We start from the raw sequence: 114,113 nt of genomic DNA, 5'->3' as shown, positions 1-114,113 counted from the left end.
TTATAGTGAAGGATGAAGGTACCATGTCTTTCTGTTCTACCATCTTCAGTGTGTTGGCTTTTATCTTTATACCTGTTGCCTCGTGATCACAGGTGGCTGCTATATTTCCAGCTTGAGAGACAAGGGCTAGCCAGCCAAGACTCGTCCAGTTTTAATTAGGAAAGTAAAAGCTTTTCCAGACCTCTCAATTGGAAGACTTCTTTATATCTCATTGGTGTACATCACATGGTAATTTCTATACCAGTCACTATCCAAGATAGTGATTAGAGATAGGCCAAGATAGGATAGTCTCATTAGACTATCCTGATTTAGATCAAATGCAGTTTATCCCTTGGGGCTACAATAATGTCTCAGTGTCTCTGAAATGGGTTTTGTTATCAGGAAAAAAGGGATCTTTATGGAGTCTGCCACATCTTTACTGTCAAATTTCAAAGATTAACCTAAAACTAAATTTTTAGTAGAACATTTATTGATTTTTGAAAAGCAAGCTAAAATAAATGTTAGAAGTAATTTATTGCAATTTATTTCATCTCTGATTCTAATTGATATGTTTATAAGAAATCTTTGAACTTCTATGTACTAATTGTTTGTGTAAATATCCCATATTGCTAACTTGAGAAAAAGACCAACTGATAATTCGTGTAAAACGTCTTGAAAATTTGCCTAATTTGTCTTAGTTGACTTTTATCTTTTTCTTTTTGCTGGTTTATTTTTATTATGGAGAATTACAAACACAGGCTTATACAGATTAGTGTAATTAATCCCATGTGCCTGTTACCAACAGCCATCAAGCCGTGGCTAATCCTGTCTCATCCACCAGTACCACCCTTCCATATTATTTCAAAGCAGACCACAGACATCATTTCATGTGTAAACATTTTAGTTAAGGATCTTGTATTAGCCACAGTACCATTATCACACCTAAAAAAGAAAGTAACAATGATATTAAGGAATTATTGAAAATTTTCTTGGGTATGATAATGGTAGTATGGTTTACGTTTTCCTTTTTTAAAAATATTTGATAGAAATACATAAATATTTTTGGGCAAAATATATCTGATACTTGCTTAAAATTCTTCTGTTTAAAAAATTTTTAAGAAGTGGGAGATAGATGAAACAAGAATAGTGCTGAGCTGTTGAAGCCGGGTGACTGACACATGGGGGTTCATAGTCTATACTATTTTTGTCTATGAGAATTTTCGTAATAAATTTGAGAAAAAAAATCTTTAATATCAAATATCCACTTAGTTTCTGTCTCATAAAATCATAAAATTTTGTAGTTTTCATCAGGATCCAAATGAGGTTCGTACCTTATTGAGATTGGGTTAGTAGGTCTTTTAGTCTCTCTTATCCTATAAATTCACGCTCTCCTTTTAAGAAACTTGGTTAATTATTGTGGAGTTTTTTCTACAGTCATTGTCTTGATTTTGCTTACTGCATCTTCATGATATAGTTTAACCTGTTTCTCTCCTATATTTCCCGTAGATGGAGTAGTTGAATCCAGAGGCTTGATAGCTCCAAGTTCAATTTTTGGGGCAAGATTATTTTATTAGGTTGTTGTATTCTTTCATGAGGAGGTGGTGGTGTCTGGTTTTTTCTCTTTGGGGGATGCTAACAATCATTGATCAGTGCCTACCTAAATTGGTCAGTCGCTAAAGGTCAAAAAATGATGATATTCTGTCTCTATCTTCTTTGTTAGCTAGAGTACTTATATAAAGAAAAACTTCCCACATACTGTTTGCTTACCTAGAGGTACGGGAAAGGTGTGTATGTGTGTTTTAATCAGCTGTATCATGATACAGTTTACATACAATTTACCTATTTTAAATGGATGAATTGATAGGACTATGTATAACCACGATGGCAATAGAGAAAATTTTCATCACCCCATAAAGTCCTCTCATGCCTTTTTGGGACTCTCAGTAGTAACCACTGTTTATTAGACAGCAGCATACCTAGCCTCTATTGTTTTGACAGAACTTCCCTCCAAGCCAATTGCTTTTAATAAATTTATTTTTAATGATAAGCATTTTTTATCAAAAAAATTTATAAAATTTATTTAGAAAGAAATTTTGTAACTTTTAAATATTTATTAGTGTGGTATTATGCCATACCAATATATATTGAAAGGTGTTATCAGAAACAGTCCTGTGAAACTCATTGTTGACTTAGCTATAAGAACGTTCTTGAAGACATTTGTTTGCTATATCATACCAGGGATGGTTGTGTTTCTCCCGAAAGGCCTGTTATTGTATGTGTTCACAAAGACTGGGTCTAGATGCCAGGGATACAGCAGTGAACAGACAAGGTCCTCCTAGCGGTGGCAAGCAGAGATAAACAATAAGCAGGTGAGCACATAAAAAGGTAATTTCAGGTAGTGATAGTGTTGGAAATAGAACAGGATGATGCATTGAATGGTGACCAGCGTGGTGTGCTTCACATAGGTGGTCAGAGAAGGCCTCTGAGGACGTGATGCTTGCACTGAGACTGAATGATGGAAAGGAGCCGGCCGTGTGAAGGTCTGGGGTGGCACATTCTGGGCCAAGGACTAGCATGTGCCAAGGTCCTTAGGAAGGAAAAGGCTTGGAGCGGTCAAGGAACAAAGCAGGTAAGAGCCTCCCCGAGTGCTAGGATTACAGGCGTGAGCCACCACACCTGGCCATTTATATTAAATTGAAAAACAGGCAAAGCTAAAGATGATGTTTAGCAATGCATACTTAGGGGGTAAAACTATAAAGAAAAGCAAAGGAGTGACGCCCACCGAGAGGGGTTAAGTCAGGGAGACGGGGCTGTGACTAGGACAAGGCAGGCAGAGGGCTCTGGGCAGCGGGTCACTGACCCTGCACCATTCATTCGTGTTCACTCGATGTAATTAATTAAACTACACATTTTTAATGGATTTTTAGATAATGTGTGCTCTATTTCACAACAACAACAAAAATTAAGGAATATGTGGATTTGAAAAAGAACGAAAGTGAAACTTCTAGACATGAGAAATGTGGCTATTGAAATGAAAAGCTCAGAAGATCCTCTTCCTCTTCCTCTTCCCTCCCTGGACGATTCAGTGCAAAGGTCGCAGGGTGGAGCGGGAAGCCTAGTAACGGGCTGGGCTTCAGGGCCCTCTTGCGGGAGGAGGAGCCCACTCAGAGGTTGGCGGCCCAGAGCAGGGCGTTGGGTGTCTGCAAGGTGGAGGGTCCGTCCAGCATGTGGTGTCAGAGCCCGTGAGGGGCCAAGTATGTTCTGCAAGTGGGGGTCGGGTGTGTCACAGGCTGGGGCAGGTGTCAGAGCCCAGACCGGGTGAAAAGGGTATTCTCGTGGGAGGGCAGCCTGGGGGGAGTTTTAGAGTCCAGGGCGAGGACGGTGTCCATGTAAGGGGTGGTGGTGAGGGCAGCCCTGAGGGGGTGTCAGACCAGGAGGTGGAAGGGAAGGCATCTGGGGTGTCAGAGCCCAGCAGGGTGAGGAGAATATCCAGGGAAGGAGCCGGGGGAGCGCCGGGGGGCGGGTGTGGGAATGCCGGCTGGAGAGCACAGACTGGGAGACGGAGCAGGAAATCGGGGCTTAGCGTCAAGTCAAGGACACCAGGAGCTGGTCCTAAATAAGCGGCTGGGGTGTCCCCTTGAAGCTTGCACTCAACCGAGGTACAGCTGAGCCGTCCGACACAGACGCCACAGTGAATCAGAAGCAAGGCTACCTTCTGGGCGAAACAGGGCTAGTGGCACATGTGAAAGTGATAAGATTTTGGCTGTAGTGAGTTAAATAAAATATGTCATTCTGATTCTGTCGCGGTCGGACAGTGCTGGCCTCTGGCAAAGAGGACGGAGACGCCGGACGGGGCTGAGGCAGACGTGGAGGAAGGCGCCAGAAGGCCCGGAGAGGGCGGCGTGTTAGCACGAGTTCACCGTGGGAGACCGGGACACGCACCAGCTCACTGTGTCCTTCGGGAGGGCCTAGGGGACGCTCCTTTCACCAAAGCAATTCACAGGCCTTGGCGTGGGACACCGGCCTTGGTGAACCTGCCGTCCTCTGTCAGCCAGCGTTGGTGGTGGAAGAGGTTACCCTGGACCCGGCCCGGCGTCAGTGGGAATGACAGGACTCCGCCACCGCAGAGGTGAGGTGCTGGCCCTAAAGTGTGGGAGGCAGGGTTAATGTAATTGCCACAAGGGGTGGCAAGGCCGGAGTGGCTGGGATAGAGGATGAGACCCAGGTGTTCTGGGAGTAAGACTGATAGGCAACGACAACGGTGTCTATATAACCAAATCAGACCCAAAGCAAATGAACGGAAGGCTGGTGTCAGCACCGCAGTGTAAAATCATGCATTTTTCCAGCTCTGAACCACTTCTCAGACCCATCAAATGATCCCCTTGAGAAAGGACCCTGCAAAACAGCAAGTACCTACAATGACTATTCCCTCAGTCTTTCCCTGAGATTCCCCCCGCTCCGTAGCAGAGAAGCTGTGCACGGGGAAAGGGGACCACCAGCTCATCCCGGGCCGTTCAGGGGCTGTCAGATACAGGGTCTGAGCTGACACTGACACCAGGGGACCCAAAATGCGTGCTACGGTGGGGTGCACAGAAGCCAGCTGACAGTGAAGGACAAGTGGAAGCCTTCTCACGTTGGGTCCAATAACCTGCAGAGCCACCTTATGGTCATTGCCCCGGTTCCTGATTGCACAATTAGGATGATTAGGGTGGAGGTACAACTGATAGAACCCTCACCTGGGCTTCCTGGCATGTGGACTGGGGGCCGCTTTTATAGGAGGGGCCAAGCCCTTGAAACTGCTCCCTCTGCCGCCAGCCAGGAAGGTATGGCAGGAGCAATGCTGCACTCCGAGTAGACTCTGGAGACGGTGCCTCCTTCAAAGACTTGGAGAACGCAGGGATAGCTGTCGTCTCCACCACGCCTCTTCCCAATTCACCAGTATGGCCACTGCGAACACCAGATGGGTCCTGGCAGGGGACTGGGGACTTCTGTCAACCCGGCCATCTGTAGATCCAATTGTAGCTGCTGCACCAGATGCACCAAAACAGCCTCAAGCACACGGTGCACAGCTATGGATCTGGCAAATGTGTCCTTTTCAATTCCCATTGGAAGAAAAGATTAAAAGCAGTTTGGGCCGGGTGCGGTGGCTCACGCCTGTAATCCTAGCACTCTGGGAGGCTGAGGTGGGTGGATCGCTCGAGGTCAGGAGTTCGAGACCAGCCTGAGCAAGAGTGAGACCCCGTCTCTACTAAAAATAGAAAGAAATTTTATGGCCAACTAAAAAAATATACATATATATAAAAAGAGATAGCCGGGCATGGTGGTGCATGCCTGTAGTCCCAGCTACTCAGGAGGCTGAGGCAGTAGGATTGCTTAAGCCGAGGAGTCTGAGGTTGCTGTGAGCTAGGCTGACACCACGGCACTCACTCTAGCCTGGGCAACAAAGCGAAACTCTGTCTCAAAACAAAAAAAAAAAAAAAAAGGCAGTTTGGAGTCACATGGAAAGGAGAGTGGTACACATTCATGGTTTAGTCCCAGCTGTCTCCTGCCCTCAGTCACAATGTAGGGGCTCAGAGCCTGCAGGGTTCCAGGTCTGGACCATCCCGGCCACCTAGACCATGAAGTACTGGCGGAGGGTGAAGGAGATCTGGAACGGAGGGCGGTGGGAGGGAGACTGGGAATATCAGTTAGGACCGGAAGACCTGTTGCAGCAGCTTGTGTCATTAACACTCCCGTGTTAGGCCTTTTGGAGAGATTGTGGCTGGCACCACCTGGAATTCTCAGTGGCAGTTTCAGCTTCATGGAGGGTGGGGGGAGGTCTGAGTGTCAGGGGGTGGGGTGGGGCATTAGATCAGCCTGCCCTTGCTCTCACTCTGATTCCAGCCACAGCTGTGGAAACAGTTCTGTGTGGGCTGCACAATGATGGAATCGTGCCCAAGCATAAAACGCATCTTTTGTTTTCTGCCCAACTCTGACACGGTGATCAGTGGACCAGCCCTCTTGGTATGTACATCTTCTTAGGGTAACCCTGAACTAATAGGGCGTGGGAACCAACGGATAAATGCTTCTCCCTGTTCATCCCCCAGAAACAATTCTGAGAGGCATTCTGGACTTCGGAAGGTCTTAACAGAATCAAAGCCAGTTGCCCCTACGGTCACTAAGCCGACAACCCCTCCCCGTCCCTGTGTTGGCTTTTTCTCCTTCCCTGGGATCAGCTCCCACATAAACCCCCTGCACCCGTGTCCTTGTCGCAGGCCCTGCTTTCTTTCTCTTTCTTTCTTCTCTTTCCTTCTCTTTTCCTTCCTTCCTTCCCTCCTTTCTTTCTTCCCTCTCTCTCTCTCTCTCCCCTTTTCTTTCGAGACAGGACCTCACTCTGTCGCCCACACTAGAGTGCAGTGGTGCGATCCCAGCTCACTGCAACCTCAAACTCCTGGGCTCAAGTAATCCTCCTGCCTCAGCCTCCCAGGTAGCTGGAACTACAGGCACATGCCATCATGCCTGGCTAATTTTTTTTTTTTTTTTTTGTAGAGACAGGGTCTTGCTATGTTGCCCAGGCTGGTCTCAAACTCCTGGCCTCAAGTGATCCTCCTTGACCTCCCGAAGTGCTGGGACTACAGGCATGAGCCACCATGCCCAGCTCAGGCTCTGCTTTAGAAGGGAGCTCAGGTTAAGACAGATGACAAGGCCAATGGTGGCCCAGTCACCACGTTTATGCTGTCAAAGCCTTAAAGGTTTCTAAGAGTAGCAGCCAACTGTTGTGTCTTGGACTAGGCACTGTCTCGCTTTGGGCAGCCGGCCTTTTGTGAGTTCCTCTTATGTGCCTAGTCCTGTGCTAAGCCTTTTATATTCGTTCCCTGGGTTCATTCGCACAGTAGCTGCATGATGTCAGTATTATTTTCTTCCCTCCACCCCTCTCTCTCTCTCCCTCCCTCTTACAAATGAGGACAATGAAGCCCAGAGAGGTTAGGTAACTTGTCCGGAGTCACACAGTTAGCACATGACTGAGCCTAGATGTGGGTCTGTCTGACTCCGGAGCCCCCAGCCCCTTAGCCTCTGTAATACATCGATTTCCCCAAATAAAAATATCAACAGAGAAAGGGGGACTTATGCTCACGATGCTGCCTTATGGCAGCAGGATCCGCAAATCCATCTGGGCCCGGGTGTGCAGTGTCCCTCCCCACCCCGAGTAGGCATTGCCAACGGCTGCCGCTGCTCTTTGCTAGGATTTAACTCCCAATCCAACCACCTACCGAGCCGTGGGTGACCTTGTAAAATGACATCTGAGTCTAATTTTCCTTAACTGTAAAAGCAAATTAATAACATTGGCCTTGTAGGATGTTACTACCGGGTTAGTGTCTAATTAATGACAGCTATGAATTTTCTAGTCAGAGATTCATCGTTAGGAACAATTAGGACTGAGTTTCTGGCAACCCCAAAAAGAAGAACAGAGCAGAAATGCTTGGGCCAAGTTGTTTTGTTTGTCTGGAACCCTAGAAATGCCTCTGGACATTTATTGCCCTTTACTTTCAACACCTAGAATGAGAGATTCAAACCAGAAATCATTTCAAACCCTACAGTGAGTTGAACTCTGGTGCCCCAAAAAGATAAGTCCACACCCTAACTCCTGGAGCCTGTGAACATGATCTTATTTGGGAAAAGGGCCTTTGCAGACGTAATTACACGAAGGATCTTGAGATGACATCATCCTGGATTATCCGGTCGGCCCCTGAATCCAGTGACAAGCATCCTTGTGAGGGACAGACGGCAGGAGAAGCGGGGAGGCCACGTGAGGGCGGATGCAGGTTGCCATGAAGGAGCCACAGCCAAGGAACGCTGGAGCCACCAGAAGCTGCCAGAGGCTCCGCTGGAGTCTTCAGAGGGAGCACGGCCCTGTGACACCTTGACTTTGTACTTCTGGTCTCCAGAACTATGGGAAAATAAATTCCTGTTTGGGGCCACCCGTGTGTGGCAATTTGTTAGAGCAGCCCTGGGAAACTAATACCTTCTCCCTTCCTCCAATGCATCTCTGGGCAGTTCTCTCCGCGGAGGCTGTTGGGAAACGCGGCACGGAAAGGCACACTGCTGGCGTGAGCTAAATCTTGAGGACTGAGAAGGACCCTCAAAATCAGTATCTACATGTTGGCAGCCTTGCCAAGTCCGAGAGCAAAGGGAAACAGCAGTGGATGCAAAAGGTGTGCTCGAGTCATCTCGCTTTCCTCTTTGGTGACTGCAGGCGCTGTCATCTTCAGGCACATTTCCAAGGTCATCTATTTTTGTTTTAGAATGTAGACATGGATTTTGCTTTGTGCTTTTGCTTTTGAACCCATGTTGGGCCCGGGGACAAGGAAACCTGAAGGATGCTCATTGTAATACCTCCAGGATGTGCTGATGAAGAGCCCAGTGGTCTAACAATTACGCCTGTAATCCTAGCACTCTTGCCAAGGCGGGTGGATTGCTCGAGGTCAGGAGTTCCAGACCAGCCTGAACAAGAGCGAGACCCCGTCTCTACTAAAAATAGAAAGAAATTATCTGGTCAACTAAAAAATATATAGAAAAACTTAGCCGGGCATGGCTGGCGTGTGCCTGTAGTCCCAGCTACTTGGGAGGCTGAGGCAGAAGGATTGCTTAAGCCCAGGAGTTTGAGGTTGCTGTGAGCTAGGCTGACGCCATGGCCCTCACTCTAGCCCGGGCAACAGAGCGAGACTCTGTCTCAAAAAAGAAAAAAAAAAAAAAAATGATGAGGGAATGGGGAGGATGGTCCACACCTAAAAATAGCAAAAGCAACCCAAAGCCATTACAGATGGGGCCACCTGCTCAAACTGCTGTCTGCTGACAGCATTGAATGTACCCACATGGGCCAAAGGAAAAAAGTGTCTGAACATGAAAAATAGGAATTCACTTTAGGTAACCAGGTTAGACATTATTTTTAAGTGTCAGAAAGGTTTGTTTTTTTTTTTTTCTTCATGAAAATCAGCTTCATAAAAAGTATCTTACCCAGAGATGTAGTTTATTTCTTCGCATTTCAGAAGGCAAGTTCAGAATAGACATATCCAGTTTTACAATCATTACACGCTTCTGAAATATAAAAGGGAAAATAATTCAGTAAACTTAAGATATGTGTCCAGAGAGGCTTTTTTAAAAATCCTATTTCTAGTAGCTGGGTGCCCTGACAGAACCAAGTATTTATTGGGTTTCCCTGGACTATATTAAATCATTTATTCTTGGAAATGTTCCAGCTGGACACAGTGGCTCAAGCCTGTCATCCCAACACTTTGGGAGGCTGAGGCAGGAGGATCACTGGAGGCCAGGAGTTTGAGACCAGCCTGGGAAACATAGCGAGACCCCATCTCTACAAAAAATAGAAAGATTAGCCAGGCATGGTGGCTCATGCCTGTAGTCCCAGCTGCTTGGGAGACTGAGGCAAGAGGATTGCTTGAGCCCAAGAGTTCGAGGCTGCAGTGAGCTACGATAAGACCAGTGCACTCCAGCCTGGGCAACAGAGACCCTGTCTCAAAAAAAAAAAAAAAAAAGAAAGAAAGAAAAAGAAAATGTTTGAGTGGTGGGTGACCCTGTATCCTCCTCTCTGGATCTTTTTACGACATCCACCCACAACATCCTTCCCCCTTCCCTGCCCCTCCATTCCTGGTGGGACTTCTCAGGAGCTGTGGAACTGGTGACTGTCAGTTTCCTGGGGTGTGGCTATTACCCCCATCCACCCATTCCTGGGTTCCTAAAGCCCCCGAGCACGGTGACGTCACAGGGACCGTTTGTCTCATGTCAACAGCATCCATCCACCCAGGCTGTGGCTCACCTTGCTCTATTGGTGCCACCTCCCGGAACGCGGGGGTGGCATAATGTATCTCCTGGGAGTCTCCGGCTCCTGGGCAAGAGAAAGGGAACAGGAGTTATTGGGCCAATGACCTGAACCTCTGACCGCACGAGGGCAGTGCCACCGAGCCTGCGGACCCCGCGGGGAGTCTCACCGTCTCGCGCTGTGGAAACACACTGCCTGGATTCCACGTCTGGCACAGATGCCGCATCTGTGAGATGGGAATGACATAAACCGGGCGTCAGTGGTGTTGTGTTAGGGCAGGTAAACGGCTTAGCACCACGCCTGGGACGTGGCTGGCACTCGGGGTTGGCTGGGACTGTTCCCATTGTCAGCCAAGGCCCTGGGTCTCGTTTACCGTAAAGCAGCGTGCGACGCCCTCTTTGAGAGATAATCTTGAAAGACTTTGGATCACAGTGGGGATCATTCCAAAGTGATGTTTAAAAATCACCAAGATATGTCATTAAGTGAAAAAATCAAGGTGCAGAATGGCACACCTATGAGATGCTACCACTGTGACCATTTGTTTAGCAGACGCACAGAATATCTGGGGAAGGATTTAAAAAACTGGGTTACCCTGGAAAGGCCCCAGCAGTGGGAGGGAGACACTAAACCCCCCTCCTCTGTTCATGTGTCTGCACCACCTTACAAAAATAAAGAAGACAAAAACCTCAAACTAACCAAAATACCCAACGAAGTTCTCTTACCTGCTTGATTGTTACTGATGTTTGCGTACATTCCAACTTCTCCACGGTCCTTGGGCACGTTATCTCTCATAGCTTTTCCTACATAAATTGGTACAGAATCATTAAACTAAACCAATTCAGTGACATTATGTTCAGCTCTTCTGCCAAGGAGCAGAATTCCCCCAAAGCTCTGAAAGAAAGTGTGACTTGCTCCCATGGCCCCAGCTGTTGTCTAACGAAGGAAAACCGTGGACCCAATAAGGCACCTTTGGCACCTGCTTCTCCGGGCCAGGGGCTGTCCCAGCTTGTTTCCCAGCCTCGTGGGGAACATGCTTTGCCTGTCAGATTATGCCGGAAATGGCCACATTTTCTTTCCTTCACTGAAGAGAACAGTCTGTAAGAAGCTTTGGAATACCTTCAAGTCATAGTAAATAACCCAATTGGATTCTATTTTAGCTCTGGCCAGTAATCAAGAATATCGATGCCACTTTTGCAAGACCTGGGCTCTTTGTAGGAAGGGGAGAGATGTTTTTCCTATGTAAGAGATGTATAAGTTGTGACATCTATGTTCAAGTGTTGTGTCAACTGAGTCCATGACGTCTCTGAGTTATGACTCTCTAGACACGGAGGGAAGCACAGGGGCCGAATATTTGTCATTTAGTTCTCTTGCCAGTTCTAACAGCATCTCCATGACCCCGTTCCACAGGTCAGACCGCTGAGGCTCAGAGAAGCCAAGGAGCCTGCCCACCACCCCTCGGCTCACCGCTGGGTGCCAATGCTGAGACACAAACTGTCTTTTGTGCAAACCTTCATGTTCCTCCACACTTGTGTGCCACATGAACAGGCCACTTGGAAATCTTAACGAGAGGTGGGCATGAGACATGAAGAGTGAAAAGCGATAACAGAGGCTTCTAAGGACGTTGAGTTTTTTGTCGGATGTGGCACTTAAGGTGGGGGAGAAAGGAACGATGCTCTTGTTTGCCTTCATGCGATGAGCTTCCTCTAAGTAGCAGATCCAGAGAGGACGCTGAATAACGCAAGGCAGAGCTCTTGCCCTGGAGGAGCCCGCAGTTGGGACCAGCTAGGCAATGTGCAGGGCCCAGTGCAAGAGGAGCACTTGTTCACAAGTCTTAAACTCGTTTCAGAACACAAGTTCTTAAAGCCATGACCAAGTACGTCTTCCACAAGGGGTCATACAAGGAAGAGAAAAGGGCCTCTCATTAAAATATATTAATATTTGTACACCCACATTTATAGCCTATACAACAGCCCAAAAGTGGAAGCAAACACAGTGTCGGGGAGGGATGAATGGATAAACAAAGTGTGGTCTCTCCACACAATGGGATCTTCTTCAGCCTTAAAAAGGAAGAAAATTCTTTTTTTTTTTTTTTTTTTTTTTTTTGAGATGGAATCTCGCTGTCCCCTGCGCTAGAGTGACGTGGCGTCAGCCTAGCTCACAGCAACCTCAAACTCCTGGGCTCAAGCGATCCTCCTGCCTCAGGCTCCCAAGTAACTGGAACTACAGGTGAATGCCACCACGCCTGGTTAATTTTTTCTATTTTTAGTAGAGACATGGTCTCACTCTTGCTCGGGCTGGTTTTGAACTCCTGAGCTCAAGCGATCCTCCTGCCTTGGCCTCCCAGAGTGCTAGGATCACAGGCGTGAGCCACTTCGCCCTGCCAGAAAGGAAATTCTGATACATGCTACAATATAGATGAACCTTGAGGACATTAAATGAAATAAGCCAGTCACCAAAGGACAAATACTATATGATTCCACTTACATGAGGTACTTAGAGGAGTTAAATTCATAGAGACAGAAAGTAAAACGGTAGTTGCCAGAGGCTGGAGGGAGAGGGAATGGGGAGGTAGCATTTATGGGGACAGAGTTTCAGTTTGGAAAGATGAAAAAAGTTCTGGCTATGATGGTGTTGATGGTTGCGTGACAGTGTGAATGTACTTAATGCCACTGAACTGTGTACTTAACCATGTTTAAAAGGGTAAATTTTCTGTTATGTATATTTTAGCACCATCAAAAAATAATTTGAAGAGTCCAAAAAAAATTATTCGTAATTTTTAGATGGTGACAGCAGAGCATTAAACCCAACGTGGAGCTCTTCTTGGCACGGGACACTGTGCGACTGCCCAGCATGTGTGCCCGTGACGCTGGCTCTGCCGCAGTCTAATTCGGAAAAGGCTTTCACCGGAGAAATGAGAACTACAACTGTGTGTGAACCACTTAGAAAGTCTATTTTGTTCATCTTTCCCTTTCATATCTTTTCCTCCTATTTTCCCCATTCCATTTCTGATCCACCTTTTCCCTTCCTCCTCACCCCCTGCCCTGCTCTCTGTATCCAAAACCTATGGGAAAGCAATGGCAAAGAGCCCAGAGAACTTACTTGCTTTGTATTTTGGCAGTATCCAAAAAGCCAGAATTAGGACTATCACTATTAGCATCAGTAATAGCCCCGGAAGCAGCAGCGGCAGGCAGAAAGGACAGCCGCCTCCACCTGGAAGAAGACAGCATTCACCGGTGACCACAGCGCTTCCTTTCCCAATGACATTGAGCTGGTCGATGTCCTAGAAAGGACAATCACAACTGTCTCCCAAGGTAACCAACATACTATGCATCCAGATTCCCAAACTGCTATAGACGTAGGCTCATGGGACTTGACTCGTTAGTCAATAAAGTTGTCATAGTCATGACCAAGCACGTCTTCCACTGGGTCATATAAGGAAGAGAAAAGCAGCACAGCACTTAACAGGTGATGACTGGCAACGTTGCTAGGGTCATAAGCATCAGGAAGGCCGGAGCGTCTATTGAGCAGAGCCCTTAGCCATGCTGGCATGACTGTGTCACCCAAACAGCCACCATTTATTATTAGCTACATGCCAGATACTGTGCTGGGCACTTTGCATGTGTTGCCTTATTTATCTCATTGGTACTCCCTTTTTATAGACGAGGAGAGTAAGACTCAGAGAGGTTAAGTGACTTCCCTAAGAACACACAGCGAGTAAATGGAAGGGCTGAGATTCATAGCCAAATGCTTGGCTGCCTCACTTGTTTAGAGCTCACCGAACACCAGAGTAGGGGCTCTGTTCTTCCAGGGATGTGGCTGGGTGAAGTGTTCAATGTCCAAGCAGGCCTTCTGCCTTTGCTAACCTAGTTTTTCTTCTGTCCTTCTCCTACCTTGACAAATATACCTTCATAAGGACTTGGAAGGTCAGGTTTGAATCTAGAACTCTCAGATTCTCCAGAGTTCTGCACCAGAACATGGCAACATGGGGACAGTCCACTGAAGTCCTGGCCCGCCCCCTTCCCACCAGCACCTAAGGGGTCTTGCGTGCACATGGGCCCCCAGCCTGCACGTCCAAACACTGTCCTTACAGCACCCCCAACGGCTCCCTTGGCTCCGGTCCAGGGAAGCTCACACCCTTCCTGTGGGCCACCCGTGAAAAAACCAGCTGGGGAAGAGACTCGTGCACGCCCTGGAAGTGGGTTCTGATCTGATTGGGCAGGGAATTTGGGTCCAGGTCCCCAGAGTGTGGGACAGAAAAGTGGGGTATAGGGTCCAAGTGGGCACATCCCCATGGCCCCCTCAGCCTACGGGAAGGTGCATAGCCCAGAGGCACCAGAGCAGGGCCCTTCCAACCCCGGGGTGGGTCAGGGGCCCCTCTTGCCCTGAGCTAATGATCACCAAACCCTTAGCAGTGGGGCAATAAACAGCCAGGCAGAGGGCATAGGTGTTAGAAGTCAATAAAAAAATTATGAGAAAGCCAAGAAAACCAAAAGACTTGCATTTCTCCAAGAGAGATGCAAATTCAGGTACAGCTGCTTAGAACCCAGGTAATGGAAGGGCAGGGCAGGAATCAGGGGCAGGGCAGAAAGTCTCACCACACGCCCCTTTCCTGATCCAGCTTCTAGGTTTTTCTATGGTTCCTCTATGGCAGAAAGCAACCCCATTAGAGTTATGTGGACCCTGCCAGAGGGACCCTGGAATTGGAAACAGGTGGCCAAAGTGGGAAATGGGCGGGCCGAGGAGCAGCAGCAGTTTCTGGAAGCAAGTCTAGACCCTGTTGAAAGAACTCAGGTAGCCCTTACCTGTTGAGGTCACGGTGACAGGCTGGCTGTCCTTTGTGTGGTTGGGCAAACTGTTTCTGGCTTCACACCTATACTCTTCCTCTTCTCCACTGTTCTTCCTGGTGACATTAAACTCGGCAGGCTCCCTTCTGTCCTTGGAAATAGCTGGTGATATGGTGAGGTCTTTTTCAAAGAAAGTGTAACTGATGGGCAGCGAGCCATTGACTGAGATGCAGTGTAGTGTTATGTGTCGTTCTGTTTCTGTCTGAGTGACCGAAACGCTCAGCACTGGGGCAGCCACCGGGTCTGCAAGGATGAAAGTGCGTGTGAGAGGGATACGCAGATTGGGTTCACTCACTCAGGCCCCAACTGGAGAGGAAACCCCTGCTCTGCTCCAGGCGGTGGACACAAAGACAAATGACCCTTTTCCTGAGGGGTCAAGGCCGGAGAGCCAGTGGGAAGGCGAAGGGGCATGTGACTAACTCCATGTAGCATGCCACGAGCCCAGTGCTGAGAAAGCCGGAGAGTGGGGGGTGTCTCTCTCTGGCTTTGAAGACTTGGGGTGCGAGCTTGCCTTTCATAGAATTCACAGTCTGTTACTGGGGGTAAGGAATGTAATTTTGTCAATGATCCAGTTCCATGTAATGAAGTTGAGAGGTGCTTTTATTCTCAATCCTTACAAGGTTATAATGGTTTTTAAAATTTATTTATTTATAATTTTTTTTTTTTTTAGAGACATGGTCTTGCTATGTTGCCCAGGACTCGAGGCATGCTATGTTGCTGGACTCGAACTCCTGCTCTTCCTGCCTCAGCTTCCTGAGTAGCCGGGACTACAGGTTATACACCCTTGTGTCTGGGTCTGGGAATTTTGTCTTTTTTAAAAGAAATCCCACAATATCATTCTGACTGTATTTTCATTTATAGAATTCAGCTGCATAGTTATCTTTCACATCCTCCACAAAGCAGGAAGTCACCCTACTTTAATAGATTCAAGCGAAACTCCCAACAGGAAATGCGTGGGACTGGTTCTCAGGCCAGACCCCATTTTGTGGGAGAACCCAGCTATATGGTTTTTTGTTTGTTTTGTTTTCTTGAGACAAAGAGTCTTACTCTGTTGCCCTGGGTAGAGTGCTGTGGCATCAGCCTGGCTCACAGCAACCTCAAACTCCTGGGCTCAAGGGATCTTCCTGTCTCAGCCTCCCGAGTAGCTGGGACTACAGGTGTGTGCCACCACGCCCGGATAATTTTTTCTATTTTTATTAGAGATGGGGGTCTTGCTCTTGCTCAGGCTGCAACTATATGTTTTATTATATAATTCATGAATGAAACAGTTTTGCAGGAAAGGAGAAGGAGAATAGTTGCTGAGTATCTATCATGTGCCAGGCATGCTACTCACATTATCTCAGTTGACCATCAAGTCCTGCCAGGTAGATAGTATCATGCCCATTCTACAGACAAACCAACTGTGCTTCAGAGAGGTTAAGAAACTTGCCCAATGTCACACAGCTAGTAAACGGCAGAGTCAGGACTGACTCTAGAGTCCATACCTTTTTTTTTTTTTTAACAATATCAATTTGATACAGAAACAATAAAACATAGGACCAAAGTATAAGTAAAATCAAAGAAAGTAGTTTAGAATCTCCTTGCTCTGTCTCTCCCCTGAGCAGAAATCCCTGTGATAGTATCAACAGAATGGCACCTAGGGATGGTGGCCTCACAGGGCAACTTAGTTTGAGAATAGCACCAACAGGACATCCTTCCTGTGGAACTGAAATCTACCTCCTGTAATGTGCAGGAAGGAGGAGTTGAAACATTCATGAGGAAGCAAACAGCATGGACTCCTCTCTGAGATGGGATGATTCGAATGGGACCAAGGATTAATATTAATATCTAAAGTGGCTGGAACAATGTAGTCTTCCCTGAAAGTTTGTATTCACACGAGGGCTGGTAAAGGGAATCACAGAGTCGCAATGATCTGAGGGCAGGAGTCGCAGGGAGTTGCAACTCTTCAGCCCAATATAAGCCAGTTAGATTTTAGAAATTTCCAGGAGTCCTTTACACTCAGTCAGCTGCCAACTTCCTCGTAACACCTTTCCTAAATCCTCCAGGCAGAAGTGCTGCCTCCTCCTGTGCCCTCCTCCTCATCCTCCCTCCTCCTTACTGCCCCCCTCCACCCAGCACTGGGTTCCATCCTCGTGCTACTTTTACTACCTGTTATTACATGATCCACTGGAATGCCTCATGGTCACCTCTCATATAACCTGTTTGAAACTGAGCTCTAGTTAATCTGCTAGGTAATGAATCAATCAATCGAGAGAGAAACATTTAAAAATACTATTCTTGGCCAGGCATGGTGGCTCATACCTGTAATCCCAGCACTTTGGAAAGCTGAGGTGGGAGGATCCCTTGAGCCCAGGAATTTGAGACCAGCCTGAACCCTGAGCAAGGGCAAGACCCCATCTCTACAAAAAATAGAAAACTTAGCTGGGCGTGGTGGCATGCGCCTGTAGTCCCAGCTACTCGGGAGGCTGAGGCAGAAAGATTGCTTGAGCCCCGGAGTTTGAGGTTGCTGTGAGCTAGGCTGACGCCATGGCACTCTAGCCTGGGCAACAGAGTGAGACTCTGTCTCAAAAAAAAAAAAAAAGATAAAATCCCAGAAACACAATTGCTTGCACAGAGTAGGCACTCAATAGAGCCTACTGCTCTGACTTGACTGAAGATGACACATTTTTATAATTTATCGAAGGCAGTTCTACAGGACAGTGTAATTACGCTAACAAATTGCAGGACATGTGCATTGGAGGATCGACTGCCCAGGGCAGCGGGGGGCCGACCTCCAGAGAGTATTCTCAGCTGAGTTACCACCCTCACGTTACCCACCACATCACAGAACCACGTGCACAGGGGCTTTCCTCTTCTTTATATCCCTTTTACAATTATGACTTCTACTCAGTTTATGTCCAAACATCACTGGTTCTAAAGTGGAGTCCATAGCATTCTCTAAAACCTTACGCAAAAAATTTGCATCTGTAGTCTTACGCATATTTCTGCAAGGAAAGCATCCATCGCTATCATTAGATTATTAAGACAGTTATAACCTAAAAAGCTAAGAATCATTGACCTACAGCAGTGTCATCCAACAGAACTTTCTGTGACGATGGAAATGGACCATGTCCATGTTGTCCATTATGGCAGCCACCAGCCACCTGTGGCTATTGAGCACTTGAAATGTAACTAATGAGACTGTGGAATTAAAAATTTTAATTTCATCTAATTTTAATTAATTTGAATTAAAACTGAAACATCCACATGCGGCTAGTGGCTACCGTACTGAATAGCGCAGACCTAGAGAATTACTCAGGGTTGATCGGGAAGTCAGAGTCCCTGAGTTTAGAAGACTCCAGGTATAACATATACGTATTACCTGGAAGCCCTTCCTCCTCCCCTAGGAGTCCATTATCAAGGTCGCCTTCACAGATGGGGCCATTCATGCTGAACTGTAAGATGCTTAGGGTGGGAAGATGGGAGAGACATACACAGGAGTGAGAAGATGTGACCGGGCAGGAAGGATGCTGGCTGCCTGGGACCTGACGCAGGGGGAAGAGGTGGGGAGGGCCTGGGGCTTCAGAGACCCCCGCCACAGGGCCCAGCACTGATTCCAAGACTTCTTACTTGAATTTTCAGGAAAAAAAAAAGTGATTTTTGCCCCCACGATGGGAATCATGGAATAAAGCTTCTAGAAAAGATCTCAACAATCTTTTCTAAAGATTTTCAAAAGTCTGACTTATCAGACTTTTGCCTGAGGCTATAAGACTATCATCTGAAAGTGAAATGGAATTATTAGGAATAAAGATCTCAGTGACATAGTCTCCAGGCTCTTGAGTAAGTTTTCACAAGGAACATGGAGAGCCCTTTCTAGAAGAGGAAAGAATTCCACAAACTGCAGGGCCTCCACTTACCAACAATGGTGAAGCTGAACTCACGACTATATTTTGGGCATTGTAAAACTTCAGCTTTACATTTGTAGGGGCCCGAGTCAGCGGCTTCTGAGATGTCGAGGTAAAAAATCACGGGTCCCTCTGTTCCATTCTGGGTTCTCAAGTATTTGTCGCGCCAAAACAACGAATAGGTGATCTGCAGTGATTTGTTCTCATGGGAACAAAACAGAGACACATTTTGACCCTTCATGACCACATTAGTTTCTGAGTACAACCTTGGAGAAGGGAATTCTGCAAAATAAAATGACACAAGAAAAGGTCCTTGTTAAAATCCCTTGATAATAACTTAGTGGCTGTCTAGCCATATTCTTATGGGGCCAGGTGGTAGGGACACTGTTCCGGGTGAGCTATCCTAAGGGAGGCATTTCCTGCCTGCACAGCCAGACGGGCCAGCGTGTGAAGAGCCTCAGGGCCTGCAGCGGCTCCTCACTATGACTGAGGGGTGGACTTGACCATGTAGACTCTTCTGTGCTTGCTACCTCTCTTGCCGGTGAGAGCCTGAAGTAGCCTCTGTTAAGACTGGCTATGCTGGCTGGGCGCAGTGGCTCATGCCTATAATCCTTGCACTCTGGGAGGCTGAGGTGGGAGGATCACGTGGGGACAAGGAGTTCAAGATCAGCCTGACCAAGAGTGAGACCCCGTCTCTACAGAAAAAAAAAAAAAAAAAATAGAAAAAATTAGCCGGGTATTGTGGTTCGTGCCTGTAGTCCCAGCTACTCGGGAGGCTGAGACAGGAGGATCACTTGAGCCCAGGAGTTTGAGGTTGCTGTGAGCTAGGCTGACACCACGGCATTCTAGCCTGGGCAACAGAGTGAGACTCTGTCTCCAAAAAGAAAATTAAGGAAAAAAAAAGAAAGATTGGCTATGCTAACTTAGAAATATTAAAACCGTTCCAGGCTCTATGACCAAACATTATGTCTGACGGCTGGTTTTGTCCATTATTTATTAAATTTTGTTTATTTTTGGAAAATTTCAAGTATCATAGCAGAGAAGACAGTATCATGAACCCCCATGAACCCGTCATCCAGCTTCAACAATTACTAACTCATGCTCAATCCCATTTTGTCTGTGCCCAGCCCCTTTTATTATTTTCACGCAAATCCCAGACCACATATTGTTTCACTCATAAATTTTAGTTCTGAAAAAGAGAAAAGTAGCCCTGACAGCCAGGAACTGTCCTGGCTGGGAACTGACCCATCACGGTAGGCCTGGGCGTTCTGCTGTTGAACATAACCGATTCCATAGAACACCAACCCCAAACAAGGTCCCCTAAGACCATGACGGATTGAGACAAAAACAAGACCACCCCAAAATCATGTCTGGACACAGATAAAGACATGAACGTTGTCCGAACCACAAAGATGGCCAAACATCCCCCTGAACTGGCTAATATGAGGGACTGCAGCTTCTTTACCAATCACAGCTTCACCCTTATTCTGGTCTTCCTGCCTTTTAAATAAAAATTACTAAGTTACGCAGTCATAGAATTATGCCCACAGCTGGAAAGAGTCCAATCAGGAGCAAAACTCGCTTCTTTGAACCTTTCTCCGAATCACTTAACCCAAGTCCAAATCCTCTAAAAAATCCTTTTTAACACCCACTGAGACATCCCAGAGTTCCCGACGATGTGTTTTCCCTCGTCACAACAAGTCATCAGTAAACCCAACTTTGTTCAAGTGTCCCTGGCAATCTTTGGCTGGTGTACATTGATAGTTTATCTCTAAAAGATAAGAACTCTTTATTGTAAATATCATGATACCATTATTATGCCTAAAAATTGACAATATTTTTAAAAAATCATCAAATAGTTAGTGTTTAAATTTTCCCAGTTGTCTGATATTTTTTCACATTTTTAAGTTTGAACTGGGATCCAGATATGGTCTGCTGCAATTGGTTGATATATTTCATTCTCTCTCTCTCTCTCTCTTTTTTTTTAATCTATAGACTCTCCCACCTCTTTTTTTCTCCTTATAATTTATTTGTTGAGATAGCAAGTTGTTTGTTCTGTAGTGTTTGCCGTGGTCTGGATTTTATTGATCACATCCCCATGGCAACCTTTACCACATTCCTCTGTCTCCTGCATTTCTGATAAAGATGAAATTCAGTTTAGCTTTTATTTAACAAGAAGGCATCATAGGAGGTAGCGTACACTTCCATTAGGAGGCACATAACGTCTGATTATCTCTCTTTTTATTTGCTAGTAGCCTTTTACAATAACCACCTAGAAGAATTATTTCATTAGAGGCTGCAAAATGGTATATATTAATACTAATTCTTTTATGCTTTCTTCATTTATTATCTGAAGTTATTCTATAAAGTGAAACTCACCCTGGTCAACTATTTGATTACACTAAGGTACAGTTTACATAGGAAAGGCAGGATAAATGCTTGATTCTCTCCTTTTATTGGCCAGTTTTGAAAAAAAATGAGTTGGTTTCTTTATCTTATAGTAGGGAGATGTTTTTCTTTTCTTTTCTTTTCTTTCTTTTTTTTTTTTTTTTGAGACAGAGTCTCACTTTGTTGCCCAGGCTAGAGTGAGTGCCGTGGTGTCAGCCTAGCTCACAGCAACCTCAAACTCCTGGGCTCAAGCGATCCTCCTGCCTCAGCCTCCCAAGTAGCTGGGACTACAGGCATGTGCCACCATGCCTGGCTATTTTTTATATATATATATATATATATATTTTTAGTTGGCCAGATAATTTCTTTCTATTTTTAGTAGAGACGAGGTCTCGCTCTTGCTCAGGCTGGTCTCGAACTCCTGACCTCGAGCGATCCACCCCCCCTCGGCCTCCCAGAGTGCTAGGATTACAGGCGTGAGCCACCGCGCCCGGCCGGGAGATGTTTTTCTTTTAAGAATCATTATACGTGGCACAATCACAATCGCAAAGATACGGGATCAACCTAAGTGGCTATCAACCAATGAGTGGATAAATAAAATGTATATATACACGTATATAGACACCATGAAGTACTACATAGCCATAAGAAAGAGCGGAATAGGTTTGGGCACAGTGGCTCACACCTGTAGTTGCAGTTTCTCAGAATACCAAGGCAGGAGGATAGGATCACTTAAAAGCCCAGGAGTTTGAGATCAGCCTGGGCAATATAGCAAGACCCCATCTCCACACACACACACACACACACACACACACAAATTAGCCAGGTGTACTGAATAGAAAATGACTGTTGATAGGGGTTGCTTCTTGAAGTAGAGATGGGAGAGGGCTTGGGGAAGGTGTGACAGAACTTTCACATTTTATACTGTAACAACAACCCTGGCTAGCCTATGTTGACAGCTGACTATATGCCAGGCACTGTGCCAAAGACAAGGATCGTTCCATTCAAGCCTCATGGCAACCCCCCTAGGTGGCTGCATTTATTATCCTACTTCACACATGAAAGAAACTAAGCTCAAAAGTGGTCATGTCACGTGTTTAAGCTGCCAGCTGCTAGGCAGCAGAGCCAGGTTTAGGACCCAGGTGGTCCAACAGTTAGGTTAGGCTGTCTCCTGATATATATTTCTAGTGTTGCTTGAATTATTTTACAATAACTATGTGTTGGTTTTCTAGTTAAAACACAATAACAACAAAACAACAACAAAGTCAAAAATTTTTTTCATTGTGAAAACAATCTTAACATCTTGTTACTGAGTCTCAGACAAAAGGCTCCAGCCCCCTCCCTAAAATCATTTTATTTTAAACAGTAGGTAATGGAAAAAACTTTGCCCTTTGGTTGTTCATCTAGAAGCATAGAAAAACTTATTAATGCCTGCTCAGGTTTAAAGTGGGCTGTCTTGGCTGGGCGCAGTGGTTCATGCTTATAATCCTAGCAGTCTGGGAGGCCAAAGCAGGAGGATTGTTTGAGGTCAGGAGTTTGAGACCAGCCTGAGCAAGAGTGAGACCCTGTCTCTACTAAATAGAAATAAAAAAGCCAAGCAACTAAAAATAGAAATAAAAAATTAGCCGGGAGTAGCTGTAGTCCCAGCTACTCCGGAGGCTGAGGCAGGAGGATCACTTGAGCCCAGGAGTTTGAGGTTGTTGTGAGCTAGGCTGACGCCACGGCACTCTAGCCTGGGCAACAAAGCGAGACTCTCTCTCAAAAAAATAAAAAATAAATAAAATGGACCATCTCGCCGCTTCAGCGAACACGGTTTTAGTAAGAGAGACATAAATGAAACTCACCATCTGTTTTCATCGTCCCACAGTCCAGCACAGCATTTTGAACTGAAAGAGAGAAAAAGAACACGAGAAAGCTTACTTTCCACATGACATTTTGGTTTGTTGAAGATTCAAGCCTCAGAATGACAAGCAGGGCTCACATGTGACAGAAGAAAATGTGCCCCAGAAGAGCAGTGTGTTCAAGTGGCTCCGCATTCTCCCGAGTGAAGTCAGAGAGGAGGGTGAAGCAGATGCGGGAGCCGGGCGGTGGTGAGTCACTCAGAGAACTTCCTTTTTTTCTTGACCACATTAAGGAAATCAGAGGGTCTGGACACATTTTGCACAATGTGACTGGTCGGTTTGACCAACGTCTGTTCCTCCATGAGTTCTCATGCGAAGAGAGAGATTTGGTCGGCTGCCCCTAACTCGGGATGGCTGGGCATTTGGACAGGGAGAGCAAGAGAAGAGAAAAGTCTGTTACATTGTGTTTGTGTCAGCCCGCCCAGTCACCTCTGTCTGCACTCGGTCTGCAACCTGAGGAATTTAGTGCAAGTTTGGTTTAGTCTTTGGAAGCAAATATTGACTGCCTTGAGCTGACACAGACAAACCTGGGCTCAGAAAGGCCTGCTTTTGTTAAATGCTGGTTTCTAGGCCCCATTGCAGACTTACTGGGGTTGAAGCCTGGGACTTTGATATTTTAACAAGGGCCCTAAGTGTCTCTTTTTTTTTTTTTTTTTTTTTTTGAGACAGAGTCTCACTCTGTTGCACTGTTGCCCAGGCTAGAGTGCCATGGCGTCAGCCTAGTTCACAGCATCCTCAAACTCCTGGGCTCAAGTGATCCTCCTGCCTCAGCCTCCCGAGTAGCCGAGACTACAGGTGCATGCTACCATGCCTGGCTAAGTTTTCTATTTTTAGTAGAGATAGGGTCTCACTCTTGCTCAGGCTGGTCTTGAATTCCTGAGCTCAAGTGATCCTCCCGCCTTGGCCTCTGAGAGTTCTAGGTTTACAGGCATGAGCCACCATGCCCAGCCACCCAAATGATTCTTATGTACACTGTAAAAGACACTGCTGCCTCAGCGATTTCTCAATCAGGGGAGCCTCAGGGGCTTGTTAGGATGGTGAGCCCTCCAGAACCAGAAGAACGTGTGCTGGAGGAATGAGGGGAGGAGACGGGGCTGGGAGGACTCAGGTCTGAGTGAACTTAGATCAGCCTTTGAAATATTATGTGCAGAGCCACTTCCTGATAGAGTGGAGACCACCAGAATAGAAGGGCCAGACCATGGGACGAGGTGGGTGACAGCTGGTCAACCCGTGCAAGAGTCAGCAGGTCCCCCAAGACAGGCAGCGGGAAGCAGAATGGGCAGAGCTGCATTAAGCTGGGACATCCGTCTCTGTGGTTTAGGACCTAAGATGTAACCAAATCAGCCATTACAATTTAGGGTCATCTACACTAACATCCTGTTCCTTCCAAATATGGGAGAAGCCCATTCTCAGCCATCTCCATGAACCCTGAGCACTTACAAAGTTCTCCACCCAAGTAGGCCCACTGCCCAGCCAGGGTTGGTGGAAACACCTCACATACCAGTGGTTATGCTTTTAAAATACTCTTAATCTTCAGTTGGGCATGGTGGCCCATGTCTATAGCTCCAGCTACCCAAGAGGCTGAGGAGGCAGGAGGATCGCTTGAGCCCAGGAGTTCAAGGCTGCATTGAGCTATGATGATGCTACAGTGCTGGGTGACAGAGCAAGACCCTGTCTCAAAAATAAATAAGTAAATAAATAAATAAAGTAAAATAAAATAAAATCTCCTTAATCCATTGTGGATAGCTACAGAAGTTTGGCTGTAAGGATGTTCACTGAAGCTTATTTAAAAGATTAAAAATAGAAAACGACCCTAAATGTTCAATAATAAGGGGTGATGTTGTGTTGGATGACAAGTTTCACATCTCCTGCTCCCCCCAACTCACCAAGAGTTCTGTCCAATGAAAAGGAACTTTATGAAAGGAAATTCAGCCAAGAAAGACAACAACAAGAAATTTTGAGAAGAGCAGCAAGGACTTTCCTATCTATATTGCGTCTGTTTCACAACAGATGTGGTGAAAGATGTCAGTTGATTAAACATGATCGTGCTAATTCGTGAGTTAGTGAGAAACTGTGTGGGACTTTCTTATCACAAGTTCTTCCTGCTGTTTTAATGGTATTTCCTTTTTGTGGAAACGGTTTTTCAGTACTTTATAAAAAATTTGGATGAGTTTACTCTCAGACACATGCACAAAATTCCACTTCCTTTTTCTTTCCTTTGTGTCTGCAGTGTTCTTGATCAGCTTCCTGTCACTTTTTAGCTACCACTGCCGGCTAGTTGGAAAAAAAAACCAGGACAACAATAGGATCATTCCATGTACCCACTTTTTCATATAGACCCATGGAAATGGTTTCTCTCTCAGATCCAGTATAAGTCGGAGACAAGTCTTTGGTAATGAAAAGAAATATTGGCAACTTCTAATTATGGACTGGTATTTTCAGTTCTGTTTGGAAGAAAGCGATCATTGAAATGAAATAAAGTCTAGCAGATATGTGTTCTGTTTTATCTACCTGCCTACCTATGCCTTTGTACGGATGGCTGTTCCACTGAAGCACCACTCCAGAGCAGAAAGATACTTTAATCCTAAGTGTCCATTTGTGCAACATTGACTTACAGCTACAAAAAAAGTGACTTAATTTTACTTTGGAAATAATACTGTAATATGGGCCATCAAATCACGTTTAACCCAGGATATGTATTTTTTTTTTTTTTGATACTTGAGCTACATCATTAGAGTTGCTTCTTAGTATCCATATGAATTTTCACTCCAAAAACTCAAGCTACTAACTTGTCCTGAGTGAAGTACACATAGAGCAGTGTGGTGGCTGAAAGTGAGCAACGACATCCACGTGACCGTTGCTTGTACTGTATAAGGAGAAAGAGAATAACTGCTTTTAGGATGGGCACAGTGGCTCACGCCTGTAATCCTAGCACTCTGGGAGGCCAAGGCGGGAGGATGGCTCGAGGTCAGGAGTTCAAGACCAGCCTGAGCAAGAGCGAGACCCCCATCTCTACCAAAAAATAGAAAGAAATTAACCAGACAATTAAAAATATATATAAAAAATTAGCCGGGCATGGTGGCACATGCTTGTAGTCCCAGCTACTCGGGAAGCTGAGGCAGAAGGATTGCTTGAACCCAGGAGTTTGAGGTTGCTGTGAGCTAGGCTGATGCCACGGCACTCTAGCCTGGGCAACAGAGTGAGACTCTGTCTCAAAAAAAAAGAAAAAAAAAAGAGAATAACTGCTTTTAAAAAATTGGTATTTGCTAATTTATAATTACTGTTTTATACTTTTCAACATTTTGAATGAAGATTTTTTAATAGTGTTGTAGAAGAATATTTTATGATGTAGTAAGAGGATCATGATATAGTCAAGGAAAAAGAAAAGCTGCTATAAACATTTGTAATAACATGAAACATTTTTTAAAATAAAAAAGTGCATAATTTATATGCATAGAAAAAACTGTCTGGAAGGATATTTTCTGAAAATATTCACAGTAGCCATATCTGGATGGTAGAATTGTGGGAGAGTTTAAAAAAAATTTTTTTAATATATTTTTTTCTAGTTGATTCAGCAGGTGAGTTGTTACACCCTCCTTAGCGGATTCCAACTTCTATGGCCACCGTCCTGCTGAACTTATGGAAGATTTTAATTTTCTTATTCCAGTTTCACTTTGAATTCTTTCTTTCTGCATCAATAATCTCCTTATCATGGAGAAGGGGAAAAGAGGGGGATAATTCCAGACCTTGACACTTTTCCTTGGTCCTCAATGGAAGAGGAAGCGCCTCCTCCAGGCCTGGAAGTTGACTAAGCGAGGGCAGGAGGGTGGGGACGTTCCCCCGAAGCCCCGGGCTCAAAACCTCTGAGTTACCGAGAAGGGTAAAATCACGTTTACATAGAAGGTAAAAATAAAGTCCCTTCCTGCGAGGCCCCACCTGTGGCCCATACCTGCACTTGGGCAACCCATAAGCTTGCAAACTTCCTTCTTTCCTTCAGCGCCTACTTCCTTATGAGAAAATAACTGTTTTGAGTCCAGTAAATCACAAAAATCGAAACAGCACACTAAACAAAGAAAAGAGCCCACAGGTATGAACATGATCCATTTCCATTTGCTGTCCTTGCCCGGAGGAGTGTCTGCAGCCTTCCGTCAGTTTGTTGTTAATTGTGGTTGGTGGTAGGCGGCAGCTGCTGTTGTTAATTGTGGTTGGTGGTAGGCGGCAGCTGCTGTTTATCGACTGGGTCAGCCCCATGCAAATGCTTTCCCCTGAGATCCATTTCACCCTCTCTGGAGGATTGTCGGCTCCCTTGGCTATGTACGGGAAACTCGGCTCGTACGTGGCACGGCTGGGATTCAGACCCTGATCTGTCTGAAGCCAAAGCCTGGGCTCCCCCCCCTTCTTCACGGCCTCTGTCTGCACACATGATCAGAAACTTCTTGACTTTAGGTCTTGGAATCTCTAAATCACAACACAGAGTGGCTTGTGGTTCACTTCTACCAGATCCAGAATTCTCCCGGCTCTGTGAAGGGTCCGTGGAAGTAAAGCCCCGTATTCCAGTCTCACCAGTCTGAGGCGGAGGGTGGGAAGTGGCGGGGGACTTCCCAAGTGGAGGCAGCCATGATTGGTCAGGGCCACTTGGGCTGCTACTGATGGAGTCCCATTGGCACACAGGGTTGGCCCTGTAGGTCCTGCATGTTCCTGTGGACAGAAGCCCTTTCTGTGGGGAAGCAGGGTCCTTGCCCAGCTATGGGGTCTCCCAGGATATTGTCCCCCTTTCATTGTTAACTCACCTCCGGTGTCCAGGTCCCAGCCCGTGGTGGCCAGTCATTCCAGGGCCCACCCCCAGCCACGGCTGGGGGTCTGACCAGACCCAGGGCCTGCCACCCACTTCCGCCCTGCCAGGCCACCACCATCTGGAAGCAAATGGTCTTTAACCCTCGGTTCACAAAAGGCCTTTATTCCCCCTGACAGTAAAAGTTACCTCTCAGGTATCTCCTCTTCTAAAAAAAGATGACACCAAGTGAATCACAGTGCTTTTCATGCTGTGATGCTGCTGGTGATTTCTCTCACCAAAAAAGGGGGACTAGAGCCCCACATCTCTGGTGAGATGACCCTCAATGCTTGAATTTCTGCTCAAGGGAATGGGCAGTTTCGCAGGCATTACAGTTTTGACGCTTTCCCCACCAGCGTGGCCTCCACCCCCGACTGGGCAGAGGGTAGGGCTGTGTCCCTGAGAACATTGTGCCTGAGAGGACCCGGGGCCTTTAGGAAAAGCTGACGTGTGGAACCCTCAGCTACAAGCAGGAAGCTTGCTGACCGCAGATCTGACACAAAGACAGCAGATGAAATCAGGGGAAATACTGCTTACAGCTGCTAGCAAACATTGCTAAAAAAAGTAGGCTCTTCAGAGCATTGAACAGTTCCTTTAAAACAGTGCTTCTCAGGCCGGGCACGGTGGCTCTCGCCTGTAATCCTAGCACTCTAGGAGGCCAAGATGGGAGGATCACTTGAGGTTAGGAGTTCGAGACCAGCCTGAGCCAGAGTGAGGCCCTGTCTCTACTAAGAATAGAAAAATTAGTCAGGCGTCATGGTGCGCACCTGTAGTCCCAGCTACTCGGGAGGCTGAGGCAGGAGGATTGCTTGAGCCCAGGAGTTTGAGGTTGCTGTGAGTTATTCTGAAGCCATGGCACTCACTCTAGCCCAGGCAACAGAGTGAGACTCTGTCTCAAAAAAAAAAAAAAAAAATTAATAAATAAAACTCATTTGGGGATAATGATAACTTGGCAGCTCTCCTAAAGCAGCGAGAGTCTGGGAAGTACACCTGATGCTCAGTGACATGGACTGAAGTGAAATGCTGGCTTTGGGTGTCTCTCAGGGGTCACTGGGACAGGACACTGCAGGGCTGACTTTGTGGACATGCAGCCTGTGTGGTCACATGGGGGCTGTGCTGCTCTAACGCCCTCCAGTGTTGTCTTGAAAATTGGTGATAATTTTTTTTAACATTCTGAGTGCAACATGCTGGCCAAATAAAAAAAAATAATAATAATAATTTTTAACAAAAGGCCCCTTGTCTCCATTTTGCATGGGGCCCTGTGAATTATAACCGCAGAGGCAGGACATGACCTGCAGGAAATTCCCAGAGTCCGGCTCTCCTTGACTGCGGAGTCTCCGGCTTGTAGAGGCAGAGCTGGGGTAATAACCACCGTGCCTAGCCGCACTGCGCTGTGGGGGTGGCCATTAAAAGGCCAAACCACCTCCCTCTCCTCCCCTCCCCATGGTCACTGAGGCCCCCCCTCGACGGAAAATTTACTTTAGCGCACTTAAAAACTTTATATTCCTGGAAGAAATTAGAAGTGGTTTCTATCACACCAGCTAATATCAGAATTCCTGCATTCGAGTCCAGAGCTGTGTTGTGTAGATCTAGAATTTTCCTTTCAGATCTGAGTGTGCAAGGACAGGCATCCAAGGGCATCCGTGCAGTTTTGCTTGTGATTATGAAAAACTGCAAACGTCTCGATGCCCATGGATTGGGAACTAGCTATTTAAATTATAAGAGCTCCTTATAATGGAATATTTTTTGACATCTGTTCTTTTTTAACAGCTTTATGGAGATATAATTTACATACCATAACATTCACCTATTTAAAGTGTACAGTTTAGTGGTTTCTAGTATATTCACAAAGCTGTCCAAACATTATCACAATCTAATTTTAGAACATTTCATTACCCTGAATAGAAACCCCATACACGATGAGGTACTTCTCCCTGTATTTCAATGGAAATATATTCATGATGGGAAAAAAGGTGCAAAAAAGCATATTGTGGAAAGTATATATTATACCATTTATTTATAAAAGTATATATGCACATATATACATGTATTCATTTATATAATTATTTCTGCATTATTTAATTTGTGTTTGCATACAGTAAGTACTATTTCAGGAGAAAGGAATGAGGAAGTTTTATTTCATATACTTTTTAATATACTATTTCTATGTTATATATTTTATATACTTTTTATATCTATGGCATGTCACGATTAGAAATGGCAACCTAAAAGTGAAATCATCAATGGGAATATCCAAATCTGTTACAAAGTGTTTAGGAGCAGCTGCATCTGATAAAGCATTTGAAAGAAATGATTTTTCATTGAATCTTCTAGTCTGCCATTAGGTGGCGCCATTGTCAAGCTCCTGTAATTTCAAACGGGCTGGGGCACGGCTTGCCCGATAACTTGTTTCTGCCAGTAAGATCTTATTTTCATTTTTGCCTATTTTTCTTTTGAGTCACTTGAAATTTAAAAAAAAAAAAAAGTTGAAACTCCCTTCAGAAATACTGCACTATTCCATGACGATTGGAGGTAAACTAAATGAGGTGCTTATTAAAGCAATGCAGTTTATAGATGAAAAATACCATCAAACACACATACAGACTGGCACATGGGAACAAGCTTCCTTTATTTTTTATTTTTTTTGCCCCCAACTGGAACCAGAAGATAGTCCTGTAAAAATTCATCCCGCTATCCTGATTATCAAAGTGAGAAATGCTGTCTGTTACTTCGGTATTTTCCATAATTCTGAGCAGGCTGGAGTTTCTACCTTTTCACCATCAATAACCCCTTCAATATTTTATTTCATAAATCTCATTACTGGGAATATTTTATCCAGCATGGTATCGACTAAGTACTTAATGCTTTTTCTATTTGCATTTATTTATGTATTTGATTAATTAAAGTCTCTGATAGATGAGGGACAACCCAGGTTGATACTACTCCAATCAAGAGTTGGAGCAACTTGAGATGAGTAGTGCGAGCAAAGGCCCTGGGGTCAAGTCCTGGGTCTGCCCGACTGGCCGTGGCGCTGTGGGAGTGTCTGTGGCTGTATGGAACTCACAGGACTCAGCCACGGCGCCTGTAAATCACTTATTGCACTACAAGGAAGGCCAGTTACTGTCATGGGCATTTCACTCAGGATGTGCCACCTCATCCACAGGTGTGACCCTAACCCTGAGAACGGCTGAACTGGGGACTGGTGATCTGGATTTACTTTTGGGCTGGCCATGAAACTACCCAAGAGTGCTTCTCCTCCCTGCTTGGAATGCCCAGATCACCCTGTGCCTGTCTGGATGAGCTAAGTAATGAGATTCTTAGGCTTACAGGTTTATAAACAGTCACCGATGCATCCACAGTTTTTGGGCAGTTTTTGTGAAATCCTCTAGCACTGAACTGGTATCGTGGAAGTGAAGAGCACAAAGTGGAATGTTGGTGAGTCCTCTTCATTCAAGAGAACAGTCACTTTGCAGATACAGTCAGCCTTCCATGTGCGGGTTCCACAGCCCGGGATTCAACCAACTGCGGATCAGAAATATTGGGAAAGATAAATTTCACAGTGTTCCAAAGAGCAGAACTTGAATTTGTCCTGCACCAAGTACTACACTGAATCCACATGAATGAAGTGATCTGTAGCATTGTATTTGGTATTATAAGTAATCAAGAGATGATTTTAAGTGCACTGGAGGAGTGTGCAGGTTACCTGCTAATACTATGCTATTTTATGTAAGGGACTTGAGCATTTGTGGATTTTGGTATCCTCAGGGGTCCTGGAGTCAATTGTGCATGGATGCAGAGGGACGACTGTATTCATAAAGGGAAAAGTTTAATGACATAAACACCCAACAGCACATTTAATTGAGTCACTAAGACTGGATCTCAGATGGTGTGGATGTAAAGAACAGATTATAGTAATTTTAGCATTTGGTCAGAATTTGGTACTCGGATTCCTTAGAGCCAGACCTACCAGCAGGAGGCTTTGTATTTACTTCTCTGTGTGCGGGTTCTAAAAGGGTAATGTTCTCTTGTTGATTGCAAAGTGCAATTCTGAAGGCAACCCCCCACAGACATACGAAAGTTAACTTTATTGGAGAAGGTGGAAAAAGTTTCTCTCCCATAGGAGGGAGACAAGTGGAATTTTTCTTCCTCTTTGATTTGAATGACAGTGTGTGGGTTGGGAGGGGAGTGTGTCCTGGGTTTGTAACTCACAAGATGGTGATCTCCTTGGGAGCAGGAAAGTGTACTCATTTTTGTAGCCCTCTCACCCAGCCTGCGAAAGGCGTTTAGTGGCCGCGTGTCGAATGAACTGTATGTCTCCCTAATTTCTGGGCAGTAAATGGGGGTGGGTGGGTGGTGAGTGTAGTATTTGCAGCCCGCAGCAAGGACAGGGCTGCTCCCAACCCCCTGGTTTGCCCTTTCGTGCTCCTGACCTTGAGGTCTTGCCCTTTGCAGGTCCTGGGCCCTAGGAAAAGAAAGCTAATGTGACTCTTTAGAATCGTCCCTACCTTGGTGACTTCTGTGGGCTCCTGGGTGAGTGGGGTGGTTTTCGTGGCTGTATTTTGCCAGAGGTGAAATGGGGAGAGAGTGAAGAAGGTACATGGAAGAGAAGGCTGTATTTTTTAAAGCAATAATACTATTTTAGGCATTGTGCTGAATTTAACAGCTTTATATACCGTAAAATTCACCCATTCATTGTAAGTGTACAATTCAATAACTTTAAGTTGGGATTGCCCCTGAAAATATGGGATGCCCAGTTAAATTTGAATTTCAGATAAACAGCAAATGCTTCTCTACTATAAGTATGTCCCATGTAATATCTGAGACATACATATACAAAAAATAGTACTTGTTGCTTATCTGAAATTCAAGTTTAACTGAATGCAATGTCCTCTACTTTTACGCACTATATTTGGGAACCCTGTACTTTGTAAATATATAATTATGCAGTCATCACCACAATCTAGTTTAGAACATTCCCCTCACGCCACAACCTCTCTCTTGCCCATTGGCAGTCAAGCCCCAGGCAGTCACTGGTCTGCATTCTGTCTCTATAGATTTGGAGAAGACTGTATTTTTAAGTGGACAGACCCTGTTATGTAGCATAGTTCAAACGCTAAGTATTTGCGTGAAGTTTTGGTTTCATTTCTTCAAGAGAAAGCACGGAGGACACTAGTGCCCAATGTGGGATTGTCTTTTGCCATCTGAGTGGACTCTGGCATGCAGGTATGTGGATTCTTTAAAGCTCTTGGTGCTCACAGACTACGTGCGTAACCCAGCGGTGGCAAGGCTGGGAGCCTCTTGGCCTGGCCCTGAGAGTGGGGACCCTTTTCAGGCCTGGCCAGGTCAGGGCAGGAGGTCAGGAGGTCAGGAGATGATGTCAGGCGACTAGAGGGGGCCATTCAAGGACACTGCTCGTTACACTGACAAAATGCCGGTCCCTGGCAACCTGGACCCCGTCCTGGAGTGACTTAACTAAATGAAATATCATGAGTCAAGGTGCCTAAAACAGCTGGAAAACAGCCTCTCATGAATTCAGAGTCACATATTTGCTCCACACCCACTTAGGGCCGAAGCTTCTGGATCTAGAGATACCCATTAAAGATGGCTCCCGCTTTAAGAAAGTGAATTCTTTAGTGCCTCACATTTACGGAGCACTAAAGTATGCTGGCATTTTCTAAGTGCTTTATATGTGCTAATGTCTAATCCTTACAAACACACTCTAAGGCAGATTATTATCATTCTCTCCATCTTGCCTATAAAGAAACCAAGGCTCAGAGAGGTTAAGTAAGTCCCCCAAGGTCACACAGCTAGTCTGGGCCCAGAAGAGCCTTTGCTCTTACCACTACTCTGAGTTACCTTACAATATGGTGCATAAGTTCTGTGGCAGCTCGGAAGCAAGACATCAGAACCACTGGGAAGGAGAGATGAGGCATCTCCCCTGGGGAGTTAGCTGACCAAAGAAGCAGGGAACAGCATTTCAAGCAGAGGGAACAGCACATGCAAAGGTTAAAGTCAAGAGACCATGGCATGGATGAAGAGTGACTGATGAGGCTTGGGACAAATGACATTCAAAAATAGTCTCATTTTGGCAAGAAAAAGAGTCTTGAAAGAGAGCCCTGAGAACTTCAGGAGCAACTGTTAACTGGGTGAAATGTCTGTGGTTTATCTCTCTTGCTCACGAGGCCTGTTTCTTCTTCTGTTATAAATGGGCTAACCGCACCGTGCGGGGCTCAGTAGCCTGTCGGGTGTCTGTGAGAGATGACGCAGGTGGCACGCATTGGCCGCACAGGTGTGATGCAGTGCTGGGCCCCTCCAGCTCTGCTCAGGCACGTGTGCCTCATGGACACCTTTAAGAGGGGCTGAGGATTTGTTTTCCATCTGGCAGAGCCTCCTCCTCCTTCTTCTACCTGCAGCTCTGGAGGTTGAGCTGGGAGCGGCGCCAGGCATCCAACCAGCTCCGGCGTTGGGGATGTGTTTGCCGGGTGCCGGGAAAGGGAAAAATCCGATTGCTGGCTCGCGCTCGCTGGCTCCCTTCCTGGTGATTTATTACTATGGAAACTGAGCCCTTTTCCTCTTGGCGCTGCTGGCTGGTGGGGGTGCACATGGTTGATGCCACGGCTGCACAGATCAGAAGTTCCTTCCTTTTTCCTGCTGCAGAAACGCCACAGTATCATACGTGGCCCAAGTACTGCAGCTCACACCTGAAGAGCCCGGTCTTGGGAAAAACAATCTCATTGGATTCCCCAGGGGCCGTGGGGGCCTTTGGGGTAAGTGGAGCCGGCCTGAGAACAATGCCGGGTGAGAACAATGCGGCCTCGGGCTGCACTGGTGGCCCCGCTGTTCCCCTTCCTTCAGCTCTCCTAGCCCGGTTTAGAAATGGATTTACGAGCAGGGGCAGGTAGCATTGTATTAGGCGGCAGAAAACTGAGACACAGAGTCCCTTTGTGTGGGCAAAGCTTCCTGCCAGGGCCCACCCACTGCACATGCCCACCCGCTGGTGGAGACCCCAAGAGAAATCTGTTCTTGGCGGTTAAGGTGCGGGGATGGAGGGGGCCTGCAGACACGGGAGGGGGCGATGGTGCTGCAGGGAGACGAGGGTGCAGGGGAGGCCACACACCTGTGTCATCATTGAGGTTCAGGTGTTGTCAGCTGAAGGCCAGGTGGAAGCCGGCTCTGCGGGGGTTGGTCCAGCACTCAGGCCACTCCTGAGAGGTCTGGCATCACACGTCCCTGTGCCAGGGTCCTTGACGTGAAGACACGGGGCAAGTGGTGAGTGAGGACCCCAGAGACAATGAAGGGAGCCCTCTGGCTGGGAGGAGGTCCTGAGCCACCTCCAGGCCCAGCAGTCCCCTTGCTGGCTGCACAGACATGTCGTGGCCAACCTCAGGGCCCCGGGGTCCTTCTCTGCACCTTGACCTAAGAGATCCCTCTCTAGGCCTCATCCTATGTGGGGAGAGGGGCCTCAGGGTGCCTCCCACTTCCCCATCTCCCTCCTTGAGAGGTCTGTCTCGGAATAGTTTTCTGGGGAAACTGGCCTCGAAATGACCCGGGAGGGAAACTTTTCATTTCGAGCTGGGGCTTTTCAGTGCATCTCTGGAATAATTTCCAGAAGTCCTGGGTACCTCCCTGCATATCCAAGATCTTTCCTAGGACAAAACGTTCCTGTTTGTTTCCGTCTAGAGTTTCCCTTTATTTGCAATGTATTTGCTCCTCCTCACCCGTGGAGATGTCAAGTTCCTTACACATTCTAAGCAGCAGTGAAAATATTATTGTTTTGAGTGGCCTGAACCCCCGGATCCCAAACCCTGGCCTCAGGAAAAAGCAGATGGTGCCAGAGGTGATGACTTCAGAACGCGTCACCTCACCCCTTCCTCTTGCTACGAGAGGATGGACCTCTGCGTGCTCGTGGGACCAGGAGAAATGAGGACATTTGTACAACGCACAGCAGCCTGCAGAGGCTCACGCCCCACAGGACTGCAGGGGAAGGGGAGAGTTGGGGGCTGTAGGGCTGGCCTAGTGCAGTAATCCCCAACAGCTTCTGTCTGGGGGACCACCCGACCAGCACGAATAGCCTTCAGGAACAGGAAACGGGTCCATTTTTGAAAACTGACACTTTTATTGAGATGATAGTAAATTTGCATGCATTTGTAGTAAATAACACAGAGAGATATCCTTCACCCAGTTTCTCCTGATGGTAACATTTTGCAAAACTACGGCACACTACCACAACCAGGATATCGGTGTCCATTCAACCCACAGATCCTATTTATTAATTTCCCCAGTTTTATGTGTGCTCATTTGTGTCTGTGCACGTGAAGTTCTACACAGCTTTGTCACCTGTGCAGGTGCACGTATTCGACACCACCGGCAAGCCACCAAACAGGTCTGACATCACGATCCCACTCACACCCACTGCCTTCCCTGCCCCCACCCCTGGCCTCTGGAAACCACTAATCTCCTCCATTTCTAAAATTTTATTTCAAAAATCTTACATAAATAGACTCATATGTTGGAGGACTGGTGTTTTTCACTCAGCATAATTCCTGGAGAGTCATCCAAGTTTTTGTGTGTGCCAACAGTTTGTTTCTTTTTATTGCTGAGTAATATTCCATGGTAGGAGTGTATTAATAACACGTTTATTTAACCATTCACCCACTGAAGGATATCTGGGCGGACTCCAGCCTTTCAGGAAAGCTGGGATTACAAAGAAAGCTGCCGTGAACGTTCATGTACAAGTTTTTGTGCGAATATAAGTTTTTATTTCTCTGGGCAACTGGTCCATTTTTAAACAGCTCTAATTAAAGCGGATCTTTGACATCTGGGAGCGACCCATCTGAAGCCCCAGATGTGTTCTCACATTCTCAATATTGGAAATGTTTATACAGGCTCCTGGCTTGGTCCTAAATCACATGGATCTCAGCTCTGTCTAGAAGCACCGTTTCCTGTCCGTATTCTCATACTCCAACTTGGCTGCTTTTTAAAAATTTTTATGTATCTATTTATTTTAATTTTGCTTAATCAGGTAATGAAGCTGTAAAGAAACAGGAAACACTGGGACAGTTGTATAGAACAAAGTGAAGGATTACATCCTAGAATAACCGTAGCGAATAAATATTTCATATTTGATGTATTTCAACTTTTTCAGACTTTGACCCCTTCCGTCTTTGTTCTAGGTCAAAGGTTTTTCTATTGTGGGGCATTTCAAGAAGTTCTGAAATGTTTTTCTTCTTAGAGGCGCTGTTTGAGGAAGCAAGGGGCAGGCAGCCAGGGTTCCAGCTGACTCCACTACTCAACCGGCTGTGGGAGCTCGGGCAGGTGTACTAACCTCTCTGAGAGTCCTGCTTCTCTCTCATAAAATGAGGGTAATATTAATAATAGTACCTGGCTCATAGGTAAATGAGACATGAGAAGTGTTATAAACCCTCAATGAAGATTAGCTATCAGGCTGGGCACAGCGACTTCCTCAGCATTTTCACTGCTCTTCCCATGTGCTTCTGGATGTCACCCCCCCCCCCCAGCTGAGCATGTGTAACCAAACACAGTGGGACTGTCACCAAAAGTTCCGCACTTGCCCTCGAGGCCGCATCAGGAGAACAAGGATGAGTGGCTTGAGGAGAAGAGAGATGCATTAGTTTGCTGGCACGTGAGGAGGATGCGGGCTGCTGGCTGGAAAACGCCATCGTCATGCTGAGCAGAAGTGCAGAGCTTTTAAAGGTCCTGATTCATCCCGTCTTTGACTAAGACAATCTCTGACCTCCGCCCACACGATTCCCTGGAGCCGTCTCCCGTTGTAAAGAGACATAAAACATTTCTGCCGTTTTTTCAAGCCATTTCTTCTGTTCTAGGACTACCTTCTCCCCTCTGCTGAACACGCTACTTCCGTTACTGCTGCCCGCGAGGGCGGCAGCTGCGCCACTTCCAAGCATTCTGCTGTTAAGCAGCGTCGCCTCGTCCTGTCTTTTTAGGCTCAGCTTTGAGGAACTAAGCCAGAGACTTAACTTTCTATTATATATCATCATCGGGCCCATCACCCCCTCCTGGTGACATTCTTCTGACCACTGGTTCTATCATTTGGCCTCTTACCTGTCCCTCCCAGGGCTGTGTCCCGGGCAGTCTAATCAGCGTGCTCTGAAGTCCTCGTCTGAGCCATCGGTAAACGTGCTGGATGGGAGAGGGAGGAGAACAGAGCCGTGTGGCACTCCGCTACGGACCTTGGGTTGACCCTGATCAAAACTCCTTGATAAAATTGTTCCACAAACTACAAATCCCATCATTCTGCTGACGTTACCACGTGCATCTCCATGAGGCCCCAGGAGGGACCTGGGCAGATGTCTGGCTGAAATCCAGAGGCCCTGTACCTGCAGGATTTTACTGATTGAACAACCTAGTAACCTTGTCATGACTTACTTTTAGAAGGTCCTTGCTGATTTCTGGTGGTCTTCCTGCCTGGGTAACTGAGTGTGCCCTCTGCCCCCAGCTGGGGAGTTCTGCTCTGATCCATCTAGTGACTATGCTAGGCCCTGTCTCGGCCCCTCCACTGAGCACCCCTCTTGCTTCTTGTCCCAGGCCTCGTCTGCCCCCTAATCCCTGCCTGCCCATTCTGTGCCCAGAAGAGGAAGGCCTGGTACCTTGTGGGTACAACCTTCACAGGCAGCCCTGCCAGGCCTCGCCCAGCCTCCCCATCCCCCCTTCCCTAAACTGCAATGGCAGAGGTCCGGGCCCTGCCATACAATTTTTTTCAGAAGACTTTGTTGCAGCTCTTCACATGGTATAAGCCATGACTTGTTAGGAAATTATGTTAGGGGATGCACAGATACAACATAAAGTTTGTACATGCCTAATGAATGATCTGTCTGGAGTTTTGTACAGCGTAGATATCAAGGCCTCAGGATTCCCTCCCCTTTCTTCTTTTTAAAATTTGGGACGTCTTCTGGGTTTCAGGCTAGATACTAGAAGGAACAAGGTTGCCCCACACCTCCATCACCTGGAGGCCCAACCCAGGAAAACCACCAACATGCTTGGCCCAAAAAGCTGAGCAGGAGAAGCCTTTCTTTGTTCCTGAAACAGGGTCTCCCTCTGTTGCCCAGGCTGGAGTGCAGTGGCTTCATGATAGCTCACTGCAGCCTTGAACTCCTGGGCTCAAGTGATCCTCCTGCCTCAGCCTCCTGAGTAGCTGAGACTACTGGTACATGGCATCCTGCTCAGCTATTTTTTTTTATTTTTAGTAGAGACAAGGTCTCACTGCCTCAGCCTCTGGAGTAGCTGGGACTACAGGCATGTGCCACCACTTTGGGAGGGCAAGGCAGGAGGATCACCTGAGCCCAGGAGTTTGACACCAGCCTGGGCAACATAGCCAGACCCAATCTCTACAAAAAATATTAATAGAAAAATTAGCCAGGTATGCTGGTGTGTACCTACAGTCCTAAATACTCTGGAGGCTGAGGCAGAATGATCCCTTGAGCCCGGGAGTTTGAGGTTGCTGTGAGCTACAATGTTGCCACTGCACTCTAGCCTGTATGACAGAGCAAGACAGTGTCTCAAAAAAAAAAAAAGGAAAAGAAAAATGCCTTTCAGTTATAGTCTTTGGATTTAAAAGTACTCCCTGCACACAGGCAGCTGCCAGGAAGGGAAACCGCCCAGACACCCCTGTCTCCTCCCACCCTGCCCCGGGAATTAAAGGGGTTCAAAGCTGGGAGCTTGAAGAGACTAGGGGCTCAGGCTGTTAACAGTTCAATTTCAACCTCATTGTGGATCGATGGCTTGAGGGCCAACCAGAGAACCTAATCAGCGTCGGTCAGATTGCTTTTGAGCAACGTTTAGCATTTGCTCACCAGCCAACTTAAAAACAAACTTCTGGATCCAAACCCAACGATAAGCTGGAAACTGCATGTACTTTAAACCAAAGTCACTTTTTGTCTCTAAAACTTGTTTGCTGATCTCTAGATAAACCATGACCATTTTTTCCCCAAAAAAATTATTCCTGGCAGGGTCATTTCTCCATGAACTTATGACAAACCAGTTACAGTTTACTTTTATTTTATGAAAGTTTATTTCATCTTGGATAGAAAGGAGAGGGAAAGGAGAGACAGGACACAAGATAATGCCATGTTGTTGTTTATTACTATTACTGTCATCGTCACCACTGCTCTGGGGATATCAACCCCCATCTAGCGGACAGAGAGTTCCCCAGCACCTCTGAATTTCTTCAAGACATCCAACACACCCTCATGAGGAGCTCTGACATCCTCGTGGACAAGTGTAGGGTAAATGATACCAGATGAAGGGGATTTGTAGCTTGTTAAACGTTTGTATCGAGAGGATTCTGATTAAAGTCGGCCTGGGGCAAGTTTCTGGTGGAGTGCCATGGGGCTCGCTCTTCATGCTCCTTCTAAATATCTTTATTAATGACTTGGATGAGGACTCAGGCGACTTTCTGATTAAATCCGACTTTCTGATTAAATCCGTGGATGACTCAAAGCTGGGAGGGAGCAGTTAGAGGAAAGAATCAACCATCGAAAAGAACCACAAAGGTGCCGCCTTGTGAGTAGATACCATCATCCACCCTAAAGAGCCGAGGAAAGGTAGGAAAGCTAGGGAGACACCTGAGAAGGTCGACACTGACCTGCTATTTCCTGGGCCTCCTCTGCAGCCCCCTCCCTCTGATCTGCAGCACAGTTAGTGCCCTGTTTCCTCTCTCGTCCCCTCCATAACCTGACTGGAAAGAGAAAAAAAGTGGGGAAACAGACTGCTTCAGCCCCGGAAAGATCTGGCATTTCTGCACATGACTCCAGCTTAGCACAAGGTGTTCCTGTGACAGGCTGCGTCCCAGAAGGGGTCCTGAGCAAGGGTTGTCAGAAAAATACAGGATGCCCAGTTACATTTGAATTCCAGATAAACAACAAGTGATTTTTTGGTATGTCCTGTGCTGCAGGGGTTTGTACTAGAAAAATTACTTTCCTGTAAATGAAATTCAGCTGGGACTGGTGTCGGGTATTTCTGTTTGCTAAATCTGGCTGCCCTGCCCTGAGTGTGTCCTACAGCTCAGAAGTGACTGTCAGGGGCCTCCGGGAGCCCTGGCCTGGCTGCTGCTGGCCAGCACGCCTCCCACCAAGGGGAGAACAGGGCGGACCAGCTGCGAGTTCATTGGCTGCTGCTGCTGCCTGGCCGGGCCCCTTCCGAGGTGCAGTCCTCAAACCAGCACATACTCACCTCCTCCTTGGGTGCTCAGTTTCCTTGTTGTTTTTGTTGTTGTTGTTGTTGTTGTTATTGTTGTTGAGTGTACCCTGGCTAGAGTGCAGTAGCATCATTGTAGCTCACTGCAACCTCCGACTCCTGGGCTCAAGCGATCCTTCTGCCTCAGCTCCCAAGTAGCTGGGACTACAAGTGTGCGCCAGGATGCCCGGCTGATTTTTTTGTCTTTTTGGTAGAGACGGGGGTCTTGCTCTTGCTCAGGCTGGTCTCGAACTCCTGAGCTCAAGCGATCCTCCCGCCTCGCCTCTCAGAGTGCTAGGATTACAGGCGTGAGCCACCGCGCCCGGCCCATGTACAAGTTTTGTGTGGACATGTTTTCATTTCTCTTGAATATATCCGTAAGAGTGGAATTTCTGCTGGGTCATATGGCAACTCTATTTTTAACTTTTTGAGGGACTGCCAAACTATTTTCCAAAGTGGCTGTAACCATTTTACAATCCCACCAGCAGCGTATGGCGGTTCCAGTTTCTCCACATCCTCACCAATCTCATTGTCTGTTCTTCTGATTATAGCTATCCTGATGAGTGTGAAGTGGTATTTCATTGTGGTTTTTATTTGCAATTCCCTAATGACTAATGATACTGAGCATCTTTTCAGGTGCTTATTGGTCATTGTTTATCTTCTTTCAAGAAATATCTGTTCAAATTCTTTGCCAATTTTTTTTTTTTTTTTTTTTTTTTTTTTGAGGAAAGGTCTTCCTCTTTTGCCCAGGCTGGAATATAGTAGTGTGATCATAGCTCACTATAACCTCTAACTCCTAGGCTGAAGCAATCCTCCCACCTCAGCCTCCCAAGTAGCTGGGACTACAGGAGGGCACTACCATGCCCGGCCCATTTTTTCTATTTTTGTAGAAATGAGATCTTGCTATGTTACCCTGGCTGGTCTCAAACTCCCGGCCTTAAGCCATCCCTCTGCCTCAGCCTCCCAAAGTGCTTGATTACAGGCATGAGCCACCTCTGCCAATTTTTTTTTAAATGGTTGTCTTTTTATTGTTGAGTCGTGAGAGTTCTTTATATATTCTAGATCCAGGACCTTTATCAGATATATGATTTCTAAATGTCTTCTTCCATTTTTGAATTACCTTTCACTTTCCTGACAGTGTCCTTTGCAACACAAAAGTTTTTAATTTTGATGAGGTCCAACTTATCTATTTTTTATTTTGCTGCTTATGCTTTTATGGTTTTGAGAACAGAACACACAAACACTTGTTTTTGCTTCAGTGCCTGGAACGTGTTGGTGCTCTGCCCAGGCCAGTGCGCAGGCCGCTCAGGGAAGAAGAGAACAGGCCCCTTGGGCCCTCAGGTCATTGCGAGGTTGAGCTGCTGTCAGGGCTGGTATCTCCATTAAGCCCAGGAGGCACAGTGCCAGGGCCTATGAAAAAAATGTCTTTAATCCAAAGAATAAAAAAACCCTTTTAGGTCAAAGAACCATTTTAATATGTAATATCAATATATTCTTATTTATACCAATGCAGCTGTAAAATATAATTGTTAATTTTTCTTTATGGAGCAAGGGGTCTACACAGGCAAAAATGCCTACGGCTATGAGTCACAATACAGCTGTGTCCCCTGTCACTGGAGGGGGCCTCCAGCAAGGGATGGAACAGCACAGACCCCTCCACAATGTCCCTGCCTGCCTCCCTTCTGCCCCGCCACCTACTTTGTGCGGGGCCAGGCTGGGGCTGCGAGGGCAGCACGTGGCGGGCATTGAAGAAACGGCACTGAGCCCCTCCCCCTGGGCTCACGCAGACAGCTACGCACCGGAGCCGAGCTCCGAGGGGACAGGCAGAGGCCCAAACCAGACCAGCAGCTGCTATTACTGTTGTTCAGTCGTAGCTATTGATGTTGTTTTGTTGTCAGTATGTTCTTATTGTGCTCTGCTGCTGAAACGTGCTTCCAAATGCTGGCTCCCGTTGGGTCTTCCTGACAAGCCTGTGCAGTGTGTAGACAGGTGTAGTATTCCCATTTGACAGGTGAGAAACATGCGCCTCAAAACGCTGAAGCTATTGAACTGCAGAGAAGAGAAGGGAACCGCCAGCTTCTGATTCGCACGTTAGTACATGTATGTCTTCTGCCCAGGGTGTGTCCCAAACCCAGGGGATGGGGAGGATGGGGATTAGTCTTGCTCATCACCTCTCCAAGATTAATCAGACCCACGGCCACAGGCTGGGGGAAGTGGCCGTGAATCACATTTCCCATCACCATAGTCATGAAATAGCTGAGCGGCCTGTGATGCCTGGTGCCAGTGGCTCTCTGACGTTTGTCTGCTGCCTGCACCACCCTTCCTCCACCCACCTCGCCCCCAGCTGCTCAGAGAAACCACTTCCTGAGGTTTATTCCAGCAGGCGGCTTTTTCATGCAGTTAATGAATCGCTGTGATTTGGGTCTGTGCTACTTCCCTGGCACCTGAAGGCAGGAACGCAGCCTGTAGAAATGGCATGTCCGTCCTCCTTCCATGCCATCTGCCTGAGGAGGAGAAGGGGCAACACGGTGGGAGACATACGGTCCTGGGTGAGCTCGTCAAGCCTGGCGAGTGCACCTGGGGTCCTGATCCCGGGCGATGTAGGAGTCAGTCTCTGGGTTCGTTACCAAGGAGCTAAATCAGTCTCAGGGTACCTGTCCTTCCCCCACCACCTGGATCAAGGAATCCACTAAGGACAAAGGAAAAAGGGCCCACATACAAACAAAAGCCCACCCAATTATCATTATTATTATTTTATTTTATTTTTATTTTTTTTGAGACAGAGTCTCACTCTGTTGCCTGGGCGAGAGTGAGTGCCGTGGCATCAGCCTAGCTCACAGCAACCTCAAACTCCTGGGCTCAAGCGATCCTCCTGCCTCAGCCTCCCAGGTAGCTGGGACTACAGGCATGCGCCACCATGCCCAGCTAATTTTTTCTATTTTTAGTTGTTTGGCTAATTTCTTTCTATTTATAGTAGAGACGGGGTCTCACTCTTGCTTAGGCTAGTCTTGAACTCCTGAGCTCAAGCAATCCTCCTGCCTCGGCCTCCCAGAGTGCTAGGATTACAGGCATGAGCCACCGCACCCAGCCTGCTCTGGTTTCTTAAAAGTTTTACCTAGTTTGACACATAATCATATCCAAAAAAGCTTTGTAAGTTTTAGTTATATAATAGTTGCTTATAGGATTTAGATCAAAATGTAAACTCAAATCTGGAAAAAAATCCCAAATGTTTGTTTTTCAAAAAATGCCTACCGCATGTTTCCAACCAAAATCCACTGAAACAATGGTGAATAAGCTACCCTAACCGACAAAACAATTTTTTAAAACCAACTTATTTTTAACTCACAACTTATTTTCCTAAAGAAATAATGTCTTGAGGTAAATTCCTTGTCAGGCCACAAAAGCTTAACAACTCAAACCATCAAACAAGGAGGCTATGTGTGCCAACAGGAATAGTACACAATCCTTCCAGAGGGCAAGTATGTGCACTACCTAAAAATATGTCAATGAAAACTATAAACATCACTGAGAGACCGTAAAGAAGTTTTAAGTAAATGGAGAGATATGCTGTGGGCAGAATACTCCATGTTGTTAAGATGTCGATTCTCCCCAAACTGATTTATAGATTCAATGTGATTCTAATCAAAATCTCAGAAGGCTTTTTATTTTGGTAGAAATTGACAAGCTGTTTTTAAAACTCCTGTGGCGATGCAGAGGGCCCAGAATGGCCCCAGTGACTGAAAAGGAAGCATGACATTCGAGGACAAACACTCCCTAACTTCAAGGTGTATTGTAAAGCTACAGCAATCAAAACAGTGTGGTAGGCCGGGCGCGGTGCAGTGAGCCACCAGCCAGGCATTTGCTCTTAATTTCTAAGAGTTCTTTATGTATTAGGGAAGTTAGTTCCTTGCCTATGATGTGAGTTGCAAATATTTTTTCCAGTCTGTAGTTTTTCCCTTGACTATTTTTTTCCCCTAATTTTAAAAATTTATTTTAGAGACAGCGTCTTACTCTGTCACCCAGGCTGGAGTGCAATGCCACAGTCCTAGCTCACTGCAGCCTTGTACTCCTGGGCTCAAATGATCCTCCTGCCTCAGCCTCCCAAGTAGCTGGGACTACAGGCAAGCACCACCACACCCAGCTCATTTAATACATTTTTTTGTAGAGATGGGGTCTCACTATGTTGCCCAGGCTGGTCTGGAACTCCTGGGCTCAAGTGATCCTCCTGCCTCGCCTCCCAAAATGCTGGAACTACAGGTGTGAGCCCATGTCTAGCCATGATTCTTTTTTTTTTTTTTTTTTTTTTGGGTCAAAGCAGAACTTTTGTTCATAGAGTACAATATATCAATCTTTTATGGCTTCTGGATTTTAAATTATAGTTAAACCAGCCTCTGCCATTCTGATAAATTCTTTTATGTTTCTTCTAGAACTTTTATGGGTTCATTTGTACAGTCACATTGTTGGTACATTTGGAATTTATTCTGGTACATGGTGTGAGTTGTGGGATTTAGTTTTTCTGCTTTTTTTTAAAAAAAAATTAACATCTATTTTTGAAATACAGCTCTATTTTTTCATGGTAGTCTACAAGTATTAGAATTGTGTGTAAAACAATTACTGTTTTAGACGTTTACTTTGGACCTTGTTGCCATGGGGTCTGGACATTCATCACTGTTGCTTGAATGTCGCTTTGAGACGCAGAAGTTGCTTATTCTACAACACCTGAAAGTTACCATTAAAGCCAAAATATATTTTATTACTCATGGTGTTCCCTTTTTTTCCCTCCCAGATAAAAATTTGGTAGATGGGTGGGGGAAAGTTCCAGTAGGTTGCCAAGGAAGATAGCTTATAGTGGATAACGGGGAGCACAAAACAGCAACAAAAAATGAGGGCACTCCAGGTGGGGGGCCCTCACTGGCCAAGGCACAAATGTTACCAAAAGTTTGCCACTTGTCCCTCAGCCTGCATCAGAAGAATACGGACAAGTGGCTTGAGGAGAAGGAAAGAAGCTTATTGGTAAGGAAAGAGAAGTTTGGTAGGCTCCCGTCTCAAAGTACCGATGTCCAGCTTCTGAGCAGTACAGCGTTTCAAAGGTTCTGATTAATCCCATCTTCGGCCAAAGTGATCTCATGACGTCCACCCAGACAATTCCCTTGAGCCATCTCCTGTGGCACAAAGGACCGAAGACACTCCCCTGCCCCTGCCGACCACTGGCCTGAGGCAGGAAGGCAGGTCCTAGTCCTCCAAAAGGAGTGCAGGATGTTTTAGTGAGACATAAAACATTCTGCCATGTTTTCGAGCCATTTCTTCTGTTACATATCCCGCCCCCTCACCCCCATTACCCTTCCCTAGCTATGGGAGGAGGGGCGACTACTCTGTTACACAAACACACGAAGCGTTCTGGGAACTAGAACTTCTAGCAACCAGGTTGTAGGGGCCAGGAAGGTAGTGGTGAAAGACGGGGCTGGAAAGGTGAGCAAGGGCTGAATTTGGCAGCGTTGTAAATTGACTTTCTGTGGAGGGCAGTGGGGAGCCATTGCAAGGTTTCAAACAGGGAGGTGAAAGGAACTGATTTCTGTCTTAGGAAGCTCCCTGTGCCCTGGTATAGCACGTATGTGTTTGGGGGTGCAGGCTAGAGGGGGCCCTCCAGGAGGTGTGGGCACCCCACGGGGCTGCCTAACTCATCCCCCAAACCCACTGGGGAGGCCAGGAGAGCATTCTAGATCCACCGAGTTCCGAGTTCAGCAGGTCTCTCTGACAGACTTTGTGATTTGGGGGAAGAGTCAGCCCAGGAAAGTTAGGGGGCCCAGATTAACGCTGAGTGGAAAGAGCCCCCTTTTGGGGGGAGCACAGGAAAAGCAGAGGGATCTTGCTGGGTGCCCAGGGAGAGAAGCCCTTTGGGTGGAGGCAGGGTGGAACCCCGCACCCCACTTGAGAAGGGCCCCCAAAGCCCAGGCGGGACGGAAGGGTCAAGAACGCTGAGGCAAATGTCACTCGTGCCTTGTTTTTTCCCTAAAGAAACTAAACAAAGCGACTGTTGCGCTCGGTGGCCCCTCAGGAAGGCCAGTCATTTCCTGAGGAGATATCGGGCCAGCCCAGGCCTCATTGTTCCTGGTTTCCAGCAATGGCCGCCATTACCTGATCCGGGACACAGCCGGTCTCTCCGCAGCCGCCCGGGGAAGTTACCAGAGTGGTTTCTGCTTTTCACAGGGCAGTTTTCTCATCTGCGGCGTGTGGGAAGTGCCTTCTGCCTCAGAGGCATGGCCCGAAGGCAGAACTAACTGTGCCTGGCAGTCTCCGCAGCTGAGGACGCTGCCCGCCCGGCCGGGGTGGGCCCGAGGGGGCAAGATGCAGCTTGGAGTCCTGCTGACACTCCTGCTCTGTGAGTTTTTACTGCCTTCCCGCCTCACTCTGACTTCGAGAGAACTGGAGCTTCTGAATTCAACATATTTCTTCTGTCTCTTCCAGGTTCAAGCCTTGAGGGCCAGGAAAACTGTAAGTCTGATGTTTCTACCATAAAACCAATTTCTCTACCTAGGTTCGTTCGTTCTTTTCTGTGATTCTTAAAACACATGTTAAATCGTTTGGGTTTGATGTTTATAACAATTGAGAAAGACATTCCAAATGAGAACTAAAGTTTATTCCATTTTGACATTTTTAGAAGAGCTTAGGGGAAAAAAACTCCTCATTCTAAGCCAAGTTCTTCTTTTTCTTCTTTTTTTTTGGGACAGGGTCTTGCCCTGTCACCCAGAGGAATGCAGTGGCATGATCATAGCTCACTGCAGCCTCGAACTCTTGGGCTCAAGAGATCCTTGTACTTCAGCCTTCAGCCTCCCGAGTAGCTGGGACTACAGGCTGGCACCACAACACCCGGCTAAATTTTAAAATTTTTTTGTAGAGTTGGGTCTCACTATGTTGCCCGGGGTGATCCAGAACTCATGATCTCAAGTGATCCTCCCGCCATGGCTTCCCAAAGTGATGGGATTGTAGGCGTGAGCCACCGCACCCAGCCTAAGCCAAGGTCTATCAGGATGCTTTAGAGATAGTGTACGTTTCTAGACCCCAGTGAATTGCTGTTGGCTAAATTTGGGGAGGGAATAAGAAATGAGCGATTTCATAATTTTTCTTCTACTATCACTGCTTCTTTTCCTAGCCTGACCTATTCCTAATTGTTTTTATTTACAAATGAGATATAATCAATTTGTCAGACACAAGAAGACAGACGATAGTTTAAATTGTTGCTACAACTTTTTTTTTTTATCCTAAATGATCAAAAACTTATACTGGATCTCATTTCCCATGTGCCTGTGAGGGTATGATTAAATCTCGCACACAGGGAAGGGGCGGGGGTGCTGCCTATCTTTGCAGTCTGGTTTATCGTCCAGTTAAGAGCTGATTTTGAACCTTTGTCTTGAGATAAGAGGGTTTTGTTCTCCTTCGTCTGGGACCACATGAATGCAGGGGCTCAGTTGGGTCTGGGTGCTGGGAAAGGACGGAGAGACCACAGAACACTCACTATCCCCTTGTCAGAAGTCACGTCAGTCGGCAAAGAATGGGGGTGAGGGGGTTGCAGGCAAATTGCACAGCTCTTTGGCAGTGAAGTCCCTGGACAATGCTCGATGGTTGAGCTGAGCCTCAGGGCAGTGCCCGGGTGGGGTGGGCTAGTTGGCTTCTGAAACAGCCGGTCTGCCAGGCTGCCCTGCCCAGTGCTTCCTTGGGCATCGGATCCCCATGGAGGCAGGACATCTGGTATCTTCATGATCATCCTGCTTGACTGATGGTGTCACTGAGACTCTGAAATGACCGACTTGTCCATGCAGGGGCCAGTTAGCAAGGCATCAGCCCTAGAACCTCCATTCTCGGAGACCCGACATCTGTCTGGAGCCATAGCCCTGATCTAGTCCTTAAGACCAGTGTCCTTTGCCTCTTTGAGCTTTTTCCCCAATTTTCCCCATCAGTAAAATGGGGATGAAAACAGAACCTATGGCAGGGAGTGGTGTGAGGCTGAGAATGGGTAAAAGAAGGTGACTCACCTGCTGGGCATGCAGTGACGAATGAATGATACTGATGTTTACCATAGGGTCCCAGCCCACCTTGACAATCATGGCTCCCGCACCACCCACTCTCCCTCTGTCCGCTCCAACCCATGCGCCCCCAGCTCTTGCCCAGACCCCACACCCCACCCTGCAGACACCCCCTGCCTTGGGGCTCCTGCTCCTCTGGCTCTCGACCTCCCGTTTCCCAGACGGGCCATGCTCTCTCTTCACCCTCCCCAGCCTCAGATGGACGGTTTGCTCCCTTCCCTGGGTGCCTTTAGGGCAGACCTTGGAACTGCAGGACTTGGAGGGGGGAGAGGAGACTGCTTCCTCAGGCCCCTGCCTAGTTTTACCCTCGGGGAAACTGAGACCCAGAGGCCACAAGGCTCAGTGCAGGGCCAACACTGGGGTTAGCAGAGGGGCAGGGACCCGGTCGCCACCCCTTGGGCCTCCCCAGACCGGCGTTTGCAGTGATGGCCTGCCAGCGTGCTCCGTGTCCCTACTCTGCGCCTGTGGCTAAGGTCCTCGCCAGCCTCGGCCCTCTCCCCTCCTTCTAGCCCAGGACTCCTCGGGCCCCTCAACCTTCCCCCAGCTGCAGCCGCCCGTGCTCAGGAGATGACCTCAGCTCCGTCTTCACCTAGAAAACAGTCCGTCTGGAGGGAACTCCCTCAACTTCCTGCCTGGGCCTGGCTCCAGGCTTATCTGCCTCCCCACCCATCCTCCCAGGGTCCCTGCCGGCTGCAGAGGGACATCCACCGCCAGGCAACTGGGCTCTGAGCCCGTTCCTCCCTCACCGCCCCCCCACTCTTACATTTATCCAGCCCCACTTCTGGCTCTTTCCCTCAGGCTGCAAACACAGCTGGTAACTCTTGTTTTTTTAGGGAAAAGAAAAATCAAACAACCCAATCCCTCCATTTATGTCGTGTCCCCCTATCTAGCCATGTCCTTTCTCAGTCGAACCTCTCCGCAGGCCAGTTCGTAATCGTGGTTTCTGCTTCCTTGCCTCCCAGTCTTCACCTGACAGAGGCCTGCCTCAGCCCCCCAAAACCCCCAGCCCCCAACCCTCTGCCATCGGGTCTCCTCTCACTCAGGGGCCACCAAGGACCACCTGGTGCCAAATGCAAGGAACACATCCGGCCCTTGGCCCACTGGACCCCTTTGCAGCCTCAGACTGTGGGTCACACCCCGAAGCCTCCTTTCTTGACCTTCTAGATCCCCTTTCCCAGGGCGACTTTGACTTTCCCCTGGGTCTGAACCCCATCCCTGGTCTCTGCAGGCTCCTGATCATATCCTCTCTGGAGCCCAACGCACCTCTCTACGCCTCCACGGGCCCCCTCCCCAAAGCCACATCCCCCATCCAAACCCAGCCCTGGCCTCTGCCCCGGGCCTCAGGCATAACCTGGGCCAGACTTCGATGTCTCCCCCCAGTGTCCTACAGGCCCCTCAAACCCAGCTGCACCTCTGTGACTTTGTCTTCCTTCCTTATCTTTTTCTGGCATGTTGTAATTTAGCTGGTGGCACCCACGTCCTCCTGGGAACCTAATCCAGGAACCTTATCTTCCATTCTTTCAATCTCATATCCAATCAAACAGGTCTTGTTTTTTTTATTGTGGTAAAATACAAATAATATCTAATTTGTCATCAGTGACAGTACATTCACAGCCTTGTGCAACTGTCACCACTGTCTAGCTCTAGAACATTCTCATCACCCCCAAAACTAAGTCCTTTTGAGTCCACTCAAGCATCTCCAGTCTGTCCCTTCCCCGATTCCCCCTGCGCCCACCCGTGCTAGCTCAGGCCTCAGCTTTCACTGGAACTGGCCCAGGCTGTTTACTGGCCTCAGTCTCTCCCCAAGGCCACTGGTTTCTAGCACTCCTCTCTGGTGCTGTCACGCCCCTCCCGGAGACCCTCGGGACAGGGCCCCGCTTGTCAGCACAAGGCCCTCATTCTGGCACCATAGACAGGGCTCCCTCGCCTCTTCAGCCCCACACTCCGGTCCCCACGATGGGCCGTGGAAGGAATGCGCTGACTTCTCACGCCCCTGTGCCCTGGTACACGCTGTTCTCGTGCCCACAGCACCCTGCCGCCTATCCTCGGCCTGGTAGGTGCGGCTCAGGGGTCATTTCCCTTCAGACTTTCCTTGACCTCTCCTGGGCAGCCCTTCCTCTTGGCGCTCACGGCCACCACGGGACTCCAGCTGTCTGGGTCCCACCAGCCTGCACGGTCTTGGGCAGCAGGGATGAGTCCTTGTTCACCCCGATGGCCTGGCCCCTGACACGGGTGCTTGGTAAATGTCTCACTGATGCAGACCTGAGCTGAACTTGGAGGTGCTTGAGCGAGACTCAGACGAGAAGATAGGTCAGCCCGCTCTCTGCTGAGCGCAGACGTTCAGCAGGGATGCCATGCTTCGCGGCTCCCTGTGATTTTCCTGACAGTGCTGGGTGGCCCCCTCCCCGCTCTTCTCTCTGAGTCATTTCCAGGTTGAGGGCCGGGTGGCTGGCTGAGTCATGATGCTTTCTTTCCAGGGAGCATCAGTATCTGCTGGCCAGTGGCCTTGAGGTGGAGGGAGGTAGGCCCCATCGTTTTAGCATTTGGGGTGCCTTGTCTGTGCTGTGGTCCTTGGGTGCCTTGTCTGTGCTGTGGTGACTTTGTAACTTTGGCTCCTTCCCCATCAGCCTTCATCTCTCCAGGTGGAAAAGATCTGACCTCTTTAGGCTGTTCTGCAACACCATCCTTCATCACAACACTTCTGAACCTTTCTGGGTTCAGTGAGGAAAGCTGTGGCTCCCCGCTCTAGCAAAAGCACATGTGTACACAATCAGAGGCGGCTCGTGGGCCTCCTAACTCCCCTCCTCGCCCTCCCAGGGTCCCGGGTCCCCCAGGTCGTGGACAGTCATTCTACTGCGTAAATAGTGAGACCTACGCACGGTAATTCAGTTCGGCCGTGCTTGGACAATTTATTCAGAAAGAGGATAATGGTTTTCTGTATTATCAAAACAAGAATGAGGTAAACGGGTTTGAAGATGGATTGGGTGGTGTATTTGTTATCTGTTGCTGCCTAACAAATTACCCTACAACTTAGTGGCTTACGTTGTAGGGTACTCTCACACATTGCTCTCTCACACAGTTTTTGAGGGTCCAGAATCCAGGAGTGGCTCAGTGGGTGGTTCTGGCTCGGGGTCCTGAGCTCCCAGTCACGTGGGCCTTCCACAAGGCTGCTTGGACATGGCAGCTGGCTTTGCCCAAAGCGAGGGATCCCAGAGAAGGAGAGAGAGTGACCGGGATAGAAGCTGCATTGTCTTTTATAACCTGATCTTGGAAGTGACATACCCATACTCCTCCTGGAATATTTTGTTGGTCACGTAGACCCACCTTGGTATCATTGGGAGGCGACCACATACAGGTGTGCCAAACAGAAGGCCGGGCTCCCCGGGGGCCCTCCTGAAAGCTGGCTGTATATAGCAAGGGCAGCTGATGGTCGTGGTGGTGGTAAAAACTAGGCCTCGAGTCAACGGTGTTTTGCGTTAGAATGAAGAGCTGGGACTCATACCTTGATAAATTTTATGAGATGATTTTCCTTTTCCCATCCTGCCCTCCCTTCTCCCTTGTCTGTCGCAGCTGACCGTGGGAACGTGATGTTCTGCTGGTGCATCAGTTGAGCTCATTTCTCTAAGCAGACAGATGTTCGAGTTGCTTAGAAAGATAAGATGGGCCGGGCGCGGTGGCTCACGCCTGTAATCCTAGCACTCTGGGAGGCTGAGGTGGGAGGATCGCTTGAGCTCCGGAGTTCGAGACCAGCCTGAGCAACAGTGTGACCCCATCTCTACTAAAAATAGAAAATTTAGCCAGACATGCACCTGTAGTCACAGATCCTGGGGAGGCTGAGGTGGCAGGATTGCTTGAGCCCAGGAGTTGGAGGTTCCTGTGAGCTATGATGATGCCACTGCACTCTAGCCTGGGCGACAGAGCAAGACTCTGTCTCTCAAAAAAAAAGGAAGAAAGACAAGATGGAGGAAGTGCCCGTGGGTACCAACCCCACCGAAGAAGCCACTTTGTGGTGCTTTAGCCAAGTTTGATTTAAAATTGTTAAAAAGCGATCGGGCTCCTGTAAAAAAGAAATGAATGAGGCCCGGTCAGGGGGAGGCCCAGGCAGGGATTGTGCTGAGTCAGAAAGAGCAGGGAAGAGTTGTGAAATGCAGGCTGAGCTCCCCGTGGGCAGAAACTGCACCAGCCTCACTCTCCTCTGAACCCCCAGTATGGGGGACAATGCTTTGCACAGAGAAGCCCCCTTAAATGTTTGCTGTGAGTGGCGCTAAGGAAGACAGGCAGGGAATGTCAACAGGCGCAGGCATCAGGCAGTGTACACACGGCCCCTGCGGTGCTCTCGGCCACCTTGGGTCAGTCATTGTTCAAGATCAAAATACCAGGGAAAGCTAATGTCAGTGTTCCCATTTTATAGGAGAAGTGGTGGCCCCAAGATCACCCAGCTGAGGACCTTGGGATCAGGGTTTTGAACCTGAGTGTGCTTGACTCTCTTCTGTACCCAGGACCGCATCCTCGTCCAGGGCATAGCCAGCCACGGCGGGCAGCTAACCCAGGACCATGACAGTCAAGTAGCCTCATGTCTCGTGTGGAGAACACACGGTGGGATGCACAAAAGTGGGAGTCTGCAGACATCACTATAAATTAACTTGGAAACTTTAAAACATGGTTTTTATTTGAAAAAATTCCCTAGAAACGTGGAGTTAGAGATATAGCTCTAAAGCTTTCAAGAGTTGATTTTATTTCTGTGGCTAGCTAACATTTCTCAAGCACTTTATAGGTACCAGGAACTGTGCTTCGCGTACTTAAATTGAGGTTCTCATTACACTTACAATGATTGTGCCTATTGTCTAGATAAACAAACTGAAGCTCAGAGAAGTTGAGTAATTGGCCAAAAGTCACGCAGCTTGTTAGTTGCAGAGGTGGGATTCGGCCCAGTTGGTCTGGCTCTGTGCACTTGACTTCTGCTCTTTATTACCTCCTGTTAGAGTCACTGGACTAAACAGGGTAGCTTAAAGTGAAGTAGGCGGTACTAGAGAGGTGATGAAAGGAGACCTGACTGGCCCTGAGAGGGAAGAGAGTGCTTGGGCAGGGACCATATCAATTGAGGGGTCCAAAGAAATTAATATGGTCCAAAGAAAATTCTGTGTTGAGAGCTCACTCAGTAGGCTGCTTGGACCAGGAGACCAAGTTGCAGAAAAAGACAAAAAAGGGAGTTCAAAGATGAATGCTGGGCCGGTTGCAGTGGCTCACGCCTGTAATCCTAGCACTCTGGGAGGCCGAGGCCGGAGGATGGCTTGAGGTCAGGAGTTCGAGACCAGCCTGAGCAAGAGTGAGACTCCGTCTCTACTAAAAATAGAAAGAAATTATCTGGCCAACTAAAAAAATATGTATATAGAAAAAATTAGCCGGGCATAGTGGCACATGCCTGTAGTCCCAGCTACTCGGGAGGCTGAGGCAGGAGGATCGCTCAAGCCCAGGAGTTTGAGGTTGCTGTGAGCTAAGCTGACGCCACGGCACTCACTCTAGCCTGGGCAACAAAGTGAGACTCTGTCTCAAAAAAAAAAAAAAAAAAAAAAAGATGAATGCTGTGGGAAATAACTTGAATTTAAACCATCACCTTGTTTCATCTCACGGACTAGTTAGATGCCATTTTTTGTTAAATTGATTGTTCAGAAGCAAGTGGCAGGCATGGACTGTCATCTCATTTTAAAGTCTGAGATTAAATTCTAAATCACTTAAAAACGGCTTAACTTTGTTAAAAGAGAGGGAAAGAAAGACAGGTTTTGCTGGTGTCTCTGACCAGCTAGCTAACTAACCTTTTCTTATCACAAAAATGGTTTGAGACCCCTTATAAAAATTATGTATTCTTGTCCAACAAGATACAATTAATGAAGAAATCAGGATGAGAGGAAACTATTTTATTTTCTCTTTTTTCTTTTGTTTTTCTAATGTTGCCACTGCTAATTGGATATGTTAAGATGAGAGGAAAATAAAGGCAGACAAATAAAGCTGTGGCCCTTTTAACCCACAAAACACATTCCAAGATTGCTGGAAGCAGAAGTGAAATTTTGGGTGTGTACTTAGCAGCCACAGCAAAAAGGGAAACAAGATCCATGAGAAGATTCTCAGAATCCATGAGATAGAAATAAATCAGTTGTTCAGCATAAAAACAGCTTTCCCAGGTGCTTTTGGAACACTGTGACATCGTGGACAACATCCCATCAATATCCCAGACTTACCGGGTTCCAAAAGGCAATTTCTTAATAGCATCTATGTGAGTTAGCTTGAGCTGCCATAACAAAGTGTCGCACACCGGATGATGTGAACAAGAGAAATTTACTTTCTCACAATTCTGGAGGCTGGAAGTCTAAGATCTACGTAGGGACAGGTTTGGTTCCTTCTGAGGCCTCTCTCTTTGGCTTGCAGATGGATGGCTGCCTTCTCATCGTGTCCTCGTGTGGTCTTTCCTTTGTGTGTGTGCGTGCCTGATGTCCCTCTGTGTGTCCAAGTGTCCTCTTCCTATAGGGACACAAATCAGATTCGATAAAGCCCACCCTTAGGGCCTCATTTTAACTTAATCACTTCTTCGAATGTGACTCCAAATTCAGTCACATTCTGAGGTACTGGGGATTAGGGCTTCAACATGAATCAGCAGGGGACAGAATTCGGGCCATAACAGCACCCCTCAATAGAGCACCAAAGCTTAACTTGGTTAACGCAATTCTATGGGGGACCGTAGCAAGGTGATCCAAGCACACAGACTTCTGGAGATCTCTTTGGCCCAAAGAGTAGCATAGAATATACAGAGCATTCCTGACCCATGAATATTCTTCTCAGAGCATCTGATAAGAGTTGAACTTTTAGGAGTCTTATATAAGCCATGACTGTCCTATACCGTCTCTGGTGTCTGAAGTCCTAAAGGCCATCTAAACCCTGGGTGAGGTTTGCACAAAGGTGCCAAACCTTGTGTATAGAGTGCCACCTCTTGTGTAAAAGGAGCAGAGGAATAAATAAGACTTTGTATTTGTATTTGCTTATATTTGCATAAAGAAACTCTGGCTGGAAGGATACACAAGAAACTAAAATCAGTGGTTACTTCAGCAAGGGGAGGTGAGAACTGGGTGTTTGGAGATAGGGATGGGAAAGGGACTTGACATTGTATCTTTTTCTCTGTATTTTTCTTTTTTTGGATCTCAACTATACAGCATTAGATTGATCATAATCCTTGATTCATAACATACACTCATCTTTGATCCAGGCATAGTCACCTTTTGTTTTATTTATATGTGTGTTTGTTTTTCATAATGTAATGAATTTACAATACCCCACCACTGAACCCAAGAACGAGAACGTTACCAATACCTGTGTGCTCCTCTCTAGCCCATCCCCTGTCCCTCCGGAAGTGACCACTGTGCTGATTTTTTAATATTAATATTATATCCAGCCACCTTTCTAAACTCACATTATTTCAAATAATTTGTAGACTCTTTGGGGTTTTTATATAGACATTTGGGAGTCCCAACTGCCTTTGGGAGTTTTAAACATTTGACTGCTTTATCCGCTCAAAAATTTAAATAAGAAATTAAAAATTCCATAATTCCATAATTGCATTATTCACACTTCATGGAGGTAGATGAGAGAGAAGGCTAACACTGTGTACCAGACATAGTAGCTCCCAGGTCCGCATGCTGGATAGATAGCTTCCTTGAGAATGGGCATGGTGGAATTTTATGAGGAAGACATGTAGGGACTTGGGGGTTTTAAGAGGCAGAGAACATCTGGTTTTAAGGTCATGGGCTTTAGATACATTTTCTCCCAGACCCCTTACATATATTCCATTTTTTTTCTAGCCATAGATAGACCATGAGATGTTTGAGGTATTTTTCTGACAGGAATTTGGAAAGTGAATATTTTATAGTGCTGATCAAGCCCAGATACATGTGCTTGGAAAAACAACCACAGGGAAGGTAGTGGTTTGAGGTACATTAAGGCAGCAGTCCCAACAGTTTTGGTGCCAGGGGCCGGTTTCCTGAAAGATGATATTTCCACAGAGTTTGGTGGGGGAAGGCGGAGCTCAGGTGGTGATGCGAGCCATGGGGAGCAGCTGTAAATACAGGTGAAGCTTCGCTTGTTTGCCTGCCGCTCACCCGCCGCTCACCTCCTGCTGTGTGGTGGATTCCTAAGTTTCACGGAAGACAATTTTTCCCCGGGTGGGGGGCAGGGGTTGGAGCTCAGGTGGTGAGGCAACCTGGTTCCCAACAGGCCACTGACCGGACCAGTCTGCAGCCCGGGGGTTGGGGACCGTAGCATTAAGGGTATAACTAGGATCACAGGTGGGCTATAGAAGGACCTGTAGACAGGGCAGAAAAGATTCTCAACAAATAGACCTGCCCTGATCACCTCTGAAGCTTGGACAAAAGTCCTGACCACTGAGCATGGTCCAGAACCTTCTAGTTTGGAAAAATTTCAGAGTGGTGGCCCACAACCAGCCAACTGACCAAAATACTTATTAAAATATCTAGAGAGCATCCAATTTTTTTCTCTCTCTCTCTTTCTGTCTTTCTTTCTTTCTTTCTTTTTGACAGCTAAAGAGGCCAAGAGAGCGCATCCAGTTTTAAGCAATCCATCATTTATTTTTTATTTATTTATTTAGTTATTTATTATTTATTTATTTTTTAAATTTATTTTTATTTATTTATTTATTTATTTTGAGATAGAGTCTTGCTCTGTTGCCCAGGCTAGAGTGCAGTGGTTCAGCCTCGCTCACAGCAACCTCAAACTCCTGGGCTCAAGCGATCCTCCTGCCTCAGCCTCTCAAGTAGCTGGGACTACAAGCACCAGCCACCACACACGGCTAATTTTTTCTATTTTTAGTAGAGATGGGGCGGGTCTTGCTCTTGCTTAGGCTGGTCTCGAACTCCTGACCTCAAGTGATCCTCCCTCCTCAGGCCTCCCAGAGCGCTAGGATTACAGGTGTGAGCCACCTCACCCAGCCTTAGGCGATCTATCTTCCCATCAGCTTGCTACTGTCAGCCTCAGAATGTGATCCCTAGTTAACGGAATGCTACTGACAGCCTATGGTCGCTGGATATAAGCCAGTCAGTGCTAGAGGACTCAGCCAGAAATGACACGCGTGGCTAGTTGCCCCCAAGCCTGGTTTCTGGCAGAGGCTGGGTAGCTGGTTGAGCACTGTGGCTGTGCTGGGTGCTTGACCAGAGATTCCTGGCATCGGTAGAGGAGAACCTGTGCTCTTTGATTCTCAATACCAGGTGGGGGTGGAAATGCAAGTAGCTGCCTCCGAAATAGTTTCAGGTTCTCACCATCTGGTGAGGCCTCTGAGACCATCAACTAAAAAATGCCAGCTGGGGCTGTGCTAATTTGGTACAGCCTGGGTGGGGAAGAAGAGTTCCTGGACGTGACCATCTGGTTTCAGATTGGAGGTAGCTGTCATTTATTAAGCACTTACTGTGCACCAGGCACTGTACCGGCTGCTTTCTGGCTACTCTCCTATAGGTCTCTTGCAAAAACCTAAGAAGGTATTATTACCCCATGTTACAGGTGAGGAAACTGAGCTCAGAGAGGTTAACCACCCAAGGTCACATAATAAACGATGAGCCAGGACTTAAACACTTGTCTGCCTGAATCCTATGCTCCCTCCAGGGGTCGAGATGTGGCAGCTCACAGGCTGCTTACATCTTATATTTGTCACAGTCTGCCACCTAGTCTCAACGGGAAAAGGAGCAGCTTAGTACCAACTGCCTCATGCTTGACCCACTATGCACAGTTATTATCCATCTGCCCCTTATAGACATTTGGGGTCCCTGGCCTCAGTGCTGCATGGGATGTGATAATACCCCATCTGATGTGCTGAAGGTCACCAGGATGAAGTGTCTGAGATAACAGGCGTGTCTGTCCTCCTTCCCTTTGCATTTAGCGTTCACCATCAACAGCATCCACATGAGGAGCCTGCCCGACTGGACAGTGCAAAACGGGCAGAACCTGACGCTCCAGTGCGCTGTGGACGTCAGCACCACCTCGCACGTCACGCCCCAGCACCTGGTGCTGTTCTATAAGGACGACGTGCTGTTTCACAACGTCTCCTCCATGGAGAGCACGGAGAGCGTTTTTATTCCCCAAGCCCGGGTCTATGACTCGGGCACTTACAAATGCACGGTGATTCTGAACAACAAGGAGAAGACCTCCCAGGAGTACCAGGTGTCGGTGAAAGGTGAGGCCTTGCAACTGAGCAAAGACAAGTAGATGAAGCAGCACGCACCGCACTGCGGCGGAATAACAACCCTGCGCTTCACCTCCACCCACCACCCTCTCACTCACCTGCTTGGCATTCTCCTAACCTGAAAACGCAGGCATTCGATGCGTTCCCAGTAAGCCAGGCGATTTGTAACCTCCTCGCCTTTGCACATGCTCTTCCCTCTCCCAGGAACACCTTCTTCATCTCATCTTCTCGTCAACTACAATTTCTTCTTTAAGACTCAACTCAACGATTTCTTCTCTGACGCTTTCCAGAACAAAATTGATCTCCTCCAGGGTACCGGTCCTTACACCTCTTAGGCTTTCTCCATGTTCCATGGTATCCGTGGCTATAAAAGCCACAGGGATGTGTGTGTTGAGATACTGGATTCTGCAGTCACTCTGCCTGGGGTCCAATCTGGGCAAGTCCCATCACTGCTCTGAACTTCCAAATCCTCACCAGTAAAATAAGATAACAATGTCCAGTTCAGGAAGTTATCGAGAGGGTTAAAGGTGTCATATAGGTGGAGAGCTTAGCATTGTTTCTAGCACCTAGCGACATCCCAGTAAATGGCAGTTTGCTATTTCACTCCACGTTGCAACTGTTTCTCACACATCTGTCTGTTCTACTGGACTACAGAATCGTGAGAAGAGAGGTGGTGTTTGGTTTACTTTTATGTCCCAAACAAAGAATTTGGCTCATAGTAGCTACTCAGTAAGTGTTTGTGGAATAAATCAAAGTCAGTCCTAGCTTGTGGCTGGCATTCAATCAATTATAACAACAATAGCAGTAATACTAACAAATACAGGCTGCTTTTTCTCCTTTAAACTGTATTAGTTGGGAACTGTGTTGTTTTCCCAATGGGATTATAAACTATTGAAAGTATCAACCCCATCTTTGGCATATTTTATATTTTTCAAAGCATCTGGTACTGTGCTGGGCACACGTGCTCAGCAATTGCCTGATAGGTAGCCCTGGGTATTCAGGGGACAAAAAGTCAACCACAGTGACTTAGCTTAGGGAGGTTTGTGCCACTAGATGAAACTGGTACTAATGGACTTTCTCTTTCCCCAAAGGAGTGCCCAATCCCAGGGTGACGCTGGACAAAAGGGAGGCCATAGAAGGTGGGGTCGTGATGGTCAATTGTTCTGTCCTGGAGGAAAAGGCCCCAATACATTTCACAATTGAAAAACTTGAACTAGATACAAAAATTGTCAAGCACAGAAGAGAGAAGACTTCTCGGGACCAGAATTTTGTGATGCTGGAATTCCCCGTTGAGGAACAGGACCATGTTTTAATATTCCGATGTCAAGCGAGGATCATTTCTGGGATCCACATGGAGATCTCAGAATCCACCAGGAGTGAACTGGTCACCGTGAGAGGTCAGAGCCCTGCTCCCCTTCTCTTCATTCTTTGTGGTTTCTGGGGTGGTGTGGGGAGAAAGCCCAGAGCTGGAAGGGGGCTGGGCCTTCGGCCTGGGCTGCTGTTCTCAGGACTTAAGACCTGTTCTTTTATCATTTTAAGTCAGTATTTTTCAAGATTTTTTTGACCATGAAACGGTTAAAGTATATATAATTTACCAAACAAAAGTTTTACCAACAGTTCTTACCCTTAAAATATATGATGTATTTTGCTATTTTTTTAGCCTGCTCTATTCTAGTTTTTTAAAACACTGGCCATGACTCATTTATGCATCATGTGACCTGCAGTTTGGAAATCGTGGCTTTACGCCATTGAGGGTCAGGCCCCAGGAAGTGGGGTGGGAGGCAAGAGGGGCTGGGTCCTCAGCTTTGGATAAATAAATAGCAAACTGAGAAATGCTCTCAGGAGAGAAAGAGGCGGCAGCAGAGGGAAGCCTAGAAGAGTCTAGGACAAACTGCAGGACAGGTAGCCTGCAGTTCCTGGGACTGCCACAGTCTCGTGTAAATAGCCTCAAATATTTCCAAAGTAAGTAGGAGCCTAAAGTTTGTCATAAACAGCCCCCTTCTTTTGGCATTTCACACCCCTGCCCGTGTGTGTGTAGAATTTTTAGAAAAAAATGGTGCGATATAAAGTGACCATCATTCGTGTACTACAACTCAGAGAAAACCACTTATATGGTCCTCCAGACTGTTTCTACGTATATTTATATATTGTATATGAAGAGAGTTTTTGTTTTTACAAAAGATGGGGACCTATCACACTATTTTATAACTTTTTAAAAACTTAATATATATTATGCACTTTGGTCCATATCAAGAAAAGTAGACCTACATCAATTTAAGTGGCAAATCAGAATTCTACTATAGGAATGGGCCATCATTTATTTACCTCACATTGTATTTATGAACGTTTAGGTATTTTCCCAGTTTCTGTTCTTAGAACAATCCTGCAGTATAGATACTTGTACTTATAACTTATGTACTTTTGCAAGTATTTTATTATGAATACTACTACTTAAGGTGTTCATTCCTAGCAGTCAAATTATTGATCCACATGTTTCGTGCATTTTCAGTATTTTTTTTTTTAATAAAAACTTTTTTTTTTTTATTATATATCCCTCCCTTCCCCACGCCCCCTTCCCGAGTCAGCACCTTCAAGTGTTACCGCTCCCCAAACGGTGCGCAATGCACTCATTGTGTAGGCATACCCCCATCCCCTCCCCCACCCCCCACCTCAGTCTGATATGCAATTGGTGTCGTCATTTTCAGTATTGATAGATATTATCAAACTGCTCTCAAAATGGTTGAATATTTCCATCAAAAGTGATGCTAGTGTGTATTTTCCCACATCATTACCAGCACAGGGTATTGTCAACAATTTATTATTTTTGCCAATCTAATTGAGGTGCAGTGATATAGCACTGTTGTTATTTTTATTTCTTTAGTTTTAAGTGAGGTCAAGTATATTTATGAGTCTTTTACATTTTTCCCGTAAATTACCTATCCATTACTCTTTGCTCATTTTTATTATTCTTGATTGAGTCGAGCCCTTTATAAATTAAAGAGATTAGCTCTTTGGCAGAGGTACTATGCAAATATTTTTCCCAGTTTGTCATTTGTCTTTGTATTTTATAAGTTTTTCCTTGCAGAAGTTTTTAATCTTCAGTCAGTCATATTTATCTACCTTTTTTCTTTATGGTACTTCAGTTTTGTGATTCACACCTAAGGGTCGTCCACACTTTCGGGTCATGGAAGAAAAAGATGAGCCTATGTCTTCTTTCACTGTGTCTGTGGTTCGTTCCTTCCTTCCTTCCTTCTGTTTGTTCTTTCTTGCTTGCTTGCTTTTTCTTTCTTTCTTTCTTCTTTTTTTCTTTCTGCATTTAAATCTCTGGTGCATCTCAAGTTAATTTGGGTATAAGAAAAAAACCCTTCAGTTCTTAGTAAGCTATCCCAGAGGGCCTAAAAGTTGATTGTCTTAAAAGATGCCTTCCCTTTTTTTCTTTTACTTTTATTTAAGAAAGTAGGCTATTTTTGAATGAGAGCTTTTTATTATGAATATAAATGACATTATAATTTTAAAAGCCACTAATGAATATTAAAGGATTATATCCCTCTAAATTCACTTTTAGCATTTCTAATGTCCCTACTCTGTATTTTGCATAGTCATTATTTGTGTATGTATTCCAGTTTATGCTCTGGGTTTGTTTTTTGTTGAACATGGTAACAAAAGGCGAGGACTGAGCCCTACCTCCCTGAAGATCCCACACCCTGGTATCTGACCCATATTTTATTAAAACTGTTTTTCAAAGTGCATGAGTCATGAAATCAATGAAGTGAGTCATAGCCAACATTGTAAAAAACGAAATAGAATAGACTAGAAGCCACTTTTGGGGAACATATGCTTATTTAAATATGCATTTCCATGAAGCATATTTCAAAAGTTGTCACTTTTGAAAGCTTTAAAATATTTGTGCTGAAACACCAAGTTCCCTGAAATGGTATGGGAAGAGCCTAGAAAATTCGTGGTGGTCAGGAGGAAGAGTCACTTCTAACTTCTGTGGTTATTTCTTCTTTTTTTTCCCTTTCTTCCCCCTCTCCCCCTCTTTTTTTTTTTTTTTTGAGACAGAATCTTGCTCTGTCACCTGGGCTAGAGTGCCGTGGCATCAGCCTAGCTCACAGCAACCTCAAACTCCTCTTGGGCTCAAGCGATTCTCCTGCCTCAGCCTCCAGAGTAGCTGGGACTACAGGCATGCACCACCAGCCTGGCTAACGTTTTCTATCTTTAGTAGAGACAGGGTCTAGCTCTTGCTCAGGCTGGTCTCGAACTCCTGACCTCGAGCAATGCTCCCGCCTACAGCCTCCCAGAGTGCTAGGATTATAGGCGTGAGCCACGGCGCCTGGCCTTCTGTGGTTATTTCTGAGATTATCTGAAGAAAGTTCTGCAGACGAGCTCTAGAGAAGCTGGGAAGCTTAAGAAGTCAGATAATTGTGGTTAAGAAGATGGCTGAAGATACAAAAATGAGCAAGAAGTGAGAGACCATCAGAGCAGCTTAGGTGAAGGTTTTAGAGAGGAAAGATTGAATTTTTAAAATTAATTAGGAGAATCAGAAGTTGGAAAAAGGGGGACCAGCAAGAAGGGCAGAAGGGTAGGAGGTGCCTTCCCCTGGCCCAGGTTTGAACCTGAGTCCAACCAGGTTGTCCTCTTCTCTTATAGAATCCTTCTCTGTTCCCAAGTTCCATGTCACCCCCTTGGGAATGATCACAGAAGGAGATCAGCTCCACATTAAGTGCACCATTCAAGTGACACACCTGGCTCAGGAGTTTCCAGAAATCATAATCCAGAAAGACAAGGTGATTGTGGCCAACAGCAAACACAGCGATGTGGCCACCTACTCAGTCATGGCCATGGTGGAGCACAACGGCAACTACACGTGCAAAGTGGAGTCCAGCCGCATATCCAAGGTCAGCAGCATCATGGTCAACATAACAGGTAGGATGCTGTGGGAGGGTGTTGGCGTACGGCAGGGCCAAGAAGCTACTGTGCTAGGATCCAGGGTGGCCAAGGAGAGCTGATGCGTTCTCTGCCCCTGCTTGTCCAAATGAATGTGCTCAGGTGGGGCTTTGGTGCTTGTGGGGAAAAGTCAATGCTGAGCAAGAAAGCAGTGTGTGTGGTGGTTGAGGGTGCAAGCTCTGGTGCAGAATCCCAACCCTGCCCATCATTGCTTCTGTGACCTTGGGTGAGTTACGGAACTTGCCTCAGCTCTGAGAGATGGGGATATTGGTAGCACTCACCTCACAAGACTGTTATAATTATTAAATAAGATAACTAGAGCTGAGCACAGTGGCTCACACCTGTAATCCCAGCACTTTGGGAGGCCAAGGTGGGAGGATCACTTGAGGTCAGGAGTTCGAGAGCAACCTGAACAACATAGTGAGATCCCATCTCTTCAAAAAATAGAAAAATTAGCTGAGCATGGTGGTGCGTGCCTGTTGTCCCAGCTACGTGGGAGGCTGAGGCAGGAGGATCACTTGAGCCCAGGAGGTTGAGGTTGCTGTGAGCTGTGATTACGCCACTGCATTCTAGCCCAGGCAACAGAGTGAGACTGTGTCGCAAAAAAAAAAAAAAAAAAAAAAAAGAAAGAGGGAGAACTATGCTGTAAGCATTAGCTCCATTCCTTGTATAGAGTGAACACTCAATGAATGTTAGCTAACGTTTCCATTACTATGTTATTAATATATTTATCTGTCCTCTGTGTCAAGCACTATGCTAGATCCCAGACATGGGTCCTATGATGGGGCCATGAATGAGAAACCATTAGTAAACTCAAAAATAATAGTCACAATTCCTCTTATTTGTACACTGTACAACAGGTTTATATACATTTTAATTTCACGCTCATAACAATTCTAGGAGGCAGGTATTATGATGCCTACTTTATGGATGTGGAAAATGAGACTGAGAGGTTAGTAACTCACCCAAGGATTACAGGGTCACCAAGTAGCAGAACAAGTGTCACCCCCTAAGCCTGTTTGACTTCCAAACCCAAGAGCTTAAAAGTTCCCTCAGATTCCTATGCCCCTTACCTGGCTTTATTTTATTTTTTTTTTTAATTTCATCTTATTGTTATGGGGGATACAGAATTGCAGGTTACATACGTTACCCATGTACCGCCTTTCCCCCCAAGTCAGAGCTCCAGTCGTGTCCGTTCCCAATCTGGCTTTATTTTTCTCTAAAATACTCAACACCAAAAAAAATACTCTACCTTTCTTGTTTGTTATTGTATGTGTTTAACCACTAGAATGTAAGCTGCTGAGGGCAGGAACGTGATCTGTTTTGTTCAGTGCTATGTCCTTAACACCTAGACAGCGCCTGGCGCACAGTAGGGGTTCAATGCGTACTTGTAGAATGAAGGAATGAATGTTGGGTGACGGTGTTTCCCGGGGGCAGAGGGAGTTAGCACCTCCTAGCTCCCCGGTGCAGGTGTTTGTTCACGCATGTGTACACTCATTCGTCCCTGCTCGTTTACTAACGCCCCATACATGCCAAGTGTTGAGTGTGAGGCGTCAGCAATTGTCCCCAGTATCATAGACAGGCTGCCGACTACCCAGCGGGGCGACTGGCATATATGTTGGGTTCTGCTGGTCTGCAGTGTGTGCTAGCACTTTAGTTACTTATTGATAATGACAAATATTTTGATGCTCATGATATTTTTTACTGATATGATTTATATCATCTCATTAGAGAAAAGTACCAACTCAACATATATTGAGTACTTTCTGTATGCAGGGCAACTTATTGGGGGTAGAGAGCTACCTGAGACCAGGGTTTGCCTTTGAAGAATTTATAGACATAAACAGATCAGTCTACGGCATTTGTTTTAGCAGCCTGGATGCTCTGCCCAGGACACTTTTCCTGGAAAACTCCCTCCACGAGGCCTTTCCCCGATTTCCCAGGCCTAGGCTCAGTGTTCCTTCTGTGGGCTCTGCTGCAAACAGCATGTCAGAATCACCCACTAGATGTGAGCACATGGAAGTCAGGGGCTGTTTCTTATCTGCTCTGTCTCCCAGTGCCGCGCAAGGCACCCACCGCCGAGACAGCCGGCAACAAACACTCGTGGAATGAAATGAGTGAGTGAACCAATAAATGAGTGAGCGTGGGAATTGTTACTCGCTCCGTTACAAGTTGCAAGACTTGTCTAATTCATGTCTGTGAAATAAATTGGATTAACAAGAGAGTAAAATCTGCCTTTGGAACCCCAGGCAAAGAGCGAAGTCTAGCTCTTTAACGGTGTAAGCATCAGGTGTACGAGAAGCGAAGGGAAATTTTTTGCAGGAGGTTGGGAGTTGGTTCTGCCAACAGCAGCTGGGCCAAGGGCCTCTCCAGGAAGGGGCTTCAGGATGGTGGCCAGACACATCTTGCTCCATTCCCACTCACTGTTTTTCAGAACTGTTTCCCAGACCGAAGCTGGAATTTTCCTCTTCACGTCTGGACCAAGGTGAGAGCTTGAACCTGTCATGCTCCATCCCAGGAGCGCCTGCAGCCAACTTCACCCTCCAGAAGGGAGACATGATTGTGTCACAGGCTCAGAATTTCACCAAGATAGCCTCGGAGTGGGACAGCGGGACATACACCTGCACTGCCGCCATCGGCAACGTAGTCAAGAAAAGCAACACAGTCCAGATATCGGTGTGTGGTGAGTACGGCCTTGCTGACTCCGAGGGTGTCCCCGGATTGAATGGGATGGAGGAGTTTATCGCCAGCTGCCACCCTGTCCAGCCTGAAGGCAGATCAGACCCAGGCAGGGGAAGAGCTGAAGGGGGAGAGAGAAGGGTGAGACAGAGAGGATGAACAGAAGTGGGTATTCCTGCTCAGAGCGCAGGAGAGAGGCAGTGCAAGGAAAACGTTGGCCAAAATCAAGTTCATAGCTTTATTGTGACAGTGTGCTGATGGTGCGGACTCCGAATGGGCAAGGTTCCGGTCGCTGGAGCAGGCACCCACCCGAAAGGTCACAGAGGAAACACTGCTTAGTCAACATTAAACTTTAAGAAGATCTAAGCCCCAGATTTTCATCCATAACCTGGCTAACCTGAAGGGGTAGGACCTCTGGTAGGCGGAATGTAGGTATTTGAGCACCGAGAGCTGGGTTTCTCAGGCTTGAATGTGCATACAAGACCCGAACACAGGTTCTGACTCAGTAGGTCCGGTCAGGGCCCGTTCCAGCCTCTCTAACGAGGGGTGCTCCTGGCCCCTGGACCACACTTTGAGTAGCAAAGCTCTTGATGAATATAGATCTCCAGGCAAGCTGTCACTGTCCATGTTATTATTATTCAATCATGGTCCTTCAGTTTAACCTGTGGCTGGGATTTAACCAGCTAAGATTTTAGTCTCAAATGAACTAGGATATTTTAGCCTATTGTTGACTCTCTAGCCACCCACCTAACTCAAAAGGAAAGAACGCAAGAGACAAATGTGAGTTGTTACATTTTAATTTTTTTGTAGTTCTTGGGAGGAGGTCATTTCATTTTATAAGGCTTATACATAAGCTGATATCTAAATCATGACCTGGTAGAATTCGTGTCTCCTGAGGAATGCAATTTACTACCAGGAGAGGTTGAGGTACTCAGAATAATTTGTTTTCAAATACATTCTATTTGGATACTTGTTATACTTTTCTTACGCTTTTCTGTGTCTGTTCTCAGCACAAGAAAAGTAGATTTACGTGTATGCGTGCATGAGAGTTATATTAAAATATAAATATGAATTGATGGGAATATAATGCTTTCCTTGAATTTGTGTCCTTCTTTATTTTGCTTATTGCACTTCTCTTTCCCTCTCTCTTCTCACCACACACACACACACACACACACACGCAGCGTTATGGGAGTCCCATGAAGGCAGATAAGGCAGGCAGGCATTTGAAATTACGGTGATAGAGAAAACAAAGCCCAGACTTTGGAGAAGGAAACCTCTTGGGCTGGAGGCTCAGCTCCTGCTTCCAACACTATATTAATACACGATCTCTCCCTCTGTGGTTCTAGAAATGCTCTCCAAGCCGAGGATTTCTCACGATGCCCAGTCTGAAGTCATAAAAGGACAGACCATAGAAGTCTATTGCCAATCTATAAACGGAACCTGGCCTATTGCTTATCAGCTTTTAAAAGCAAATAGAGTTTTGGAGAGTTGTACAAAGAGCTCCAATGATCCTGCAGTCTTCAAAGATAAGCCAACCAAGGATGTGGAATACCAGTGTGTCGCCGATAATTGCCATTCCCATGCCAAAATGTTCAGCGAGGTCCTGAGGGTCAAGGTGATAGGTGAGTTGCGATGCTATGAGAAGAAATCATGTGGGGTTGGGGCTTTAGTTAACATTTTTTGAAGGTTTAGGGTTGCCCAGGGATTGTGGGGACAATAAGAGAGGTGGGTGGTACTTGTGCAAAGTCCGTTAGCAAGATATGCATCAAAGCATGACCGAGGCCCAGTAAATGGGGCCAGAAAATATTTGGGGACTATTGCTGTGACCAGTGTAATCTCTTTTCAGAACGTTTCTAGTGAAGTGCTAAAATATCATAAGCGTGCAAGTGTCCTGACTTCAGGAAGCACTAAAGTTGAGTGTTTGGGCTCCCTGAGCATTTCCTCTTTTTCGGATGAACTGAGAACCACCTCTCAGTTCTGAGAACTATAGACCAGGACTCTTCTCTACTGTTGACTCATGGTGGGGGGTCTCTGCCATGGCGGAACACGCAGCAGTGACAGCTACTGGCCTTGATCTCATGGGAATTGCTAACACTTGTCTGGGATTCTTATACTCAAGAAAAACATACCATTGTCTGGAGGGTGGCTATGCCATTGCTTGGATCTCTTGCATACCCTGCATCCATTGGAAGGAGCTGAAAAAGCCTTCCTCCTCTTCATCCTGTGTCTGCTTCTTATTTGATAATTGCTTATCTGCACATGCTGCTGTGGAGATGGATTAGATAGAGAGATTACTGCTTCTATTAATGTATGGTCTAATAGTAGGCATACTTTTCCGGTTAACATTAACATAAATTAAGCACCAAATGCTATGGGACATACAAAAAAGAGGATATATTCTTCATTTTCAATGCTATAATAAGAAACACAGGATCTCCTGATTAAATAATGGAGAAATGCCTGAATAACAGTACAAACGAGCACAGAAAACATGTTACAGGCAACACTTGATTATGTGTCACATGAACCATATCCTCATGATACTGGTGGTAGTAGTTCAGGGCATGGGAGACAGTGTCTAGCTTAGGTGGAAAGCTTTGAGGAAGAGCTGGGCTTGGGAATGGGCGGGCAGAGATGCCTGAAGATGGCCTGCCATCTTTAGCAAGCACATGAGCCAACAGCTCCGGGGAACACTTCAAAAGACTGTGGGTAAATCAGATGGCTGGAAACAAAGGCTAGGAATGGAGAACCGCTGGTTATAAGCTACAAAAGTGACAGATCCCTACTGTGAAGGGCATCAAATGCCAGTCTTAGAGGTTGGGAATTGTCCCGTGTGCAATGAAGAGCCATGAGAGACAAGGAAGGATAGAATGAGATGGGTTCTTAGGAAGATCAACCTTGTGGTTGGATCAACACAAAGGGGTGGAGACTTGAGACCTCAGGATATTTCAGAGGCTAAAGCAGAAGCTCATGTGAAACTCTTGGTTTCAAGTGGGTCAATATCAGTGGCAACATTTACTGACCTCTGACCACGTGTCCAACCCTGTGTGAAGTACTGTAGTAAATTATTCCAATTCATACTTATAATAGCCACGTAAGACCGGTAGTAGTATTGTCCTTGTTTTACGGTAAGGCAACTAAGGCTTAGGGCAAACTGCTGGTGGGTGGGGGGTCAGGATTTGAGTGCAGGCAGTCTGGCTTGGAGCCACTACCCCCCGGTGTGTCACAGTGACAGAGGCCTTCAGGTCAAGCTGGACCCTCTGGGAGTCTGCCCTTGTGCGGGACCCCTGCTGTCCCGGTCCTGGTGCTGGCTCCCTCTGCCCAACAGCTCCGTGGTCTCGCCTTACACTCACGGGAGAGCAACTCAAAAGTCAGAATGCCCCTCTGCTGGGCAGTCCTCTCACAGTAGTAGTGAAGTCTACCTGGGAGGACATTTGAGGATCAGGATTTTGGAGCAGGGAGCCGGGAAAAGGGGAGGAGATATAAGAGATAGCCGAGTTCTGCTCGGACCTGCTGGGAGTGAGGCTGGCTGGGCTTCCAGGTGGAAATGCCCAGGTAAAAAGGGAAACCAGGAGTTCAGGAAAGAAATCTGGACTAGAGCTATCTGTTTAGGTGTTAAATGTCCAGGAATAGAAGCTGTGAGTATAGGTGAGTTCACCAAAGAGGAGATGGAAAACTGAGGACTGAATTTTTCAGAAAGTCCATATTTCCGGGGCAAGAGAAAGAATAACTAGTGAAAAGCAGGGGTGGCAGGCGAGGAAGGAGGAGAATCAGGGCTGTGAGGCTGCACAGAAGCCCTGTGCAGGGCTGAGTTCAACAGGAAGGGCTGGTGACAGTGAAACTACAGGGCGAGCGAGGTTGACAGACTGGAGGAAGAACATCCACCATTGAATTTAATCTGCAGGGGACTCAAGGACGTTGGTCAGGGATCAGGCGACCTTTTGAGTTGCTTTGAAACTGGAGATAAGAGTGCGGTGTCAGAGCAGAGGATGGAAGTCAGATTTCAGGGGTAACAAAAAAGTGGGAAATGAGGATGTAAAAGCGTAAGGGAAAAAGGAGAAAATCAGGACGATAGCCAGGGAAGGCAGTGGGTCGAGGTTATTTGTAAGATCTGGAAGCGCCATGAGTCTTTCTAAGCAGAGAGAGAGAAATCACTAACACACACACACACACACACACACACACACACACACACCCCTCAACAGAACATGAAGCTGAACTTATAGTCAGGCTGAGTGGCCAGTAATCTTCAAAGTGCTGAGTGAAGGGAGGTGTCCCTGATGTCTTCTGTTTACTGAGCAAGTGAGGACAAGAGGCGTCTGTGGCTTGGCCACCCTTCTGGGCTAATCAGGGGAGGAACTGAGAAGAAGGTGGGATGAGAGGATAGACTTGAACGAGGGGCACAATCCGAGTCCGAGTCAGAGCCGGGGCGGTGTCTGGCCCATACGCAGCGGCTGTTTCGTGTTTAGGAAAAGCAGTGCTAATCCTCTTCCTGCGTTTCAGCCCCCGTGAGCGAGGTCAAGCTTTCCATCCTGTTGAGTGAGGCGGTGGAGTCTGGGAAGGAAATCGTGCTTCGATGTTCCGTGAATGAAGGCTCTGGTCCCATCACCTATAGGTTCTACAGAGAAAAGGAGGGCAAACCCTTCCACCAAGTGATCTCAAATGACACCCAGGTATTTTGGAGCAAGCTGCAAGCTAGCAAGGAGCAGGAGGGACAGTATTACTGCACGGCGGCCAACAGAGCCAACGCTGCCGAACGCGCCCCTCACAGCAACCTGCTGCCGGTCAGAGGTGAGTCAGGGTCTCGGCGCTGAGGTGTAGCCTGGGCTTCAGGGGGCAAGGCCTCTGACACCCCTTGCAAGAGGGACTGGGGGGAGTTTAGCTCATGTGACTGAGGATTAAGAGAGCGGTGTCCTCTAGGCTCTAGCAAGTGACAGAAACCCACTGAAATTAAGTGAAAAAGAAGAATTAATTATTATAAGGAAGTGAAAGTGTTTTACTCAAATTAGCTTCAGGAAAAAGAGGAATGGATTATCATAAGGAACTGAAAGCATTTCACACACCCGATTCCAAATTCTTGGCAGAGAGACGCCAATTGACTCACCTTGGGTCAAACATCCACCCCTGGATCACCTGTGGCCAGGTGCGTGGGTGCTGCAGAGAGAACGAGGTGAGGGGGTCCACCTGTGTGGGTGGAGGTGGGTTCCTAGAGAAGGAGAGGGGCTGAACCCACCCCCAAAAGTCTACTCTAGCAAAGCTGGTTTGTTTCTTCCTTGAAAATCACATTTGTAGCAGAAACAACCATTTCTATGCCAGCTATGAGTGGAGTCCCTCAGGGGGAAGATGCCAGATACAAGCACTGGAGAAATCAGTCTCACTTGTTGCTTAAACCTGATTTTATTTCTTGCTGGCAGAGGGAGAATCTATATATTAAATAAGAAAAAAAATTTTGTTTTCATTTCTAGTCTTTCTTGCCCCATGGAAGAAAGGACTCATTGCAGTGATTGCCATCGGAGTGATAATTGCCACCTTGGTAGTTGGGGCCAAATGCTATTTTCTGAGGAAAGCCAAGGGTGAGCATGGTTCTTTCCTTCTGTTGGGTGGCGCTTTAGCTGCCCAGGGGAGCTGAGGAGACGTAACCAACTTTCCTCCTTGGGGCACCACCTTGGTAATCGAAGATTTGGGCTTTGGTAGGCATGGAACTTTTGCTGGCTCTGGATTCAGCGAGGCAAAATTGAAAGCAATTACTCTCCTAGTCGGGCGAGCCAGATAAGAGATTCTGGAGGAAGTTGCATCTTTGTGTGGTCAGAGGAAGCCATTTCTGTGGGGTTAGCCACACCTGGTCCTGTAATGAGTAGAGTGGGGTGTGGGTGTCATGGAGACACACACGTGCACGTGTATGAGCACACACATACACATGCACTGAATGCTTCCTAATTAACCTGCCAGTTGTGCCATGCTATCTCTCTACCCTGTGCTGGGTTTAGCCAAGCATTGATGGAGAGCGAAGACCACCTGCTGACACTCAGCGATCAGAGTCAGCTCTCCCAGACTCAGGGAAAAGGGCACAGCACCAGCAAATTCTGCAAAAAATTTTTGTGGGTTCTTTTGGAGCCTTTGGTGCTGCTTCCCAGGACAGAAGGGGGCAGGTGGGATGACGGGGGGGGGGGGGGTCATGGGTTTTTCCGCAAGCAGGAAAGCTGCCACCCCTCAGGGAAGACAGGCTCCAGGACAAACCGTGGCATCGGTCTCAGGACAGCTTGGAGTTAGAAGCACAGGGATTGACTTAGCCTTTATTTCTTGGAATTGTCTGGAATCAAAGAGATAGCTGCCTCCTTATCCGCTAATCTGGCTCCTATATCGTTGTCTCCTTCTCCATCACGTTCCACTAACAAAAGTCACTTCTCGCTGAAATAGTCAAGATGTCATATTTCTGGGGAAATTATGTGAAACCTCTTGGTATGAGACCAAGAGAACACCTCTTTTCTTTCTGTGCTTTTTTTTTTTTTTTAAAGGATGAGTATATTTGGCTTTTTTCCCCTCTCTTTTTATGTGTATTCAGTCTTCAGGAAAGTCAAATGTAGTTGAAATGAGTGTTTCTATCTGGTATGGACGTGAGTACCTTATACTGACTTGGGTTTTTCTCTTTCTTTTTTAAAGCCAAGCAGATGCCGGTGGAGATGTCCAGGTGGGTGCAGCTGTGAGAGTGGCGGCTGCTCTGTGGGCAGGGTGGGCGTGTCCGGAAGAGACTCCAGGCCTTAGGAAGTTTTTAGTGGTTCTTGGCAAACTCAGAAAAGTATCAGCCTTCCCCGTGTGTGTGTGTGTGTGTGTGTGTGTGTGTGTGTGTCTCAGTGGAATGTTGCCAACTGTCCTTTTGCGGGAAAGAATCGTCTTTATTCTGAGGCCACGTCCTTCCTACACTATGGTGAAATCCTATTCCTTGTAAAATTCTAATGGTAGTAGATAAAATTTTAAAACTTTACTTACTTGGCAAAATAGAGTTGGCCTTTTTAAAAAAATGGTTTTACTATCTTTACTGTTTTTGAAATCTAAAATCCAAAAGTATGGAAATGATTGCTCTGTTCTGGAGAGAAACAGTGGCACAGGGTGAGGAATTCAGGGGCTCGACGGGGGCCTGATAAAGGACTCCTTTGGTTCTGGCCTGATACCTATTTTAACAGCAAAAAGTTTTGTTAAATAATCTTATAGCTGAAAAAGATATTAGTTTGCCAAAAGAGAGAGTAAAGTTTTCCTCACTTTGGAAAAGTCTTCCTGGTTTTCTCATGATGTTCCCTTGGTTATTTTGTTGGTTTGGGATTAGAGCCCCAAAATTCTTTCTTTTATATGTGTATATAAAAATTTTCTTTTAAAATTTCATTTTAAGGCCAGCAGTACCACTTCTGAACTCTAACAACGAGAAGGTGTCAGATCCCAACGTGGAAGCCAACAGTCATTACGGTAAAGTCATGATGTCCTTCCGTTGCTGATTTTTCCCAACGTGCCACACACTTCTTAGCCCTCTCAGGAGCGGAGTCTTTAAGTGGGTTAGAGTTGAAAGGGAAACCCTGGCTTCAATGGGGACACTTCGTCTAATCAGCCATTGGATGGTGAGCTAGTAAATCAAAAACTTGAAAGGTAGAACATTTTATTCTAATTTCACCACCTTCTGAATTTCCTGTGGAGTGAAAGGCGGAGAATAATCCCCATGCCTTGTTCCCTGCACAGACTTTGACTACTGCTCCGGCGTAATAGTTCTCGTTTGTGAGGCAGAGACCAGATACCAAATTAAAGCACTGGTCAGACATCTTCTCGGGGGGATTATTACAAGCACAAGACAGTTTTATTTCAAATTTGCCACACAGGGAAACCAATTTAAAGATTTAGATCTTAGAAGAAGCATATAAAAAAGTGTTTCAAGTAGGAATACCTGGTTTGGGAGGGTCAGCTCAGCAGGGAGTGTGGCCAGTCCTCAGAGTTCTTTGAATCTCATTAGGTCTATAAGAAAATTGCTCCAGCGTTTCAGCTGGAACGCTACTTCCTCCCCAGAGGGGGCTGTGATTATTTCACACAAAAAGTCCCATCCCGGACCAGATTTGGGGCAATTTTGTTTCTTTATCAGCAGGTTTGGGAACAGAATGCTCATGTTCTTTTCTAATTCTGTACGTGTCCCACAAAATGAGAAATTGTTAGGATATGCCTTTTACAGGGAAATATTTTACTGGAGGAATATGTTTTAAGCATTGAGAAATTCTCATAGTACTGAATCATGAGCCTTAAAAAAGGAAAATAAAATACTTATAGTAATAAAAGTAATGTGCCAATAAAAAGAGCAAATATATTGTTTAAGAAACTATATTTAGGCCAGGCTGGGTGGCTCACGCCTGTGATCCCAGGACTCTGGGAGGCTGAGGCGGGAGGATGGCTTGATCTCAGGAGTTCAGGACCAGCCTGAGCAAGAGTGAGAGTCTTGAACTCCTGAGCTCAAGCGATCCTCCCACCTCGGCCTCCCAGAGTGCTAGGATTACAGGCGTGAGCCATCGCGCCTGGCCTGTAAGAATTTTTTTTAATAAAGAACAACTTGATAAAAAAGACAAAAACTTTTGTTTATCTGTGCCCACTGAGGTGACAACCTGAAGATACTGCAGTTTCTTTAAACCATGTTTTCATCAATCCAATTTCCAACTGGAGAGGGTTAGTTAACCAGTGTCCTTTGTGTCTGTGAGTACTGGCTGATCCCTTCCAGAAACAGGTTCAGTTTCCAGTGAACTTGCTCACATTGAAGAATTCTGAATTCTGAGTAATTCACAAATGGAAGTGCCTCTCTCATGGGGTTGTAGACATCCCATTGGTGTCAGAAAAGGACCACACAGTGGGTCAGATGGGGCCCACCGGGGACCAAGGAAGGGGATCCAGAACCCAGAGACTGATTGTCACCTACAACGAAGAAATCAGGATTGGCTTCCCTCGTTAATGGCACTGAATTTTTTTTAAAGCTATAAAAAACTACAATTTTCGTTGTCACTCATCCTAATTGTTATTTTTCAACCAGGTTACGATGATGTTGGAAACCATGCAATGAAACCAATAAATGATAATAAAGGTAATTACCTAAGTAAATGTTTTTATGAGACACTTTTGCATATAAAACGACCTACAGGAAAAGAAAACTAACTTTCAGGCCCGTGGATAATTCTCCACCCCTCTTAATGGCCCTGTGACTAACTGCTGTGTACACAGAGATGGCTACTTGCTTTCTCCAAAGATGCTATCTGGTGTCCTTAACGGCAAAATAACATAAATCCAAGTAGGGAAGAACCGGGTTATACCTAAAAAGCAACTTCCTGCCTCAGAACGGGCTGCTGAGTAAGGTAACAGGACCTCTTTTCTCTTGGGTATAGAGGTGGAGATTTTAAAAGACAATTAACAATAGATCACTTGCTTCCATCTAAAGCTCAGAGGGATTGGGCTAAATCATTTTTTTCAGAATTCCTTTCCGCTCTGAGCTGCTCACACGCTAACTCCTAGAGAAGCGAAAGGATTCTGTAAAGGCTCTTTCTGAAAAGTATCCTTGACTGCAGAATCATCATTTCAGCAGCTGATGAGAACCCCTGATTCTTTGGGGCTTTAAAAACGAAACAATTTTATTTTGAGTTGAAGACAACTTTCCTAGCTTTCACCATCACACTCTGAGTGACTTTATTAACTTGCGTGCCTCACACTCTGAAAGCATTTTTAGGCTGGCGACCCCCAGTCCCCATTTCCTGAGATTCCTTTGATCTAGGAGACAGCTCTGTAAGCCTGTGGCCATGCAGAAGGCTTCTGAGTGAGACTGACCTGGGTTAACTGCCGTGGCTAATGCTGGGCTGTTTTCTGTCTCTACTGACCTGTTACAAGTCCTCCCGCTGCAGAAAACGGGGACCGATGCAGGAGGGTCAGGGACTAGACCACTGGCCCCAAGGTCCTGTCTCTGCCTCCCAGACCACCGCAGGGCTCGTGCTGCCTTCCCCAGCTGGAATGGAGTTACGCCTGTGTCTAACCACCCCATCGAAATATGAAATACATTAATAATTTTAATGAAAATCTCTACTGTGGTCTGAGGACCCCAAAAAAGATTCTGTCTAAACACAGAATGCTGTGTTTCCTTTGAGCAGAGCCTCTGAACTTGGACGTGGAGTACACAGAAGTGGAAGTGCCCTCAGGTGAACCTCACAGAGGTAAATGCTGCGCTCACTTGAGTGAGTCCCCATGCTTTGCTCTCGGCTGGGGTGGAGACCCCAGGGTGGGGGTGCTATGCCCAGTGAGAAGAGTCCGGACACCCTCAGTTGCGCCAAGGGAGGTGGTCACAGCATAAATACTGGGCCTGCCTAAGGTAGAAGCATAGGCCCTGGCCCAGGCTCTGAGCTGTAAAATTTCAATAATTATTAGTTATGATGCTACTAATAATAGATAACATTTACTGAGCACTTACTAAGTACCGGGCAATTACTAAGTGCAAGAGACTTTGAGGGCAGCCTTACTCCTGAGTGTTTAGGCTTTTTTTCCAGAGGTACCCCCCACCTTGGCCAATCCCCTGTGTTCCTAACGTTGCTTGTGTAGACTGAACGTGGGTAAATCAAATGCATGTTTTAAGGTATGGAGGGCTTTGCTATTTAGCGGGACACTTGGGTAAAGGTGTTTGAAAGCAGGAAATCCCTGTCAGTGTAAACAGTGGCACTGGTTTTACACCTCAGGTTTTGTTTGTGTGTGTGTGGTTCTCTCCTGGGCAGGCCTGCCTGGGGGTCCCTATCTCTGGTTCTGTGCTGGGAAGACGGATGCAGAGTGGGCTGGGTGGGCCACAGCAAACTCCAAAATATCGATCTCAGTTGCTTTTGGCACCAGAAAAAGACATGCGTATCCTAGCCCTCCTCCTCCTTAGCTCTCTGGAGGGCTCCTGCACACTCAAAGGAAATAGCCATTCAGAACCTTCCTAGCCTGCCGGGATGCTCCTTAGGACTGGTCTGGGGCAGTTTTGCAGGCTGAGCCCTCCAATGTCAGCCAGAGCCACATGGCGATGGCATCCTGAAGTCATGTCTTGCTCTGTGATCTGGGGGGAATGTTGTATTACTTCCTCCTCCTCCTGTGTAGCGTGGTCTTGTCAGCAGGTGTGTGCGCAGAACTTCCCTGACAGGGCTGTCCTGCACAGCCGCTGGCCTGCGTGCTGCACTGCTGGGGCACCGCTCCCACAGCCCGCCTGGAATTGTGCACTGCCAGTGTGCACAGCCGCCCGGACCTCCCACTCCCACGTCTAGACTGGACCCGAGAGGGGTGGGAAACGTGGCAGGCCTGAAGTCCTCCTCCTCTTTAATCACTGCAGAGTGATTCAGGCCCACGATGGAACGGCCACTGTGCGAGCAGCAAAGGAGGTGCAATCCTTTCCAGGGGGGGCGGGGGCGCAGCCTGAGAGGGAGCTCCAGCACAGAAGCGATAGTATCAGGTTATAGTAAGTGCTTAGAAGGAGGAGAACAGGGTGCAATGAGAAGGCATAAAAGGTGATGGCTTTACAGGAGGCCTCTTTGAGGGGCGGCATTTAAGCAGGGCCTGAAGGGTGCAGAGAAGGCAGCCCCACCAGGAGGGAGGGGTAGGCAGCCCCAGGAAACGGGAAGGGCAGTGTGAGGCGGCTCGGGGCTTGGCGCATTTAAGACCTGAAAGGCGGCCCTTGTGTCTGCAGGGTGAGCGAGGCAGAGGGAGGCATGTGGCGCAGGGGCTGATCAGCCTCGAAAATTTTCTTTGCATTCCATTCCAAATGGATTAGAGACCCTTGGAAGGCTTTAGACAGGGAAGTGACAGCTTCCAACTCCTATCTTTTAAAGAGATCCTCGTGCCTGGCAAGGAAAACGGATCGAAGCGGGGGCAAGAATGGGGGGAGAGAGACCAATATGTCACCACCAGGCACTAAGGGACGAGCAGGGAGCCAAAGTGCCAGCAGTGCATGGATTCTAGATATATCCTGGAGACAGATCACAGCGCCAGGTGAAGAATTTCTGGGCCAGGATGGGAGAGACGGAATTACCGCATGTTTCTTGACTGAGCAACACACGGATGGTCGTCATGTCCGAGGTTGGGAGGAAGAAGCTTGTGGTGAGATCAGGTCGGTCTGGGTTGAGTGTGAGATGCCCATGCGACACCCAGCAGTGCTCAGAAGCGAGTCTAGAGGGGACTGTGGTGGCTTCCCACCAGCCTTTCCTGGCACATAGCACCCCCTCTGTCCCTAGGCACCGTGAGCGTGGTCTCCTGAGTAGCGTTTCACTTCCTCTCGAGGGGAGGTCAGGTTTGGAGGGAAAAGTGAACAAGAGGGCAGGGCTGCCCAAAGGTTTTGATTTTTGATTTTTTTTTTTTTTAATATGGAACGCTTCATGAATTTGCGTGTCATCCTTGCGCAGGGGCCATGCTAATCTTCTCTGTATCGTTCCAATTTTAGTATATATGCTGCCGAAGCGAGCACTGTTTTGTTTTGTTTTGAGACAGAGTCTGACTCTGTCAGCCCAGCTAGAGTGTGGTGGTGTCATCGTAGCTCACAGCAACCTCAAACTCCTGGGCTCAAGTGATCCTTCTGCCTCAGCCTTCTGAGTAGCTGGGACTACAGGTGCACACCACTATGCCCGGCTAATTTCTTCTATTTTTTGGTAGAGAGGTGGTTTCGCTTTTGTTCGGGCTGGTCTTGAACTCCTGACCTCAAGCAATCCTCCTGCCTCAGCCTCTCAGAGTGTTAGGATTACAGGCATGAGCAACCATGCCCAGCTGTGCCCAGAAGTTTTGGACGTGAGTGGAAAAAACCACTGTCTTCTCCATTCTTAACCCTCCACACTCCACCGAGCACTCGGGTGGACAGTGCAGCACTCGGGGGACTGGGCCCTGGCACAGAGCTTCCGGTGCCACTCCCCACAGAGGGCCAGGCCCTGGCTTTGCTCAGCTGCCGGCTGGGCCAGCGTGGGGTAGAGCTCTGAGGGCTGCGCAGGATACCTGGATGGCTTTGGGTTGAAGGAAGCTAGAAGAGGAAGGAAGAAGTAGGGTTTTGTCCTTGGGAAAGTGTCCATTTTCCATTCCTTTGGGAATGTAGCCATGGAAGTAGCATCTGACTTTCTTTTTCTTGGTTGCAGGTGGGGAGGGGTTGAATGTAGGGGAAGAGGGAGGTACAGAGCCCCCTAGGACAGGGTGAAGCAGGGGCGATGGGCCTGCCCTCTCCTTGCCAAGCTGTGCAGCTACAGGGTGCACCAACCTCACTGGTCACCTTTTCCTGATTTGCACAAAAGCTGGGTGGGCTGCAGGGGGTCCTGGGTAGACCTGGAATGAGCTCACTTGGTAGCAATGGAGAGCTTCTAGAGGAAGCCTCCTCCTTGGCAGCTAAGGGGCAGCTGAGGGGAGGGTCAGGCCTCAGCCTCTGGTGTTCACCCCTCACCTTCCCGTGGGTGGGGAGCGGGGTGTTACTAGGTGAGGAAAGGGCTTCGTGGGCTCAAAGCCAGTGACGATCAACTTGACCTGGTCTCGTTCTCAAGGCCTGTTCTCAAGGCCTCTCCTCTTCCACCTGTGGAGGGGGGATGGGGGCCACGTCCAGCTCTAACGCTGGCTGGCAGCCGCCCAAGTGGTCACTAGGGGTGGAGGAGGGGTGGGAAGGAACTCGTTAAATCCTGGTTTGCTACGTGTTTGCTCTGAGGCTAATTGCTGGGAAAACCCCATGACGTCGAAGCCATCTCTTCCTCTGTTAACACAGAAAAACAGAAGCCAAAATAAAGCCCCGTCCGGAAACATCCCTGACAGCAGAGACAAACAGCTTGCCGGCCTGCATTAGCCATTAGCAGGCAGCTGCTGCCACAGGGCACAGAAGTGGGACGTGGTGAGGAGCTGACCCGCCACCACTGAGCAGGGCAGACCCGGGGGAAGCCACCCCTGCTGGCCGGGCTGATAGGAGTTACGAGGAGAAAGGAGTCGAGCGGAGCTACGCAGGTCCAGAGAGGATTAGGGCATCCCCCAGGTGACCACAGAGGTCTCCCGGCCGGCCCTCATGTGCTGGGGGGCAGTGGGGCTCACAAGGCGTCCAGGCCCTCAGGCTTGGCCACCGAGCTCTCGCTTTCCACTTAGTCCCCACCTTCCCCAGTTCCCACTGTGGGGCCGGCAGTGCCCCCCGTGCACCCGTCTGCCTCACAGCCTGGAGCTCCCGAAAGCTGGAGCCGGGGCCGGTCACCTTTCCTCTTGCATGGTGCAGGGCACACAGTAGGTGTCTAGACTTATGCTGGATGAGTGACTTGCCCAGGCCTGACGTCGAGCAGAGGGTGCCTTGGGAACGTGAGGGACCCCCCAGCAGGTATGGGGCTCCCTAGAGCTTCCCTCTATGCCCCCAAATCTGGCACCACAGAGAGAGAGAGTGGAGGGTTGTGTGGGCATCTCTGTGTCCCAGCCGTGGGACCCCCTGGTGTCTCAGCCACTCTACTGAGTTCTAACTCCTGTTTGCTAGCCTGGGGGAGTCACTACAATGCCTTCTGCAAGGCCCCGGTCACCTCAAATGCCCAAGTTCAGTTGTGAGGATCCGAACCACCGCCAGCCTCTCTCCTGGCATGTGGGTTTAGACACAGAAGCCACCACCATTCACTGCTGATTCAGACCTTGACAGGTGTCCCCAGGTAGCTGTGCAAGCCTGGGAAGGGGACATGGCTGTGCCCAAGACCTCAGCTGCTGCCCTGGGGGAGCTCGGGGTCTGCCAGGGGAAAATTCATGGGGATAAAGTGAGTATGTCATAGGCAAATGTCTCCAGAGTGCTGTGGGAACACAAGGGCACACGTACCTGCCCAGGGCACCGAGAGGGGTGAGTGTGCGGGGGTGCACACAGGAGCGAGGCTTGTCTGGGGTGTTGGAGCAATGGAGCAAAGAGAAAGGGCAGTGCCGGCAGTGGAGGAGTGTGTGCAGGGTCAGCAGGTGAGAGTGGGGTGTGCCTGGGGCATGGTGAGTTGAGGGCCTCCCAGTGCAATTAGAGTGCATGGTCGTGCCCCGGCCATCTGCCCCTAAGAGAGAAATGCCCACCTGGCACTGACCACGGCAGCAGGAAGAGCCTTGGCCTGTCTGAGGCTCCTCTCTGTTTCCCAACCTATAAAAGGAGAGTGTCAGCCCAGACAGCATCAGGCACCTTTCCACAGTGAGGCATCCTTGTCCTCTGTGCAGGTGACAGGAGCCGGGGAAGTGGCCAGGTTCCATCCTGTTTCCTCAGGGGGTGTGTGTGTGTGTGTGTGTGTGTGCGCGCGCGCGCGCGCACCCTGTGTGCATGAGTATGGACATTGTGTACAAGTGTGTGCATAAACAGCATGTGTCTGTATGTACAGACTATGTACACACTGTGTACGATGTGTGTAGACACACCATGGGTATGTATACACTGTACGAGGATGTACACAGCGTGTGTACACAGCATGTGCACGTGTTTGTGTATACACATCCTGTGATTATACCTCAGTGTCAGATAACAGATGGCGGCAGGGCACACTGTGTCTCCCAAGCCCCTGATTCTCCTTGGGGTGTGATCCACACTCTGGGTCAGTCATCTTGTCTGCTGTTCTGAAAGGGACTAGCCCATGGGATCTCAACCCTATCTGCATGTTGGGTCCTCCAGGGAGCTCTTAAAAAATCCGACACCAGGGCCCAGCCCAGACCGATCCAGGCAGAGTCCGCACTGAAGCCCAGGTGCTGGTGGGAAACACTCAAGTGCGACCGTTCAGCTCCGCACTCGCTTCCCGGTCCCGGCTGATCCTTAAAGTCCCTGATGATGTCCAGACTCTCACCCAGGCCTCGGATCCAGTTCTGGATCCCAGGGGCTGGGCTCTCAGGTGACTGGGAGGGGCCTGGCAGAGCAGCTGGACACGGGTCACCGTGACAAGGAAAGAGGGATGGGGCTTGAGCTGGAGGGCCCCCCCCCAGCTGTGCTGGGGCCCCCCTGCCTGTGGTCCCTCAGATCCAGGGTTCCTCTGGGGCAGGTGGCCCTGCCCCACAATGACCTGTTGACCTCCTGTTTCCAGACTGAGAGTGACACTGGTTAGTCCAGAGACTTCTAAAGTCGGGAAATGACAAGGTCTCCAGGTGCTTCTGGCCATGGGCAATGGTGGGGTGGGTGGGATGGCTTTGCCTGTGGAGCCTCAGACCCTTCCCTGCTTCAGTAGGGGCTGGCCTGGTGCCCAGGGTCAGCTACTGACCTGTGCCTGGTCCCTTTTCTAGCTCTGGGAACAAAGGGCGTTGAGACGGTGTACAGTGAAATCCGGAAAGCCAACCCTGGTGAGTGAGGGTCCCCCGATTCCCCAGCCTGGAGGGTGGACAGAGAAAAGAGAAAACAGAGATGGCCAAAAAGATAGCCGCTCACAGCAGAGTGTTGGCTCGCTCCCTCCCACCCCCCTTAAAAAGTGGCCTCATGGACTGTTCATTTAGGCAAAGAATGCCCCTTGACCCCAGTGCTCACTGAGCCTCACTGCTCCCCACACGGCCCTGGTGACTGGGGCTCCCCAAGGTCTTAGGCAAAGTCAAGTGCTTTGCTTTGAAGACACTTGGTGGCTTCAGCCCGTAGACTGACTTTGGGGATGGGGGTGGGTTTAGAATTACCCCAGACCCCACTTCAGTTCCCATGACCCCCTGCTTCCTCACTGAAGTTGAGCACAGTCCCCAAGCAGGCACGGAGCTGGGGGAGCACCCAACAGCTTCATTTTTTGGTCTAATGATGGTATTCAATTCTGGTGAAATGAAATCCACAAAGAAACGTCTAAACTCTGAAAGTAAGTCAGCAATCCAAAAGGCATAGCATTGTGGGGGAAAGAGTAGCTGTGTGAGTATCTTGCTTTGCACAGTGGACCTCTATGTAAGTGGATTCTCTGAAACGGAACCGTTAAAATGGGCTGGGAAACTTCCACCAAGGACGGCTACTTCGAGTGCAGCCCGAGAACCACCAGCAGTGGCAGCAGCAAGCTCAGGGCCCTCAAAATCAGAATCTCTAGAATCTGAACTCAGCAAGCTCTCACATGTTTCTGATGCTGCCAATATTTGAGAAGTGCTGTGTTTTTTTGTTTGTTTGTTTAAGACAGAGTCTCACTCTGTCACCCGGGCTAGAGTGTGGTGGCATCAGCCTAGCTCACAGCAACCTCAAACTCCTGGGCTCAAGCGATCCTCCTGTCTCAGCCTCCCGAGTAGCTGGGACTACAGGTGTGCTCCACCACAGCTGGCTACTTTTTTCTATTTTTAGTACAGACAGGGTCTTGCTCTTGCTCAGGCTGGTCTCGAACTTCGGACCTCAAGTGATCTTCCTGCCTCAGCCTCCCAGGGTGCTAGGATTACAGGTATGAGCCACCACGCTTGGCCTGAGAAGTACTGTTTTAAAGGAACTCTTCAATGCTCTGAAGAGCCTACTTTTTGTCTGACATAGTGATCACTTCTCAATTTATATTTTTTTCAAAAAAATTGGTATACTCATGGGTAGAGCAGAAACTCAGCCCCTTGTAGAACTTGACACTGATTGAATGATTTTCATAAACCATTTCCTGGGGAATTTTTGGCTCAAGTACCTCATTTTGCAATCTCGATATATTCAGAGTCAGCAAAATGCCAATTTGGAAATAAATAGGCTTTCTCTATTAGTCTGGCATAATGGAAAGTTAAAAGTGAAGTAGTGCGTTCAAGGTTGGTCCCATTGTGCAATTGTGCAAAAATGCTCTTTCCTTTTTTGTGATCATCCCTGAGATTGTTCATGTCCTCAGGTCAGCGCTGGACAGTTTACGTTCAATGGCTTTGATTATGCTCATATTTGAGCATTTACTGTATGTGCTAAAGCAGTGTAGGCACATCATCTCTTTCAACCTTCACAACAAATCCCACCCCTCCCACTTTTTTTGAGAAGGAGTCTTGCTCTGTTGCCCCAGCGTCCTCGTAGCTCACAGCAACCTCAAACTCCTGGGCTCAAGTGATTCTCTTGCCTCAGCCTCTCGAGTAGCTGGGACTACAGGCGTGTGCCACCACACGCAGCTAATTTTTCTATTTTTTGTAGAAACCGGTTCTCTCTCTTGCTCAGGCTGGTCTTGAACTCCTGAGCTCAAGCGATCCTCCCACCTAGGATTACAGGCGTTGAGCCACTATGCCTGGCCACAGCAAATCCCATTGTACAGATGAGGATACTGAGGTGTAGACAGGTTAAGACATTTGCCCAAGATCACACGGCAAGCAAGCCCCTGAGAACTGGCCATTCTGGAGCCGGACTCCACACTGCAGTCACTGGGCCGCACTGCCCTTGGTTTGGGGAGGGGAAGCTGGTGGGATGTGGAGGCCGCAGGGGTCCCCTCCGCACCACCTCTGCCTTGAAGTCCGGGGGTCTGCAGTCACCTGAGGCTACCAGTGGAGGCCCTTTGACAGCTGGCAAAGGCCACCCCAGTGTGGATTTGAAAGAGTCTGTGCAAGGGGAGAAAAGCAACCTTTTCCTCTCCTTTTCTAGTGTCTCTGCCTGAGGCCACGCACCTTAGACAAGACAGGCTGACAAGAGAAAAACAAAAGCGTTTACAAACACACGCAGCGCACATCATGCGGGAGAAACCCCAGCCATGAGTAACTCAAAGGGGTGGTTAGAACCTGGGATCTATTAATAGTGATATATGGCATCTTAACAAAGAAAAATAAATTGGTAGAGAAGTGACAAGACAAAGGAAAAGTGGCTTTAGGCTTCCAAGGGTGGCAAACCGTGGGAAAACTAATCAAGTGAGGTTTGTTTGTGCAGGTCCATCTTGGTGCCGACTTTCTGTCGTTCTGGCCATAAAACTTCCCCGGGAAGGGAGGATTTATAGCAGTCCTCGTTTCTCAGCGGTTTCTGCTTTTAGTCAGATACTGAAGCTCTGGGAAGGCTTCTTTCTGTATGTGTTGATTTGCGTTTGCCTCCAGCTCAAAATAATCCTTACAGCCAAAGTGGTGTGTTTTGGGGTGGCATATTCTGATTTTCTACAGCTGCTTTAGGGCAGCCAGTTGTCCAGGTGGGTTCTCTCAGGGTCCCCAGCTGGTTCTAGATGACTCACTCGGCCCTGGGTTGTTGGAAGCTGAGAGCTCCCCCAGGCTGAAACCACAGGCTTTGGGGAACCTGCCCTTGCGGGGATTCAAGGTAGTCAGGAGCCCAGCTTTGCTACGAGACATCCCCGCCGCTGCCCTGGGGCTGCTACTTGCCAGCTGTGTGACTTTGACCAAGATGTCTTATCCCCCTGGGACTCAGTTGTTCAACTGTTACACGGGAATGGGATTAAGCGGGAAAGGAGATGAGGTAGGACTGTGGGAGATGGTGCTGATGACCCCAAGTAGCCTGTGTGTTATCCCCACCGTACAGTGAGCATTCAATCACTATTCATTTAAAAACACAGAGGAACTTGAGCCCTAGAGAGTGCAGTGTCTTGCCCAGGCCGAGACCAGAGCGGAGCCCAGCGTCCCAGGCTGGGCTGCTGAGCTCAGGGCTGCAGTCCCCCTGCGATCTGGCCTCTAACCTGCAGCCCATTAGCGAACCTGGCAGGTCTCTAACGTGCCCAGGTGCTGGGAGGAGAGAGAGAGCCTTGGGGGCCTGCAGCTGCCTGAATCCGGTGACCTCACCTCGCCTAGAACGCCCCCATCCTGGAAGCCCAGGAGTTTCCTGCTTCCAAGTATTTCCCCTCAGCTGCTGCTCAGGGACGGGAGCCCGCAGGCCACGGCGGATCCTTTTCTTTCTTATTTTTCCTCTTACTGACATGCTGAAGAGCAGGCATCCGTTTGAGGATTTCTCTCCTTAATTCCCTGGGAATTCCTTAACAGAAACCATCTTCTAAGTAATCCCTTTTCTCCACTCCCCACGTAAAATCAGAAGGGGAGACTCCCCCTCCGCCTGGGGGAAGCCAGGTGATTCTCCAAGGAGCCAGAGCCTTCGGCCCCTGGTGATCCACCTCTCAGTCTTCTCCCACACTCACCCTGGACCTCCCTTTGGGAAGACTCCCCCAAGGTTGCTAAGGGCCATCATTGCTTACGCAGCCTCACAGCCATCCCCAAAGTCCTCAGCATGGCCAAGTTCCTCAGCAACTCTTTGCTCTGGGTACTATTCCACCTCTATAAACTGCAAAATTCTTTAGTTCCGCGTTGATTTTTTTTTTTTTCTCTTTACACACCAATTCTCTCAAGGTTGGGGAGTACCTTCCTCCTCTGTCACGGTTAAAGCTAACATGTGCTGAGCACTTCCTGTGTCTGAGGCCCTCAGTGTCCTCGCTTAACCCTCAAGATCCTCATAGGGTACACCGGGGCTCTGTTCTTATTCCTGCTCTACAGATGGGGGAGGGGGCCTAGAGGTTAAGGAATTTGTCCTTGTCCCGCGGCCAGTGGCAGAGCAGGATTGGAGCCCAGCCGCAGAGCAGTGCTCTTGAACCTGCCGGTTTCCTCTCTGTCGCTAAACCAATTGACTGTGTCCTTCTCTATTTCCAGTCTTTCTTGGTTTGGTTTCCACCTTATCATCTGCATAATTGTAGAATCCAACTCTGTCTGCTTTAGAAGTTAAGATTAACGTCCTGCGTGGTCTGGGCGGCCCTGGGCAAGTTATGGACCCTCTCAAGGCTTCAGTCACCTTCTCTGTGAAATGAGGGGGATGGGCCAGACTGTAGGTCAATGGTCCCCAAAGTTCGTGAAAACACAGATCATGGCCGGGCGTGGCAGCTCATGCCTGTAGTGCCAGCACTTTGGAAGGCGGAGGCAGGAGGATCACTTGAGTCCAGGAGTTTGAGATCAGCCTGGGCAACAGAATTAGACCTCTATCTACAAAAAATTAAAAAATTAGCCAGGCATGATGGCACATGCCTGTAGACCCAGCTACTAAGGAGGTTGAGACAAGAGGATCGCTTGAGCCTAGGAGGTTGCCGTGAGCTATGATCGCACCATTGCATTCTAGCCTGGGTAACAGAGCAAGACCCCATCTCTGGGGGAAGAAAAAAAAAAACCCAAAACCAAAAACCACAGATTGTTTGGCACCACCTCGTTCCTCCCAACTTCTGATTTTCTGATTCAGCAGGTCTGTAGTGGATCTGAGAATTTGCATTTCTAACAAGTTCCCACACACATGCTGCCATTGCTGTTGGCCTGGGGACCACACTTTGAGAACCATGCTCTAGATGTTCTGAGTTCCCTTCTGATTGTGCCGCGCTAAGAGTCTGCTTCTTGTCGGAAGAGGAAGGGTCATGCTTACCCCCCAGAAATCCTGAAGGGATCACTCAGGGCTGGCCAGCAGGGAAAATTCAGAAACGCTGTGCTTGTGTGTGTGTGTGTGAGGGGGTGACCCTCAGGAAAGTAACAGGCCGGGTGGGGGGTGCGTGGGTGGACAGATCGGGGAGCCGGCTGGGCACAGAGCGGGGTCTGGGCCAGCCTCTCCTGCTCCTGTTCCCCAACATTTCCCACCGGCAGCACTCCTGGCCAGCTGTTTTGGGAAGCGGCTCACAGGGCGTAGTTCTGGCTCCTAAACCCCTCTTTCCCCCGAGTGATACAGAGGAAAACCGCTCCCCTAGATAAGTGAGGGGCGCGAGGCAGCCGGTTTCCAAGGCGCAGCCCTGGGGGGGCCCTGGAGAGAGTGCTGGGAGCAGGGGGCCTGGGGAGGCGCCTGGTCTTTGCTGTCTTGGCTTTAGGCTCTAAGCTCAGCATTTTTTCTTTTCTTTTTTAATTGTTGTATCATAAAGCCCCCTCCACTCGCCTGTCTCCCCCCATGAGAGGGCGGACACGGCCCTGGCAGGAATCCTGTGTGTCTTGGTTTCTGCGTCGACTTCCTGCTGCCCGGAGTCATACAGTCGAATTCCACACTACACTTCTCTTTTCCTACGTTTTTTTACTTTTTAAAATTTTATTTTTATTTTTAAAATTGTGGTCAAACACATATAAGCTAAAATTTACCATTTTAACCCTTTTAAGTGTCTGGCTCAGGGGCATTAAGTACAACATTTTTGATTGTCATAACTTGGTGGAGGGGAGGGGAACACTACTGCATCTAGCCGTGTAGGGGCCAGGGATGGTGCTAAGCATTGCACAGTGCACAGGCCGGCCCCCTCTCCCCACCACGAAACGTCACCCAGCCCAAAATGTCACTAACGCCAACGTTGAGAATTCCTGGCTTAGAGGAATTCACCCCCTGTAACTCCTCCAGCAGGAGAGCTGGTTTTCCCCTCCAGGTGCCAGCTCTTGCATGCCCGGTGCCCACCTTGGAAGGTGACCCAGGGCACTTCCCACCTGCTAACTGGCCCTGGAAGAGATGCTGAATCTTGCTCTGTTGAGTCAAACCGGCCACCTCCGCATCTGAGCACCTGCTCACTTGGTAGCCCACCTCCTGCTTTCTCTCTGCCTGGAATTCACTCTGCCAGGGTGTTTCCTAAGGAGGCAGAAACCACTGTTCCTCACAGCATCCCTGCCACCCAGTGTGACAAGAGTGGCTGGGCTGAGAGCAGCCATGGCAGGAAGGGGTCTTCGAGAAAGAACCAAAGACAAGGAGGTCCCTATGCCCAGTTCCCTCTGGGAGGAAGAGAGGAGCCCTTGAGGGTCAGTCCCCACCCATCCTGCGAGGCGCAGGGCCAGCCAGGCCCGAGCACACCACCCCTGCCCCCAGGGTGGCGCTTCCTACTTCAGCGTGCACGATGGTAAAAAGTACTCCAAGAAAAAGTGGACGACGCCCCCACCCCCAAACTCTGCTTTTGGTCGCTCTACTACCAAAAAGAATCAACAACCGCAGCGCACAGGCTGGCGTCCCGTCACTGCTGTCCGCGTGTTCTGCTTTGGGAAACACAGACTTGAGGCTCTTTCCCACTTGGTCTGGTTCCAGAGCCATTGGGACTATGGGGGTACAGGAAGCATGGGGTCCTGTGGGTCCTCCCAGGTCAGACTTGATGGGGGTGCTGCCCACAGCCTCGCTCAATGTGTGGAAGTTGACACAATGGCTTGACTTCTCCGTCGGGCTGATTCATCATTTGGCCATGACGCCTGCCTCTGGCCCCGCCAGGACAGAAGAGGGGCCCCTTAGGAACTTCTGGCCCCGTTCCCTCTAGAGGGGAGGCACAATGGAGTTGTGATAAGACAGGGTGTTGGGGGAGGTGGCTTTATGGAAACAGGATATTTTTAAATTTGAGAAGCAGAAGGGTTGTGACTCCCAGCTGTGACAGATGGGCCCTGAGCCTGCCCAGGGTCCAGCAGGGACTGGGTTTGAGCTTGGGGGTGGGTATAAACAGAGGCCCCTTGGCATGCTTCCCTCGAGTGAGACTGAGGACTTAGGGAGGGGTCATGGCCCTTCACCCTTACTTCTACCACCTTCCAGAACAGCAAGCATCCCTGCACCCACACCTCCTTGCAGGGCCTTCCCCCGGCGGCAGTGAGGGCCCCGTGGCTTCTCTGTCTTCAGGTCTGTGTCCACAGAGGGCTGCCTGGGGGATCTGCCCAGTGGGCCAGTGTGTGGGCCACTGACCATTCAGAATCTCTGCTAGTGGTGGGGCCTGGTCCTGTCCCAAGGGGCGAGACATACCCCTCTCTTGCCGCTTGCAGTGAAAACCAACTCCAACGAGTGCAGGCAGGGACCACTTACACTCAATGCAGAGCTTCCTATTCTCATTGGCTTTTCTTTTTTTTATTTTTTTTTTAATTTTTTGAGACAGAGTCTCGCTCTGTTGCCCAGGCTAGAGTGCTGAGGCATCAGCCTAGCTCACAGCAACCTCCAACTCCTGGGCTCAAGTGATCCTCCTGCCTCAGCCTCCCGAGTAGCTGGGACTACAGGCACACGCCACCACACCCAGCTAATTTTTTCTATTTTAGTTGCCCAGCTAATTTCTTTCTATCTTTAGTAGAGATGAGGTCTCGCTCTTGCTGAAGCTGGTCTCAAACTCCTGACCTCAAGCGATCCTCCCGCCTTGAGTACTAGGATACAGGCGTGAGCCACCGCACCCGGCCCTCACTGGCTTTTCTCGTCCTCACTTTCCTCTTCCTGACATTTAACAGCTGCCATCTGCGCCATAGCAGCCTGGCAGGGCCGGTCCAACATAGCGCGCATTCTGGCAAGAGGGTGGTGTGGGCTCCCGGACAGTTGAAATGAGACCCCGAGGAGAAGAGGAATGGGGCTGGTGGCTCTGCCCTTCAGACGGTTTGGCCATACGCGCCAAGAGCATTGGCAATGTTTATACCTCCTGCTTTGTGATCTCGCTCCTGGGAAAGGGCAGACAAAATAGTACGAAAGATGGAAATGGCTTTATTCCCAGAGAGGATACTGGTGGTGTTATTTAAAATAGCAAAAACTTGGAAAGAACCTGGAGTTTTAAAGTAAGGAACTGGTGAAGTAAACAGTTGCACATCCATTTAACAATTTATTATGCAGCCACTTGAACGATTATGTTTAAGAACTTACCAGAAAATGTTTATAAAGTCATGTTATATATTTGCTGTCTTTGTAGCTTGATAAAAAGAAAAAAAAAAGAAAGAAAAAAAATAAAGTCATGTTATGTGAAAAAGATAGGATTTATGTCATATACTGTATAATTATGACTGTTCCTCCATCCCCCCAAAAAGGATATTCATCATAGAAAATGACTGGGGAAAAAAGCATCAACAGGGTTTGGAGAGTGGCACCAAAGATACTTTTTATCTGTTAATTTCTATTTTCCTGTAGTTTCTATTTTCGTTAAAAAACAAAGGAAATTTGTGCTACTGATTTTTTAAAAAACTCTTTAAAATGTCAAATGAGGTGCCAGGATATGCTTGTCATGTGGAACTAGAGGGTCCCAGTGAAGCTATCTGTGGCAAAGGGGCCATAAACTTGAGCACCAAGCACCTGTGGTCTTAGTGTCTCCTCCTGCCTCTGCCCTGTCCCTCTTCCCTCAACCTGCCCCAGCCCCTGGGATGTTGGTGGGGAAGCCACACTGTGTTTTTCACACTGCTCACTGCCGTGTTATCCTTTGTTTTGCAGATTTCGTGGAAAACAGATATTCTGTAAGTACACATTTCATATGCATTATTTTTAAAAGTGCTCCATTGAGCAGTGGAATATTTTCAGACTCACCTGAGTTCTTCATTCCCACTAATTCTCCTCCCCTCCTCCATGCTTAGTTAGTCTGTGTTAGACCCAGAGTCTTGGGCTCCTCTGACGAGCCTGGGCCAGTTCTGATTTCAAATATCCTCTCCTGCTGTTTCCACCATTACATCTCACCCCACATATGAAGGAAGAGCCCAGAAATCCCCCCCATAGAACCGGGAATCTAGGGCATCTAGCTCCAAATGAGCAAAACACAAATTTCCTTTTAAATTTAGGGTCTGGGCTCTGGAAGTGAGGCAGATTTGGGGGGTATGGTTGGAGGATCGGAGCACCCAACCGCTCATTTCAACTCAAAAAGCCTACTCCAATCACCCCCTACACTAGGGGCCAGGCTTCAGGGGACACTCGAGGTCCTTGAGCCCAGGAGTTCATCCTCTATCTAATGAGGGAACCAGACACATGGTCACTTGTCATAAAGCAGAGTGACGACAGCCACACTCAAGCCTACGGGAGCACAGAAGACAGACCTGGCTAGTGGCCCCTTGACCAAGGAGGAGTCCTTGGGACAGGCCATGGAGAGTGAATCAGATTCTAGCAGCCTCGAGGTAGGACAGCGGGAGCAAAAGGACAAGGGCTGACCGCAGTTTCAAGCGGCTTAGAACTGGAGGATAAGAGTGTGATAGTGACAAGTGAAGGGGAAAGATAAGTCAGGCCTTAAATGTGAAAGACTCAAATGCCTCCTCTTTTAGAGGTTTCATTCTGCAGGAAATAGTGGATTTAGGAAGCTGCTATTTGGCAGATGGGAGGGTTTAAAAAAGACACAGAGGCCCAAGTTCAGCCTTCGCAGAGACCCATCTCCCACTGTCTTCTTAACTCCCAACCTTTGTGTGAGCCACCCAGCAATGCAGGAGTTAACTGGGCGGCTAATATCTTGAGAAATGAGGACTTTGCCTCGTAAATGTCTTCTTTAAAGTCTGGGAAGAACTTTCAGCAAGGTTTCTGGTAGCCCTTCCCATGGGCCCCGGCCCCCTTTGTTTTGCCCACGGCTGAGTTCTTGTAAAACAGAGCTCATTATGCCTTTGACGGACAGGAAGCCACTGACATTCTTTTTATGGAGGAAAACTGTCAATTTAAGGAAAAGAGGAATGAAATGAATGGTTTTTTCCCACCCACTCTGACTCTTAAAAACAGAGAAGATAACATCAGAAGGGCAGGGAGCCCAATTTATAGATGAGGACACCGAGGCCTGGATTGATAGAATAGGTTGCCCGGGGTCACCCGGATGGCTAATGCTGAGCGAGGAATAGAACCCAGGTCTCCATACTCCCTGGCTGGTCCTCTGTCCGTGACACAAGAAGTAAAGATGCTGTCCCAGCAATATTGGCCTGGAGAGAGTAGGAAGTAAGAACCATGCTTCGTGGGCAGCATGGGACCCAAATAAAAACGTGTTCTCCCGTGGCAATAAACGTAGCTGTGTGCCCCAATGCAAGTCTGCGGCTGAGGGTGAGAAACACTCTACAGGACCAACCTACTTGGTCCCCCATCCAAAGGATCTCTCTGGACCAAGGCTCTGAGCTCTAGACCAGACAGAACTTTCTCTTTCCCTAGAAACTAGCCCATGGGCCCAGCTCTGCTCCCGGGTACTCCTGAGAGCCCCCCGTGGCTGCTCCTGCCCCCACCCCTCAAATAATAAAGCCCAGGAGCACAGGAGCTCCAGCCGTTGGGAAAGGAATTTTGAATCTTGAAGCGAATGCGTTTTGTTTGTGAAAGAAGCAGATATAGTTTCCCTAATGACCAGCTGGTGTGGGTTAGGAGCAAATTAATCGACTTGCCCAGCAGGGAAATGGGAGGGGATTTCCTTCCCGAAATCAAACCTGGCGATCGTTCCCAGTTGTTTAATGGCCGTTGCCTCTGAAAACATATTGGAGGAAATATCTTAACAATGAGATAGCCACTTAGCCAAATACTAATTTGGTATTGTTTGACTTGCTTCAATGGCACATTCTGACTTCATTTTTCCTCTGCCATTTTTACCTTGTTTATAAATTGTGTTTGTGGCCGACGCAGACAGATAACGTGAAAGAGAACACCCTGTCCTTAACCGAAAGGGGTGAATCTGAACCCGCGAGGGCCTTGGGATCTCGGAGAGAACCCTGCCTTGTTACAGAAAGAAGACAATCACCAGTTACAGCTGGTCTGCCCCGTTTTCCTGGGGGCCAGCAGGAGGGGTCCCCTCTCAGGAGATGGGGTCAGGAGATGGAAGGGCGAGTTCCAGCTTCCCAGCCAGCTTTGAGTGGTCCCATCTTCCTCCAGCTTAAGCTTCTCTGTCTGTAAAATAGAGGAGGAGGAGGAAGAGGAGGAGGAGGAGAAAAGCAACACAGTAACAGCCCCCTGCTAGAATTTTTTTAAGTTTTCTTTTTAAATGTTATCTTTTAAAGGATAATCTTTGCAAACTGCAAACCACCCTATGAAAGCTAGTGGATTATCCACTTTAAAGCTCTTTTCAGCAAACACTTTGGCAACAGCAGATGTGGATGGGGGATTTACATCATTCAGCCCTGAAATGCGCCTGCCACACACGGAGACAGTTGCTTACCCAACATGGGATTCAACCAAAGCACAGCTTTCACTTAGGAGGCAGAGACCCACGTTAAAACGTGACTTGTCGCTTCCTAGCCGTGTCATTGTGGGCGGATTTCTTAACCTCTAGGGGCCGCTGCTTCCTCATCTGCAAACTGGGAATCGTCCAACTCCCTCCCCTGGTTGTTGCAAGGATTGGATGAGCACCTAGCACAGACGTGGTTTATTGGACGTGCTCATAGGGGCACTTTCTGGAAGCAGGAATTAGAGATCCCAGGGAGTGTTGGAAGCAAAATGTCCTTTGAGGGGCACACACCATGTTCTGGCCAAATGCAAGGCGGTGTCACAGCTGTGCTTTGGTGGCTGGCAGCTGGCCTCGGATTTAAGCGCAGCAAGCCCAGGCCTTGGATGTGAGCGTGCTAACCTTTACTTGAAAACCCCCAAGGCCCTGTTGACGGTGGCCCAGCCCTTCCTGTCTGTGGCGTTGGTTCCGCAGCAGTGCCCTGAGCACTGGCTGCCCCCGGAGAGGAACATCGGAGGTGTCTGGGAAGGGACTTGGTCTGGGGCCCACAGAAAAGCTGGACACTAGAGTCGTGTCTCCCTCCTCTGGGTGGGGTGGAGGAAATGGGGTGAGGGCGGCTGCCAGGCCTGGCAGGCCTCCAGCCCGCTGGGGCCAGCACAGCTTTCTTGGCCCACTTGCAGGGTCTCTCCTGGCAAAGGAGGAGCCAGAGCCTTGGCCTTCTATCTGGGGTGCCTCCGCCCTGCATCTTGTTCCTAAGGGTCCTCAGACCCAACAAGGCCAGAGAGAAATGGAGACACTATCTTAGCTCACCCTCAGGAAGCCAACCAGCCTGGCCATGGGGCTCCCAAGACCCTGAGTCATCCTACATCTTCTACTGCCCCTGCCTCCCCGAGTTCCACCTGCATCAGGGTGTCCTGTGCCCAGACTGGTGGACTTAGATGCTCCCTGCTCTTCAGGACCCACTGTTGCCCAGGGGCCCCCTCCAGAGCGTGCCCTGCTCGTTTGTCCTGCAAGAGCTCCTTCCATTGTCAAAATCCAGTCTTTGAGACACTGCAGTCTTTTCCATGATTCTCTCACTGCCCAGCCCAGGATCCTCTCACTGTCTCTGATCCTAACCCCTTCTGCAGTTTCTTATGGCCTCTTCTACCTTCTACTTCACAGGAGTGTTGTGTATCAATAATTGATAGAACATAAAATTCTTGGCAGGTTCGAGTCAGCTAAGGATCTGGGCACTGGTAGGTGTGTTGGTGACACAAGCATAATACCACTGGAAGCTGTTAAAGAGCACTACAAGGTGGCATAAGGAATTCCCTTTTTTTTTTATTTTGATGAAATATATACAACATGAAATTTACCATTTTAACCATTTTAAAATATATAATTCAGTTGTATTAGGTGCATTCACATTGCTGTGCATCACCACTGTCCATCTCCAGAACTTTTTCATCATCCCAAACTGAAACACTGTACCCATTAAACAATAATTCCCCATTGCCCCTCCCCCACCCCAGCAGCCATTGTTCTTTCTGTCTCTGTGAATTTGGCCATTCCAGATACATTGTATAAGTGGAATCCCATGCTATTTGTCCTTTCTTGACTACCTTATTTCAGTTAGCATAATGCTTTCAAGGTTCATCCATGTTGAAATGTATCAGAATGTCATTCTTTTTTTTTTTTTTTTAGTTTTTGAATAAGAAGGTTTGAGTGATTCTTTTTTTAATGCAGAATCATACAGAGTCGCGATCTGTCACCTGGGCTAGAGTGCAGTGGCGTCATCTCTTCATAGCTCAGAGCAACCTCAAACTCCTGGGCCCAAGCGATCCTCCTGTCTCAGCCCCCCAAGTAGTTGGGACTACAGGCGTGCAGCTGATTTTTCTATTTTTTGTAGAAACGGGGTCTCGCTCTTGCTCAGGCTGGTTTCAAACTCCTGGCCTCAACTAATCCTTCCTTGGCCTCCCAAAGTGCTAGGATTACAGGCTTGAGCCACAATTCCCGGCCTATCAGTCCTTCATTCTTAAAATTACAAATGGTCCTCAAGTATAGGACCCCAAAAATGGTCCTATATCTCATGTTATTTGGAGGCAGAACTGAAGCTAGAAGCCAGATCTCTTCCAACTGTTCCATTCTTCCTCTGGGGAAGTGGAGCAACCATGGGACGCCATGCTGGGTGCACGTGGGCACTTGATGAAGTTACTTGATGGACTGATGTGCGGCATGTATACGGGGACAGAGGCCGTAGGCCCTACAGAGCAGGCATAAGAGAAGTAGAAGTGTCTGTGGGCAGAAGCTGCCCCCCGCCCCCAGAGGGTAGGGGACCAGCAGGTGACAGCTCTGCTTTGTAGTTCCTTTGAGAAGTGCTGTATACCATTTTGCATTTCTTTCCATCAGGGCAATCTCGATCCTCAGGTGTGTGACCATAGCTTGTCTTGTCTCTTGTCACTACAGAGAACCGAAGGCTCCCTTGATGGAACTTAGACAGCGAGGGCAGACACTTATTCCTGGGAGGACATCTACGTTCCAAGAAGAGCGGATGATCCCTGCGTTCCAAGAGCTCTGTGCAGTTATGAGCCTGCCCTGCTCCCACCAAACATAGCAATTCCTCAGGCCAAGCCACCAGTTCTTAAATCCATCCTGCTGCGTTAACGTTGCATCTAAAGAGACACAAGGGGGGGCTGTTTCATTTTCCGCATGGCCCTCATTCCATCAAGTTGGAGCATCCTTGCGATGGGAAGAGCAGAGGAGGTTCAGGGCAAATAGGCCATTGAGATATTTTGAAACTTGAATATTGTGTCTTGTACAGAGATAAAGACCTTTTCCTTGCACCCTCATACACAGAAACCGATTTTTGTTTCGTAGTCGATCGCTTCCAGCAATGGCCAGGTTTAGGGGCTAGTTTTTTCCTTTTCCTTTGGTCCCTCAAAGGCTTGCAGGTCTGGGTAGTCCTTGTCCTTTGGAAGTACACAGCACTGACCAGACAACATCACCCTGTCCCCTCTGTGACCTCACCCACCACAAACGGGAACCGAAAGCTGCTTGGGTGCAACTCCTTTGAAATGCCAACACGGAGACAGGGTTCATTCGGGCAGTGCACACACTAGGAAATGAAGGTGGAACGAGCACAGATGTTCTGAAGCTATTTTTCTATCCCTTTTCTTTTCCTCCATCGTGCTGAAGGCTGAGCGACAGGAAGACGGTTGCCTACAGCAAATATTATTTTTAGTAGAAAAATGAAATGCACATTTTTCTTACTACTTTTTTTTTTTTTTATTTATTCCTTGCTAAAGAAATGGTCACCTGAGATCTTAAGATGTTTCTGACGGTGTCTTGAGTGGCTGGGAGAGGGGCTGCGGCCGTCTCGCTGTGGAATTTCACCCATCAGCACCACATCTAACCAAAATCACTTTCTCTGTTCTCGGTGACACAGCCGCAGGGACCCTGAAGGGTGTTGTATTAAATAAATTTGATCTTTACTCTTCACAGATCTGTACAATGTCATCTTCTGAGAGGCCACGTGCAAATAGAATACCTGTAGGGCTGAGGACTCCTCAGGCCTCTGAAGTCACAGAGAGAACCAAGCAGGTCTCCCCAGCAGACTGACTCTTACACAGACCAGGGGCCTATGTGGCCTTGATTGAAGTCAGGGCCAGAGCTAGTGTGAGTCTCAACACTGAGCTATTCAGATCCACTGGTTGATGCCTTCATGTTTGCTTCCCAGCTGAAGACTACTAGGCTATCCCTGGCAGATAACTGTCAGGGTTAGCAAAAATAAAAATATTAAAAATCCAAGATTTCCAGTTAAATTTGAATTTCAGATTTAAAAAATGAGCAATTTTTTAGTTAAGTATATCTCATGTAATGTTTGGCATTATACTTACACCAAGAAATTAATATCTCTGAATGTTCAATGTGACAGACCATCCTGTATTTTGTTTGGTAGCCTTACTGGCAGAGCACCACCCTCCCCCAAGCCTTGGGACCTCTCCTCACCTCGCTGGCCCTGAGGCCCTGTGGCCTAGCAGAGAGCCCCACCCCCAGGCCCAAAGGGAGAGGGAGAGCTCTGCCGGACCCAAACCGCAGGCACTCGAAGGAGCCTCTTAACCTCTGAGCTTCAGTTTCCTTATCTCTAAAATGAGGAGATTAGGCTAATGATTCTTAACATTTGAACCTTTGACACTCTTGAAAATATGATGAAAGTTATGGATTCCTCTCTCCCCCCAACACACACCCCCCCCCCACATGAATGTATCACAAAAATGTCATACAATTTCCAAGTTTTCAGAGCCATGGACTCAGATTGAAGCCAAAGGATTAGATGTCTTGTAATGACCTTCTAGTATGATGTGTTGATGATCTGGGGAGAGCCTGAGCCCCGGTGTCAACTCCTCAGTCCCTTGTCACCTCCAGAGAAGGGCCATTGCCATGGCAGCTGTCAAGACCCTGTTCCTCCTGCTGGTGCTCTATTTATGGAGCACACATGAGTTTTAAATTACTTTCCTCTCTGCCTATATATTATTTTTCTTTTTGAGACAGAGTCTCACTCTGTCGCCCAGGCTAGAGTAACGTGGCATCAGCCTAGCTCACAGCAACCTCAAACTCCTGGGCTCAAGGGATCCTTCTGCCTCAGCCTCCCGAGTAGCTGGGACTACAGGCACGCGCCACCATGGCCAGCTAATTTTTTCTGTTTTTAGTAGAGACAGGGTCTCACTCTTACTGAGGCTGGTCTCGAACTCCTGAGCTCAAGGGATCCTCCAGCCTCTGCCTCCCAGAGTGCTAGGATTACAGGTGTGAGCCACCACACCTGGCCTCTCTGCCTATATTTCTGCGGAGGACACTACACACGCAGGGATCTTCCTTGGTAGAGCTCTAAACCCAGGACCCTGGCGTCAGCCTCCCTAATAGCTGGCACAAGCAAGTGTCCAAGCCTGCGGCGTCCCAAGAGCATCCACTCCAGGAGAGGCGGTTGTCTCAGCCACGGGACCCAGAGCTCCCTCCTGTGTCCTCAGGTTGTAGACTCTTCCCTCTTCTGAGAGCCACAGGAGGTCCGCCAGCCATTTCCTGAGCACCTACTGACTGCCCTGTCGGCGTGCGCTGATTGAGTGACTGCACTCACTCCCCGACTGAGACCCGAGAGGGGCAAAGTGGCTCCAAGGTCAACATTTGCTCACTAAAACAGTGGTTCTCAACTGGGGCAAATTTGTCTCCCGCTGGTCAGTGGGCAGTGTCTGGAGACATTTTTGGGTGTCGCAACCAGGTGGGGGTGCTACTGGCATCACCTGGTGGAAACTGGGGATTCTGCTAAATATCTGGCAATGCACAGGCCAGTCTCCCACACACAGAATTATCAGGTGGAAAACGCTAGTAACGGTCAGGTTGAGAAACAAACCCTGCACCTCGGCATCCAGTGACTCATTCGATTGCTCGACAAGCTCGCGCCCCTCGTGCCCTGTGTTCCCGACACGGTGCTGGGAGCCGGGGATAGGAAGACGATAAGAACCACACGGCCCCTGCCCTCTTGGAACATACAACCTAGTCGCGATGCAGATGAGCAGAGCGCCACTTACAATGCAGTGTGACAAGGGTTGTGGTGGAAAATTAAAAGCACAGATGGGGGCACATGGGGGCTGCTCCTTACACAGACTTCAGGGTTCAGGGAAAATCCACTGGAAAGTTTGGTCTAACCAAAGGCCCTCACATAGGTAGAGGTTACCAGGTGGAAAAGGCTGGGTGTGGCAGACAAAGGGAGAAAGTGTGCAAAGGCCCTGGGGCCAGGGAGAGGATGGCGCTAAAGGAATAGCGGGAGGACAGTCTGTCAGCCCTACGTGTCCTGCAGCCCTATGATGCAATTAGTCCTCTTCTCAAAAAGCTGCCATTGTCCCCTGGGAATTTCTGCTAGACTCCCCTTGGCCTGACTCTGTCTTTGAGACACTTAAGGAGAAGGTCCCTGAAAGGTGTTCAGCAAGATCTCGGTCCCAGCACGGTTGTTTTTACGACTGTCCACCTGTGTCGTTAGCACGTTGGCAAGAAAAACTTTAATGCAAAGGCCACATTCGGCTTCTGCCTAACACCACTCGGGACAAATGAAAATGGACATTGGAAGGAAATGTCTCCCCCAAGGCTCTCAACTTGGGGGCGGTGGGGTGGGGTGGGGTGGGGTGGGGCACGGTGTCTGGGAATTCTCTGAGAGTAGGTGCGAAAGTTGAGGTGTGCAGTTTTCTGAGAGAGAATTCATGGTTTTTATCCATTTCTCAAAGGGAGACAAGATCCAAAAAAGGATTAAGGACTTCTAAATAATTAAAAACTCACTTATGCTCCATATGACATGGGATGTCAGTTACAAACTCCAGAATAGTAGTCAACACATTTCTTACCAAGATCTACTGAACAATGGTTTTACATCCAATATCCGTAGCAGGACTTGACCTGCCTTTAGAAAATTGCTCAGAATAAGGAAACAAATAGTGATTTCAAGCTTGAAAGAGGCAGCTCTCATCTCTCAAAAGTAATAAGCTAGTAGAATGTTTTGGAATGCCAAAGGAACCGGCAGTAAATTTATTGAAAAACATCATAGTCTGAAGTATTTCTAAAGCCTGAATTGTCCCTTCATATAGATTCCATAATTCGATAGGAAATGAGCCCTTATTTCAAAATGAACTTTGACAATAGAATAGAAACATTATTTCCGTGTTGAGACAGGCTGAAGGATGCTGAAAAGCAAATAAAATTCTACAAAAAATAAAAGTTGGAATAGAAGATTGGCCACCAGTTGACTATGTGACATTGGATGTGTCACACATCCTAGAGTTCCTCTCCTGCAAAAGAAAATGTATGTTTCCCAGGGCTGCCATAACAAATGACCACAAGCTAGGTGGCTTAAAACAATGGAAATCCATTCTTGCACGGTTCTGGACTCTGTAAGTCTGACATCAAGGTGTCAGCCATGCCACGCACCCTCCAAAGGCTGTAGGGAGGACTCCTTCTTTGCCTCTTCTAGCTTCTGCTGGTTGTTGGCGATCCCCAGCATTCCTTAGCTTGCAGCCACACCACTCCAGTCCCTGCCTCTGTCACCACATGGCATTCTTCCGTGTGTCGGTGCCTTCACATGGCCTTCTTATAAGGACACCAGTTACTGAATTTAGGGCCCACCCTACTCCAGTATGATCCCATCATAACTAATTACATGTACAAGGACCCACATTTGCAAATAAGCTCACATTCTGAGGTGCCAGGCGGACATGAATTTTGAGGGGACATTCTTCAACCCAGTACAGAAAGGATTGGATGAGATGAGCTGATGTCCTGGGAGCTCTGACTTTCCATGCTTCTAAGAAGCTCATGTAAATAGGAAGGTGTGATGACAGTGATTTATCTTCAGAGAACATAATCTCACATCATCTTTTGAGCCTTCTCCACGTGGTGAGCTCTCACCGTGCTTTGCTCTCCTGTGTTTTGTGTCTCTGCATCTCTGAAATACTATCGTGTTTCTTTCTCTGACCTTCAAATTTCTCCCTCATTCTTGTCTCTTACTCTTGCTCTGCTTCCTCCTTTCCCTTCCTTTTGTCCTTCATTTCATCTTTTCCTTTTCTTTCCCTTCCATTAGTTAGCCATGATACAGAACTGAAGTTTATAGATTTCTTGTATTTGTTGATGAGTTTTATATTCCATTTTTTAAATTTTGAAAGCCAATACATGGAATATTTTCTATTTTTCTCTCTCTTTGGGGGTGGGAAAAAAAGCTTCCAAAGCCCACACAGTTGTTTTCTACATATATTTGACCCTTGGTAGATTATTTTTCCAAGGATTTATTGGACTCATTAGGAAAAAGTCCCCAGTTGCTGCCTTACTTCCTCCCGATCCTGGGATGTGCTAGTTTTCCTGGAACCTCTTGGCACAGGAGGGTGTGGTTTGGTGCCAGAAACTGTTCTGCTAGTTTCTGGTACACCAAGATGCCCTCCTCGGGGACTGGGTTGTTCAGGCCAGAATTTGCAGCATGAGGAAATCTCCCACTGTCCTCCGGAGACTTTTATGGAGTCTGGGGCCGGGTCCTACGAAAATAAAAAAGAGTGGATTTCGGTGCCTTCCAAAGTGAGGACATGCTAAGACAGAACCTAACACTGTCTCTACAAGCTTTGTCACACCACCAGCCATTGATTAAAAGTGTGTGTCCCAGGGCCAAGACAAGCTTAGTTTGCAGGAGGTGTCTCTGGCAGAGTTAATTTAAGAAGAACAAGATGGCAAAAGTTCTTCTTTTTATCATGAAGCTTTTGACTGTGGTCATCTCAGTAGACCCTTTGGCATTTGCAAGTTTAGCATTTGAGATTTTGATTATTCAGGAATGACCCCAAAGATTTAGACTTGATGCCGCTGTCCTTCCCATGGCAGGGCCATTTGCTGAGATGTCATTGTTGTTAATTCTCTCTGGGCTCCTTCCCATCCCTGCTGCCATGCACACCACTAGCAAACCCAGCTTGTGTGTCTTGCACCCCAAGGGAGTTTGTAGCAGGGAAGGGACAGAGGTGGAACAGCAGATCATGGAGAGTCCCCAAAACTAGAAAGAATGAGCTGCAGGGACTCACTCCCTGTCCCCAGGTGGAAGCTGTTCCCTCAGGGAAATGGCTGACTTCAGGGGGCACCCAGGGAGGTTGGACCCTCGGTCCCTGGGTATTGCAGCCATGGCAGAGATCCATGTACCTCCTGTGGCTGGGAGCCAGCGGAGACACCTGCCTACTGAGGACCTTGGGAGCCTGGACAACAAGAAGCTCGAGCAGTGACAACGCCAATCCTTTCCCCTTCCCCTGTTTTCTAGGAACCACGTGAGCCTTGCAGATTCTTGTGCAACCCTAGAGAGAGAAAGGGATTTTTCCAATTGACGCCAACATTAACTTTCCCAAGAGCCTGGCAGAATGGGGGCTCAGAGGCAGATTGTGTTTCATTTAATGGTAATGCAGTAATGTGATGTTTGTTGCACAACTGAGTTTGGGGTTGACAAGTCATGCCCTCTACATAAATCTTTGCATCATGTTCTTTGAGGCTGGCAAGCAGGAATGGATCATAGCTGGTGAGTGAGCCTAGCCAGCCACACGGCAGACTATCTTACTGAATATGTCTGCAAGAAGTTCTTCTTAAATGCCTATTAAGGTCCAGATCCTACGCAAAGTACAGGGGATACATCACAGAACCAGAAAGATGTGGCCTCTGGAGCTCTGATGCTTTGCTCAGAGAAGTCACGTTTTTTAGCCATGCTTGTTGAGAGGGAAAGTTGCTGGAATGTCAATTGCTCGTAGGAGTCATCCTTTCCAGTGTTAAAGTTCTGCCCAGGCAGTGGATCCCCAGATCTGGAGGACTTTGTAGTCATTGCAAAAGGTCCTCAACTGCGTGGGGACATATTTTACCAACTTATAGTATTAAAAGGACAATTCAGCTAATGTGAAGGTCTTTGCAAAAAAATTTTAAAAAAACAGTGCTTATACTTGAACAGGTTGGGATCCGTTGGTCTACTGTATTCATCTCGGAGTTTGGCAGTGTGAATGACCAACTTCAGGTGATGTGACTGTGGCGTCCTGGGCCCATGAGCATACACAGGTAGACGTGCACAAACACACACATGTTCAATCGCCCATACACAGGCACACATACACATGCCCAGTGCACCGGAGAACAAGGATGCCCCAGTCCTGACCTTGCAGTACCTCCTGTGCCAAGACCAACACAGGTGCCTCTCTCTGATTTGTGGGAGGTGTTGGCTTATGGGGATGTGATATTTGGATCACAAAGTGAAAATCAAAACAGCATGACTCCAAATAGTCCAATACATCACCTTTGCTTATCAGAGTTTATTCAACAAACAGCAAGCATCTGGTTCATGCAAAGTTCTGCATGTTCCATGGCTGTGTGGAAGATGCCAAGGCAAGCAGATACCCTGAAGAGGCAGGAGCCACAAATAACTGACACAGACTAAAAGCCTCTGCAAAGCCTGCTACAGGCCCACCCAGCCTTCAAAGATGGCAGCCCTTCCCATAGTGCTTTGCACACAGTGGGATTATGGCAGACCTAATTTGGTCTCTTTTTTTCAGGATGGAAACAACTAGCCCACATGGTTGAAGCAGAAGGATCCAGACCATTCAGTCAAAAGCCTGGGGTTTGATTAGAGCAGAACCCAGCACCAGCTGGTGGCTGAGGCCACTTGACATGTTGCAAGTTCAAGCCCTGGGCCCCTCACAACCAAGAATTGTCAAAGTGGCAGAACCAATGGCAGGTGAAGAAAGAACATTCCATGTGTGTGCTGCCTCCGAGCAGAGGCAGGGCACGGTGGGGTGCTCAGTTGAAGACATGACCACAGTGACTTCTACTTGTCACAAGCATACCAGGCAGAAAAAACACCTTGGGAAATCTTTAAATTAAAAAACAAAACAAAACAAAAAATACAAGGGGTCTGTAAGAAAAAATATATTGACCTTTATGAAAATACATTGGTTAATAGCCAGGCACAGTGGCTCATACCTATAATCCCAGCACTTTGGGAGGCCGAGGCAGAAGGATAGCTTGAGGCCAGGAGGTCAAGACCAGCCTGGGCAACAGAGTGAGACCCCATCTCTACAAAAAATAAGAAACATTAGCTGGCGTGGTGGCGGGTACCTATAGCTCCAGCTACTCGGGAGGCTGAAGAAGGAGGATCACCTGAGCCCAGGATTTGGAGGTTACCGTGAGCTATGGTGGCACCACGGCACTCCAGCCTGGGCAACAGAGAGAGATATGTCTCCTAAAAACAAAAACAAAACAAAACAAAACAAAAAAGCCCGTATAGTCTTTGCACATGAAGGGATTATTTTCTTCAGCCACGACACTGGGCTTTCTTCTGTAAACATTGTCCAATTTGGGCCCCAGTGGATGTTACACAGGGTTCTCCAGTACCAAATTCCTCCTGGATGTAAATCTCTGCTGAGAACTCATCTTTCTTAGCTCAGACAATGAACGTTGTGGAGTCCCACGTGCTTCCTGTTTAACCTCAGCTGCCAAACAACTTAGAGCCAAATTCTGCACCCATTAGAGTAATTGGCCACTGTCAAGTTCCTGTTCTGTGGACTCCCTCTTCCTTTAGATGGTATCTCTTCCACTTGGAGTCCTAACTGCTCCGTCCCATATCACCTTTCCCCTTGTCAGCTGCTTCGGATCCTTGGGGGAAAAGACATAACGTAAATAAGAAAAATTTAAATTTAGATTAAAAATTAACTGGTAGAAACAAGTCCAACTTTTACACTATATTCATTTAGAAGAATAGGAACAATATTCCTACAGTCTGTGTGACCTCAGCACGTCTTCATCTTGCCCAAAGACCTGGCACTAATTTCTTCATCAATGAAATGAGGGGATGGGACTCAGCTATCCTGCAGGTCCGTCCCATTAAGCTTCATTCAGTCAGCAAATATTTCTTGTGCACCTGCTATGTGCCAGACACTGTTCTAGGGGCTTGGAATGTATCAGTGAAGAAATAGACAAAGATCTTTTTCCCTGTGGAACTTCAATTCTAGCAGGGGGCGGCAGAAATAAACAATAAACACAGTAAGTAGATTACGCAGGAAGTGGGAAGGTGGAGAGGGCTATAGGAGAAAGAAAGAACTGAGCAGGTGAAGGGAGGTCAGGAGGCAGGGGCTGGGGGCAGGTGGCCGTACTCCAGAGTGTGGTCTCGGTGAGCCTCAACAAGAAAGGAAGCTTTGAGCTAAGACTTGAGGAAGCCCAGGGAGTTAGCCCCGCCGAAGGATATCTGGGGAAGAGCATTCCAGGCCGAGGGAACCGCTAACACGAAGGTTGTCTTGTGCACAAGTGAGGAGGCTAAGGGGCTGGGGTGGAGGAAGGGAGAGGGGAGCAGTAGGAGATGAGACCAGCACCATCGCTGATTAAGATATAAGAATAGGCTGGGTGCAGTGGATCACGCCTGTAATCCTAGCACTTTATGAGGCTGAGACTGGAGGATTGCTTGCGGCTGTGGTCCCCAACCCCTGGGCTGTGGACCAGTACAGGTCCATGTCCTGTTAGGAACTGGACCGCCCAGCAGGAGGTGAGTGGCCAAGGAAGTGAAGCTTCACCTGTATTTACAGCTGCTCCCCATTGCTCACATCACTGCATACGCTTCGCCTCCTGTCAGATCAGCGCAGCATTACGTTCTCATAGGAGGGCAAACCCTACTGTAACCTGTGCATGGGAGGGATCTAGGCTGCACGCTCCTTATGAAAATCCAATGCTTGATGATCTAAGGCAGTGATGCTAACACTGGGGAGCAGCTGCAAATACAGATTTTATTAGCAGAGAGGTTAGACTGCACAATAAATGTAATGCACTTGAATCATCCTGAGACCATTCCCCCCGCCTTCCCCCCGGTCCGTGGAAAAATTGTCTTCCATGAAACCTGTCCCTGGTGCCAAAAAGGTTGGGGACCACTGGCTTGAGGCCAGGAGTTTGCGACCAGCCTGAGCAAGAGTAAGATCTTGTCTCTGCAAAAAAATAGAAAAATTATCTGGGTGTGGTGGTGTGCACCTCTAGTCTCAGCTATTCAGGAGGCTTGAGGCAGGAGGATCGCTTGAGCCCAGGAGTTTGAGTTTGCAGTGGACCATGATGATGCCACTGAACGCTAGCCCAGGGGACAGAGCGAGACCCTGTCTCAAATATATATATATATATATATATATGAATAGAAGTTGCCTAATTGTAAACAGATGTTTCTTCATAGGCTTGTCTAAACCCCTGCTACTCAAAGTGTGGTTTTGCAGACCAGCAGCATGGTAATCACCCTGCAGTTGTTAGAGATGCAGAATTTGGGGACCCACCCCAGGTATACCAAAGCAGCATCCTGATTAATAAGAACCCCAGGTGCTCGAAAAGGCACCACACGCCTTTATAATTACACGGGCACTTTATTTGCACTACCAAATAAGAGCCTTAGCTGATTAGAACAAAACAGGTTTGCTTGCCTTAAATGGCCCTTTCACGAGGGCTTTTGCAGACCACGGGCTACCAAGGGCGCCACTTGGTGGCAGCACAAATACATTTTACATTTCTAGGACAAAAATCACACGTAGAAGTCCAATATCATTATTTAGATTAATTGTAGTTTTAACACAGCTGGCTTGGGCCTTAAAAAAAAAAAAAAAAAAAGTCCATGTCAGAAAAGACCAAAATGGGCTGAGAAACTGCTCTAGATTGAAAGAGACCAACGAGGCTGAAAAACTAAATGCAGCATGTGATCCTGGATTGGATCCCAGACCTTTAAAAAAAGGGGAAAAAAAAGCTATTAAAGGACATTATTGAGCCAATTGGGAAAATTGAATATGGAATGTATATTAGATAATAATATAGAATTAAATTTCTCAAGCGTGATAATATACTGTGGTTATGCAGAATGTCCTCATTCTCAGGGATACATGCTGAAGTAGTATTAGAAATAAAACATGATTGTGCACTAACTTTCAAAAATTCGGCAAAAAGTAAAATAATTTTAAAAATATGTATATCTATCTACACAGAGAAAGCAAATGGGCAAACATTAAGAACTAGTGAATCTAGGTAAAGGATATACAAATGTTCATTGTACTATTTCTTGCAACTTTTCTGAAAGCTTGAATTTTTTCAAAACAAAAAAAAGGAGAACTCTCATCTTTGGATACACTTTAAGTTGCAGGAACTACTTAAGCAGGAGACCTGGACCTTGTGGATAAGGCAGTAACAGCTGTGCTAACCTTGAATCCCTCCCTCAATGGTTAACTCTGGTTCTCTGGCTTCTTGTTCTGGAGAGTTTAATCAAACCTATGAGCAAATGGAAAACTGAAGAGATGGCATCCTACCTCTCTGGGCTGTGGAAGGAGTGGAGCTGCACATCGGACCCCTGTTTAAGAGAAAAAAAGGAATAACTGTCATATCAAAAGTCACTATCTGTAAGTGAAGGGAGCTCACAGCAAGTTAGGACTTTCTCCATCACTCCACCTGCATTACTGAGCCCGCAGTGGAAGGACAGAGGAGCGGTTGATGGGCTAAAGGGAAAAGTCTGGGTGGAAGAGCCATGGGTGCTCAGCTGGAGGGAGACCAAGTCAGACAGAAGGATGCCACCCTGAATGCTGCTGTACGATTGTGAGTTGACCTTCTTACTCTGGGGGCGGGGGGTGGTCTTTGTCAAGGCAGGGCAAGGAAGCCCAAGCCCCTCTTATTTTCTCCCCCCACCCATAGCTTGAAATATCCTTTGTTTCCTGATCGCCAACTGTGTCCCAGGCACAAGGCCAAGTCCTGCGGGTAGAGCAAGGAGCCAGATAGAAGGTTCCAGCCCTTAGAACTGTGCCCTGGGGAGACAGGCATGAAATGGCCAATTGACACACAACTAATCACAGGTGAGCCTCAGGCCTACAGAGGCAGGAAGGTGCACAGGAGTGGGGACAAGAGTCAAGCAAGCAAGACTGCCCAGAGACAGTGACATTTAGGATGAGAATGAGTTAGCGAGTTTAATTCATCAAAGTCACATAAACTGAATGTGCAACTGAAGCTGGAAAAAAAACAATTGGTTGGTTTTCCTTAGGCTTTAAAAAGTACTCAGGAGTCTATGCAGACCCTCTCACTGCCTTTGCAGACCCTGAGGGGTAGGGGCCTGCAGAGGAGTTGGGAACCCTGTCCTGTGCTGCCGGAGAGTGGGGACAGCCTGAAGGCTATTTGTTGCTTGGTTTTGAGCATCTCACGCAGGTGGGGTTATGTGTGGCTCCCAGGGGGTGCAGTGGGGGAAGGTGCATGCTCAGGTCTAGCCCTGCATCCGCCTGGCTCATGGTGGCCCAGAAGTCCTGTTCAAGTGCTCATTGCAGACACACACATGCACACACTAAGTGTAGCCTTTTGCCTTCTGGAAGCCCCCATGGCCTATACACATGTCCCTTGACCTCATTTAAGAGGTTTCCATAACCAAGGATATGCTGGAGATGACCAACCATGCCATTTTCTTGGGGACTGAGAGGTACCCAGGATGCAGGACTTTCAGTGCTAAAAACTGGGAAAGACTCAGACAAGCTGGGATAAGTTAGTCACTCCAGATGTGACCCTGGTTTCCAGCTCCAGGTGATGGGAGGTCCCTCAGCGCTCAGCTACAGAGAGCACTGTTGCCCTAGGCTGACGGTTCTCCATCCAGGCTACACATTGGTCACCTGAGAAACTTAAAAATGCTGATGCACAGGCCCCATTTCAAACAAACTATAATGGCTGAGGCTTGGGCATCAATATTTTCGAAAATCTCCCCAGGCGATTCAACTATGCATTCAGAGTTGAAGACCAGTGCTGTAGGTTTCCTGCTTCCATTCTGAGAAGAGACAGGTAATCCCAACTAGAGTCTGAAAATGTCTCCATTTGGCCACCAGGGTCCCATTACTGCAGCCCCAGAGCATTGTGACTTGGGGATGCAGGGTCCAGGCTTGCCTGGGACTCACAGTTTCTCAGATACTTGGAAAATGACAGATTGGCCTGAACTTGACCTGCAACCTCAGGCTACAGACATGGAACTGAGTCACCTGAGGCTCCATCCCAGGAGAGCAGGACCCACATCTGTCTGCTCCAATGGGATGGGATTTGGTAGCAGAGAAAGACACTGGTCTCCAACAAGGGCAAAATTCACACCAGTGGGGCTGACTTGTGCCGCCTACCAATCATTTAATGTCCATCCGGCCCCACTAGGACATGGCTGTCCATGGGCTACCTGGATACGTGTAAAAATCTGGCTGCATCGCGTGTTGGAATCTTACCATGAGCCACCATATTTTAGAAGCGGTCGCGCCTGGAAAATGCAGGCCGTGTGGGGCAGGTGTGTGGGTGGGTGGAGGAGCTGGGGATTGACAATCTGAAAAAACACCGTCCTTGTTTTTGTAAAATCCCAGTGGTACTTGGCTTCTTAAGCTCAGGCCTGTCTCTCCCAGGCCCTGGCTGTATCATGGACTCCATTGCTGCATTTCCTGCTGACTTTTCTTCATTTTGTATGATTTTAAATTATAAATATCATGCATGTTTATTGTGGGGGAAAAAATCAAACAATAAAGAAACATAAGCTCTCACTTACAACCATTTCCCTCTCCCTGAGACCCTGCTTAGCAACAACATGTGTTAACAGATTCTTCCAGTCTTTTTCCCATCTATTTATATACCCGGCTTTGCATGTTCCCTGAGGGCAGGGGCTTGGAGTGGTTTGCCTTTTTATCTGTGGTACCTGGCATGTAGTAGGCGCTCACTAAATGTTGGTTGAATAAATTATTTCCTTTTATATAAATGGGATCATGTTACATATTTTTCTTCTGCTGTTTTCATTTATTTAATAACAGCTGTTATTTGCCTGTCATCTAGACAGGTCTGCCTTATTTTTTGTTTTGTTTTGTCTTGTTTTTCATGTTTTGCCTCATTATTATTTTTTTTAAATGTGATAAAATGGTAAATTTTATTACGTATATTTCATCATAGTATTTTTTAAATTTTTAATGTAAATGCGAATACATTTTAAGAATTGAGAAGTCTTACAGTCTCCGTTTTTTTCTCCCACATTTAAGCAATAATCATGGCCTTTCCAACAAGGTCGAAACTTGGAAGGAAAGAACCCTGAAAAGAGAGGCTCACAAAGAAGTATTTTGTGAGAATTCTCCGAAGTCTCCTAAGGTGACTGGAACAGCTTCTGAAAAGAGACAGATTACACCTTCTCAGTGTAAGGAGTGGAATTTACAAGATCCTGTGCCAAAGGAGTCACCAAAATCTTGGTTTTTTGGTAGCCCATCAAAGTCTCTCCCAGCACCTCATCCAATTCGCTATTTTGATAAGTCAAGTTCAGGCCTTTGTCCAGGTCGGTAACGTTTCTCCAAGCCCAGCTCTGAAGTCCAATCACTTTTGCCCCAAGTAAAGTCCTTATTCTGTCGTTTAAACCCTCAGTTTTCTCCAAAGATAGACAAGCAACTCTCTCAAGGACATGAAGATGCCACCCTAAACACAAAATAACTTTTACTGGAAAAGTCTCTTATCAGTTCAATGGGCCAGTATATCTAATAGCATTATATTCACAAGGCAGATCATAGACTTGCATTATCTACTTACTCATTCATCAAATCAACAAATTTTTTTTTAGCCCTACTATGTGTTAGATATTAGACTCTGATGGTGCCTTGATAAGCAAAACCAGATGTAGTCCCTGCCCTCAGAGCTTACAGTCTAATAGGAGGTACAGACAGTAATCAAATAGTCAAAGAAGTGAAATTCTAGCAGTGCAAAAGGCCGTGAGGCATGTGATATTGCCTCATTATTTTTAACTGCCTGGTGCAACTGCCTGGTATCCCATAATATGAAAGGACCCTCATTTATTTTACCAGTTGCTCATTAATAGGATTTTTAAAATTGCAAACAAGGGGAAAGCCTTTGCAAATAGCATTATGCACATGTGTGAGTATTCCCTGGGATAAATATCTAGAATGGCAACTGCAGGTTGTTTCTTTCCAGAAACTTCTCTTTCCCAGCTACACTGTAGCTCCTGGTAACCCTCCGCTCCTGGAGCATGAGGGAGGGAGTTGTGGTCTTTTACATTGTAAGGCAAGAATGAGCTGTCCAAGCAAACTTGGAGACACTCTGCCGGGTGCCCTTGCTTGCCAGAGTTGGATGGAGGAGGAGAGGGGGAAATATGAACTATGACGGCTAAGAACGCTGGGCTTTGGGCAACCTTCTGGGTGCTGGGCAGCCAGTCCTCTGCCCACACTGTGGGTGTGCTGCTGTCAGCTGAGGGGACCTGCCCATTAGCTGAGCGTCTGGGGAGGACGCTCATCCTTCACAGAGAGAGAGAGAGAGAGCAAAGCTTTTCTAGGAAAACAGACTAAGTGATGGGTGCTCCCAGCGCTGGCAAAATTACCAACCACGCGTTGCGATTCTCAGTCTCTGCAAAAAGAAAATAATGAGCCTGTGTGTTCCTAGGCTTGATTAAACAGTAATTAGCCTTCAAAAGCTTGCTAAATGCCCCTCTTTAAAAACCACCCAGCTAGGCAATTTTTCTTTCACATTTAATAGCAACTATTCTTGTGTTCTTTCTCGTCCAAAGTGGCCGTAATTGTAGGGGTCTGATGAACAAGCACTCTCAGAAGCTGCTGGTGGGAGAGGGAAGTAGCACAATCTTTCCGAGGAGTAATTGATGATCCGTCTGAAGAACCTTAAAAACCTTCCTGCTCTTTGCCTCAGTAATTCCACTTCTAGGAATCAATTCTAAGGCAATAAATAGATCCAGAGACAAAGATTTATGTACAAAGATGTTTATCACAACACGGTTGATAGTACAAAAATACTGGAAATTACCTAAACAGTGACCCTTAATGAACGATGAGCTTTAGAATCAAATGGAAATTTGTTAAACACTTGTATGTGCACCTGTGCAGGCACACACACACACACGTACACACGCACATGTACACACGCACACGTGCACACACACGGACACACTGGGGCAGGAGCTGGGTGGCCTAGCTACAGTTTGAGCATCTCTATTTTTAACAAGCTCACCCAGGTCATTCTTATGTTAATGCCGTAAGAATGTTAATGGTGAATGTTAATCATTCACCTGATCCCTCTAAGATTATGGATATTTCTTCTTTAAACGTATTTTTTTTTTTTTTTTTTTTTTTTGAGACAGAGTCTCACTCTGTTGCCCAGGCTAGAGTGAGTGCCGTGGCGTCAGCCTAGCTCACAGCAACCTCAAACTCCTGAGCTCAAGCGATCCTCCTGTCTCAGCCTCCCGAGTAGCTGGGACTACAGGCATGCACCACCATGCCCGGCTAATTTTTTTTTTTCTATATATATTTTTAGCTGTCCATATAATTTCTTTCTATTTTTAGTAGAGATGGGGTCTCGCTCTTGCTCAGGCTGGTCTCGAACTTCTGAGCTCAAACGATCCGCCCACCTCGGCCTCCCAGAGTGCTAGGATTACAGGCGTGAGCCACCGCGCCCGGCCTAAACGTATTTTTAAAAAAATATCTCACAACGGGCATGCATTGCTTTTATGGTCAGAAAAATATATTAAGAAAATAGACTAAAAGACAATAGGAAGCTCAGCTGGCAAACACCTATTGTGTACCAGGTCCTGTGCTTGGTGTTGAGGATTCTGAAATAAAGCAGTCTGCCCTTCAAGAAGTTCACAGTCTACAACAAGAGATAGCCACGTGAAAACAAACATTCTTTAATATACACAGAGAGACATGTTGCATTAGGGGTAACTGTTGGTGCAGGCATTGGTGCAATCCAGGGAGTAATCTGTGGTTAGAAGGCTTGGGAAAATATTTCCCAGCAGGAGACATTCCAGCTAGTCCTGGGGGCACCTAGAGGAAGGAAGGAGGGAAACAGCATTCCAGGCAAAGCAATCAGTGTGGAGGCATGAACACCCTCGCATGCTTGAAATGTGAGCAGTGGGGTGTGGCTGGAGCAGAAGGTTGACCTAGGGCACAAGAGGAGGTGAAACCAGACAGGCAGACCGGGCCTGTGCCCCAACTGGGCTAAGGACCTGCAACTTGAGCCAGAAGGCCAGTGCTTCCCAGACTGTGTGCCGAGGAACACTGGTCCTCCTTCAGAATGATGGATGCTCAGTGCTAAGGGGTTCCACGGCAAATGCCTTTGGAAAACTCTGGGTTAAAGTGTTTTGTTTCTGGTTTTTAATTGCAGGACGCAT

The 114,113-nt window shown here is 47.6% G+C and overlaps 2 protein-coding genes and 1 non-coding gene across 5 annotated transcripts; 1 reads left to right on the top strand and 2 right to left on the bottom strand.

Annotated features, from left to right (window-relative positions):
• Positions 1 to 8,980: 8,980 nt before the first annotated feature.
• MILR1 (mast cell immunoglobulin like receptor 1) lies at positions 8,981 to 22,960 on the bottom strand. 3 transcript variants are annotated; one of them, XM_069481619.1, is made up of 9 exons: positions 22,891 to 22,960; positions 22,754 to 22,795; positions 18,534 to 18,803; positions 14,596 to 14,880; positions 12,893 to 13,003; positions 10,516 to 10,593; positions 9,963 to 10,019; positions 9,791 to 9,859; positions 8,981 to 9,054 (listed from the first exon to the last, which is right to left on the bottom strand). In XM_069481619.1, the coding sequence occupies exons 1-9, from the start codon at positions 22,943 to 22,945 to the stop codon at positions 9,002 to 9,004; spliced, it is 1,020 nt and encodes a 339-aa protein (XP_069337720.1). In that variant the 5' UTR covers positions 22,946 to 22,960; the 3' UTR covers positions 8,981 to 9,001. The 3 variants fall into 3 exon arrangements, with proteins under 3 accessions (XP_069337720.1, XP_069337719.1, XP_069337718.1); XM_069481618.1 differs by lacking the exon at positions 14,596 to 14,880 and having other exon boundaries at positions 22,891 to 22,945; XM_069481617.1 differs by lacking the exon at positions 18,534 to 18,803 and having other exon boundaries at positions 22,891 to 22,945.
• Positions 22,961 to 47,001: 24,041 nt separating this feature from the next.
• PECAM1 (platelet and endothelial cell adhesion molecule 1) lies at positions 47,002 to 97,901 on the top strand. Its single transcript, XM_069481615.1, has 16 exons — positions 47,002 to 47,232; positions 47,319 to 47,345; positions 58,866 to 59,159; positions 60,260 to 60,565; positions 63,819 to 64,094; positions 66,550 to 66,798; positions 68,144 to 68,419; positions 71,301 to 71,588; positions 72,263 to 72,370; positions 73,458 to 73,485; positions 74,182 to 74,255; positions 75,847 to 75,897; positions 76,949 to 77,011; positions 83,031 to 83,087; positions 91,759 to 91,781; positions 96,872 to 97,901. The coding sequence occupies exons 1-16, from the start codon at positions 47,199 to 47,201 to the stop codon at positions 96,899 to 96,901; spliced, it is 2,184 nt and encodes a 727-aa protein (XP_069337716.1). The 5' UTR covers positions 47,002 to 47,198; the 3' UTR covers positions 96,902 to 97,901.
• Positions 79,172 to 79,278, bottom strand: LOC138392685 (U6 spliceosomal RNA). Its single transcript, XR_011234971.1, has one exon. It is a non-coding gene; the product is annotated as a U6 spliceosomal RNA (small nuclear RNA).
• Positions 97,902 to 114,113: the final 16,212 nt, after the last annotated feature.

The sequence above is a fragment of the Eulemur rufifrons genome, chromosome 9, assembly GCF_041146395.1.
Source record: "Eulemur rufifrons isolate Redbay chromosome 9, OSU_ERuf_1, whole genome shotgun sequence".
Classification (NCBI taxonomy): Eukaryota; Metazoa; Chordata; class Mammalia; order Primates; family Lemuridae; genus Eulemur; species Eulemur rufifrons.
Note: the sequence above shows the minus strand (reverse complement) of the source record. Positions and strands in the feature narration are given on the sequence as shown.

Excerpts from the sequence above, each read along its gene's own strand:
- PECAM1 (XM_069481615.1), top strand. The coding sequence starts at position 47,199 with ATGCAGCTTGGAGTCCTGCTGACACTCCTGCTCT. Across the intron at positions 64,095-66,549 it reads CATCATGGTCAACATAACAG|AACTGTTTCCCAGACCGAAG; the intron begins GTAGGATGCTGT and ends ACTGTTTTTCAG. Across the intron at positions 91,782-96,871 it reads TCGTGGAAAACAGATATTCT|AGAACCGAAGGCTCCCTTGA; the intron begins GTAAGTACACAT and ends TTGTCACTACAG.
- MILR1 (XM_069481619.1), bottom strand. The coding sequence starts at position 22,945 with ATGCGGAGCCACTTGAACACACTGCTCTTCTGGGGCACATTTTCTTCT. Across the intron at positions 18,804-22,753 it reads TGGGACGATGAAAACAGATG|AATTCCCTTCTCCAAGGTTG; the intron begins GTGAGTTTCATT and ends TTTATTTTGCAG. Across the intron at positions 9,860-9,962 it reads TGTTTCCACAGCGCGAGACG|GAGCCGGAGACTCCCAGGAG; the intron begins GTGAGACTCCCC and ends TCTCTTGCCCAG.